This window comes from Schistocerca piceifrons, chromosome X (genome assembly GCF_021461385.2).
Source record: "Schistocerca piceifrons isolate TAMUIC-IGC-003096 chromosome X, iqSchPice1.1, whole genome shotgun sequence".
Lineage (NCBI taxonomy): Eukaryota > Metazoa > Arthropoda > Insecta > Orthoptera > Acrididae > Schistocerca > Schistocerca piceifrons.
This window is the reverse complement of record NC_060149.1, coordinates 317,796,827-317,941,005: the sequence shown is the minus strand read 5'-3', so window position 1 is coordinate 317,941,005 and position 144,179 is coordinate 317,796,827. Positions and strand designations below refer to the sequence as shown.

General features: G+C 39.2%; 1 protein-coding gene across 1 annotated transcript; it reads left to right on the top strand.

Annotated features, from left to right (window-relative positions):
• Positions 1–30,886: 30,886 nt before the first annotated feature.
• Positions 30,887–134,357, top strand: LOC124721731 (probable methylthioribulose-1-phosphate dehydratase). The gene is made up of 7 exons (XM_047246830.1): positions 30,887–31,014; positions 31,699–31,776; positions 84,069–84,163; positions 92,186–92,346; positions 92,419–92,525; positions 111,918–112,120; positions 133,216–134,357. The coding sequence occupies exons 1-7, from the start codon at positions 30,943–30,945 to the stop codon at positions 133,355–133,357; spliced, it is 858 nt and encodes a 285-aa protein (XP_047102786.1). The 5' UTR covers positions 30,887–30,942; the 3' UTR covers positions 133,358–134,357.
• The last annotated feature ends 9,822 nt before the right edge of the window (positions 134,358–144,179 follow it).

Genomic DNA, 144,179 nt, shown 5'->3' with positions numbered 1-144,179 from the left:
AATTAAAGAAATCTTTGAGGAAAAGAGAACGATTTGCATGAATATCAAGAGCTCAGATGAAAATCCAGTAATAAGCAAAGGAGGGAAAGCAGAAAGGTGGAAGGAGAATATAGAGGGGTCTATACAAGGGCGATGTTCTTGAGCACAATATTATAGAAATGGAAGAGAATGCAGATGAAGATGAAATAGGAGATATGATACTGCGTGAAGAGTTTGACAGAGCACTGAAAGACCTGAGTCGAAACAAGGCCCCAGGAGTAGACAACATCCCATTAGAACTAATGACAGCCTTGGGAGAGCCAGGCCTAACGAAACTCTACTATCTAGTGAGCAAGATGTATGAGACAGGCGAAATACCCTCAGACTTCAAGAAGAATATAATTATTCCAATCCCAAAGAAAGCAGGTGTTGACAGATGTGAAAATTATCGAACTATAAGTTTAATAAGCCACGGCTGCAAAATACTAATACGAATTCTTTACAGACGAATGGAAAAACTGGTAGAAGCCCTCACGGAAGATCAGTTTGGATTTCGTAGAAATGTTGGAACACGTGAGGCAATACTGACCCTACGACTTACCTCAGAAAATAGATTAACGAAAGGCAAACCTACGTTTCTAACATTTGTAGACTTAGAGAAAGCTTTTGACAATGTTGACTGGAATACTCTTTCAAATTCTGAAGGTGGCAGGGGTAAAATACAGGGAGCGAAAGGCTATTTACAATTTGTACAGAAAGCAGATGGCAGTTATAAGAGTCGAGGGGTATGAAAGAGAAGCAGTGGTTAGGAAGGCAGTGAGACAAGGTTGTAGCCTATCCCTGATGTTTTTAAATCTGTATATTGAGCAAGCAGTAAAGGAAACAAAAGAAAAATTCGGAGTAGGAATTAAAATCCATGGAGAAGAAACAAAAACTTTGAGGTTCGCCGATGACGTAATTCTGTCAGAGACAGCAAAGGACCTGGAAGAGCAGCTGCACGGAATGGACAGCGTCTTGAAAGGAGGATATATGATGAACATCAACAAAAGCAAAACGAGGATAATGGAATGCAGTCGAATTAAATCGGGTGATGCTGCGTTAATTGGATTAGGAAATGAGAGGCTTAAAGTAGTAAATGAGTCTTGCTATTTGAGGAGCAAAATAACTGATGATGGTGGAAGTAGAGAGGATATAAAATGTAGACTAGCAATGGCAAGGAAAGCGTTTCTGAAAAAGAGAAATTTGTTAACACCGAGTACAGATTTAAGTGTCAGGAAGTCGTTTCTGAAAGTATTTGTATGAAGTGTAGCCATGTATGGAAGTGGAACAAGGACGATTAATAATTTGGAGAAGAAGAAAATATAAGGTTTCGAAATGTGGTGCTACAGAATAATGCTGAAGATTAGATGGGTAGATCACATAACTAATGAGGAGGTACTGAATAGAATTGGCGAGAAGAGAAATTTGTAGCACAACTTGACTAGGAGCGGCGATCGGTTGGTATGGCATATTATGAGGCATCAAGGGCTCACCAGTTTAGTATTGGAGGGCAGCGTGGAAGGTAAAAATCATAGAGGGACACCAATAGATTAATGCAATAAACAGTTTCAGAAGGATGTAGGTTGCAGTAGGTACTGGGAGATGAAGAAGCTTGCACAGGATAGAGTAGCATGGGGAGCTGCATCAAACCAGTCTCTGGACTGAAGACCACCACAACAACAACAAAGCACACATTTACTTTAAGATATGATAATTGGCTTACTGTAGTCAATATGTATAAGCCAGCAGCACAATTTACTTTCTACCAACCTGCCATCATAATCTACTTTCATTGTGATGATTATGAATAGAGATCATATAGTCCAAGAGCAGATGCATAATCTAAATCTACATCTACAAATTATTCTGTAATTTACATTTAAATGTTACGCAGAACTTGCATAGAACCAGTTTCAGACTATTTCTCAATGGTTCCCCTCTCAGACAGTGTGTTGGAAAAACAAACACGTAACTTTTCTGTGCAAGCCTCAGTTTGTCTTATTTTATCATACTGGTCGTTTCTCCATATCTAAGCGGGAGTCAATAGAATATTTTTCCATTTGAAGGAAAACGTTGATGTGTGAAGTTTCGTGAAACGATCTCGCCACTGTCTTGACGATTACCAACCCAGCTCTCTAAGCATATCTGTGAAACTCTCTCCCCTATTAGGCAATGATAGAAAGCGGACTGTTCTTCTTTGAACTTTTTCAGTCTCCTCCGCCAATCCTCCCTTGTTAGGATGTCTTACTATGCAGCAGTACTCCAGAAGAGGACGGACAAGCCTAGTGTAGCCGGTCTGTTTAATAGATTTATTGTTGTAAATGTTCCGCCAATAAAATGCAATCTTTAGTTCACCTTTTCCACCACATTTTTTTGAGACTGCTACTCTAAGTTGCTTCTGCTTGATATTCTAAGGTATTTGGTTGAATCGACAAAGTTTAGATTTGTATGACTTACCATGTAACGAAAAGTTAGAGGAATTTTTTTAGTATTCATATGGAGGACCTCACACTTTTTATTTTCGAGGTTCAAATGTCACTTTTCGCATCATGCAGATAACTTGTGTAAATAATTTTATGAATTTACATAATAGCGAGTTGATAAAAATAGGTTTGTTGTATGGAGCCATATTGAAAGTGTGGAATTCTTCAAAGCTGGCCATGAAGAAGTTAACAGTAAAGAGCCGATGACTCTATCATCCATCGTGTATGGTGTACAAGAAGTCCTCGTGGCTGGGACAGAAGTTAACAGCTAGTGGAAGTAAAAGATTCATTTTATGAGGCATCTTGGTTCCTCTAATTATTAGATCAGTGTGTGGAGGCTACTTACAAGCGTGATGGCAACAGTCATGGCCTGGAACAGACTACATTATGAAGGATGATGATGGGGCAGAACATGTGTTGGAGAGCTGGAGGGTAAAGTTACATTGATTGTGGCTGTGGTGGGGCCATGCTGACTCATAGAGGTTGTTATAAACTATATTTAATTTACTGGACGTTCATTGATTGGAGATACGACGCGAGTGTATGGTCATCTCTGTATAAATTTGAGATAATTCAGTCTTTGCTGTTGGTGGGTTCAAATGTGGCTAAGCGTTAGCTGTCAGCCATCAAGTAGAAACAGCAAGCTGCATATACTGGAAACAGTGTCAATAGACTTGCAGTATCTTCAACAAAAATTGATGGTTGAGGGTATATGAGTATGGTACCTGGACGAATTTAAATCACTTTTCTGGTAGACAGAAAGATTCTGTAGAATAATGTGAGATTATATGGCATAAGAAATTTACACATAAATGTTTAGAAAAATAGCTGTGTGTGAACTTACAATCACCTCCATAGTTAGACCATAGCATTAGACTTTCTGAGACTGGCGATTAGTTCTCGTGACGCTTAACACTGTTCAGATCGATGAGATTAACAAACTTTCTCGATATTGATTTCTGTGTAAACTAGGAACCGCTTGAAGCAGCAAAGATTTCCATCCTACAACATTTATTGTGACGAGCTGTTGCAGCGAACTATGTTGCCATCATCAGGTTTATAAAGCATAGATCAATGTAACACACTGGGATAAGATGTAAAAGGGTGCAATGCAGTATTATATAAACATGGACTATACTGTCGCTTATAGCACACCTCCTGCAGTACATTTCGCTGAATATCGATCAAATGCACATTATATGGTATCATATCATAGAAAGATATTTCATGACCATGAGAACAATAGTATATTAGCAAATCGAGCGTAAAATAACTATTACATAAAATAATGTACGTATCATACTGATTATATAAGCTCATGTTCGTACATTAGCAGAACGAAGACAGATTCTCAAATAAATGTACGAACATGAGCTTGCATAATCAGTATGATATGTACATTGTTTTATGTAATAGTTATTTTATGCTTGATGTGGTGATATACTGTTGTTCTCACGTCCATGAAATACCTATTATGTGATACCATATAATATGCACAAGATCGAGATTCAGTTAAATGTACAACAGAAAATGTTATATTCCATGGTACAGTCCATGTTTATATAATACTGTATTACACCCCTTTAAATCTGCTCCCAATTTGCTACGTTGATCTATGTTTTACAGACCTGATCATGGCAACATAGTCAGCTGATACATGTCATCACAATAAATGTTGTATGATAGAGATCTTGGCTGTTTGATGCTGTATTTCTTTTTATGCATTAGTCTAGATTGTCCCCTAACTTGATAACGTCAAGGATACCTGTGTAAACGGTTGAAATAGCGGAATTGTGGTTGCATAAGGTACAGGTTCCTGATGCCAAACTGACCTGAATTTGAAGAGTAGATAATTTCCATTTTCTTCTAGTACGCCCACCGGATGAGAAATCCACGGTAAGTGTTACGCTGGTTGTAATCTCGGAATTTACTTGATTAAGGTGCAAAGTTAGCCGCTTTCTTCACATTTTCTCAACGAAGTTTCGAAATTACTATCTGACTTATCATTTTTACCAGGGATCTCTTCTACCGTAAATCTTTCCAAGACATAGTGAGTCATTATCTAGTATCCTGCATAGGACACTCCAGCACATCAAACATCCAGCACAATTTCAAAAAGAGATTAGAAGTTCATGCGACATGTAAGATAAATTGTCACATTGGTACCAAATTTCGTCTGAATTCCGCCCAACGCCTTCGCAGACGTGTCAAACGATGGGAAGATCCTCACACCGCCCCTTATCCACATTCTACCCATTCTTTGGACTTTTCTGAGACGGAGGTCATAACTGCAATGCCCAACTTTGAAATCACATGGTTTTCTTCTGGGTGTCCCGAGGAAAACACGTAAGACACACCACCGCTTAAAATCGACACGGAACGGTCTCTGGGGGTGACATAAAGCTCGTCAGTGCAACCACACCTTTCCCCGGTGGTTGATTCTCACACATTTCGCCGTCGAAATCTACAGTTCGCAGTGCGGTGAGCAGCAGGATGGCGTTCTTGACAATCTTTGACACTGCTGACACGCACACTCATTTCAACCCCTCTCTAAGGACATTGTAGGGCTCCATTCCCATTGAATGTAATAGCTTCACTTTGAAGTGCAGCTCGACCGCAGTTTTTCCTCTGGTGTACAAGATAGGACCACTATTGACAATTCAAAGTCATTCGACAATATTCGAAAGTGAACCAAAGCAGCAAAAGGTGCTTATGGATTTTCACCTCTCCTATTTTGCGCCCTCCTGTGGCGTCATCACCAGGGGATGCGACATTCACACATGCGTGAATAAAATGGCAACTTTTCCATCTAAGACCACATAGTTTGGCAACACATTTGGTGGCACTCATCCACCTTTATTGAGAATTTTTAAAATGTACAGGTACCTCTACTGAGACAATATGTGAGGCAATCTCAGGTGCCTGCTAGCAGGCATTTTGGATCAGGGGGGTGTCAAGGAGCTGCCTCCCGGAAGGTGGCTAAGACTACTTCACTTGTTGTCTCAGTACAGGCACATTTTTAAAATTCTCGTAAAGATGGGAGGATGCCATCGAGGATGTTGCCAAACTGTGGGATCATAGATCAACCCTCTGCCATTTTAATCATGCATGTGTTAATGTCACACCCTCTTTCGATCACGCCACAGTAGGGCGTGAAACAGGAGGGCTGAAAATGCACAAGCACCCTTTGCTGCTTTAGATAACGTTCAAATTTCGTCGAATGGTTTGAACATTACCTAGTGGTTCCAACCTGTACACAAGAACTAAAATTGCGGTCACTCTGTAGCCTGAAGAGGTGTGATCACGTTCAGTGTGGATGCAGCCCCACAATGTCCTTAGAGAAGGGTTGAAACGTCTGGGGGTGTCAGTAGTGTCATAGGTCGTCAAGGAAGTCGTCATGCTGCTCATCGCACTGTGAACCGTCATTATCGATCGTGAAATGAATGGGAATGTCTGAAACCTTTTCGTTGGCCACTCTTTAGAAAATCGCATAATTTCAACACTAAGTGTTGCGGTTCTGATATCTGTCACAGGAGTTCAAAATGCTTCAAATGGCTCTGAGCACTATGGGACTCAACATCTGTGTTCATCAGTCCCCTAGAACTTAAAACTACTTAAACCTAACTAACCTAAGGACATGACACACATCCATGCCCGAGGCAGGATCCGAACCTGCGACCGTAACAGTCGCGCGGTTCCGGACTGAGCGCCCAGAACCGCTAGACCACCGCGGCTCGCAAGTCACAGGAGTCAAAGGAAGGGGGTGGACTGTGGATAATGTGACGCCTTTCCCATCGTATAACTCGTCCACGGTGGCATTGTCCCGAATTTTGGTAAAATTTGGTGTGACAGTATTACCCGACCTTGCACGGCTCAAGAATTTCTGAGCACGCCTTTCCCTCACATGTGTAGACACCTTCCTGTTTGGAGTGCCCTAAGGAGCTGGTCGTAGGTTGTGTTCCAAAAATCAACAGCATAGAGACAGAATTGATGACACTTTCTGCAGGACCTGACCATCATTTTGCAGGACAATCCTCAAGCACGTACAGCGCAGGCTGTTAGTGATCTGTTTGACTGATGGGACTGCTAAGTGCTATACCACCTACTGCACTCCCCTCGCTTAAGCACTCTTGAGTTCAACTCGATTTCTAAACTGAAGGAAACACTTCACGGCATTCGCTTCAGAACTGCTACAAATTTGTCGGGCAATAGACCACACTGCACGAACTGTCAACACAACTGGCACTGCTAAGAGTATCCTACAACTTCTACATCGCTGGCAACGGGTTATACACAATGCTGGTGACTACTTTGAAGCTTAGTAAAACTTTGAAACATGTATGTATTTTGTATGAGCGGTAAATAAATAGTTGCCACTATTATAGTTCCAACTTTCATATAAGGGCTCTCAATGTATTCATTCATAGAACTTATTTTCGGGTTATGTAGAACTTTGTAAAACATTGCCCCTGAAACATACTATTAGGATACTGTAGATTTTGGGAGCTGTCAAACCCACCATCGAGGCATCCTGTGGGGCATTGCGAAGCGACACCCTGTGGCCAGCGACAACGACCATGTGGTAACCTGAAGGAGAACGCCAGAGGGGTCTTGACCCAGATATATACTGAATGGAGGGCCAGTGGCCTCGCCATTGATGTCACATGCCTTCCTTCACAGCCTGGCGGAGTACCAGGCGTCGAGTAAATGACAGTCAACAGCAACCACCTACTGAGCGGTTGTGAGTGGGCCCACCGGACTGGGGGCTCATCCCTGATGTCGTGACACGCCTTTGAAGGACATGCAGACGAGCTGGCGCCACAACAAGGCCCAGAGAGATTCCCAAGGTGGACACACCCCATATACACACAGCATGCAGAGCCAGGTGGCCACGATCTGGACAACTTGTTCCTGGAGCCATGTACCATGATGCAGACGAGCACTGGCAATGGTGGAGACATCATGAGTTACCCCCTAGCATGTGGGAGAGAGGAAATCCTCACTAGGAGACATGTTGTATGTAAAATGCAGCACCATCTCACCATCTATTCCGAGAGGAGACTGCACTCTTTCAGCTACTGGGTCAACAGATGAGACAGGGGCTGAGACATCAGTACCTGAGTTGGAGATGTTGGGCGCCATGCAACACACCTGTGTCTCATTCCCTCTCACTGGATGTCCTGTCAGCCATGCCCAACACCATGCCAGGCTGCCACTCGCTGCCAGGTCGAGAAGATGCCAACAGCACAACAGCCCCACTGATGCTACCATGGACCAGATGGGAACCAGAGCCACTTGCTGCTGCTTCTACATCAAGCGCTGAGTGAAGGTCGACCTTCCTGCACCTTGATGCTTCAGTCAGTCCAGGGACCATGTGTGTTAGTGCCATATTCTATCTGTGTGTCATTGTAAATGTAACATGTCTCCCCAGGAACCCATCTGGAGGGAGCAATAGGATGTTTCATGTTTCAGACATTCATGTAATCCAGTATGAACTAATTGAAAGATAATCTAGTGCAAACAATTTGGCAAGCAATAGTTAAATAGTTTATGGAAAGTGATTTTCAAAGGTCTAGTAGGTAGAAGAAACACTATTACCTTGCCCCATGAAGTAAGCACAACAGCAGACTAATGTTACTTATTTGTTTAGATTTTGCGAGTGAGTTTCTTATGTTATAATTATTGTCCATTTGCATATATAGGATGAGTGAACCTATGTGCATGTCTGAGCAAGGGTAAATCACTGAGGAAGAGAATTGTGCAAAATCCACGGAATTGTGTTATGATTACGGACATTAGTAGTCTTTGACAGCACGAATTGCATGTGTGAGTAAAAAATCATACTGCAAAGCAGCTTAGTAGTTGTCTATCTAGAGGCTGGGGTGTAGCAACGACACTTGGGTCCACAAGAATCATACTAGACAGTATGACTTGCAGGCACACAGCTCTGTGTAATTTTGTGACCCCTAAGGTAAATGAAGTCAAGTTCGGATATTTTTGTGTATTGGCTTGGTGGGCAAAGTCATCCTCAACACGCATGTCATCTTTGTGAGATCTCAATACTGTCTGATGATTCCTCGGTTCTATATCACTTTATGACATTTTGAAGTTAGACATTCCACATTTGGAAATCAACCTTGGTGTGGGGCAGTAAGAGAGGATCAGTCACTCTCTCACTATTTTCCAGATTGAAGGGTACAATTTAATGTTGATTTTTCACCCAAGACGTGGTGTTTGTGAGATGACAGGAAGTTATCAGCATGAGTAGACGTTGATGGAAGCATGTACATTGTTAATGCATGAGGGGTCCTAATGGTGGCTATCCTTCAAATAGTATTTTTCAGGAGTTGAGAACAAACAGGCAGTTTTCTCATTTTTCAATAAATCTTGCAGTGAACGTTTGGGGCTTGAAAGGCACGTGCAGCTATTAGAGAAAGGAGCACCTCGAAGCTCTTACTGGGGGCAGAATACTGGGCATGCGTTCGGTCGATGAGGCGGAAAAACGGCCCACCTGGACCTACCTGATAGGCGCCTCTTGCCACAGCAGAGGTCAGGGGTGCAAGAGAAATGTAGGTCACCCAGCCAACGCGTTTGTGCATGGGGATGGTGGTCATAAAAATTCACCACTTACAATTTTTACTGTGGACTGGACACTATCGATGGAGTCATTAGATGGTGTCGTCCCTCGTTTTGGGAAGCTTCAGGCCTTCAAAACAATTTTAGAAGTTTCAATTTTAGAAGAAATGCAATATTTAGGTGGCTCTGAATTGATCTATGTTGGGACACAAACGCACTTCTCTTGGTTTAACCGGGGCCTCTGATCAGACAAGCAGTAACAGTCAAGCTATCCAGATTACGATCTCCATGATAAATGTGTTGTTCACTTTATAACTTTATAGAAGCTCATAACACGATGCCTAAAGTGGCTGTGGGAAAAAGACTAGTCGGGAGCACATCATCTCCTCCTTTGTGCATGGGAATTTGTGAGTCAGGGATTGGCCAATTCTCCTGAAAAGAGAAAAATATTGTTAACTTTGGTTAGGATTGGCTGATGAGTAGAGCAGACGAGTTAATTGGCATGAAACCCTTGTGGGTGAGACTGGGGCAATGCTTTTGTGGAGATTACCATGGTTTGATGGAAGATGATGTGAGGAGGTAGCTGGTCTTCCGATTCAGACTAGTGTCTGGAAAGCGGCTTCTGATTCATACTTTGATTTGGATAGTATACTGGTCTTGACTTTTGTTATGACTGGTGTGCACTTTCTCTGATTGTGACTTCGCACTGGCACTGGTATTTACTGACGAGACTGTGGTGAGATCCTAGCTGTACCAACAGTTGAGACTGTCATCTCGGACAACTTGCTGCACAGAAGGCAGTCTTATTCATGAGAGGTCTGGCACTTTGACATTTGATCTCCTTGTATGCACAGCTTTATAGTGAGTGAAATTGGCGAACGGGAGTGTCACACATTGGAATCTACCAAGATTTCAGGGCTCTGTTGGAGAGTAATCCTGATCCGTCTAACAGGTCACTAACTGCAAAGCTGCATATTTTGTAGCCCCGATAGGGAATTACAGGCTCCACACATCACTGTTCTGCAGACGCTTGAACCACGGCCGTCACCTGAGACAGCGCCGCACATCGAGAAAAGGGATATTGTATTGCTGTTTCAGGTAGTTAGGGCAAACAAGATCACAATCTCACCAATTGTTTTCAACTGTACCAGCATAGTACAACTTCTGTGTCCATCAAGTTCTACTCATTGTTAGATAGTTTCAGATTGCATTATCCATATTTTGAGCTGGAGTAAATAGTTTAATCAGACAAACCAGTCTTTGCCAAACAGTCGCCACACACGGTTGTTAACAGTTCCTTCCATATTTGTGCTTTTATCAGATCATGTTTAATTTTCTTTTCATCATGCTTAACATATATTTCTGTCCAATTTTTTAATCAATAAACTTGCGCCATTACTTTTACAAAGGATCGATCCATATTGATATATTACTCACCCATCAACAATTGACAAAAATAATAAGGCCACCATTTCATTAATACTATTTCAGCATTAAAGTACATTTAGATTCTGAGAACTGGGATGACCACTAATGCAGCCTACCACCAAAAAACACAGATACAAGGAAAAATCAATTTAGCAGATGCATGGAGCAGGTAGTGAAGTGGGAAGTTTACTAATTAAAGTAATTGCTGTCAGGGCAGTAACTCAGTCACTTGTCGCCTTCCAAAACATACCGCAAGTCCAGCGTAGTCTTGCAATACCAACACAGTAGAATGTTTGACTCTGTTGAAGGAAATACAACCGCATCTCTACTTGCACCACCATATCACAATCATAGTGAAGACCTTGAAGGTGTTTTCTAAGCTTTGGAAACAGATGAAAATCGCATGGGACCAATTTGGGATTGTACTGCGGATGATCAATGACAGTGAACACTAGGTGCCGATTGCTGCAGATGTCGCAGCAATTGGGTGCGGTCTGTCATTATCATATTGAAGGAGAGTGTGCTCCAAATGTTGATGAACTCTTCGAATTCCAAACTCGGTTACAGCACACTGTTTCTCAAGCACCGACATCTTTATGTTACATACCATAATGTTACACACTACTGTTTGGAGCCCTTTAACGGTAGAGTGATACAAGTATGTAGTCATAAGGAATGAAGATATATAATGTTACTAATTTTTGTTTTATTTAAAAAGCCTTGAATTGTGTGCCTTTGTGGGGATTTATGCAGCCCTGACTTAATTTTTATGTATGAAACTGCATAACTGCATAAACTGCACAGGTTTAGGAGCTGTTAGGAGAAGAGGATATTTGGTAAATGGACTGGGCTGCTCGTTGCCCCAACTCCTATACCATCAAGCACATGTGGGGTACATTGAAATGTATTGCAGCATGTCCACATGTAGCAACGGCTATCCAGCAGATGTTAACCACCTTGATGGAGGAAAGGAACTCCCTACCACAGAAACTGCTTACTATCCTTGTGGCCAGCATAGGTGGACGTTGCAGAGCCTGCATTGTCATATGTGGGACCACCATTTGTAATGCCCAAAAGACCGTGATCAAGCGCAGGTACTTGGGTGTAATGATTGTCTTTGAATAACGGCGTCATTTCTCTTCATTTCATTGCATATTTCTTTCAATTACGTTCTGCACTATCCTGTACTTTACTGTACTGTAGCAGTTCTTTTATATATGGTCCAAGTTTCTTCAAGTTATGTTACTTGGCAGTAACACATTATGTGAATGTTAATTTCGTCCTTGAGTTTCGCACACTGTTGTATATACCTGATGTGACATGTCTTGGCAGGGGCACATGTCATGTGAATTCTTTATTGTAGTGAGCACTACATGTTAAATGTGTATTTGAGCCACAGCATGAGTTTTTAAATATAATATGTGGACTGGAAATGGATTTGTATTCGTTTTTAGTTTGATGCACAATAACAGCCACTTTGAGCTATATGTGGAACTTGTGGCGATGATTATGGTGGAGGAGTTGAATAGCTGCCCTTTTTGCAAACCAAAATACGTTTTTAGAATTTCTCGATTTTTATTGTTCTGATACATTGCACATCACTATATTACTGTAAACCAACCACGTCTTGTAACTATAGGAACCAGGTTTCAAGCACCCACAGTCAAATAGTAACTTCAACTAAGAAATTAGAGTATCTAAACCACAACTGTTGAAGTGAGGTACTATCGATGGAAGAGGATAAAATAATCAATGGTTACTACTTGACAGTATCAAGCAACATTTAGCTGGAAAATAAAGAATGAAAAGCAGTCACACTCGATTTACTCTAGACAACGCTGTGTACATCACTAGCAGACATAGGATTGGAATACATAATCCATATGACATTGATTAAACGTAATTTTACTTCCTGTGAATGCATGTAGCAGAGTAATAAAATCTTCTGCTGGCTTGATAAGACCACTCTTGAGTTATATATCTAATTAGTCAAGATCTGAAGGCATACATCATGACAAAATAAAATTTATATTTTTAACATAAATGTATGAAAAAGAAGATAAAATAATCATATCTAATTACAGACTAATGCACTTCTCATATTCTTCCTAAAGCTTCTCAAGAAACTGGACTTCAATTCAGTTTTCACCTATTTTTCTGACAAGAACTTAACTGCCCCCATTTGGCTCCTATACAGGGACCTCTGAACAGAAACCCATTTACATGATGTGCTGATGGAACTAAACGACAAAAAATGTATTTTCAGTATATTCTATGGCTTGTGCAATATCTTTGATGGTGTAGATCTCAAGTCCTATATTTCAACTACGTTAGTAATACATAAGTACCAGTCTTCTTCTATGATGGAGGCTTAATTTCATAGCAGAAAGCTGATGTTGAAAGTGAAGCACTGCACCACAGGAGTAGAATTGCTAGTCTGGCAGAGATCCCACTCCTGTTCTTCATGTACACAAATAACCATGAAAAGACTTTCAAGCACTGTTCAGAAATTATAGTGTTTGTTTTTTATGCAAGAAGAGTGACCAAGTACACAAATTTATCTATTACAAGCACTGTTCAAATGAAAGCTGAACAAGCCTTCATAATTTTACTCTATGGTTTACTGGTACATAACAATTGTATAGAGAAACATTACTGAAAGAACTCATATAATATTAACAAAATAATCATTAAAATAACTTCATTTTTGGCTGCAAGTTTTGTGACCATGGTTCCACCATGAGGACTTGTATGAAGATAAATAGGATATATAATATCAAATTAAGCAGTCTTCATAGTTCTGAAGAGAGCTTAAATACTTTAACACAGCAGTATATCTGTCACCATTCATATGCCATCTTTCTTTTCCTTTTTCCCATAGCACGCTATCATAAACTCAATGGTGCATTAATCTGGAAGAATTCAACAGTGGTTTGTTACAAGAGGATGTCTTAAAATCCATAGCTATTGTTTAATTTGCAGTTATGCACTCTTTTTAGCTTTTTAGCTCTACATGTATTTGATTTATTGATCGATAAAACCCTTACATTATCAAAACAATACTTTTATAAATGCTATTTTGTTTCTGAGAGTGTCAGTATTTTATGAACTGTAGATTTTATTTTTGAGAAATGTTAGCAATATTGTTTACATCATGATGCAGCTTCACACTCAATATAATTATAGACACAAGGGCTTTAGCTATAAAAAACCTTTACTCCTATGTGCTCATAATTAAGAATGATTATCATTTAATATGTCACCCTTTAAAGTTGAATTTTTTGTGAGAATTAAAATGCTGATTAATTAGTGTCCATTCCAGATAGACCATAGTCTGTTTTATCAAGTAGTGGTTTTTGTGACTTTTTGTGTCGTGTATTTATAGATCATTCTCAATACTGGACACTGAGGGTCTGAGTGTTATATGTCTGAAATTTTATTTTTGTAGTTGTTCCGTAATATTATTATTCAACCATTCTACAAGCACTCATACCCACTGTTCTTAGCTGTGTTTCCTGTTGTCTCGATCTCTTCCTCTTGCTCTGAGCATCTTGTTCTCTTCTGAATGTTCACTGAAGGAAATACTTATATCTGGACCAAAATTCAATCTTATTTCTCTTCATATTTTGTAAAGTTTATGTTTAGAAGTACTGAATTTATCTTTACACTTATTTTGTATCTATTTAACATTAGTGAACACAGCAATACTTCACAATTGCTCAATATATATAGGAATTGCGTATACATATTAAAATTCTTCCCTCCTGTCTCTTCCCATCTCCTCCTCCTCCCCCTTTCCTTTGTCCATCTCCTCTTCCTCACCCTGTGCCTCAACTTCTTTCCCCTCTTTTAGTTCATTTTCTTCTCTCCTCTTGTCAATATCCATTTCCTCGCCACCTCTCTGTCCTCTTAGCCATTTCTCTCAATTTCAGCCACATTTATAATTATTGCAAATGAAACTTCATTGGGAACTGAAGTAGCTTAAACTGAATGGGTAAATTGGTTGGAATCATTGGCAATAGGACATCAGTGAGACCTCTCCAGGTGCTGTATCTGTGAGAAGCTTCAATGACAGTATTTTCCATAGTTTTAACCTGCGATTGGATAGTTTCAGATGATTCAGATTCTTTAATAGTATTTTAATTGTAAACCAAGAAATACACCTTTCCTGTTTTCTGTGAAACTGCCAGTAAGGAAGAAAACAAAACAGCAAATAATCAAGTATACAATTTTTGTTTGAAATTAAATATAAGGAGAAGGATTAACTATATGATAAATTATTTGTGCAATGGTTTACATGCTTCACTATTGTGCTATTGATAAATCCTATGACTGTCCAAATGTTCATTAGAATATCGCATATAAATCTGAAGTAATTTTGTCAAGTACTTTCTGATATTTTTGTAATTAGATTTCCCATTTATATTTTATACATATATTTATATATTATATGTATTAAAAATATGTACCTACAGCCATCCAAATTTTCATTAGAGTATTGTGTGAAAATTTGATGTAAATCGTTCAAGAACTTTTCAGATTTTTGGTAAGAACCTTTCCTGTTCATACATTATGTATGCATTTATATATTATGTATGTTCACTAGACTTTCATGTAAAAATCTTAAGTGACTGAAGAACTTTCTGAGATATTTGATAACAATGTTTCCCATTTGTACAGAGTGTTGGGGTATATGTGCAGATATTTCTTGTGATTACTGGCAATAGTGTATTGAAGAGTAGTGCATCACTATTTGCTTCATCGTCAGCCTAATACCTGCAGCTATTACGAGTAGTATGGTTTTAGGTTTGTTAATATCTCCAAGTTTGTGTGACACAAGAAAACCATTAAAGTTTAGTTTCCACTTGACAGCAAGGCAGGTATTGAAATCTGGATGCATGGATGCAAAAGGATACTCTATACTGACAGCTGTCCACTTCAAGGTATGGTTACGACTGTGCAGAAAACATCAGACAGTAAATTAGATGGTGTGTTGGTGGGAAGACTGTTAGACAACTTACACACTGAAAGATATCAATGATCACCATGCGCAAACAAAGTTGATGCTTGGTGTGGTGGCTGATTGGAGCGACCATAAAGGCATTCCCCATTTACAGTTGCTCCCATCAACCACTGCACCAAGTGTCAACATTGTTTGCACAAACAATACCTATAACCCTAACACCCTATACATTCAAGATATATTTGTATATTGTATATTAAAAATATTTGTCCTATGTCTGTCCAGATGATGATTAGAGAATCACATAAGTTTTAAATAAATTGGTCAATAGCTTTTTGAGACTTTTGGTAACCACGATTCTCTCTTATATACTCCATTATATTTATATATTATACATATTAAAAATATTTGCTATGTCTGTCCAAATGTTTATCAGAGTATCTTACAAATGTCTGAACCAAATTAGCCAAGAACTTCTTGGTAATTTTGGTAACAACGATTTCCATTTAGTATATTACATATATACTTATATATTACATATGCTAAAAAATATAGAGCATATGTTTGCCAAATGTTCATTAGAGTTTCATGAAAAATCTGAAGTAAACTGGCCAAGTACTTCTGAAGAGTTTTGGTAAAAATGTTAAACAGTTCTCTTTAAAAAGTAGTAATGACATAAACTATCTTGAGAACAATGCAAAATCAGTATGTGCTGTGTGTCTTATTTGGTAACAAACATATACCTCTCGTTCTTGGTGCCTGTTGTTGACAATAGTAACGTCCACTTTGTTTTTTGCCTGCAATCATTCAGTTCTGCCTGTTTCTGTCTTGAGTTTGTTTTCCAACAGTGTTAGTCATACACTGGCAGTGATGCACAGTAGTGTGTAAAGTTGACCAAAATGCACTCCGCATATAGGTTCACAGAATACAACATACACACACACACACACACACACACACACACACACACACAATGCCACTATGCTGAACTGCTTCCTCAGTGATGGCAACCACATCACAGTATTATTGCCTCTGTACTCTTTAGTGATTGCATATTGCATATCATTTCACTGTTGTAAAGGCACTTTCACAGAAACATAGGTAAATAGGGTAACACACTGAATAAATCACAGATACATTATTACTCTGTAATGAGTGACTGGATACCATGAGAACCTTAAATTTAAGTACATAGAAAAAATCTCTGAACAACAGCCTCCATTTTGTTAGTGGAGGACAGGTTCACTCAGCATGAAGCGTGAATTACAGCTGGAAGCTATCTGGGGCACCACAATATAGAAAACATTCTATAAAAAAAACTAATTTATCTCAATTATAATTTTGTGATCCATCATCAATACATTTTGTCAGACATATTAAAATGCTGATACAGTTTGTTCTGTTTTTCCTTAGTTTGGTGTGTGGTATGGATCATAGTAATGAGTGCTTTTGCAGTATTTTTCATCTTTATAGATGGTTATTTTTATTTACCTGTTTATGCATTAATTTTACCCCACAATATAAGGGCCTTAAACCCTCTTTCATGTTTAACCATCCACAGTGCTTGATTTGTGAAAAGAGATCCCAGTACAGTGACCTTCCAGTGGCTGGAGGAGGGGGATTTAAAATGTAGACTTCTTGAAATTTTATTTTAACACTTTTCTGTGCATTTTAAAAATGCAAATACAACATTTGTACTGGTAAAAAAACAAGGTTCTATTGTACATCTCAATCTGCATTTCTCTTTTTTATGTCAGAGGTACCATTACAGGGTATTGGTGCATACCATCACAAATCAAGCACTGAAAATGTATCTGTAACATTCTATTTATAGCTGACATTCCTATACACAGAAAATGTGTTGCAGTTAATAATTATAACAATAGTTATAACAATCAACAACTTATGATACTAACCTACTTTTATCATCTAGTGTCAAATCATTTATGAATCAACTGTTATGAACTGAATTATGTATTATTAATTCAAACAAAAGTGTTATATGGCACATCAAAAGACTGCTTGTATTCTTAAAGACACATAATTAATGAACACTTTACTTAAAACAATAAGTGTTTTAAATTCTTTTGTATTTTATGTGCCAGAAGTTTCTAAATACACATTAAGATAAGTAATAATATGAGACTCAATTATTTACTGATAAAATTAACATGTCATCCATCAGTTATTATAAATAATTGAGCAAAACGTCAAAGACTTTCTCATATGAATTAAGCTTTGATAAAGATCACACAGAATAATTGTTTGTTTAGAATTGTTAATTAGTTAGTAACACATTCCACAGATCACTTGAACAATTCTTTTATCGAAGTGATGTGGTACCAGTCAGTTTACAGGAACTAATTAGTGTTAACATTAATCAACATGTAACTTCTTAGTCATACTCATGCAGCTACACTTATTACCTAGGCTTTCTCCAGCTATCAATTTTTAAACAAAAATTCGTCCATGAAGTAGGAGTTCTCTAGGAGGAATGATTTTAGGTTAGATTTAACACTTGCTTTGCTATCTGTCAGAATTTTTATGGCTTTGGGAAGATTGTTTAAAATTTTTGTTGCTGCATATTGAACTCATTTCTGAGCCACTGACCTCTTTATTTGTTGGTAATAAAGGTCATTTTTCCCTCTAGTGTTATAGGTATGGACATCACTATTCTGCTCAAATTGTGATGAATTTTTTTATGACGAATTTGCTTAGCAAATATAAGTATTGTGATTCAGTTAAAACGTCGAACCCCTTGAAGAGGTGCCTTCATGATGACCATGGGTGAACACGTCATTATTTATACCACTTCCTTTTGTGCACCAAACGAGGTGGTGCAGTGGTAAGCACACTGTACTCATATTATAGAGGGCCATGGTGCAGACCCACATCTGGCCATCCTGATTTAAGTTTTCTGTGATTTCCCAGAATCACTTCAGGTAAATACCAGGCCGATTCCTTTGAAAGGGCATGACCGACTTCCTTCCCAATCCTTCCCAATACTTCGCTAATTCGATGGGACTAATGGCCTCACAGTTTGGTCCCCTCCCCCAAATCAACCAATCAACCAGTTTTTGTGCAATTAATACATTCTCTGTAAGTGATGGGTTAACCCAGAAAATTATTCCATCCTAAATATTGAGTGGGAAGGTGCAAAATATCTCAGGAGACTGATTTTTCATTTCCAAGACTAGCAATTGTGCAAAGGGGAATAGTAACTGAACTTAATTGTGTAATCAACTCAGTAATACGTTTTTCCTGTTCTAGTTTTCATCAACAGGCACACTTACAATTTGAAGCATTCTGTCATATTTACTGACTCCTGCGAATGTGCTACATCAGTCGTTTGTATGCCACTATCTGTTGTAGAGAACTGAAAATTGTGCGCTTTTTTCAAAATTTTGGGAAGTTCATTTAAAGAGAAGCACTTAAAACTTCTTTGAAAAACGTCATTAGTAATCCCTTCTTCTGCTTTCTCTCTAATGGTATTTATTATAACACCTGTATTGTCTGCAAAAGTACTAGTTCTGCTTGATGAGCCTTAAGAGGAATGTCATTCACAAATACAAATGATAACAGTGAAAACAAAATAGAACCATGTGGGACTCCATTTGTGATTTATCCGATAACCACAATTTCCTCTCCTTTCAACATTGTTGGAATTCTCCAGCAAAAAGTATTGGGCTCTATCTAAGTATGATTCAAACCAATTATTTGTAAAGCCATCAGTTCCATAAAACTTTGATTTTTCTACACTAATAACAAGGTCTAAACAATTAAACACCTTGGAAAAACCACAGAAATACCAACTGGCAATACTTCATTATGTAATGCTTGTAATATTTGGTGAGTGACTGCATAAATAGCGTTCTCAGTCGAGCAGATCTTCTGGAGCCCAAACTGTGATGTACTAGGTAATCGTTTCTACTTAAATATGAGAGACTACTCTTGAATAGATTACTTTTTCGCACATTTTGGAGAAAGACAGCAGCAAGGAAAGTAGACAACAATTGTTTAAGTGTGTCTTGTCCCCTTTCTTATAAAAAGTGGAACAATTGTTTATTTTAATCTGTTTGGAAAAATACCCTGTACCAATGATGCATTACATATATCACGAAGGACATTATTTATTAAGTGAGAAAAACTTTTCGGAATTCTGTCTGAAATTCCATCATCATATTGCCCAAATAGTTTTTATCTTATTATTTGCATTATTAATTTCTGTCAGGGCATGCATATTTCTGGACACATTAATAACTTTCCTTAATATTTACCATACTTTTTTCTGAATGCATTTAACATTGGATCTTGACTTATTCTGGTGTCTATATCAATTTCCTTTTTCCTCTTACATTAAATTTTAATCCATGTAATTATCTTCAGCTTACATGTTTTCTTAATAGACTTTCTCGATAATTTCTTAGGAGTGATACTTTCAAATATTTGCACAGTTTTACTGTGGAATATATTTCATTTCACATTAACATATCTTTTCTTATGTACCTCATCCCATACTACCTCTTTTAACATATTCTTAAAGCTTTTTATCCTGTCTTCATTCATAAGCATCACTGCTCTTAGAGTTATAAAGTGCAGTTTATTTCCATTAATTGTGGATCGCAATCAGATAGACAACATTTGGGTACAAGTTAATTGTTTCAGCCTGAGCACTATCTATAAAACTGTTAGCAATCAGTGTCCTGCTTTGTTGCTGCACACAAGTTGGGAAATATTCCACTGAAACTAGATGGATGCAACCAATTAAGTTCGGCTTTCCTGTCAGAATCTTTTAATAAATTTGCTATATAATCTCCATGAACTACCAACTGTTCATTTTTCATAAATAGCTGAAAATTTCCTAGGGAATGGCGAAGGGGAGGGGGAACCTGTAGATTGTTACAGTTACAAGTAACAGTTCCCAAGCACATACTTCTAGGTTCAGATTTGAAGAAAATTGCTTCTATCAATATTTTTTGGCTTTCTGTCCAAATTTTGCATATGCTGTAATTTCTCCTGTTTCCAGCTTCACCCTGCATGAAAACGATACTAGTCTATAATTCCTTGTATTTAACTTGTCTAACACTGTAGTTACATTGTCATCAGAGAGACCCACAACATCGATCTCTCCAGAATTTTCCAAATCCTCTAGGTATACAAGAGGCTCATCTCTCTTGTCTTTAGCCCCCTGATGTTCTTATGAAACAGTGTTTAGTACTGTAACTTAGAGGTTTCTTATTTCCTTTGAATAGGTCATCTGCAGCCTATTTCCTAAGGAATAACGTAAACGTAAGTGATCTGCTCTTCAAAGAAGACTCTGAAAATACTTATGGGTTGAAATTGCTTGGTGGTTTTTCTACACTTTTTTTTACACTGAATCCTTATTTTATTACCCTAAAATTCACCACTGGAAGTCACAACCTTTACGGAAGACATACTCTTTATATTTTTGTCCAAATATGTTATGAGCACAAACGATTTATTGTTTGAAAAAGATCTGCAGTTAGAACTGTACATATCTCTCCTTCATGTGGTAGCTTTCATCCTAAGTTCACTGTCTTAGCAGTTCAAGAGAATTTAACTAGAATATACAAGCTACTGGTAACAAAACAATTTCCAGTTGAGGTGCCACATCACATTATAATCTACAAATTGTAGCGCTGTCATTCAAAAATTGAATTATCAGATTAGCATGAATCAGGAATACCTGCTTGGGGAATTAACTGACTTCATACAGAATGGTGCAGTTCAAAAGCACACTACCAATTTCAATTTAATGAGCCCTTGTTCTGAAATTTCATTTGGTGCTCAACTCCTCTAATGGACTTCACTGCCGTAACTTCAGCCATAATCTTCAGTTAATTCCTACATGAATTTCTCTATATATAAATCAGACCATGTTATTTGGCACCTTGTTTGTTTTAATTGTAGTAAAACAGTATTGTCAAGATAATATTCTACATCCCTAATGTATTTCCAGGGCGACAGCAGGTATTATTTGTAAGATATGCAGTATTTTAAATGAACTGCAGGTGCATTCTATGTGTGAACAATGCTAAAATCTAAAATCTACGTCTACGTGTACTTATATACACTGCAGGCCTGGTTCCTGGTGGAGGATACCTTGTACCACTACTACTCATTTCCTTCCTATTCTGTTTGCAAATAGAGGAAAGGAAAAACAACTGTCATATACGTCAGTATGAGCCCTAATTTCTCTTATCTTCATGCTTACGCAAAATATACATTGGTGGCAGTAGTGACATTTTGCAGTGAACTTCAAATGCTTGTTCTCTAAATTTTCTCAATAGTGTTACCTAAAAGGACGTCATCCTCCTCCCAGGGATTCCCATTTGTGTTCCCGAAGCATCTTCTTGATACTTGTATATTGTTCAAATATACCAGCAACAAATCTAGAACCCACTTGTGAATTGATCCGATGTCTTCTTTCAATCCAACCTGGTGAGGATCCCAAACACTTTGCACTAGTATCCTATACGTGGTCTCCTTTATGGATTAACCACACTTTCCTAGAAAACTGATGGTGTCCATTCGCCTTCATTACTATAGTGCTTCATTACTATAGTGCTTGTTTTATTTCATACCGTTTTGCAATGATATGACTAGAACATTAATAATTAATTAATCTTGTCTAGTAACATAGTGCCAATGCTTTATTCGAACATTATGGATCTGTTTCTCCTACTCATTTACATTGATTTACATTTTTCTGCTTTTAAAGTATACTGCCATTCATCACACGAACTGTCATCTTGCATCCTCCCCCAGTCACTCAACGACACCTTCCCATACACTGCAGCATTGTCAGAAAACAGCCACAGATTACTGCATACTCTGTCTGTCAAATCATTTATGCATATAAAGAATAATAGCGGTCCTATCACACTTTCCTGTGGTACACCTGACGATATCACTGTCTCTAGTGAACACTAACCGTCGAGGACAACATACTGGGTCCTATTACTTAAGAAGTCTTCAGCCACTCATATATCAGAGAACCTATTTCGTATGCTCATACCTTCTTTAACAGTCTGCAGTGGGGCACCATGTCAAACGCTTTTTCGAAATCCAGGAATAAGGGCTCTACCTGTAGCCCTTCATTTATTGTTCATAGGATATCACGTGAGAAAAGGGCAAGCTGATTTTCGCACAAGCCGTGCTTTCTAAACGTGTGTTGATTTATGGACATAAGCTTTTCCGTCTGAAGGAAATTAATTGCATTCAAACTGAGAAAATGTTCAAGAATTCTGGAGCAAACGATGTTAACGATATTTGTCTGTAATTTGGGGGTTCGTTCTTTTACTTTTCTTACGTACAGGAGTCACCTGCGCTTTTTTCCAGTCGCTTGGGACCTTCGCTAGGCGAGAGATTGGCGGTAAATGCAGTAAAGGGCCAGTGTCATAGAGTACACTTTGTAAAACCGAACTGAGATTCCATTCGGACCTGATGACTTATTTCGCTTGAATTATTTCAGGTGTCTCTCTAAACCAGGGATGCCTGTTACTATGTCCTCCACACGGAAATCAGTGCAACAGTCAAACGGTGGTATGTCTGTGCGATTCTCCTGCGTGAACGATTTCTTAATTGCAACATTTAAAATTTCGGGTTTTCCTTTTGCTGTCTTCTATTGCCACACAAGACTTGCCAACGAGTGACAGACTAGAAGCCTTCGTCCGAGTTAGCGATTATACATTGGACAAGGCTTTTTCTCGGGTTCATGTTAAAATCTTTTCCTAAGTTGTGGCGTTCTTTTTACAAAAGCACAACTCCTTACTAACTTCTGCCCAGCGCTATTTGTGCGTTCTCCTTTGAACCGAGAGTCCAATAAGATCTCTTTCTTCAGCAATTTCCGAATGTTGTGAAACCACAGTGCTTATTTCCATCCTTAATACACTTACTCGTCACGTACTTCTCCAGAGAAAGCTTTACAACCTGTTTGAACTTTGCACATAATTCTTCTATGTCCATCATACTGGAAATAAATAATGTCAGTTCATTATCTAAGTGGGATGCTAGTAACTACTTATCTGCTCTTTCCACCAAAACACTCTCGTAGACATCTTGACTGATTTATTAACTTTGGTAAGAATCGTCACTGTGATGATATCATGATCACAAATCCCTCTCTCTGCACTGACACGGTCGATAAGATCAGGCCTGACTGTAGCTACAAGGTCTAAGCATTTCCAATCCATGTGGGCTGTCGAAAAAGCTAGGCAGAACAATTTTTTGAGGAGTATTTCACCTAGACCTGTTATATTTGTCGACAAACTTCAATGTCAGACCCAAATTCGACTTCCAAAGCGAAAATGTTTTTGTCAGTTGCAATAGACACTCCCATTCCTTTGGCATCCAAATTTTATTTCCGACACAAGTTCAATGAGTCGCTAAATGTCTCATGGCTTCATAATGCGCCTAACATTCTACAGGACAGATGGTCAAGGCCAGTCGACTACCCTCCAAGTTGGCCCTCTGCCTCGATCGACACAAACGTGTTACCACCTGCTACTCATCCTGCAGTACAGATGGATCCACTGCATCAGATGCACTGGATGGTGCCTTGGCAACAGAGCCTGTGAACGAAAGAACCAACACCCTAGAGATCCCATACAATGCACCAGATTTGCTGACAATGCTACACTTTATATGTCAGCCTGAAGATGGCTGACCATAGCCAAAAGTGCCTTCAGCTGTTCACGAATTGCGACCAGCTGCTCCCGTGTGTGTGCAGCATGCTCACATCATATCCATCGAGCAGAGCTAACTTAAGAAGTAAAACATGAATCACACACATATTCCAAATTATGATAGGTGATATCTTGCTGATGTGCCACCAATGGAGTCTTTGTGAACTGTGTAGCTGTCTGTTCAGACAAAACGACACCTGTGCTACAGGCTGCCCTGTTCTATTCTTTGCTGTTACAAAAACGTGAGAGTACACCTCTTAAATAGAAAAAAAAGTATGGAATTTAAGAAATATACTGCTAAGAAAACACAGAAAAAGCTAAATATATAACTTGCTGCTCTGTATGTGTGTAACAGGCGACAGTTGGAATGTAATTGACTAGGCTCTCTCTAGAAAACAAAGAAATGAATAACTACTGTCCTACAGACTGTCTGACTTTACTCTTACATTCACAAACGAGAGATTACACTTCGTAAACAGAAAAACATGCACAGAAGTTAAGAAATTTATTACTAACAAAACATGGAAAATCGTAATACATAACTTGCTACTCTGTAGTTGTGTAACAGACATTAGTTGGAACCTGACTGGCCAACTCACTTGGCTGAAATGAATGGCTGCTCATTCTTCAAAACAAACAAATGAATGACAACTGAGCTATCGTCTGCCTGATTATGAACATGCTGAAAAGGTTATAAGCCTCATAATATCTCATTTAAGGAAGTGTTGAAACATACAATGCACTTGAATACAACTTTCTGTTCGTATGTAATACCAGCAGACCTTACATGCAAATGACACATGACAGCAGTGTGTGCTTCCTTATCTTGAGGTATTTACTTCTTCTTCAATGCATCTTCAACTGAGAAGTTAGTGGGCATTACACACCATTTCAGTATGTTCATATTATAGTATGATGGAAGCGACAGTGAGAAATGTAACAAAATCATAGACTTTTGTTCAAGGTAATGCAACTTGGCTTCCTCATATGTATCTTGTCTAATCTCTGAACTAAGAGATTTTAGAAAGGAAACTAATATAAACTTTTGTAAGAAACACAAAATTGCTAGTTCAGTTCAACATACAGTTGCAAATTGTGAGTTGTGATTTATTAGTCCCATAACATAAATAACCCATCAAAACTGTGGTAAACATTAAACATAAATGTAGAGTAACTGGTGTCAATAACAGAATCTTGCTAAAACTATTATTTTATCATCTATGAATTCTTCTACCAAATAGTACCATTTACCCTGTAAAATTTGCTGTCATATTATTTGTAGAATTTATAACTTCATATTATACATTTTTATCCATTTATATATTACATATTATCATCCCCATATACTGTAAAGTCTGTGTATAATATCAGTTGGTGTGGGTATTATAAAATAATTTTTCCTCCTTGGATTGTCTGAGTGGATAAAATGATTCTCTACAATTAATTTTTTGTATACATTAGGAAGACTGTAATGTTTCAGCGTATATTGTGAAAACCTTTAGAATTTGTGGTCTCTGAAACATTGGGGTGACAAGCTACTTTTGGCCATGTAATGTGTATGCATCTGACAGTTTTCTTCTACAGTTTCAGTATTCGAGATATTTCATTCAAACTTCTCCAGAAGACTGCACCATACCTAATAAAAAATTCAAATTAACCATGATAGTCTATTCGTTTGTGCACTCGTGTCAGTAGAATTTGCTAGTATTGGCATTGAAAATGTAAAACTGGTTAATTTATTTGATAGGCAGGCATCATCTTATGAAAATTTAATTCAAGGAATTTGATCATCTCACCTTATTCCATAAGTTGGTTATTATGTCGAATTTTAACTTTTACACATTCTCTATATTTGGTTTTGAAATGTACCATATGGGCTTTTGCCATGTTCAGTTTCAACCCATGTAACTCCTACCAGTTTCCTAGTGTACTGAGTGTCCTCGTGATAGAGTATGAAATTTTTTCTGCACCATCATCTTCAATTAAAACAGTTGCATCACCTACAAGTGGAACTGATGAGGAATTTATACTTATAGGTTGGCCATTTACATAGAATACGCACGAAAGTAGGCACAAAACGAAACCTTGGGGCACATCTTGTATTTATATACTCCATTTAGAATAATAATTCGCTACTTTTGAAGTTACCCTTTGTTTTTTTCTGCAAATATGATGTAAGCCATTTCAGAACACTGCATTTAATCCCACAATTATCTGATCTGTAGACAAGTAGGCATGGTTTACAGAATATAGAGTCAAAGGCTTCTGTAAAGCCACAGAAGATACCTGACCTTTACTCCTCTGATCTAGTACTTTGCTTATCTTTACAGTGAAGTCATTCACTGCATCCAGAGTTTCTACCTTGCTGGAATTCATATTGGTTACTTACAATAATATTTCTTACAGTAAAATTTTGAATATGAATCTCAATTTCAACAACTTTCCCTAACACTATTGACAGGTGGAAGAATAGAAATAGGATGACAGTTTAGCATATCTTCCCCCAGTCCTTTCTTGGGTAGAAGTCTGAATCTGGTATACACCAACAAATATTTAGTAAATTACAAGTATTTAAATCATTAAACGATCAAAAATTAACAGATATGTTTCATATGACGAAAGATATAAGAAAATTAAATGTAATGAAAAATAGCAACTGTATTTATGAAAAATAGCAACTGTATTTTGTAATAAGTTTACGGTGGTTAAATGGCCTTTTGACAGCTGTATACATAAATTTTAAGTGGCGTTCTTGAAATATTTGATGAAGCTTTTCCAATTAGAACCACATGTAATGAAATAGCTAGTAAACTAAGATGGACCACTCAAAATATAAAAATTACTAGTGGCTGAATATCATTGAATAACAACTTCCATAATTACAATCGAGCTCCTACAGATAATATATAATGGAAGTGTGCCAGACTGTAATAACTCTCATGTAAAACAGTAGAGAGTGAGGAATTTGCTAATACTAGTCTTAAACCTAAGCATATGATTCCACATACTCATTGCAGTGGTGGATTAAACTTAAAATTTGTCCTATGTACTGTGCTAATCATTTACGTACCTAACTTCTGTTGGTTCAGGAATGATTATTGTTGGAGATATTAAATATGCTTGTGTTGCAACGTTCATAACTACTGTGAATATGTGATGTGTTCATAGAATAAATTCCATTAATTTAGTTGATAATATAGCATAGATATCATAATGATCCAAACCATTCAAATTTTCCATTTCCTTTCCAAACAATATGCAAAATAACACAAAATCCTGGAAAAATTGAAGTAGAAACATCTGGGTGATCAAAGATCAGAATAAATGTTGATACAAAATATGATCACCACCTCCTAATGGGACAAACAAGGATGTTTCTAAATTCCATTCAGCTAATGTTACAGTAATAGCACCTGATAATATAGGTAAAGAAAGAAGGGATGTAAATCTGCTGTCTAAATAAATAGCGGAATCTGATGTAGAGTTTTGTTTTCTGATAATACATTAATTATGTTTGCAATAAAATTAATTGCTTCCAAAGTAAGTGAAACTGGTCTCTCGTTGGGAGAAGTGTGTTCGTCTGCAGGGTGGCTATGTTGAGAAATAAATATATAAACATGAGGAATAAAGATGTAGAATGTTAATAAAGTTAGAGTTACTTAAAAAGTTTTAAGAGTTTTCACGTAGAAAATTCAGAGGCCTTATTTTTCAGTATGGCCTCAATAGACTCACTAGTATAGAAAAATATTTAACCTACATTGTCATTTAATATTAACATCAATATTTAATAACTCAAAATCTAACCACACTATTCTGACCTCAGATCATGTAACATCGAGATAGCAATCTGCTTTGTCGATATGAACTCTTGAAAGCAGTCATGTTGTTATTCCTAAGGTGATTTAATCCTATGACCTTAAATTATAGATCAATGCAAAACATAAATTAATGATTTAATAGTGAAGAGTTAAGTATTTTTCATGTCATGTCAATAAAATACTATCATTAAATATAGAAAGACCAAAAAAATATGTAATATAAAAGTTCGAAACTGAATGGGATATTTGCATCCTGAATAAAACGCTAGACATAAAGGATGCTAAACAAGTCTTGGATCAGAAATGCAGCTTGGTGAAACAATTAGTCAGATTGGACAGTATAAAATAGATGAAGATTGAATAATACTCTAGACAAGTATTTGAAGTAAAAAATATCTTTCAGACTCATGGCGCCAGACCATGAAACGAATTGATTGACCAATTATGATATGAACACTATGTAATACACATACATGATATACTGAGGAGATGCAGTTCACTGAGAAAGGAACTGACCCTACCCTAAGAAATGGCAGTGGAAAAAATAAGCTGCATTATGTTTATAAAATGATTGTCAGCATTCTCATTTTGGTTAATTAGTAAGATGTAGTGCCTACCTGAGCTTTTTGCTTCCTGTTAGTAAAAAAAGGAGTAATTTATTGCACCTACATATATTCAGCCACACTTCCCTACAAATACTAATTTGTCACAAAACTTCCAGTCGAGGCAAAAATGCCTTAATGCAATATATACAGAGTTGTAATGTTATGAATTTAGGGGACAAATCTAGCATTTGCACGTTATATATGCTGCCAGAAACACTTTAATGATGTTGGTGTTTTAATGTATGTTTCATATATATATATAATATTCAACCAGGCACACTTTCAGTGATGTCTGAGTCTTAATATATGTTTCACATGTATGAGGGGATATATTTATATTTTTGACATTTGAGCCCTACTTGACCATACAATGTACATAGGAATTTTTTTGAGGTTTGTTTTCACTTTCTTTAATGCACCTATTTATTTTATATTTGGAACGAGCTGTTCTTCCCTTGTCACATAAAGTTTTTCCAGTCTTCTTGGTGTTTTTATGCGAGGCCAGCTGCCCAGTTGTGAATTTTCTGCCTAAATGTTTTCCTTTCTGGTATATAAAGCTGTGTTATCCCTGTTTCCTTTGGGTCTTCTTTTACAGCACCAACCCATTCTTTCGTTTCTGTTTTTGCTTTACTGTGATTTTCATGGAATTCCACAATCTGTCTAGTTAATCTGATTGCTTAAATTCTTTCAATATAATCATAGAATTTCTATCGGGGTTTTCCCATATCTGAATAAATGTTGATACACTTTTCAATTCATTTAATTCCCCTTAGTATGTATGTTCCTCCTGTAGTGTAACCTGGAAATAAAATTTTCACAATTTTTTGTCATACTCTCATATGGATTTTGTCGATATCTTTCTGTTTAACATAACTGTCTCAGCGCCAAAAAGACACTGTGATTTGATGGCTCTGTCGTAATGTCTCAGTTTGGTGAATTCTGAGATGCATTTTTTTAATTGTCTGTGTCTCTTGTAAACCTGAAAGTAGTTCTTATTTTATGACAACGAATTTTATAATCAGTCATTTCCAGGCCACTTTCCTGAATGGTTTTGCTTACTATTTGAAATGAGAAACTATCACGATATTCTCATGCTTAGTTTTTAGAATTTTGGGTGTCAATCTGTTGCTGGACAAGTGTTTTGCTTTTTTAAACGATATTGGGACATTACTTCCCTACTGCTTTTTAAGAATTTTATGTTCTGTTTGAATGTTGGGATATAGAATCATCAGGTCATCTGCAAAAAGTAAGCAGTCTATCTCAATGTAGTTATTTCTAGTTTGGTTAGTTCATCAATTTTAAGTATTTATTTTAGTTTCCAGCACTATTGAATTACTTTTTCTAATACACAGTCGAATGGTAATGGAGGGAATCCATCATCTTCCCTCACTCTTACTTTAATTTCAAAATGATTTGAAATTTCTAATCTGAATTCTACCTTGGATTTTGTATCATTTAGTTTTTCACTAATGATTGTGGTGGTTTTGAGATACAGACCATATTCTTGCAGAATTGAGAAAAGAGGTTTATGGTCCTTGGAGTTACAATATTTTTTGAAATCTTTGTGGGTGCAGATTACTTTCTTATTGTAAATTTTTTGATGCCTCAGAATTAGTTTCATAAGTAAAATTTGATCTGGGAAACACCTGTTTGGTCTGAAATCTGCTTTACACTCACCAATTTTGCATTCAATTTGTGTTCGATCTAGGAGACAATGAGGGCTCTCTATAATTATTATCATCAGTGCTGTCTTCCTTTTTGTGTAGCGGATGTATCAGTGTAATTTCCCGCCAATGTTTTGTATGTTCAATGTAATTTAATTTCAAGTTTTATGGCCAGTTGATTTCAGTATGTCTGCAACAATTTCGTCTTCCCCGTATGATTTCTTAATTTTTAACATTTTAATTTATTTAGCAATTCCTCTTCGTCTGATGTGTCTGAACATGGATTGGTTTGTGGGGGAATTTCTGGTGGAAATATTTCCATGGATAATTTAAATCTTTTTTATAGTGCTTGCAATGTTCTGTGCAGTTTACGTCTGCGCTCTTTCTTGAAAAGCATACCAATAATACTGTATCGGTATCCAGAACCACAATCAAAATCAATATTCTGCTCATTAAAGCATTATTATGTAGTGCCATCTGTTGGATTCCTACAGGTGTGTATATTAAAACACAAGTGTTATGAGAAAACGGTTTATTTCATGAAAATCGTTACGTACGTGCACACCCTCTCAGAGATATTCATGTGCTGAAACTATAATAACTTTGCGCTGCAGATCAGCGTCACTCAGTCAGTGTTCGTTGTGGGGGAAGGTTATATTTACGTGGTTTAGGTAAAAAAATGACGTCCATAATTAGGAAAGCACCCGAATCTCAAAAAAGTGTCCAAGATCTTGTGCAGTCGCCGTTTGATGTAAGTTTTTAGTATAACCCCGTTTGTAATACTACATGTTTCCACATTTAAACCAAATAATAAAAAAGTAAATTATTATTGTGCGATATATTCTGTTGGCGAAAGCATGAGTAGCGGACGTTAAGTATCCGTGATCGATGTAATTTCATTTCACGTTGTTTTTTTTTTTTTTCCAACTGATTTCTGTAGTTCTGTAACAATTTCGTCGTCACCAAATGCTTTGCTAATTTTTAACCTTTTAATTTGTCTAACAATTCCCTCTTCATTTGGTGCGCCTGATTATGGACTGGTGTGTAGGAGAATTTCTGGTGGAAATCTTTCCGTGGACAGCTTAAAAGTTTTTCCTTTAAATATTTGCAATGTTTTCTGCAGTTTTCATCATTTTTCTTTCGTGAAACGGTAAATCAATAATACAGTATTTAGAAACACAATGAAAATAAATATTCTGCTCATTGAGGCGCTTTAGTGTCGGCGAAGCTGTTTACTTTTGAACTATTTGATCCCTATACGTGTGCACATTAAAACACAAGGGTCATGGCAAAACGCCTTTTGTTTCCTGAAAATGGTTTAGTACGTGTACATACTCTCAGAGATATTACTGTACGCTAACTATAATAACTTTGCGCTGCAGACGAACTACATTCAGTGTTGGTTACTTAGAAAGACAATATTTCTGTGTTTTAGGTAAAAATGACGTCCACAATTACGAAACCACCTGAAGCTCAAAAGAGTGCCCAAGATCTTCACCAGCCGCCGTTTGATGTAAGTTTTTAGTTTGCCGCCGTGTATAACAATACTTGTTTTCATATTTAATTCAAATTGTAAGACGTAGCATAAATTATTCCCGTGCATCATATACTGCAGGCGAAATCACGTACAGCAAGTCTTAAGTATCCGTGTTTCTTTTCTAATAAAGTTACCATTTAATATCCAGTAATAACAGGAGTAAACCCCACCACAGAAACAGGGAGATGATTCCTCGGCAAATGGTTTACGAGCCGCTTGAAACAACTGACATTATCGTGTCAGAAGCAATGAAAATGAATAAGGGATGGTGAAGGTATGAAGTTGTTGCTACAGTTGCGGCTATGCGTTCTTGTCGTTCGTCGCCAACAGACAGCCAGCCAAGCAACACATTATGCGTGTTACACGGTCTGAATCCCAGTTATTAACACCAGCTCACCGCCTAAAATATTTAGACGTGTTTGATACTTTGTTTGTGAAGTACAAAAACACGCATGCATCATCAAAGCCTACTCTTCTGTTAAGCGAAGTGAACAATACTCTAGCTGTCATTATGGTGTACTGCATTTTAACTAAAATGATTGTTTATTGCTACCTGTTAATTTGTTGGAGTGATAAGTAGTTCACAGTGTGTGCTGTAGTACTCATAATTCACAAGTCAGAGAAAGGATTACAAGACATTCTAGGGAAACTAAATGGTGCATAAGCAGTTATTTTGAAATAAAGTAGCCCACCACCCCACTGTTTCTATTTATGAGGGACATAACGGAGTACGTAAGTGGATTAAGGAAATATTATTGTAGACAAATTAATTTTTACTAGAGGGTAAGAACAGTGAAACTTTTTTTGTGGCGTAATTTCCATAGGTAGCCTTCGTATTGCCCAATATCAGGAATGATGTGAGGTGTAACTTTGGAAAATTTACAGTATTTGATTGTAGTTATGTGAGGAAGCACAACTGAAAATAAATAAATTATATTACAGTCAAGTGTACTTTGATTAATTTTTAACACATTAATGATGTTACTGGTTACTTAAATTTAGCACTTTGAAATGCAATAAAGCGAACTCCCCATACTTACTTAACCCACTTGGAGAAAATATGCTACTGTGTAGCTCATCAAACAAATCAGATGGGGATGTAGTTGACAAAGGATAAGTCATATGTAGAGAGTTCAGGTACATTTTCTTATCACTTCAGAAATCATGCTTTGGCATTTACTCATGTAAAACTTGGTACCAGTTAACAAAGCATGGCTGTACTCTGTGTTGGCTGTTTTGAAACCTCTAGTGAAAGAAAGAAGTGTTTAGTTTGGCAGGCAAGCAGAAGACAAGTTGTACTACATTACTTATGTTTTAGATTTGTGTTTAAATGAGGTGCAAGCAGATATGCATTGTGCCAGTGTGTTATATAAGTCCCCCGTATTTTGAAGCTGGATATGAATAATGGTATATCAATCACATTCAAACATAACACACAGTATTTCCTACAATGTTATTCAAAAGTAGTAGGACATGTGCTTGTTCTGGGGCCCTCTTCTTCCTTTCACGGAAATACGGAAGCGTCCGATCCCACCCATCTGCTTTGACCCATGACGTCACAAATATGGCGGAAACAGAAACAAACACACACACTTTCCACAAGAAGCCTAATGACACTAACGGGACAAGTGCGGGAAATGGGGTGTTTTGGGTGGGGGCAAACTAAATATAAACAAATTTAGACGCCTTGCGTAGCTACAACGTGTAAGTGAAGGCAGCCACGCATGAATATCCACCCACCTCCCCAGGGGTCGTAACCCCTGCAACCCATAGAAGATAAAGATGCTTCAGTAGCTGATTTGTGTTTTTTGTCTTTTTAAAAAAAAATCTCACGGGATAGAACGAACAGATCAGAAAGTTAAATATAATAAACTAAAACAGAAATTCGAGGAAACAGATAATTAAAATAAGTAATAAGTGTTTTTGAATTTAAAAAAAAATCTCACGAGATAGAACGAACAGATCAGAAAAGTAAATAAAATAAGATAAAACAGAACTGGAGACAGCCACACTCAAACCAAACTCCACGCCGTCATGGCGTCACACACGACAACACCCTTACGTCACGGGTCAAAGCCGACACGTGGGATCGGACGCTTCTGTCGACCCCCTTTCACCAACAACCAAAATGTAATATGCACGAGTTGAACCAAATATTTACTATGAAGTCACAATACTTGCTAAAGGAAACAAATAATGGAAATTTGCAAATTAGTTGCCTGTACCATCTCATCGGGTTCTCTGTCAACATTTGATTTTATTTTTAACTGTCACTTCCAGAACATCTCACAACCATTGCCTGGTTCCGAGTGAATGGAGTACTATTAAACCAGCATTAACTGTTTTCCGTTAAAATTCTAACATTTCTGTAGCTTCAATATATCTCCATAGCCAAACATAAAATTTCTGAAGATATGTTTCCTTTATAGTTCCTGATTCTGTAGTAATATTTTGTGCAGAGGAAGCTCAGTTTTATAAGAAAACTCTGACAAAAGCATATTGTCCATATTAATAAACAGATGTTTATGTGGAGTGACACTGTAAGATAATTAAGACACACATTTCTTGATATACATTTCAGTGTCAGTGATTTAAATATTAAAATTTATCTCTCTGTAGGTATTGTATATCCGAGGTCATTTCAGATATAATTAGTTATAGTGGGTGTTTACATGTTCAATCAGTCGTATTGCGACTTCTCCCTGTGATGTTAAATGAGTCAGTTTTACAATTATAACCCATTTTCTTGATGAAAATTATAACAATGTACTGACCAGCTACATGATTTCCTTACAAACATACCATGATTTATATTTAACTACGTCCAATCCCTCTCTTAAAGAATCATATCCTACCTAACCGCAATTTACTGAGTCTGCCACAGTAGTTTGAAGGGAAGGAAAACGTAAGATTAGGGTTTAACTTCCATGACTACAATGTCATTAGAACCCAAGTAGATGTTCTGGTTGAGGAAAGAAGAATAAGGAAATCTGCTGTTTGCTTCTCAAAGAGACTGTCCCAGCATTTGCTTTAGTGAGTTGGAGAAGTGTAGATTACAATGGCCAGGCAGGTATTTGAACCGCCATCAGGATAAAGGGAAATATTTAATAAGAGCCATCATATTGACCAGTGATGTAGGAAACATGCGAAAATTGCTGTAAACAACATGGCAACTATTAATGTGATATCAGTGGCAGTTTTTCTTAAAATGGTCTAAACTACAGATCAGCCTGTAACTACAACAGTATTTTCTTTGTTTCACATTCTTTGGGTTCGCCAACTCGCAAGCAAACTGTCACCTTCGAACCTAACCTAGACCCTGGGCTAAGCTACAGATCAATCTGTCATCACAGTCAGGTTTTTTGCTTTCACATTCATTGGCTTCACCGACTAACTATAAAACCCTGGATATATGCACGAAAAGGTGATGTCACAGTAGCCATTATCATTAAGTCAATGGGCAAAGCTGACAATTCGTATTGAATGCTCCTTATGACCCACCAACATACCAAATGGGAATTCAATATCTTACCACTGTGCCACCTCACATGGCCCCTTACACTGTGGAGAAAGTGTTGTACGAAATCTGTATAGGCAGTTAGTATTATATTCGCTTACTTAAATTTTTGTGTGCAGTGTGTGTAAGAGACAGACAGAGGCAGAGTTACATAACATTTCTTATGATGTGAGAAAAGTTGTTACACACCAATCTCAAATACTCTATTTAAAGAGCCATTATTAATCTGGTTTGTGGGTTGAACTATGTCATTCACAATTTTCACATTGAAAGCTGTAATTTACATTACACTACCTAAGCTGATGTAAAACGATTTGGATATCCCGTACAAAAGGTGCAGTTTGTGTGTTAATGAAGGGCTGAGAAAACTATCACAAAATAGCTTGCTTTGTTATACATTTAGTAATGATGCTCTTTGTATCTTTGTAGTATAACATTATAAAGGCATTGAGACTGTGTTAGAATTGATACTGAGGAATGTCCTTTAAAATTGGGTAGGTGAAATGGTCCATCTAGTCTACTAGCAAGACTATTTGCTAGTGTAGGATCTGTCTATATAGACAGAACAACAAGAGAAATAACTGTGCAGTCCAGCCTCACTATATTATCTGTAATGATTGGAATGGGCATAATGTTGTTTTCAGTGTCTGAAGATCACTGTGGGAGGAAATTAAACTATTTTAAGTTATTATAATCATTCAACAGTCAATTCATTCTTTGTTGATAACAGAAGATTTTTACCTTCTGCAAGGGTGAAATCTCTCCTCTCCTTTCTGGAGTTACGTATCTAGGATTGGGTTTAAACATACATGTAATCATTGTAAAATTGCTACTTCATGTTCAAAAATTCACCTATTGTGTAGGAGGAGCTGTGTCATTCAGAAATTTTTAATCTGTTTTTAGATGCTGGTTGGCTATCTGCCAGACTTTTAATGCTCTTTGGCAACTGATCGGATTTTTGTGACAGCATAATTCACCCCTTTCTATGCCAAAGTCAGATTTAACCTGTAATAGTGAAGAGCATCCTTTCTTCTAGTGTTGCAGCAATGCATTTTGCTATTATTTTTGAATTGGGATGGGTTATTAATAACAAATTTTGTAAGTGGTAGATGTATTGTGATGGTACTGTGAATATCCCGAGTTCATTAAATAAATATCTGCAAGGTGATCTAGGGTGGGCTCCCACTATTATTCTGATTACATGCTTTTGCACAATGAATACTTTTTAAGTGTTCGTATTGCTTTGCCCAACACTTCTAGTTAGTCAGTATCAACAGAATATTGTTTTAGTGACTGAGAGTTATAGCCTTTTACCAATCAGCTCACTGTTTTTAGGTAAAACCACAGACTGTATATGTGTCCCAATGGCATTTGTTGGACTTGTTGGTGGTTTAGTGTGTGTTTAATATAGAGTGGTTCTTGACCTTATTGCCTGAGTTCTCAAAAATTAAAAAAAAAATGTTTATTAGAGTATCAGAGAGATGGAATGGGTGATGAGGTAAGGCATTATTTTGGAGAGAAGGATAGCTCAATTTGGTCTAGAATGGGGCAGTAAATCAGTGTAAATGACTCAAGGTAATAACAAAATCCTAATTCTAGATATTCTAGATGAGTATAAATTTTGCTCCTCCATATTGTAAATTCAGTTTTTGTTACTGTATGTAACTAAAGTACTGTGAGAGATAGTACAGTGTTCTGTACCACCTCACTTGGATTTTTTTTCATATAGTAAGGGACATCTATGCCAAACAGATATCTGAAAACTATGAATAACTTAAATCGTAAACAAATTATGTACCCAATTGTATTGCAACTAGATTTGCAGCTATGTTCTATTTAATGTGCAGTAGATATTCACACATGACCTCCAACATTAGTTCATTCATAAAACTTCACTGCTCTTCCTATATAAGATTTCCTATGCTGAGTTACTGTACATAGAACACAAAATTATAGACCAATATCTGTAACACTGGTCTTGGGTAGGATCTTTGAGTATTTTCCTTGAGGGAGGAAACTGCTTGAAAGCTGCTCTGAAAACAAAGAGCTTCACTGCAGATTTAAACATGGCGAAAGCCTTATAGACAAACAGAACTGCATAAGTCAAAATTAGAATAAGAAGAGACATCTATTAAGCATTCAGTGAATTCAAAATTCTTTCTATTGATGTGACAAAACCTCTTAACAAGTTCTGGTGTCTTTATGATCCTAAATTATTTGTCCAAAACTTTTTCACTGAGGAAGATTGTACTGTTTTCACATCATTGCATGAACATCAAATGAAGCATTGCCAGTGATTGGAAAAAGTGCAGGTTGCTCCTATTTTCAGGAATGGTCATTGAATAGGTGCAATACACCAGTAGTGTCAGTTTGTGGTAGAATTTTTTTAAATTGTATTATGCTCACATATTGTGAGAATACTGGAGACTGAAAATCTCTTGGATGAATGATATGAAATCCAGCTCACTCTGTTCTTCCAGGAGAGACATAAGAAGGATACCAGTGCCATTTTGATGCCATGTTCCTTGACTTTCAGAAGACATTTGTTACACCTTTGTTCTGTTACCTAGTGGACAAAATGATAGTGTATGGAAATAAGACCAACATTTAGATTGGATTGAAGGGTTTGTAGCAAACAGAACACAGCATGTCGTTCTTAATGGAGATGAATATTCAGATGTAAAAGTTACTTCAGGTGTATGTGAAGAGCATGTTATAGGACCTAATGGGTAACATTGGAACTTTTATGAAGCTTTTCAAAGATGATGTGGTTGTATAAAAAGAAGCCTCAGTTCTACAAAATTGGAACAAAATTTTGGAAGACCTGCAGAGGATGGACCTAGGTGCAGGGATTGGCAGTTGTCCCTCTGCATAAACAAATGTAACATACTGCATGTAACATTCATAAAATTTCTGGGAGTATGCATACAGAGTGATGTAAAGTGGAATGAGCACTTAAAACAAATCACAGGTGAGGCAGATGCCAGACTAAGATTCATTGGAAGAATCCTTGGGAACTGAAGTCTGCCCATGAAAGAGGTAACTTAAAAAACCCATGTTTGACCAATACTTGAATATTGCTTGTTAGTCTGGGATCCATACCCATATAGGATTGATAGACGAAAAAGATATGCTCTGAAGAAGAGCAGCACATTTTGTTATAGGTTCATTTGGTAAGTGTGAAAGTGTCACAGATATGCTCATTCATTTCCAGTGCAGATGCTACAAGAGGCTTTGTGCATCGAGGTGTGGTTTTCTGTTAAGATTCTGAGAGCACACATTACTAAAAGAATTGACAAAATATTGCTTCTTCCTATGCATATTGTGAAAATGCCTTGAAGGTGAAATTTGTGAGATTTAAGCTAACGATGACACTAGTCTACAATTATTTTCCCGTGGACCATTCATGACTGAAACAGGAAAGGGGGAAGTGATAGTGGTACACAAAGTATGCTCTGCCAAACACCATAAGGTGGCTTGCTGAGCGTATGTTTAGTACATTGTCTCGGACAGCAAACTGCAAAGGTAACATCAGGAGTACCCCCAGGGAAATGTGGTAGGACCTCTCCTGTTCTCCATGCAAATAAATGCTGTGTCGGGTAGAGTGAGCAGTAATCTGATACTGTTTACTGTTAATGCTTCTGTGTTTTAGAAAGTGGCATTATATGACTGCAGAGGAGTTGAGGATGACTTACAGAATTGCTAGTTCATGTGCTGAATACAGTTTACTTAGGATGTGGATGAATGTAAGTTATGAGGATGGATAGAAGAAACATTCCTGTAATGTTGAAACACAAATGCTTGTTTCTCATTCAAATCAATTTAATATATACAGCAAACCAACATTATATTGAACGAGATTGTAACATCAGTTGTAGCGAACATGATTGGCAAACTGCGGCTTTATGGGAAACTTCTGAGAAGTTCTTGGGTGCATCATCATATCTGCCCATAAAGGAGGTAACTTGCAAAATGCTAGAGTTTTATGGAAATTCTTCATGATGATAGATGGGAATCCTGAGAGAGGAGAAGATGACAATCTTTTTGTGAAGCACTGTTGAGGGAGTTGTAGAGAACCAGCATGTTAAACAGACTGTAGAATGATTAGATTATCTGATCTGCAACATGCATCTTGTGTAAGGAGCAGAAGGAAAAAATAGGGAAGATTAAGGTGCCTACAGAGGCATGCAGGCAACCATTTTTCCCTTTCTACATTTGTCAGTGGAACAATAGTGTGGAATAATTATGTGGTACAAAGTAACTTTTGCCATGCATTTTTAAATAAATTTATTTTAAATCTCTCTTTCATCTCCTTGTGTAAATTACACGGTATTAATCCCGCATAGCAAAGCATGGTAAAGTGATTGCTTCCAAGACACTGAAGTGCGCTGAGCCCACATCAAATCCGCCTTGTGGATTAATGACAGAGGCCTCTGTGCCAGCCAGAATTTACTTCGTTCTCAGGTGGCCTTCCATATCCACTTAGGTAAATACTGGGCTAGTTCATATGTCTGGCCTCGGTTACATCATATGTAAACACTTTGAATGGGGGGGGGGGGGGGGGGGGAGATGAGACATCACATTTGACCATGCCATTACAATAGATGCAGACAGAAGAGATACAGAGATTCTTCTCCCTGAGGGGGGAGGGGGCAGTTGGGATAGCCTTTGGGAGTCGTTACATCATCATAGTAATAGCCTATGTATGGGCATGGTTGCTTCGCTGTTAGACTGGAGATGCACCATGTCAGTCCTTACCCAGTGCTGGCTGGATAAAAGGTGCTGGAAAGGAAGGGAGGAATCCCAGAAAAAATTGCTGTTTAGAGTTCATTTTTCCTTTGTAAATGTAACATCAAACTAGGCCTCGTTCTACGATCATGTATAGAACTGTTTGTGACATTCTTACTAATGTTTTTCCTGATGTGAGCAACAGACTGGTAGATGAACTCATTTAGCTCAGTAAGGATACCCAATTATTCTTTCTAAGCATTTCGTGACACTGCACCTGTCTACTGCTTTTAAGTATTATTCTTATGGCCCTTTTCTGCACCTTGAAATTTGCTTCTTTGGTTAGTACATCTCATAACCGAAAAAGAATCCCATACTACTTTCTACCACTTTTGAAATTTTTAACCTCTTTGAAATACCCCTATATGTTATGATAAGTTAGCAATGTGTGAAGTGGTTTGGGTTATGAGAAGTGGTGGTACTTCATGCTCATTTGTTGTTTTTGTTTTTATTTATTTATTGTTCCGCGGGACCACATTAAGGAGAAGTCTCCATGGTCATGGAACAAGTCAATACATGAAATTATAACACGATTGTAGAAACAGATAAAATGAAATATAAGAAACATATTCAGGCGACAAGTCGTTAGTTTAAATAAAGAAAATCAAGAATGTAACACTGGAGTTTGCTTAATTTTTTTAGCACTTCCAGGAGCTCCTCGACAGACTAGGAGGAGTGAGCCATGAGGAAACTCTTCAGTTTAGACTTAAAAGTGTTTGGGCTACTGCTAAGATTTTTGAGTTCTTGTGGTAGCTTATTGAAAATGGCTGCAGCAGAATACTGCACTCCTTTCTGCACAAGAGTCAAGGAAGTGCATTCCACATGGAGATTTGATTTCTGCCTAGTATTAACTGAGTGAAAGCTGCTAACTCTTGGGAATAAGCTAATATTGCTAACAACAAACGACATTAAAGAAAATATATACTGTGAGGGCAATGTCAAAATCCCCCAGACGATTGAATAGGGGTCGACAAGAGGTTCTCGAACTTACACCACACATAGCTCGAACAGCCCATTTTTGAGCCAAAAATACCCTTTTTGAATCAGAAGAATTACCCCCAAAAAATAATACCATATGACATAAGCGTATGAAAATATGCGAAGTAGACTGCTTTTCCTGTTGAAATGTCACTTATTTCAGATACTGTTCTAATGGTAAATAAAGCGGCATTTAGTTTCTGAACAAGATCCTGAGCATGGGCTTTCCACAACAGCTTACTATCTATCCGAACACCTAGGAACTTGAACTGTTCTGTCTCGCTTATAATATGCCCATTCTGTCTGATTAAAGTATCAGTTCTTGTTGAATTGTGAGTTAGAAACTGTAAAAACTGAGTCTTACTGTGATTTAGCATCAAATTATTTTCCACAAGCCACGAACTTATTTCATGAACTACATTATTTGATAATGTTTCAATATTACACACAAGATCCTTCACTACGAAGCTGGTGTCATTCGCGAACAGAAATATTTTTGAATCACCTGTAATACTAGAAGGCATATCATTTATATAAATAAGAAACAGCAGTGGCCCCAGCACCAACCCTTGGGGAACGCCCCATTTAACAGTGCCCCATTGGGACTGAACATTACTACCACTCTCAATATTGCGGAGAATTACCTTCTGCTTTCTGTTCCTTAAAGTAAGAGGCGAACCAATTGTAAGCTACTCCCCTTACTCACAATGGTCCGACTTCTGCAGTAATATTTTGTGGTCAACACAGTCAAAAGCCTTCGTTAAATCAAAGAAAACACCTAAGGTTCGCAACCTTTTATTGAATCCTTCCAAAACCTCACAGAGAAGAGAGACTACAGCATTTTCAGTTGTTAAGCCATTTCTAAAACCAAACTGTGCATTTGACAGCAAATTATGTGAATTTAAATGCTCCAGTAACCTTGTATATACAACCCTCTCGATAGCTTTAGCAAACACCGATGGCCTAGAGATAGGTCTATAATTGTCAACATTATCCCTGTCTCCCTTTTTATAAAGTGACTTCACTACCGAGTACTTTAATCGGTCAGGAAACCGACCACTCCTAAAGGAAAAGTTACAGATATGGCTAAGTACTGGGCTAACATACATGGAACAATACTTTAGTATTCTGCTAGATATCCCGTCATATCCATGAGAGTTCTTGGTCTTTAGTGATTTAATTATTAACTCAATCTCCCTCTTGTCAGTATTATGGAGGAGCATTTCAGGTAACAGTCTCGGAACACTTTTTTCTAAGAGCGCTATATGATTCCCTGTTGGGACTAGGTTTCTATTTAGTTCACCTGCTATATTCAGAAAGTGATTATTAAATACTGTACATATATGTGACTTATCAGTAAAACGGACATTCCCACTACGCACTGATTCTATATCCTTGACCTGTCTCTGCAGACCAGCCACTTCCTTTATGACTGACCGTATAGTTTTAATTTTATCCTGAGACTTAGCTATTCTATCTGCATACCACATACTTTTTGAATTCCTAATAACTTTTTTAAGCACCTTACAATACTGTTTGTAATGGGCTGCTGCATTTAGGTTGTGACTGTTTCTAACGTTTTGATATAATTGCCACTTTGTTCTACAAGATATTCTTATCCCTTTAGTCAGCCACCCAAGCTGCCTGTTTGTGCTAGTGCCCTGTTTTGAACGTTCTAACGGAAAGCAACTTTCAAAGAGCACGAGAAAAGTCTTGAGGAAAGCATTATATTTATCGTCTACTGTATCAGCACTATAAACATCTAGCCACTCTTGTTCCTTGATAAGGTTTACAAAAGTCTCTACAGCAACTGGATCAGCTTTCCTAAAAAGTTGGTAACTATATATAACATGTGTTGCAGCACAAAAATCTTTTAGACTTAAAATTTGTGCATCATGATCTGAAAGGCCATTCACCTTTTTGCTAACAGAATGCCCTTCTAGTAATGAGGAATGAACAAAAATATTGTCTACGGTTGTTCTACTGTTCCCTTGCACTCTCGTTGGAAAGAATACGGTTTGCATACGATTATATGAATTAAGGTGGTCTACCAGCATCCTTTTCCTTGCACAATCACTTATACAATTAATATTGAAGTCACCACATATAACTAACTTTTTGTATTTCCTATAAAGTGAACGAAGAACCTCCTCTAGCTTTAGCAAAAATGTTGTGAAATCGGAGTCTGGGGATCTATAAATAACAACAGTAAGAAGTTTAGCCCCACTAAATTTAACCACACCTGCACAACATTCAAACACCTTTTCAGTGCAGTAATTTGAAACATCAATTGACTCAAATGGGATACCGTTTTTCACATACATGGCTACTCCCCCACACCGCAAAGAGCTCCTAGAAAAGCTGCCAGCCAGCCTGTATCCTGGTAAAGGAAGCCTCTGAATTATCTCCTTATTTAAGAAGTGTTCAGATATACCAATAATTTCAGAGTCAACATCTATAAGCAGTTCACTAACTTTATCTCGAATACCTTGTATATTTTGATGAAATATACTAATTCCCTCATTAATCGGATACCTAAGCTTTGTTGAAAGTGGTTTCTTTGTTAGAGAGACTTCCCTTAAGCAGGAATACCTATCAGCTGATTTCAATCTAAAAAAGGTACAGCTCTAACACCCACAACTACCGGAATTTTCCCATGAGTGATCCCACCACCCCACCTATGCTGTCGCCTACAAGCTTTGCCAACCTCCCCTTTCCATACCTGTTGTAACTGTTGTTTTTCTGCAGGCAGCTCTTGAACATTAAAATATTTCCTGATTATTGAATTTCAAGTGTAAAAATTTATTTATAAAATAATTGTGTATCTGATTTTGCAAGCTTTTTAATATTTAAGTTTTCTGTGGTTTTGAGCATAGTCACCTGATCTTCTACCCTCTTCCCAATTTCACCTGGCAAAATCCCCCACACAGATTTTAGTGTTGCTATACTGTCTTGTTGAACTGTCTCTTATTGAATAATACTTTCCTATAGCTAAGTTTTTCAATATTCTATAAATGGAGAATTATATGCACATTATCATTTCAAAATCATAATTTCAAAGCCCTATGACAGTTACCTTTACCTGCTCTCCATGAAATTGGGCAGCTGCAGCTTCAGAATGTTTTTCAACACTACACTTCTCCTTCACAAACTCATTTTATATTTGACTCTTGGGTCAGCAAATCTATGTACATTTCTTTTTCCCACATTCTTTCAATAAGCTATATATATTGACATTAATTAATTAAAACTCTCTGCACCAGTGCTTGAAAATAAATGCAAACAATGTTGGCAGCTTGAAGAGATTTTATTCTTGAACTCGCAATGTTGTAGTTAGATTTTTAAACACTAGGATTGATGTGTTAGCAGTTACACTTAGATTTTGCAGTGTCATACTCAGTGTTTCCATGAGGTGGTATACCAGAAACTGTTGGGGACTGTGGTATTCTCGTGATTTGTTGGGTGTTTCTGTTACTGTGATGTGATGATCATTGCTGTAGCTACTGGTGGCTTTTAGGCTTTTGGTAGTGATTGAGACTATGCAAGATAATTGCTTCGCTGTGTAAGACTGCACTCCACAAGCCACTTTCCAATATGTGGTAGAGGGTGCCTCATGTATCATTATTATTTGCCTCCAATTCTTTCTCAGTTTACGAATTGTGCACAGGAAGTAAGACATTAAGTAAGCTTCTGTATGAACTTGAGATTATTTGCAAGATGTATGCTGTAGGAAGTGGGGTGTTGCTTGAATTGTCCTGGAAGGCGTACTTTATGTGATATGCAATGTCTCTCTTATGGTATCTGCCACTGGAGTTCAATGAACATACCTGTGATCATCTCACTAAACAAAACCCATTTCCAAAGAGTGGTGGAGTGCTTCACTGAAATCAGTGTTGCATCATCCAGGCCCCAGCTTCAATATTGCAGCTGAATACCTGTGTAGAAAGTTCTGTGGGATTTGTTTTGAAAAAAAAATGATGCTCACAACTGCCACTTTTGTCCATCTGCAGTACATTTGAATTTTCTGGTGTTAATCACAAACATGTTATTGTGACATGCTACAAAACCTTTGAGGCAATGTGAAGGAAATCATCTTGGGTGTCTTAACTGAATATGATGTGCAGCACATCCAGACATAAATAGTACATGAGTTGTATGCCACTTCTAACCTTAAAATAATGCATGTTAATAGTTGCCATAGTGCCACTTCCACCATCTTCGCTGCTAAGGGCATAGAGCAGGTAGGTGGTGTACTGTGTTAGATCCTGCTACTGTCTCATCATTCATTTCTCGTGGTTGCACGTTTGAGAATTAATGTATATTGGGTTAATGAAGAAAGTGTTCCATATTTTGAGAAGTGGTAGTCTCGACCAAAACAAGAAAAGAAAATAAACATGATCTCTAACATGCATACCTTAAGAGCTGTGAAGACTTGTCCATCTTCCCTTTTGTGTAACATATTTCTTATATAACAAGCACATTGCTATTATAAACAATCTACAGAAGGCAGTAAACAAATGAAGACACATTCTTCTGTTACTGTGACACAACAGAACTTCTAATGTAATCTCCTCCTTATTACATACGAGCTGCACATGTGAGCTATTGCTAAAGGGGATGCTCCATATGTTGTCCATTCATAGTATGGCATGCTTTTGTCAGTACCTTAGGGAATTACACACTCTGAAAAACTCCATGTTGGTCATAGATATTTTTCAGCATACATGGCATGGGCTTGAGAGTTGCTTCCATTTCCCAGACTGTAATAAGTGTGGCTGCAATGTTCCGTGTGGAGTAATAGCTATCCATTATGATGAGTGCATGGAAAAAACTGCAATGTAAAAGCACTTCACAGACTTACCAAAACACAAACTGGTCCCATTATAATTTATGTATCAACTGCACTTATCCAAAACAGTGAACATGGTTTACAGTAACAACTCTAATAGATGTTTACTGCATCTACATCTACGTGATTACTCTGCTATTCACAATAAAGTGCCTGGCAGAGGGTTCAATGAACCACCTTCAAGCTGTCTCTGTACCGTTCCCCTCTCAAACGGCACGCGGGAAAAACAAGCTCTTAAATTTTTCTGTATGAGCCCTGATTTCTCATATTTTATTGTGATGATCATTTCTACCTATGTAGGTGGGTGCCAACAGAATTTTTTCGCAGTCTGAGGAGAAAACTGGTGATTGAAATTTCATGAGAAGATTCCACCGCAACGAAAAACGCCTTCATTTTAATGATTGTCACTCCAATTCACGTATCATGTCTGTGACACTATCTGCCCTATTTCGCTATAATACAAAACGAGCTGCCCTTCTTTGTACTTTTTCGATGGCATCCATCAGTCCCACCAGATGCAGATCCCACACCGCAGAGCAATACTCCAGAATAGGGCAGACAACCGTGGTGTAAGCAGTCTCTTTAGTAAACCTGTTGCGCCTTCTAAGTGTTCTGCCAATGAATCGCAATCTTTGGTTTGCTCTACCCACAATATTAAACGCTAAGAAGTGAGATTTGCAGAACTGATGGTTTTTCTAGTAATTTTTGCCATTTGTGAGGTACTACTGTGACATATAGCACAGCACATTAGTTTGTATGAGAGACCACTGACACAGAAAATAAGTATATATGACACTAAGTGGACATTTTGAATTTTCTGCATAGTTAACACTGCATTAGATACAGACGGACACAGATCTTGCGCCAGAGTTAGCAAAATATTGTAATATGTTCAGGATGTAGCTGCGGAATTCGTTTTAGTTAAAATGGAAAAACAACTGCTCCAAATGCAGAACAACATTTTGTATCGAAACAGATAATTCATAGATATGCATCTTCATATTTTCGTGGCGCAAATACCGTTCCATAAAATTTTGGACGTGCAGCCGCACTAATTCAGCCCCTCCTCCAATATTTAGGCTGATACGTCTATGCAGTATCTATGTACAATAACAGTGGAGAGTGTTCTCATTTGTTTACTGCATCCTGTAGGTCATTTGCCGTAGCAAAGAGCTTGCAGTAGAAGAGATCACAGTAGTGAAGATGAAAAGTGTCATAGCTCTTAAGGTCTACACTTTAGGGCCCATTTTAGCGAGCATTTTTGTCTTGTTTTGGTCCATACTACATCTCTAAAAATTTGGAATACTTTAACACCCTGTATTTCATGTTTGAAAGGAATCTTATCATCAGATTAGCTGATAGACAAGTCACAATTGTGTATGGCTACCACTGATAGCATAATTAATAAATTATCACCTAGCACCACAAACTTTCATAGATAAATAAACCAGAAAAAATACACTATGCGCAATTACTTTTTACAATTATTTTCACATTTGAAGAGTGCACAGGGACCGATATGTCTTCCGCTGTGGAAGTGAGCTTGTGTGTCTCCTCTGTGCAGTGTTGCATAACAAACCTTACAACTGTTGCCTTACAGTGTTATCAAACGCCAGGAAGCTCTTTGTTTGCATTACTTGTTGTAGAGGTGTTTTCCACCATTCATATTATGGGCCTTCTGGAAATGATTGTGAAGTGGTATTTCATATCCATGCCCCATAAGAACTATAGTACACATCTTAGAGAAGCTCTACAGTATTTGTGGAGCTAAATTTGCCCAGGTAGCAGAACTAGAGGAGCTACTAGGCATATTTGACTTTTTTATTTTATTATTATTATTTTTTTTTTTTTTACTCTTCCTAATTAAATATGAAGATTAGTTGATGTGTTGATTTTTTTTTTTCTTTTTTTAACCAGTTGGCAGTATCTCGGGTGGTATAACAGCCTATGCTATAGCTGTTCATAGTATAACATTTGCACTAAAGTTTACTGTACAGCATCCTGACTTGTTTCGAGAGGCATGAAATTAGTCAGTCAGTTAGTTACATATTCCATAGATCATTTGAATGAGTCTTTTATTGAAATGATGTGGAACAAGTCCGTTTACAGGATACATATATATGATTAGTATTAACATTAATAAACACATCATTTTATTCGTACTCATGCAACTACACTTCAAAACTAGGTGTTTTTCCTACTTAAGTCATTGTGTTTTACTGCAGTTTCAAGATTGTTTCAAGTGTATGAACTCCTGTATTTGTTCAGTTCTTTTTGCTAGCTGTATATTAGAATTCACTCAGTTTGCAATTATGCAAATGCAAATTGAGATGAAAAGTGATCAGAAAAGTTAGTTTTAGAGTTCTTAGGTGCCCTTGAAACTACCTGGAAGATATACCCTACAGAGATGATATCCATTTCCCAACTCCAGTTTCTCAGGTGTGGTGCACTAGCACTCATCATTTCTTCTTGTCTTCCTACATTTTTTTAGTCCATCACATTTCCACAGTTCCAGTTTTTGTTCATCTTATATTTCATTGTATGTAGTCACCATTTACGTGGCCTACACCATGGTCTTCCTTCCTGTTTTTCTTTGTCAAAGTAGGTTCCTGTTCTCGCCCCCATCCCCTTTTCCATTATTTATCATCATCATCATCATCATTGAGTGACCATATCCCTGCAGTCTCCATAACACCAGTAATGGACATTTTGATGCCAGCTTCATTGCTAATTTCATTTCTGATCTTGTCTTGTTCACTCTTCTGATTAAAGGTTCTGATGGATTTCATTCATGTAGCTTTCATTTCTTCTGTTTGCTTTATGTAGGAGGGTATAGGTCTCCAGTCCATTGTTCATAATTGATACAAAGCAAGTATGGAGCAGGATTAATTTAGCATTGATAAGTGTTTTGTAATATCCCATAATAGGTCTTTCACTTCGGAAAGGCCTTTTCTGTTCTGTTGTACATTTCCTTTTCTTTTGTATTTTGCTTGAACAGGATACTTTCCAAGTACAGTGGTGTGCAACATTTAAGGATGAAAACAACTTTCGCATAATGTGCCACTACCAAGTAACATAGATTGTTGAAACATGGACCATATATAGAAAGAACTGCTACAATGTAGTACTTAAGATAACTGGAAGAATTACTAAATGTGAGAAACAGAAATAACACTTTTTCTCAAAGCAATAGCTACCCAGAAGCTACCATGATTTATGATGGCCCCCTGGATATTCCAGAAGGTTCCTAATAGTATGTGTGATCACCACAGAAGGCACTGCAACATGCTCACATGATGGCTGCAAGGTTGGTAAGGAGTTCTTATGGTATAGCATCCCATTTCTCTACTGGTGTGGTTGACAACAGCTGCATGGTTGTTTGTGGATGTGGACATGTGTTTTCCCAATACACCACACACATGGTTAATGGGATTTAAGGTGGGTGGTGGGTGAAGAGGCAGGCCAGTCCATTCACTGTATATCCTTTCATTCAAAGAGCTCCTCCACCTGTGATGTCCCGTGCAGTCCTGTTCTGTCATCCAGGAAAGTGGTCAGGGCTAAATGTAGTCCTGAACAGACGCACATGGAGAAAGAGTACGTGTCACAATAACATTGACTAATGAGTTTACTGTGTTCAAAGATTTGGAGGTCAGTACATCCATTCAACATTATGCATCTCTATGGTTAAAATGATAATGTCAGACAGTGTTCCTGGGTGCACTACATTTCCCCACCTCTTGCGATATGAGGGTATGCCCAGAATCGCTACAAGAACAGCATGTGACCCCATTCCTTGTTGGTGCAGTCCCCATACTCTTGGTGTCATCACAAATGGTGCAGCTGATGATGTGTGGGTGCCAGTGGAACACTACATACTGGTTGTTAGACAAATGGGCCACTTCCATGCAGCTGTCATGCCACTGTGGAATGTAAGATTGTGTGCCTTGAAGTTCTGTTAAATGTGGTTCCAGTTGCACCTATTGTTAGATGTGGGCCCTTTCTTGCCTGTTGGATAATATGGCGCTCATTTGCTGCTGTAGTTTACTTTTTGTCCACCTCCTCCTCTTCAAGGAATGCTCCCCATGCACATGAAACAGTGCTGTAAGCAGTACCAAACTCTTGGGCTACATCATCATACTTAGTCCTTGTTCCAATTTTCCGATGGTTCTTTACCATGTTAAGTCATCGAAATGTTGCCTCTGGACTATGTTGTAATAAAGATCACCACCACAGTGCACTGTAACTGCTTACTAATTAACAAACACCCTGTCTTTTCCCGTTCATCCAACTGCTTCATTTCGTGGGGCCAGCCCCATTTGGTGCTATAGCCTTGGTGACCTCAGACCATGTGACATCCAATTTTCTGTACATGACTGGAAGACTTCTGGCAACATGCTCCCAGACTTCCATTCATTTCCACTGAAAATTAATATGTTAGTTTCATTTGTCAGTTCACCCTTAAGTTTTTCAGGGCAGAGTATTTGAAGCTGAGAACAAAGTCCAGTATAGTTCAATCTAAAATAATATTTCGACTTTATGTTCCTTGTTGTCTGAAATTTCCACTGTCTTCATTTTGCGTATAGGTAGCTGGACCACTCTGAACTGGTTATTCCAAGTATTCAGTTTTTCTTGCTCTTACACTTGTGATTCTAAACTATCAGAACATGATTAACATAAATATTAGTGGTGATAAACATTCTTGATGAACTCTTGTGTGTTTAAACAACTCAGATCCTCCATATGCTCTCAAACCTATAACACATATAACATTTTCATCTTGTTAATCAGAAAGCTTTACACATTTATATCTTTAAGGCATTTCCAAATTTTCTGTCTTATGATACATCCATATGCCTTTTCTCTCTGGAAATACTTTGGTAATATACTTTTCCAGTTCTCAGTGCTTCTCCAGTATAGTTCTTGTCTGAAAAAAAATCTGTGGTCTGTGTTTATTTTTTGGATTCTTCTTTCTTGTAACCCTAGAGTTGTTTGACCATCATCCTAAACCTCCCTTGTATCAATTTTTTCAACTACCTTAAGGTATGTGACAACATTGATACTCATCATTTTCCACATTTCATTCAGTTTCCTTTCTTTGTCAATCATCAGGAATTTGCTTCTCATCCCAGAGGACTGGGAAAAAAGAAAAGAAAAAAAAGTTCTGTACAGCCAACGCAAATCTTTTGTCCCAGCTGCCTTTATCATATCAGTACGGAGTTCGCCAAAATGTGGTGTCATTTTCCATTTTTTCATGTTCCTCAGTTTTGCCCTTACTGTCATGTTAGAGGTTGTGTTCATTATTTACATGTGGTTTGTCTGTCTCTTCACCATTGGTGTTTGGATTCTGGATGTCAATACTACTGTCAGTGTCTTCATTTAACAGTGTGCTAAAACTTTTCATTATTTTTCCTCTGATTCCTTCTCCTATCCTCACAAAATTTCAATTATCTGTTTCTGTTGCTAGTATATTTTTATTTTATCTTCACTGCTTTGTATAATAACCTCTTAGTTTCCTGGCAGTCTGTTGTTAGTCTGAACTACTTACTGACAAGAGTGACTCTCTGTTTAAGAATGAACATGCTTTTGTAGATAATTAGCCAATTTTTGTGAATAAATAAAAAAAAAGTAGTGCTATTTGATCAAGTAATGCTTATCATGCCCATAATATTCCGCATGCCACAGAACCAGTGAATGCCTTGGAGCTGAACCAAGGTGACTGGGTGTAAGGTCAGTGAATTTAGAATTTCTGGTGAATTTTCCAACATTGTCACTACTATATTACTGAAAGACTGCAAACTTCAGTGAACAGTCCCACTCATTACACCTCCAATTAAACATGGCAGTAATCACCTGAATCACGAAGCTGCACTAAACACTATAAGAAGAATGGACATTAGGACAAAATACTTCTCAACAACTAGTGTCTGGAGTAGGCACACAGAAAAGTTGGAACTGACTTCCATTTCCCTAGCATCATACCAGAATCTACTAACTCTGTAAAAACATTTCCAATAATTAAAGTAGTCTGCCTCACTACATTTAGATCCTTCCAGCTGAAAGACTCAAGCTAAGCACCATATAAAGTGCTAGTTATTTGGAACCCTCACCATGATGTGTGACTTTCAAACTACATGAGGTAGATAAAGCTCACAGGCATACAAATCCAGTACGCCAAGTTCTACTTCATCTTAATGTGTCAGTGGCTCAGGAAGACAGAAGAATTGGAGCGATGGATGTCCAATGTATTGGATTCAGGAAATAATGGATATCTTGTATTAATACAACTTTATTAATTATGTGAGGCTCATCTGATGAGTTGTGGCTCATCGGAAAACTGAGGTGGTCTGTTTGGCTAATTGCAATTTGAAACTTCCAGGCTGTGAGGACGGGGCACGAGTCGTGCTTGGGTAGCTCAGTTGGTAGAGCATTTGTCCGCGAAAGGTAAAGGTCCCAAGTTAGTCTCGGTCCGGCACACAGTTTTAATCTGCCAGGAAGTTTCGTATCAGCGCACACTCTACTGCAGAGTGAAAATCTCATTCTGGTAATTGCAACTTGCCTGTTTGGTATAATTAACAGCTTCCCTTTGTGACTGAGCTGTGTTTCCAGAACTCAGCTGTAGCTCTCCTACTGCTCTTTCCTGTCTGATTAAGCAGTGAAGTGATGTTAAACATTTTACTCCAGAAGGTATTCAAATAGCTGCAAGTTCATGCCCTGCAATGAGTGAAGAAACTGCTGACTTGCAAATGCACTTCATGGAACATTCAAAATGTCTCGGAACAATTTTAAACAAAATGCTAAAACAGAAGAGAGCTGTTACAGTGGTTCAAATAAGAGCAGTCCTGCGTACTGAACTTGGTATGTCGTTAAAAGGAAAATAAAAATTTTAAGAATTAAAAACATGAAATGCAGGGTTGGGCAAAAAAGTGTGAAGGCACAGGCAAGAAAATATGTTGAAAAGGGTGGTGATCCATTGCAAGCAGAAAATAATCCACCTCTGCTGCAGGTATCATGTAAGAAATTATGCAGTGAATGATTTTGACTTTTTCATTAATTTGTACAAATGATATGAACATAACTGTATAAATTGTGGCTTTTTAAGAGGGGGCTGTGTAGGTGGTATTGATGAGGCAAGAGTACTGTCTGCAAATGAGGTTCTCAGTCAGGTGAAGACAGGTTTGATGCTGAAAGTGACCCCTCAGGGAAGCAGCAAAAGTGATAAAAAGAGAAAGTTCGATGAGTAAGAGGCTGAAGAGGCCTGACTCTGACAGATATACAAATACTGTGATGAAATACGAAGATTGATCATGCTCAGCTGAAAGTTGTTGCAGTGCAAGAGAACAACAAAAAACTGCAGTTACAGGTCAGGAAAGGAAAAATCTGGCATGGAAGGAAAAAGACTGGCAGACTGAAGTCGAACACATATATGCCTCTGTAATTGTTTGCACTGTCATGTTTTTGTTACAATAAAATAAGAATACATAGCAACAAATTATATTTCCCAAGGACAAATATACATGCTGACTTTCTGATGTTGGCCTCTGGAGGCCAAGTGGTGCCAACTGTTGTGGAGGTCACCTGTTTGTGACTGTTTATGGGCATGAAGATGTAATTATATTGTTTGTTTATATTAATAGTTCAAACATTTGACATATTTGGAGGTAATATACATTTTTCAACTCAGAAAAGAAAATAGATTTATGTAACACAATATAACCATATCACAAGAAGTTCTGAAAGTCAAAATTTATATTTCAATTAACAGAAAGTGAATTAGAAATCATACACAGATTATTGCAATATGTAAACAGTGAGCATGCTCAGTTCAGACTGTCTTGAATCATTCTTGCAATTCCGTCCCTTCTTTGCTGGCCCCTGTCTGATGTGATGTGCATCCTGCAAGTGATCTGCTGCAGCTGCTTTATTTCCCTTTTTGCATTTATCTGCTACTGGAATTTTGAAAAATTCATACTTAGAGTAGCCTTACTTTGCAGAACCATAAACAATAAAATAAATGAAGGCTCTCTCTCTGCTACAAATTGTATTGTTGGATGAAGACTTGGAAAATACTGTTTCATCTGTCTGAAACTAGGTTGAAACATAGTGTGTTCCTTTATTGTGCATTTATTGTAAACTATTTATTCTGCAGTCCTAAGATTCTGGTAAGGAGTCATCAGCCATTATGGAATTCCATGGCCCACATCTCTGTGAAGGAGAGCATTTGCACTGTTGCCAGTCTTAACTCTGCACATATTTGAATTTTTCCATGTCCTTACATCTTGTAAGATCTAGATCAGTTTACAGTAACTTCAGTGAACTATTTTACTAAATTGCTAATAGCAAGAACATTAATGTTACAAACTCATTTTCTGGTGATGATCTGTATTGAATTCATTGTCATATGCATGTAGGTCTTCAAATAATGCATGTGTCTGACTGCCCCAATATCATTCGGAATGTATTTTATTCTTGCTATTTTCTCTTGACTGTTTTAAAAGCAATTGTAGTCAAAGGGTCAGTTTTTCTATCAGTCTGCCATGATGCACATCTCATCACTCTCTTGTACTGAGCCACCGTCTGCGGTATCTTAAGAATTTACAAGCCACATCTCACTGTTGAGAGTTGCCATTTGGTTTTATTAATACTAAGCAAAAGTCGCATCTCAACCGGTGGAAAGGGAAGTAGTCCCAATGGCTACACAGTGTATGCTGTGCACATTACCTGACCATTGAAGTAGCCTATTCCATAGACCAGTGCTGATATTTGAAAGACAGAAGTTGATCACACAAAAACATACAGTTCCAGAATTGGTCTAAGTTAGAATTAGAAGTTGTCACAGAATCTAATGTGATGCAGTGTTTGCATCTTATCTACAAACATAAATGAGTAAAGGAAAATACCATAAAATGCTATTTTATGAAGATATCCAAGGATTTTTCTTTGGAGAGGGGCAGCTATAACTGCAGCTGCACCAGTGAAATGGAGGCTGTGCAACAATATACTTACATGTAACCAGATTGACATTTTCGGAGTCGAGAGATGGGACCTGCTGTCACAATGATTTATATTAGTCTGTTGCACTGCTTCAGACATACAGTGAAACTGACCCTCCTAGGACATTTTTAATGAAATGTGCCAGTGGGATGCATTCCTGATGTTTGAAGGTGGTGATGTCCCCTATTGTGAAAGGGGGGGGGGGGAGATCGTACATCACACATTATACAGGATGTATCATAATTAATGGTGTAAATGCATACAGTTGAAAGTACACAATACTAGAAGCAAAAAAGTCTCAATAAACATGGAGTCAAAAATGTATACCTTAAGAGAGATGAGCAATTTTTCATCTTTGATGCTGTGAAACAAATCTCTTCTACTGCAAGTTCTTTGCTTTCCATATTTTGGGAACTGGTAGTATGGACCAAAACAAGAAAAAGAAGGTCCAGTAAACATGTGCTCTAAAATGCATTCCTTAAGAGCTATGAACACTTGTTCATCTTCGCTACTTTGAAATACAACTCTTCTAATGATAAAGTTCTTGTAGCTTTTAAGGTATGCGTTTTAGAGCACATGTTTGCCGGACATTTTTTCTTATTTTAGTCCACACTACCACTTTCCAAAATATGGACAGTAAAGAACTTGCAGTAGAAGAGGTTTCACAGTATCGAAGATAGAAAAATTGCTCGTAGCTCTTAATGTATGCGTTTACAACTCTATGTTTACTGAGACTTTTTTGCTTCTAGTATCGTGTACTTTCAACTGTATGCATTTATGCCATTAATTATAATACACCCTGTATAATGTTGCACTACACTGACCAGATGTATAGGAAAAAGCCTGAACAGTTGTTAGCTGCCACGTACACAGGAGTTAGGAATAATGACGCATTCTTGTTACTAACAGTGTGGGATCGAGTTCTTGACTACACCATTAATAAACTGATCCAAATGGAATGACTATAAAAAAAGCTTTATTACACAGACATAATGTAATATCCATTGAGGATAGTAGTTGGGGGAGGAGGGAGACATCTGATATTATTTTGGACTATAATATGCTAGGAAAGTGTCAAGGTCAGTTTCATGGATAGTGATTGCAACAAACAATAACCATGAACAGTTTACAGCTGTAATATCAAAACAACATGGAGTATTTAGTGCACCGAGAAAATGTCAAGGTGCACATGTGATGATCTGTCAGTCGTTTTGAGTCAATAGCGACAATAGAGATTGTTTTTTGGGTAGGTCTCTAATATGGTAGGTTATGATTTTGATCAGAATCGTGGAGTCCTACTCTGTGTTCTTTATTTGTGAAGATTTTTGCAGTCTTCTGCTCATACTCTAGACATCCTAATTTAAGTTTCGTGATTCCTGTAAATTATTTTAGGCAGATGTGATGTAGTTAAATACACAAGGACTTGGCTGATTCCTTCCACCATTTCATAAATTTGTTGTAAGTAATGAGAACATAATCTATTTGCTCAGTGCTGCACCTCTTGTAGCTTGGTGTTGATCCAATCAATATAGGTACTTTTACTTAAACCACAGATCATTTGGAACACCGCAAAACAGTTTTAGATTTTCAAGAATATGAAATGACTGTACCATCATGTATGCTTTTCATTGTGTTTCTTTGTTTTTTAACGTGATCTTTGTAACAACATTTGTGGAAATTAAAATGAACAGTTCTAGACATAAAGAAATTTCCATGTGACACTAATGAGAGGCTAGTAAACGGGTGTGAGGAGAGTATGAACACTTTTTTTCCGTATTATTGGAGCTCACAAAAGTTGCAATGACTTTCTGAAATATTGGTTTGTTGGTTTGAACTTCAAGAGAGTTTAAAAAGCCTCATAGACATAGAATTAACTGAATTTCAGTAAAGTTGTATGATAGACTTGGGGGGTGTTTCCAAAAACTGTGTTCAGCAGCTAGATCAACAACCTGCACTCAGTGGAAGTACATTGGACCTTGTAGCTACAAACAGGCCTGACCTTATCAATAGTGTCAGTATAGAGACCGGGATTTGTGATTATGGATGGTGCTAGCCATCAGTTTAGGTCCCATGAGACTGTCTCTGCAGTGCCATCTACTTCCTGTAACGGTTGATGACAAATGTCTATTTGAAGAAAGCTGCAGCAGAATTGCATTGAATGTATGTTGAAGCTTTTGGCAAATGTGCTCTTGGGAAAACACAGTGTTTTGAATAGTTCAAAAAATTCAAGAGTGGTGATTTTGACGTGAGAAATGTTGAACACGAGAAACCGCTGAAAAAGTTCAGAGACAATGGAATTGCAGGCCTTATTGGATAAGATGATCCTCAAACTCAGCAGGAACTCGTGGAACAATGTGATGCAGGAAGCCATTCTTCTTTGGTTGAAAGCTATGGGAAATGTATAGAAAGTTGGAAAATGGGTTCCGAATGAACTGAATGAAAGACAGCAAGGAAATCAAAAGACCACTTGTGAAATGCTGCTCGCCAGGTACAAAAGGAAGTCATTTCTCCATTGATCAGATAGTGACAGGTGATAAAAAATGGATATATTTTGAGAATCCTAATCATGGCTGAATCAAAGCAAACCACTGACATCCACTGAAAGACCAAATTGCTTTGGAAAGAAGACAATGCTCTGTGTTCGGTGGGATCAGAAGCATGTTATCTATTATGAGCTGCTAAAACCTGGTGAAACTGTTAACACTTATTGCTGCCAACAGCAAATTATCAATTTAAATCGAGCATTATGTGAAAAACAACCAGCACATAGAAAGGGCAACACAAAGTAATATTGCTCCATGACAGTGCCCCATCGCACACAACAAAATGGGTCAGGGAAACGATTGAAGCTTTCAGTTGGGGAATACTAGGGTGTGCGGCTTTTTCTCCAGACTTGGCTCCGTCTGATTATTATCTGTTTGCATCACTGGGACAAGCTGAACAACGCTTCAGTTCATATGAAAATGTACGAAAATGGCTTGCTGGCTGGTTCGCTTCAAAAAAAGAACTGTATTTTTTGTGTGGCATTCGTAGCCTGACGGAGAGGTGGGAGAAATGTATAAATTGCAATGGAGATTAGCTATCAGTTTTAAACAACAGATGTGTAATTATTGCAGCCAAATTCCAGTTTCGTACTTCTACACCTGGTAGTGACAATGACTGCTAAAGTTAATGAATCCATTAAAAAGGCTAGGCAGCATTTATACTGGAAAGAGCAGACAGGCAGTTGTTAACATCTTATTTATACAATGAATGGACACCGTTTAGTTCGAATATGATGGACGTAGGGGAATTAGGGGCAGAGTTGAAACTGATTGTATATCACACTATGGAGAAGTGTATGCCAAGTAAGCGTATTAAGGATGGAAAAGACCCACTGTGGTTTAATAACAAATTTGGAAAATGCTTTGGCATAGACATTTTTGCATTCTCAGATCAGAAAATGCTGTGAAAATGTTGTCAGGCAAAATTTAGTAGAAATTTATATGTCAATAAAAAGGTCAATGCTCAAAACATACAACTACTTTTACATTCATACTTTAATGAAAGATCTCGCCAATAGCCCAAGAAAATTGTGGTCCTATATAAAATCACTAAGCCGGTTGAAGGCTTCTATCCAGTCTCTTGTCAACCAGTCTGGTGAGGCAATAAAAGACAGGAAAAGGAAAGTTGATGCTTTAAATTTCATGTTTAAGAAATCTTTCAAGCAGGAGGATTATACAGAAGTACTGTTGTTTTGTCTATCATTTGACCATCACACAGACTGCTGTATGGGGGTCATGGTAATAGACATCCTTGGCATTGAGAAGCAACTGAAAGAGTTGAAAAGAAATAAGTCACTAGGTCTAGGTTTTCCAAACACTACAGTATATCATTGACCTTCTACTTACCTTTCATTTATTCCTAGTCTCTCACCCAGTGCAAACTCCAAAACACCTAGAAAAAAGCGCATGTGGCATCTGTGTATAAGAAGGGTAAAAAGAATGGCTCTACAAAATTATGGGCACACTTCCGTAACACCAGTTTTGCTGCAGTATTCTTGAACGTATTCTTTGTTCAAATATAATAAATTTCCTTGACACAGAGACTCCTCTCCACAAATTAGCACAAATTTAGAAAGCATCGCTCATGTGAAATTCGGCTTCCCTTTTTCTCACATATCATCTCACAAACCATGGATGAAGGCCAAGAGGCAGATTCCATCTACATCTAGAAGCATTCGACGTGGTGCCCCACTGCAGACTGTTAACAGAATTCCAAGCTTATAAAATAAGTTCACAGAGATGAGAGTGGCTAAAAGACTTGTTAAGTAATAGAACCCAGTACATTGTCCTAGATGGTGAGTGTTCATTGGAGTTAAAGATATTGTCAGGAGTGCCCTAGTCGAGTGGGACAGTCTGCTCTTGTTATCTATGTACATAAACAATGTGAGAGATAGGGTGAGCAGCAACATGTGACTAAAATGTTGTCGTTGAGTGACTGTAGAGGGATGCACGATTGCTTATGACTGGTTTTGGTGTAATGGGTAGCAGCTTGCTCTAAATGTAGAAAAATGTGAATTAATGCAAATGAGTAGGAAAAACAATTCTGTAATGTTTAAATATAGTATTAGTGGCCTGCTGCTTGACTCAGTCACTTCGATGAAATTTCTAGGCATAGTGTCGCAAGGCAATATGAAATGAAATGAGCATGTAAGGACAGTAGTAGGAAGGTTGAATGGTTGATTCCAGTTTACTGGGAGAATCTGAGGAAAGTGTAGGTCATGTACAAAGGAGGCTTTGTATAGAACACAAATGGAATGCATTCTTGGGTACTGTTCAGGTGTTTGGGATCCCCACCAGTTCAGATTAAAGGAACATGAAGCAATTCAAAGATGTACTGCTAGATTTGTTACCTGTAGGTTTGATAAACACCCAGGTAATATGAATATGTTTCTTTTACTCAAATGGGAATCCTTGAAGGGAAGATAATGTTCTTTTTACAAAACAGTATTGGAAAACTTTTAGAGAATCAGTACTTATAGCTGACAGCAGGACAATTCTACTGCCTCTAACTCCATTTTGCGTAAGGATGGCAAAGCCAATATAAGTGAAATTAGTGCTTGTTCAGAGATGTGTAGACAGTCGTATTTTTGTTGCTGTAATTGCAAGTCGAACAGGAAAGGAAATCACTAGTAGTGGCAAAGGTACCCTACACCATGAACCATATGGTGGCTTACAGAGTATGTATGTTGATGTAGATTTAGATAATTTTGAAAAATTGTCCAATGCGCTGAAATTGAGGTGACAGTTAAGTCATTTTTGGTGTCAGTAGACCAAGGAAAATGCACACAACCATTGTTTTTGTTTCAAACAACAGTGGCATACAGACTCATTTATGGAATTCTTCATGGCTGTTGCAGGACATATTAGAATGAATGTTACGGCCTGTGACTGTATGATCGATAATAATTCATGGTTGATGATGAAAGGGCTTAGTAAAAGTCCATGGCCAGTTCTTATGTTCCTTGGCTGCATTAGAGTAGTATTAGAGTTCTAAGTATGATAATGTTCCAAAGTTCAGTTCATTCATGGTTTATCTTGAAAATAACCGCTACAGGAGATAAAGTCGTGCAATAATTTAATAAATCTTTTAACAGAACACTGCAGTTCACAAAATCTATTAAAACCACACCACCACCCTTGTTTATGTTTATGAATGTTTGAAGAAATTTTATGTCCTTAGACCTGACATACAAAAATTTTTAAACACTTTGAGAACCAACCAAAGTGCACTGGTCTTACCTCATTGTCTGTAACCGACAGGCTGACCTAGCCTATTATATGGCCACAACCCTTAGATAGCCTTAAATTCTCCCTGTGGGTCCAGGGGTTAGAATAGGCCCGAGGTATTCGTGCCTGTCGTACACGGTGACTAAAAGGAGTTTCACATGTTTTGGCCTTTATGTGATGGTCCCCTGTAGGATTGGCCCTCCAGTCTTCTAAATTTTCCTGAAGAGCGAGCCAATTGGGGAAGGGCACCGTACAAGGTGCATCGTGTCCGTCGTGCATTGAGATCTATAGCCCACTTTCGTGTCGTCGCATTGCAGTCCTGCCCATTCTCCATCTCTTGGGCGAGGACACCTTCCTGGGTGCGTTTTCCACCATGCGCTATGCAATATCAATTTCTGTGTCGACGATGACCATGGACTTCTTTGCACCTGATATCCAGCATGGTAGCCAGTCTGTTGTGGTGAGGCCGCCATGTACCCTGTTGGTTGTAGCCCCCTGACCACACAGGGATCGCTCTGCTGATGCCCGCGCTGTTGACTCCCCACGTATACCAAGGGGTAGATGCCCATCCCCCTGGGGCATCGGGACTCCCGGCAATGGCCATCCTGCCAGGTGGCCTTTGCTGCGGCTGGGTGATGCCCGTGGGGAGGCCCCTGGTCGGAGTGGGTGGCATCAGGGCAGACGGCACGTGATGAAGCGTAGTCCATCATCTCTTGCTGTTGGTGAAACACCAGCAGTCTCTAAGTGATCATGAGGTCAATTCAACACACAAAAGTACGACCCCAAATTGTTCCCCTCCCTGGCCACACTGCACCACCTACTTCGGGAGCAACATCCCCCAACCATTGGGGACGTCTGTCCCGACTTCTAAGCCGGAGAAGTATGTCTTCTTCAGCTTCTCTTGCTGGGAATGGGTCCCTTGGGTCACTCCTTTCCCAGGTTTCTTCTAGTGGGAAAGATGACACCCGCCAGTGGCTGAAGAGCCCAAAAGCAGCTGGTTGTAGGGCTTCACGCTCATCCTCAGTCTCTGAGACTGAACCAGTGAAGTCCTCCCAGCCCAGGAAACCCAAGGAGCAGTGAGAGAAATCAAAAAAGAAAACCCCTAAGACTAAGGAAATAGTGGTGGCACCCACACCACAGCTACCTACAAGCTCTGTGGCTGAGGATGGGTTGGAGATTTTGGTGTCTGCTGAGGACCTAGATCTCGCCAGACCCTCAGACACAATGGATATAGACTTCTCAGGTAATAAATCGGTGGCAGCAGGTGACTGTGAGGCGTAAACTGCCTCATTGAATGTTCCATGCCTTCCCAGTCTCATGATGTCATCCTCCAGTGGAAATGCGGTGTTTCTTTTCCATCGCCTGGCTGAGCTACAGCAACTGTTAAGCTTTACACCTGCTATCTGCATTACCCTCCAGGAAACCTGGTTCCCAGCAATGTGGACCCCTGCCCTCCACGGCTATAAGGAATATTACAGAGAACCGTAGTGACTGTAATACAGTGTCAGGTGGAGTTCGCGTTTATGTCCTAAACTCGGTCTGTAGTGAACATGTGCCCCTTCAAACCCCTCTTGAAGCTGTAGCTGTCAGAATAAGGATGACACAGGAAATAACTATCTGCAATGTATATCTTCCTTCAGATTGTGCAGTACCCCTGACTATTAGCTGCACTGATTGATCAACTCCCTAAACCTTTCCTACTTCTGGGAGATTTTAATGCCCATAACCCTTTGTGGGGTGGTACCATGATTACTGACCGAGGGAGAGGTCTCGAAACTTCACTGTCACAATTCGACCTCTGCCTCTTACATACTGGGGCCGCCACACATTTCAGTGTGGCTCATGGTAGTTACTCGGCCATTGATTTATCAATTTGCAGCCCAGGACTTCTCCCATCTATCCACTGGAGAGCACATTACGACCTGTGTGGTACTGACCACTTCACCATCTTCCTGTCACTGCCCCAGCGTCAGGCACGTGGACGCCTGCCCAGATGGGCTATGGGCAAGACAGACTGGGGAACTTTCACCTCTGTTGTCACCTTTGAATCTCCCCCACATGGTAACGTCGATGTGATGGTAGAACAGGTGACTAACACAACTGTTTCTGCAGCAGAAAACATGATCCCTCACTCTTTAGGGTGCCCGAGGCGTAAGGCAGTCCCTTGGTGGTCGCCCCCTGCGGGTCCGGGGGTTAGAATAGGCCCGAGGTATTCCTGCCTGTCGTAAGAGGCGACTAAAAGGAGTCCCTCCCCCTCAAGGGGGTAGTTAGCGCCTGCATCCGGAGACGGATGGTTCCACGACCTATATTTGCGGTCATTTTGGTTTTTCCTTTCTTCTGGTTTCTTCCTTCCTTTGGTTGGTTCCTTTCTTTGTTCTTCTCCATCTCACTGTCTTACTTACTCTTTCCCTTGCCTTCTTCTCCTTGCCTTCTCTGGTCTCCGCCTCGGCGTTTGAAACAGTCTGTCCTTTCTCTCCCTCGCCCTTCTTTTTCCTCTTCTTCCTTCCTCGCTGTGCGTGCCTGAAGGCTGACCCACACGTTCGCACGCGTAGCCGGTGATGGGGTAACGCGTAATTCCCCGCCCTGGGTAGACAAGTAAGGCACGCACGTACCCCCTGGTAAAGGCCAGGCCCAGGGAGGGGTGATTGCCTGAGCTGACACCTTCCGACCATGCCGATTGGTCCCTCCGTCCGTTTCTCTGGAGGTGTGACCTGAGGTGTAAACATTCACCTAAGGCGAGAGTGCCCTCTGAGAGGGTCCCCACAAGAAAGTAGCGCGCCATCGGAGACGCTGGCAATCATGGGGGATTCCTCCCCAATGGATTTCTCTCCTTCTCTCTTGACTTCTGCCCAAAAACGGAAACTTTACCAGCCACCAGTGACAAAAGTACTACTGCCTGCCCCACAGTTCCTCGTAGTTTCTCGATCTGAGGATGGAAAGGATTTTTCCTCTGTCAACCCTTTCGTTATCTAGAAGGGCGTAGATGCCATAGCCTGATCTGTCAAGTCTTGTACCAGGTTGCGTAACGGTACCTTGTTACGTGGACGCCTGCCCAGATGGGCTATGGGCAAGGCAGACTGGGGAACTTTCACCTCTGTTGTCACCTTTGAATCTCCCCCACATGGCAACGTCGATGTGATGGTAGAACAGGTGACTAACACAACTGTTTCTGCGGCAGAAAAACTGCTTCAGGCCACACTCCTGTACACGTTCCCTGTCCGGGTGGAGGCTCACCGCACTTTGAATTCGTCTCGCAGTGTGGTATATACTAGATCACTCGACGGGTTGACTGACGAGGAGAGTCAGTCTTTCCTCGCTGAGCAGGGCGTGACGGCTGTCCACAGGGTCATGAAAAAGGTCAACAATGACCTTGTACCGACCCGGACACTTTTCTTGACCTTTGATAGTGTTCAGCTGCCATTGCTCATCAAAGCAGACTATGAGGTTATTTCTGTTCACCCCTATGTCCCGACACCTACGCGCTGCTACCAGTGTCAGCGTTTTAATCACACTCGCCAGTCTTGTTCCAATGCGGCTAAATGTGTCGCTTGTGGCAGGGATGCCCATGAGGGTGACTGTCGAGCTCCATCTCCTCGTTGTGTGAACTGTCAGGGTGACCATGCAGCGTCCTCCCGCGACTGTCCCATGTACAAGGAAGAACACTGTATACAGGAAATTCGGGTCAAAGAGAAAGTGACCACCTTGGCTGCTCGCAAGCTATTTGCTAGTCGGAAGCCCACGCTGCTCCCAGCGGGGAAATACAGTACTGTCCTCGCCTCTCCTCGGACTACCAGGGAGGTGGCGACGCAGACATGTGATCTGACCTTCAGCACTACGGTCGTCCGTTCGGCCAGTGCTAAGATCGCCCGGTCGACGTCTCCTCTTCCTCCCGTCACCCCTCAGACATAAGCACCTTCATCAGCTTCTGCCAAGATGAAGACCCAGAAGTCAGATGCACGGGCCTTCAAGAAGGAACCGTCCCGTGCAGACTTCCTACGTACCTCGAACTCCCAGCCATCGACCAGTACTTCCACTAAACGACCTTCCAAGAAGGCTCATAGGAAGCACAGTTCTCCTTCTCCGCCATGGCGCATTTCTTCTCCTGCGCCATCCAGCGGTTGCCGCCCCAGGCCGTCATCCGTTTTGCCTGGCCACACCGCCGGTAGTCGAACATCTGGCCGTTCACTGGCGGAGGAAGCTCCCCCTCCTGGCCATCTTAACAAGATGGCCGATGAACCTATAGAACCATTGGACGATGACTGTCCGCCTACTGATAGCGGCGGCAGTACTCGCTCAAAGCCAGGCCCTCAGCGGCCTTCGAGGTGACCCCTTCTTGCATCTTCTTTTTCTTCTCACGATGGCACTTATTCGCTGGAATATTCGCAGCATTCGCTCCAACCGAGAGGACTTGAAGTTGCTGCTCCGCTTGCACCGTCTGCTCATCGTAGCCCTCCAGGAAACGAAACTACGCCCATGCGATCAAATTGCCTTGGCACACTACACTTCTGTGCGTTTTGACCTACCCCCTGTGGCAGGTATTCCGGCTAATGGAGGGGTTATGTTGCTGGTCCGGGATGATATTTACTATGATCCCATCACATTGCACACCGGCCTGCAGGCAGTTGCCGTTCGAATTACTCTCCCCAGTTTTACATTTTCCATTTGTACCGTTTACACTCCATCGTCGTCTGCCGTTACCAGGGCAGACATGATGCAAATTATTGCTCAGCTCCCTGCACTATTTTTGTTAACTGGAGACTTCAATGCCCACCATCCTCTTTGGGGCTCTCCAGCATCCTGCCCGAGGGGCTCCCTGTTAGCAGACCTTTTCCACCAGCTCAATCTTGTCTGCCTCAACACGGGCACCCCTACTTTTCTTTCGGACACATCTCTCACCTATTCCCATGTAGACCTCTCTATATGTACTACCCAACTTGCACGCCGGTATGAGTGGTATGCACTTTCTGATACATATTCGAGCGACCACTTCCCGTGTGTTATCCATCTCCTGCATCATACCCCCTCTCCGTGCTCAACTAGTTGGAACATCTCCAAAGCAGACTAGGGGCTCTTCTCTTCCAGGGCGACCTTTCAGGATCAAACCTTCACAAGCTGCGATAGTCAGGTCGCACACCTCACGAAAGTCATTCTCACTGCTGCTGAATATTCCATCCCTCACACTACTTCTTCTCCACGTTGCGTACCGGTCCCCTGGTGGACCGCAGCATGTAGAGACGCTTTACGTGCTCGTCGATGTGCTTTACGCACCTTTAAATGCCACCCTACAGTGGCGAATTGTATCAATTATAAACGATTACGTGCGCAGTGTCGTCGTATTATTAAAGAAAGCAAGAAAGCCAGCTGGGCTGCTTTCACAAGCACCTTCAACAGTTTTACTCCTTCTTCTGTTGTCTGGGGTAGCCTGTGCCGGCTATCTGGCAGTAAGGTCCACTCACCAGTTTCTGGCTTGACGGTCGCGAATGACATCCTTGTGGCCCCTGAGGATGTCTCCAATGCCTTCGGCCGCTTTTTCGCAGAGGTTTCGAGCTCCGCTCATTACCACCCCGCCTTCCTCCCTCGAAAACAGGCAGAGGAGGCTAGGCTACCTAACTTCCGCTCCTCGAATCGTGAAAGTTATAATGCCCCATTCACCATGCGGGAACTCGATAATGCACTTGCCCGGTCACGGTCCTCCGCTCCAGGGCCTGATTCTATTCATATTCAGATGCTGAAGAACCTTTCTCCTGCGGGTAAAGGTTTCCTTCTTCGTACTTATAATCGCATCTGGATTGAGGGACATGTTCCCGCATGCTGGCGCGAGTCTATTGTTGTACCGATTCCTAAGCCGGGGAAGGACAAGCACTTGCTTTCCAGTTATCGACCCATCTCGCTTACCAGCTGTGTCTGTAAGGTGATGGAGCGAATGGTTAACTCTCGTTTGGTTTGGCTGCTCGAATCTCGACACCTACTTACCAACGTACAATGTGGATTTCGTAGGCGCCGCTCTGCTGTTGACCATCTGGTTACCTTGTCGACCTTCATTATGAATAACTTCTTGCGGAAGTGCCCAACCGCGGCTGTGTTCTTTGATTTGGAGAAGGCTTACGACACCTGTTGGAGGGCGGGCATTCTCCGCACCATGCATACATGGGGCCTTCGCGGTCGCCTCCCTCTTTTTATTCGTTCCTTTTTAATTGATCGACAGTTCAGGATACGTGTGGGTTCTGTTCTGTCAGACACCTTTCGCCAGGAGAATGGGGTGCCACAGGGCTCAGTTTTGAGCGTCGCTCTCTTCGCCATAGCGATCAATCCAATAATGGATTGCCTCACAGCTGATGTATCAGGCTCCCTTTTCGTGGACGATTTTACCATCTATTGCAGCGTGCAGCGTACATGTTTCCTGGAGCGCTGTCTTCAGCATTCTCTTGACCATCTTTACTCCTGAAGTGTCGCCAATGGCATCCGTTTTTCTGCCGAGAAGACGGTCTGTATTAACTTCTGGCGCTACAAAGAGTTTCTCCCACCGTCCTTACGACTCGGTCCCGTTGCTCTCCCATTCATGGAGACAACAAAATTTTTAGGTCTTACATTTGACAGGAAACTTAGCTGGTCTCCACATGTGTCATATTTGGTTGCCCGTTGTACCCGTTCTCTAAATGTCCTCTGTGTTCTCAGTGATATGTCGTGGGAAGCGGATCGAACCGTCCTACTTCGCCTATATCGGTCGATCGTCCGCTCAAAGCTGGATTATGGGAGCTTCGTATACTCCTCTGCACGGCCGTCCATCTTACGCTGCCTCAACTCCATACGACATTGTGGTTTACACCTTGTGATTGGAGCGTTTTATGCTAGTCCCGTCGAGAGTCTTCATGCTGAAGCCGCTGAATTGCCACTCACCTACCGGCGCGATGTACAGCTTTGTCGGTATGCCTGTCGGCTACTGTCAGTGCCTGACCACCCTTCTTATTGTTCCTTTTTTGACGACTCTCTCGACCGTCAATACGGGTTGTATGTCTCTGCCCTGCTACCCCCTGGAGTTTGCTTTCGTCGCCTCCTTCAACACCTTGATTTTTCACTCCCTGCAACCTTTAGAGTGGGCGAGAGCCACACGCCACCTTGGCTTCAGGCTCAGGTTCGCGTTCGCCTTGACCTCAGCTCGCTCTCAAAGGAGGTTACCCCCGGTTCGGTATACCACTCCTGTTTTGTCGAACTTCGTTCAAAGTTCATTAATATGACCTTCATTTATACAGATGGCTCCAAGACCAATGACGGGGTCGGGTGTTCTTTTATTGTCGGGGCACAAAGTTTCAAATACCGGCTCCATAGCCATTGTTCGGTCTTCACAGCTGAGCTCTTTGCCCTCTACCAGGCTGTTCTTTACATCTGCTGCCACCGACATTCTGCTTATGTCATCTGCTCAGATTCCCTGAGCGCCATCCAGAGCCTCAGTGATCCGTATCCGGTTCACCCTTTCGTGCACCGGATCCAACGCTCTCTTCAGCAGCTAGTGGACGATGGTTCTCCGGTTAGCTTTATGTGGGTTCCTGGCCATGTCGGTATCCCTGGGAACGAAGCTGCAGATGCTGCGGCCAAGGCTGCGGTCCTCCAGCCTCGGACAGCTTTTTGTTGTGTCCCTTCATCAGATTGTAGCAGGGTCATTTGTTGGCGCATTTTATCGCTGTGGCATGCCGATTCGGCTGCACTTACGGACAACAAGCTTCGGACCTTGAAACCTCTTCCCGCGGCTTGGACGGCCTCCTCACGCCCTTCTCGGTGGGAGGAGGTCGTTTTGGCCCGGTTATGAATTGGACACTGCCGGTTCAGCCATCGCCATCTGCTGACGGCTGCACCAGCGCCGTTCTGCCCATGTGGGCAATTGCTGACGGTCCGCCACATTTTAACGTTCTGTCCGGATTTTAATACACTGCATCTTGTTCTTGGCCTGCCATGTACTCTAGATGCCATTTTAGCGGATGACCCAGGAGCAGCTGCTCGCGTTCTTCGTTTTATCAACTTGACAAACCTGTCTAAGAACATTTGATTATGCTGTTTTTTTTAATCCTATGCCTGTCAATCTGTCTTTTATCGTGTTTTCCCTTTTAGTTGCTGTTTTAAATTTGTGCCTTGTGGTGCATTCCTAATGTAGTCTGGGCGCTAATGACCATTGAAGTTGTGCACCCTAAAACCACAAAAAAATCCCCTTGGTGGTTGCCGGAAGTCAGTGAAGCAATTAAGGAGTGTCGGCGAGCTGTACAGCAGCATAAGCAGCACCCTTCCCTGGAGCACCTCATAGCCTTTAAACGGCTCCGTGCCCGTATTCGCTACCTTATCAAACAACAGGAGGAGGAGTGTTGGGAGAGATACCTCTCCACCATTGGGTGCCACACGTCACCTTTCCAAGTCTGGGCAAAGATCAAATTTCTGTTCAGGTACCAAGCCCTAACAGCTGTCCCCGGTGTTATCATAAATGGCGAGTTATGTACCGATGCAAACGCAATTGCCGAGCACTTCGCTTGAGCCTCTGCGTCGGAGGAGAGCCCTCGACAATAGTAGGTGGCCTCATGGTAGGCACCATGCAAGTGAAAAGAATGAAACTTACACCAGTTAATGCCCATGTTAGATGGTCTGTGACAGTAATTGGAAGAAGAAGGAAATTTAATGCAGGAAACTATACCCTGTCAGACATCCCTTCCGTGGCCATGTATTGGACAAAGAGACAGTCTAAGAAACAAGAAATCAATCAGTTTACCCAGTATTTAATTCTCAATAGTGCAGATGATGATTCCACAATAACAATGAAACCTCTGTGTGTGTGTGTGTGTGTGTGTGTGTGTGTGTGTGTGTGTGTGTGTGTGTGTGTGTGTGTGTGTGTGTAGAATATCAAAGGTAAGTGTGATGAAGTAGCTGCCATGGGAAAGAAATTCAGGATGGAGTCTTATTAATTAAAGCACCATCACAAGTACTTAATCACATACCAAGTGTGGAAATGTCTGTGTCACTCTTACTCCTACACTAAGCCTTAATATGACCCAGGACTGTACTTTTCATTGAAGTCTAATGCTCCAATCTGCTGAGGAACTCATTTTGTACTATGTGTACAGGAAAAGCAAAGGAAAACGGAGTTGACCCAGTTGCCTTCATATTGGTATTTGGAGGACACAATGTTAATCCATTTGTCCCACCACTCACCAGGTGCATCTGATGTTTCCATTTTTGCCACTGTACTTAAGAACCTGTCTGTGGAAACTGTGGTAGAGCTCATGATGATTGCCCTAGTGAACAATCTTAGCCGTGCACAAACTGCATGGACAATCATCCTCCCCTGTTTCAAGTTTTCCTTAAAAAATAGCTATCATGTCATCTGTTCAAAGTTGTGAAACACTTCCTAAATCAATAAATCGTTAACTCCCTTGAAAACATCTCAGACCATGTCACGAGATAAACCTCTGGTGATGCAGCCAGAGGCCCTCCAACCTTTTCTGGCATCGTCCCTAGGAAATCTTCTTCACACACACACACACACACACACACACACACACACACACACACACACTCTGTGTGTTGCACTGCAGGCATTCCATTTAATGGAAGATCACCTACTTACAATCAGAAACTACCATGTTTTTATTATTAATCAGACTAACATGATTAGGGCTTTGAAAAGTGTTCACACATTGGTACAGTCAACCACTTTTACTGAGCAGGTACTACTGAACAGTGCACTTGATGCTGCAGTCATTAGAATCCACCTGCCTACCTTCGTAAGTACTTGCAATTTATACCCCCCATCAGGTAGGTATATATCCTTTCATGAGCTGGAAGAACTATCACATCAGTTACCTCTTCCATTTATCCTGGTGGGTGATTCCAATACCCACAGTTCTCTGTGATGCAGTGAGAACACAAGCACTATAAGTCAATTAGAAGAGTGGCTCCTTCTGGATTATAAGCTCTGACTAATAAATACAGGATCCACACACATGTTAGCATCACCCAGGCATGTTTTATGCAGTAGACTTCTTGCTCTACACTCTTAATCTGGTATTTATGATAAGACAGCATGTCCACAGCGATTTGTGCAACAGCAAACATTACTCTGTCATTTTATCTGTACCACATTGAGACCCATTGGTGCTCTACCAAGGTTGTTCATACAAAAAGCCTGTTGGGAAGCTTATTTTTCTGGAGCCTATATCACAATTTCCCAAGAAAAATACATTGGCAAGATAATGCAAGAAGCAACAACTGTGATTATTTATGCAGCGCATAATATATCAATACCATATTGATCCAGGTCTGTACCTTGGTGGTCTCAAAACAAAGCAGAGACCATCAGATGCAGACGGAGAACATTACACTGATAAAGGAGACTCCCTTCACTAATAATGGCATTGTATATAAATAATTGCGTAAAATAGCATGTTATTTAATCAAACAACAAAATCAGTATTGTTGAGAACAATACAGTGGTTCAGTGAATGCATGCACAACAGATGACCATATGTGGGGAAATTTGCGACTCGTCAGTGAGCGTTACTTCCCAGCTGGAAGACCTTTAGATTTAGACCTAGGTGTGCTTCATAACAATCCTTTCAATGCAGATGAATTTCTTGTGATGTATTCTGCTGAAATGTCAGCTTCAAAACATTTTCAGATTTTCCCAACATTGAATTTAACAAAACATAGCATTTCATATTTCACCACCTGACAGGTGAGATACCTATAACACCTGTTTCACAGTCTGGGAATTCAACAACACGTTAGTACAATGCAAAAATGCCTCTCCAGGCCCAGATATATACACAGGCAAATGATCAGTGACTAAGCAAAGTATCCTGATGATGATTGACATCATTTGGCAAAAGGGTGTTTACCCACCCAAGTGTCAGAAAGTATCATTGTGCCAATATATTGAAACCAGGTAAAAACAACCACTATACAGGCAATTACAGAATGACTATGCAAGCTCTTGGAATGTATGGTCAGTCACGAACATTTGCTGTCGTGATTTCAGTGCAGATTTCGAAGGTCCAGATACATAACCAACCTCCTTTTATCATTAGTCTGCTGTCAGAGAAGCCTTCGCACTTCGACAACACCTGGTAGCAGTTTTCCTTGACTTACCAAAGACTTATTACACCATGTGGTGACACATGATCTTAGCCACAGAAAGCTTCTAACGCAACCTACCAATCTTTACTAAAATTTCTTTCCCCTTTGCAATTTCTGGGGTATTGTGGGTACAGACCTTAACAGCCAACATGTACAGGGAAATGATAAATGGCCTAATAACCATTCAGTTGAGTCCCTAAGAAAAAACTCCTCCTCCTCCTCCTCAAGACTTCCAAACACTTCGCTTTATATTCAATTTATTTTCGATATTCAGGTTTCTTGTATTCATAAAAATTTTTCTTGCTGTTGCCAGCAGCATTTTATATCCTCTCTACTTCGGCCATCATCTGTCACTTTGATGTGCAAATATCAATACTGATTGATTATTATTGATCTCATTTACAAATATAAATATCTGAGCCTCACCTGATCTGATTTGGTGACATTACATCACCCTTATTTTACTTTTGTTTCCAAACTTTAAAGTTTTTATGTATTTTCCCTGAACTTCAATTCAGTTTCCAAATTTCTCTTCAGTTTCTTTTACTGCTTGCTCAGTGTACTGACTGAATAACATAGGGATAAGACACAATCTGGTTCCCACTGATTATAGCCATTGGCCTCCCTTTCATGTATACACAACTTGGTACTCCCCATGTTTCATACCTGTTGCCTTCAAAGAGTGTATTACAGTCCACATTATTGAAAGATTTCTTTAAACCTACAAATGCTGGAAATACTAAGTTACCTTTATCTAGTTTATCTTCGAAAATGAGTTGTAGGGTTACTGTTGCTACATGTTCCTGTATTTCCCCGTAAGAAAGTTTTCACAGTTTTTCCATTCTTCTATAAATTATTTGTTAGTGTTTTATAACTGTGGTTTATTAAACTAACAGTTTGGCAATGTTAACACCTGTCAGGAAGTGTATTTTCTGATATTGGGCTTATTACGTTCTTCTTGGAATCTGAGGATGCTTCACCTTCCCTGCAAACTAGCTTGAACAGTTTTACAATGTTTGGCATTCCCAGTGCTCTTGAGAGCTCTGAGTGAATATTGTCACCCAGAGGTGCCTTGCTTTGACATCGGTCTTTCAGTGATCTTTTAGATTCTTTTCGTAATGTCACATCTCCCATCTAATTTTCATCCACTCCAAGTTTCTTTCCTTTTATAACCCTGATATATATTTCTTACAACATTTGGTATTTCCATTTTGTTTTGTACTGGCTTTCCATTTGAGTTCTTGATGTTCGTACAGCTGCTTCTCTGTTCTCCAGTATTGTATATGCGGTAGCAGTATTTCCTGTAGGCTCTTGTGGCTTTGCAGCTCTCCTTTGGCCATTCCTGCTTTACCATTTTACACTTTACATCAGTCTGTATTCCCATTTTATGCACTTTTCTATTTTATTCTTCACTCAAATTTTATATCCCCACCTTACAGTGGCAGAAGTGTCATCCTGCTGGGTACCAGGAAAATAGAAACCTATCTGGGGAATACTCGTACAAAATGCTAGTAATCACTCTGTGATTCCAACATATTGTCTCCACTGTCTCTTATCAACTTGTTAGCTTAAAGACTGTAATACAAATCCTGACACTTGTAACAAAAAATTCTCCCTATATTTCATTTACTTTCTAAAGAATGCTGTCGCCTCACCTAATTAAAAATATTGTTGATTAAATGAGAAAAAGAAGACTCATTAAAATTTTTAAGAGAAATAGACATTGAAATGATTTATTCACTTTGCAAGACGTAAGTTGCAGAACAGCAGCACCTAAATTGTTTGTCGATGAAATCAATAGTCAGTCATATTCATCTTAATTATTTGCAAATAAATGAGGTATTATCTCACTCCAAGAGACTATTTTTATCATGTTTAGGAAACACATTTGTATCTATTTCTAGCATCAGTGTTCTGCTACAATCCTTTCATCAGACAACTAGGTCAATAATGAAGTGCTGTTTAGTTTCCAGAATAATGTAAATGGGTAAACTTGAAATAATTTTCAATAAAACACTTTTTTAAAGCACGGATATTATGATTTTGGACGTGTGATAAAAGATATCTTGATTGGCCTTATGTTTCATAGATCGATGATACCATTTACATGAATTTCACATGTTTGCAATGGAGACAAATTACAGTCTTGCTCCCCACACCTGTGCACCATCAATACTCTAAACCAACTTCTTTTCAACACCACTGTGGCATAATGACTCTTATCTCTATGTACAAACTTCAGGGAGCGAAGACAGAGATGTTACAATTCAACAGATCACGGACTTTCATTAATATCAGTATTGTTCAAATGAAATGACATTTATGTAGAAATTATTTGAATCATGAGATAGTTTGTAAAATATAATATGTTAAGTAATTTTTGAATATAGTTTCTTATAACAGAGTGTACAAAACAGTTTGCCTGAGACAATTAAAGCTTTCATATAACAGTTGAAAATGTACATGAAGAGATTTCCAAACATAAAGGAAATAATAAATGAAATATCCAATATAGACCTCCAAACATCAAAATAAATACATAAACTCACAAAGAGATTTTTTTTTTTCAACAGGCAAGAAATATCATAAGAACAACAAGTGTATTGAGGTGTGCATTAGACATAACCGTATCACTATCTACTGTAGCACAGGAATTACACAGGTGTAGTCTCATTTCAAGTTGCATATTGTGATGAATGTTTTGTAAATACTATTTAAAAGCTTTTTAATTCATATACACAAAGTCTGAAACCCGTATCATATGGTCTTTGGGTTAAATATTATTTCCTACAAAACAGGCACCAAAACTAAACTTTCTGTCTTGCCTAGAAAAACTGCTGCATATGCAAGAATCTCCCCCCCCCCCCCCCCCCCCCCCCCTTGTTTCCAGATTTGTGACTTGTAATTATTTTTGTATTTTGTGTGTTTTGAACTCTGTGTTGTTTGGAATAATTTTCTTTAATCATTTCACATGGATTTTTGTTTTGATTTTGTATTGCTAGCTGTTTGACTGCTCATATTGTCTATTTATAGAAGATTTCATTTGCATGTTAAGTATGATCTTGTCCATATGTGTGTTTCTTGTTTTATTCACTTTGCTCTCGGGTTCCTCTTTCAGTTAAAAGTGAGACTTTGTTGGTTACTTGCAACACCTGGAAAGCCAATAGGATAAAAGTTTTGTGACATTTGCTAAGAATATGTTGGTGTGTGCTGAAATACTAGTAAGGAAGGGAATAGAGAGCTTTAAAAATTGGTATTGTTGTGTAACAGAGAAAACAATGGTCCACATTGATTAAAAGAAAGCCTGTAAAGAATGTTAAAGAAGAGTGTAACAAGATGGACCTATGCTGAACTTTGATGGACTTGTTAGAGAGATTTGGGAAAGCTTTGTAGGGCAAAAGAGAAGGGAACTGCAGAGGCCACTTCCAACTGATGTGCATCAGACAGCTTAAAAAAGTGCAGGAAGTGATGGAAACTGTATACTGAAGATCAAACAGTAGCATCAAAAGAAAGAAAAGTGAAATAAAAGATAAAACTGATGCTTTTGTTTCCACACTTCAGTGAGAAACTGGTAAGACAATATTCAGTTTTGGTAGGAATTTCAATTTAATTCATAATTTTAATTTTCTGGAGCTTCTATAAATTACTTCAAATTAGTAATGTAGATGTGCTGCAAAAACACCCGGCATGATTATATGCCGGTTGTTTGCAATATACGCATAAATACTATGCAAGGGCTCAGAAATTTCACTTAAAAACTCTTAGATGTGTAGAAAGCATTGAGTAGGTAGTGATTTAATAAAGCACACATCTCAAGATAACTGTTTCTGTGGTATAAGAACAAACCCATTAAACAATGTGTTCCACTCTCCCGCTTATGCCCAGTGGAAGACTGATAGTAATGTATGGTGATGCCACTAATTATTGTATATATAATTAAATAATTGGTGTGACAATGATGTTCAATGGTAACACTGTTGTATTAGTGCAAAAGGATGTAAATGAACAATGTAAGAAATTAAAGTTGAACTAAATAAGCCCTTGGTCACAATTTTTAGTCTTTTTGACCAGGTTTCAACACTTCTATGATTGCCTTCACCAGAAATTAATTGTTTAAAGTGGCCTATAACATAAGTGCAAATTTATGTGAAAAATTTTTTATATAAAAGTGTAAGTACTGACTAACAGTACAAGAAAGAGACAGTAATTACATGTCACACATAAAATAAATACTAAGTGAAAAAGCTTTAGTCACAATTTTAAAGTAGAAGGAGTGGAAAGTAGCCACTATGGGCTGCCCGCATATGTTGAGCTACAGGTAGCATCAGGGGTGTATTTAGTTCAACTTTAATTTATAAATGGTCACTGAACCAAGCAGCCATGTTTAAAACTTTGAGAATGTAAGACATAATATAAAGTTAGTAATGATCACAATAACAGTGTATGTTTAGATTGTCCTCTGACATTTGATGTTCTTATAGCGTCAGTTTCGTAAAAGTGTAATAATGACAAGTATCAGTATATTGCTATCACTTTTTTGTCCAGAAAATGTGGGTGAAAGAGGAAAAAAACAATTGTACTGCATGGTTTGTTCCTGTAGCACAAAAATGGTACTTTTAGTGACATGATTTGTATTCAAACCATTATCTACACCATACTATCTACATGTCATAGGAAATTGCCCATAAAAGACTCAGGGTACCTCCTATTTCTTAATATATGTATAATATTTTTGGTAAATAATGTCTTAGTTTACAAATTTACATCTTAATAGCTTTGCAAGTAGAATGTACAGCTTTAGCTTTCATAATATTTTCCTGTTGCATGTAGTTAGCATAAAAATTGCTGTGCATTTCTAAAAATGTCTGTAGAAATCACAATAAAAGGCATAATTGCATGCTGAATAGTTTGTCTTTTATAGCACCATTAACAATGTGTCCAAAACGTGAACATAACCATTCAAATATATCATCATTTTTTAGCTTTTTATTTCTGACAAAGTAACATTACTTTGAAGATGTTCTACAAGAGTACTATTTCAAAATACTATAATGATTGCAATGTGTCAGGATCTACTGAGAACAAGATAAGTTGCTACAAGCAGAGATGACTGTAAAGACATTTGAGAAAAAAAGTAACTTTTTATACAAATTGCTACAGAGAATTATTAAGTCAAATCAAATACCTCATTAGAGCATACCGAGATTACTAGGAAAGGTTCACGATGTGAAATTCTATTATGTTTTCACAAAACTAGGTGGTTCAAGGTCAACTTCCCTATGTATAGCATTTCCAATTATTGACAGTTTCAAATGTTAGTAAAAGTTCCGAAAAAATGTTATACACTCTGTTTACAGTCAGAATATGATTGAGCACTTTCTAAAAGTAAATTACTGTAGTTGCTAAAACTAATCTGACAAGATATTTTCAAGTAAAATGTTTTTATGTCAACCCATGGAAAAATTCAGAAGCACTAATATATTTGGATTGGAAAAGAAATTACATCTTTTATCATATTCTTCTTCTTCTTCTTCTTCTTCTTCTTCTTCTTCTTCTTCTTCTTCTTCTTCTTCATATCCTTCCAGCCAACCAGGTAGGGTGTTTATGAAAAATTTGACTCCACTTTGCTCTATCTTGATATACTTCTCGTCTTGATACTGTTTCCCAGTTTTCTCCACTAGTTTTCAGTTCTTCCTTAATCTGATCCAGCCATCTTGGGTTGTCCTATTGGTCTTTTCCCCTGCACATTTCTATCCAAGTATTGTTTTGGCAGGCAGTTATCCTTCGTCCTCTCCACATGTCCAAACCACTTGAGCCGTGCAGTACTCAGACTGTTATGGACAGATCCACTTGCATCTCTCCTCTGATGTCCTCGCTTTTAATTTTCTCTCTTCAAGTCTCCTGCAAGGCTGATTGCAGGAACTTCATTTTGCATGCTCGCTACTTGCTCAGATCTTCCTTGTGAATTACACAGCACTCTAAGCTGTATGTCATAATTGGTAGGATATAATTTCTAAAAATGGTCTGTTTGGCTCTCACGGTAACTTCCTTATCCCACACAAGGTTCCATATTTGATGAAAAAAATTTAGATCCCTTTCATACTGTGTTCTGCATGTCTAGTTGGCAGTCCCATTTCTTGATACTGTACTTCACCACATCCAATTTTCTCTCCTCCTAGCATCAGGTTGTCCTGGACCCAGGTCCTGCTTATAATCATTGCTGCAGTTTTGCTCTTGCATACTGTCAGCTGGTACTCCTTTAAACTTGGAGTTCCATTCATCTGACCTTCCTTCTGTATCTCCCCAAATAGCTAAATCATCAGCAAAGACTAATACACTGAGATCACCATTTCCTATCTTCTTGATTTCCCTTATAATCATGTCCATAAGTGTAATAAAAAGTAGTGGGGAAAGTTCACTACACTCTTGCACTCCCCTCGCTATGTTGAACCAATAGAGTCTACCATTGTGCACATTTTCACAACCGTTGCAGCCTTCATATAGCATTTTCATCTTCCTTGTTAGTGAGTTTGGAACCATTAGTTTTTTTTTTAAACAGTCCCAGGTCCTGCACGTCAGTGCACTGTTTCAAATGCTTTCTCCACATCCAGGAACACAATTATGAGATCTTTACTCATTTCCCAACACTTTTCTATTAACTGACGTAGCACAAATATGAGGTCCATTGTTTCTATGCTGCTTCTGTATACATGTTGGTCTGCTTCAAACTGGTTTTCTGACAGTGATCATAATCTTTCCTCAATAATGTTTTCTAATATCCTAAGACAGGGTGATTCCTCAATAATTAGAACATGTCCTCATATTTCCTTTCTTGAACAGTGATATTATAATCCCCTTCTTCCAGTGCTTTATTTTTCGTTTCAGATTTATTTATTTAATAGTATGGCTAGGGCCCCCCGTCGGGCAGACCGTTCGTTGAGTGCCGGTCTTTCAATTTGACGCCACTTCGGCGACCTGCAGTTGGTGATGATGATAGGAGGATGATGATGATGATGATGATGATGATGATGGGGATGATGATGATGATAATGATGATGACAGCACAACACCCAGTCCCTGGGTGGAAAAAATTCCTCGACCCTGTTGGGAATTGAACCCGGGCCCATAGGATTGACAATCCGTGACGCTGACCATTCAGCTACCGGGGGCAGGCTCCTTTCAGACGACTCCCAGTTTGATGTAGCGATTGTATTACTTGGATACCTGCTGCCCTGATCATATCTACTGTCAATTCATATGGCCTGGCTGACTGGCCTCCTCTCATATGCTTAAAGGCATTCTGTCTCTGCACAGACAGTAAGTAGTTTTGCCACTTCAGGTTCTGGTAAAAAAACACACACACACACACACACACACACACACACTCACTCTCTCTCTCTCTCTCTCTCTCTCTCTCTCTCTCTCTCTCTCTCTCTCTCTCTCTCTCTCTCTCTCTCTCTCCATGTCTTCTGTGACCATTATGCATCCTGGAATAGACCCCCATTTTCTCTTTCTATTGCTTTCATGCCTTCAATGTCTGATCTTTTGCTTTTTACCAATCTGTAGACTATTTTATTATTTCCAGTGCTATCTAGTTTTTGGGTGAATATTTTCCAACATCTCTCCTTTTCTTCCTTTACAACATATTTAACCCAAAGTTTCTCGTGTGTATATGCCTGTTCCAGTGTGGAACAATATTGAGCATCTACTGGTTTAATCCCATGGGTTTGCTTTTGTTTGTCCTATCTTTGACTTTCTTAGCTATTTTGTATTCTTCAATAGCTTCCTTCAAAGTGTCATTCCACTAGTTGGTTTCCTTTACCACTTGTTTCATCAGATTTGTACAGTGAAGTTTACTAATGCTATCTTACATGTTACCCACTCTTCATTTGCACTACCTGTTTCATTTGATGGTAACTTTGCAGTCATCTGACTTGGACAGATGTTTTTGTTCTGCTTTCTTTGGTCTCGATTCTTTGATCTTAGGCATCTTTCTTGGGTAGATTGTGATAATCATTTTCTCCTTCACATGAGCTATAAGGCATCTGTGATCACTTTCAAATGGTTCTGTCGGTATGACTTTTACCTCTCTTACTCTTCCTCCACTCTGTTGGTCAGTTATTATAAAATTGATAACTGAATTGCTTCTTCCATCCCAGCCATATCTGGTGATTTTATGGCTGTCTGTTTTTCCTGAAGAAAGTGTTGTTTATGGAGATGTTATTTCTTACACACAAGTCTAATTGGTGGTGTTCTCCAGTATTTCTTCCTCCATACCAATAAGCATCCAGCACCTTTTCATATCTGCCCCAATCTGGGCATCAAATCACCTATTACCATGATTTTGTTTTTCTGGATTTGATCTTTCAGTTCCTGGAGGAAGATTTCTTTGTCCTCATTGCTGCACACTTGTTGTAGAGTAGACACTTGTAAAATTGTGAGATTAGTTCAAATGGTTCAAATGGCTCTGAGCACTATGGGACTTAACATCTTAGGTCATCAGTCCCCTAGAACTACCTAAACCTAAGTAACCTAAGGACATCACACACATCCATGCTCGAGGCAGGATTCGAACCTGTGACCGTAGCGGTTGCGCGGTTCCAGACTGAAGCGCCTAGAACCGCTCGGCCACACTGGCCGGCTGTGAGATTAGTCTTCCCAGTATTTATTGTGACTTTAATGATTCTCTCATTGATGTATGTGACATCTGCAATACCATCAATGTCTCTATGAAGCACCAGGGCCACTCCATTTGTTTGCCTTGTTTTGGTATACATACCAGTAAAATTTATAGCCTCCCGTCAGTTTTTTTTAATTGGCACATATTGTGTCTCTTAAACCAAGTACATATATTTTCCTTTCTCCATCATATTGACTATGTATTCACTCTTTCCAGGTAGTGTTTGATGTGTTCAGGTCCATTAATTGTGTGGTTGTCACATTTAGGATTCCTTCCTGTGATCTTAGCATGTCAAACTCCAGCTGATTGGCATTCATTCCAGTGGCATAAGAAGATGAGGCTACATTTGGTTTATTCAGTTTGAGGGTTGTTCTAGTGTTGAAAGAAATTATACATGCATTTTATAATAAAAATATAGAAGTATTCAGAGAGGAAAAAAAAATACTTTAAGAGGAATTAAATGTTTACCTGTGTAATGAAAAATGTCATTGCATTTTGTTTGACCTTGAAGAAACTTGCAGTTAGAAAGCTATAAAATTAATTTTGGTAACCTCTGAGATTTATTACATAATGATACCTATAAACATAGTTTATCTCTGAGAGATTCCATGCAAGGCATCGCACGAGAACTTGCATGCCACCACCAGGACTTGGTTCCAAAGCTAACCTTAATAGAACCTAGAATATTCTGTCTCTCGAAGATATTATATTTGCACCTTTTACAGACTCATCATCACTTCATTAATCACTCGAAACACCAATATACACTATACAAGAGTTAACAAGAAACTGCAGTATTGTAGAAGCAGAGAAGGATAAGCATGAAGACCAAATGCAATTCCACAAGTGGTGTATGAAGTAAGACTTTAAAAAACAATTCAGTGACTATTTCTCATAAATATATCGATAGTGGTCTAGTGGGTAGAGCACTAGACTCAGGTTCTGGGTTCAGTTGCGGGTAGGGGCAAGAATTTTACTCATTGCAGTCCTTCCAGGACAGCCCCAGGACTACTCAGCCTGCTACCAAATGAGTGTTGGGTTTCTCTACCAGGGTTAAAATGTGGCCGGCGCAATGGGCTCGCCACTCTCCCCACCCTAGTGTTGTGGCAAAGTCTGCACTGCCTTGCTGTCAGGCCAGTAGCCTGTCATGGGCTTGTGCCATAGACTTACGCTTAATAATCAAAAATACTGTTGAATTCTGGAGTTCCAGCATCCTTAACAAACTGCATTAATACTCTTTCTCACACACCTCTTCTCCGTACTTTACCACATGTAGCCCAATCTTCTTTTGTAACATGATCCAGAGTGTCATGTATATCGCATTCAACACCAGGAACCCAAAAATTCAGATTCCTTTTTGATGTATCCTGTTTAGGTTGAACCCATGTAGGATAATTGTGGCTGTGGTAGGACTGAAGTTAACAACTTCATGCCCCATTCTCTTTGCAATGTGATCCAATTCATAGATCTTCTTCGCACATCTTGTATCTTGTGTGGATAAAAGCAGGGAAAACTGAACATCCTTCTTCTGAAGCCAATCCATGATGTCTTTGTTCCAGTGTGAAGATGGTGCTTTTTCGGTTTGTATGGAATGATAGCTTGCATTATGATTAAAATAATGCAGCCTTCTTCCAACAAGTTCAACTGATTAATGAACTAATTTTTGAAAACTGCACCATTTCTGAATGGTAATCATGTTCAACAGTACTCTCACAGCCATAAAATACAAGTTTTTCTCCTGATATAAATTCAGTATTTGCAGAGCCAGCATGAACCCCAAGGAGCTGACCTGCTCTCTCTGTGGGTTCTGTCAGGCCACTATTTCCTTTCTCCATCATATTGACTATCTCTTCATCCTTTCCAGGTAGTGTTATGATGTTCAGAGTTCCCACTCATAATCCCATTCTGGTGTTCAGGTCCATTACTTGTTGTCTTTTTTATTTGTTGTCTGTTTTATTTGTAGGCATCATTTTTCTGGAGTTGCAGTTACATTAAGTAGTACAGGTTATATACCGTCTTTTGTGGCTGTAAGAAAAGTCTTTTAGACCATACATATTTTGCTTAAATTAATGCATCTTCAGTGGCCCAGTAACAATGCAGTTTCCCATACAAATCTGTTAGTCCAGATTGTAACTAGTTTTCAGGTTTTAAATTACTGCTATTAAACAGTGTTAAACTAGGATTATTACTCATGCAAAATTGAACACCTAGGTGGCGAATATTGGGAATGAAATTGGTGGTGGTGGTGGTGGTGGTGGTGGTGGTGGTGGTGGTGGTGGTGGGGGGGGGGGGGGGGGTGAAGGGGAATTCGATACCAGGGGGGAAGCAAGATGAGACATAAAGGGCTGACACGTGCGACCTTGAAGCATGTGGTTTTGTGATGGGCACAATGGATACATAAAGTTTGCAATTCGGTCCCTGGAAACTTCTACTCATTTGTACTATAACTAAAGTATCAGTTTTTCATATCAATTTTATCCTAGTTCTTCAGTTATTTAATGCAAAGAGAAGTCATGTGGAAAGAAAGAAGAGAGGTGAGAAGTTTAATGACAATGTTTTTTTCCCTGATCTTATTTTGATGGCTCTATTGCCAATACTTCATTGCACTAACCTATTAAACAGTAAGTAGCATTGTAACCATGAACTGGCATATCCTCATCTTTCTTAAGAATGCACTAAGAAAAGTTAATTGTGAACTCTAGGTGAGTAACATGCTAGTAGCATTTGATTCAAGTGGAGATGAGAATGGCTTAGAGGTAGACAGGAAAGTCGCAGAACCAGAGTGTACAAACGTCGGCCAGACAGTTTCCTCATCACTTAAGATACATATTGCTGCTATGGAAGGTGCACCTTCAGAAATGAGATAATCTCCAACAGTTTTGGAGTACCATCAGGTCAGGAGTATTTTGCCAGGACAACAAATCCTTCTGCACTGTAGTCATGGACTATAGAAAGAATCTGCTAATCTTACACCATAAAGAGGGGGGGGGGGGGGGGGAGACTCTGCACGTCTCCAACCACTGACAATGTGTTCAATCTCCCTGTTTGTGGCCAATACAAATGTAGCCTGACCAGATTCTTCATGCAGATAATCCTGGAATGGCTGCAGTAAAGGCAGCCCTAAATTTTAGCACATAGATCCTGGGGCATGACCACATGAGTCTCCTCTTGTTCTGTGTTCGGCATGATGGTGCAGTCTCCCAGGAAGTGAACTGTCGTGGCATAAAGAATATAAGTAGGTGTCTTGCAGTGTTCTGTGGTGTCCTTGTGAGCCATCAATATTGGAAGCACTCAAAGACCTTTGGGGAGTGGGGTGCTCCTTAGTCCCCTGCACTACCTGTGCCACCGTGACTTATCTCATATTTCTAACCATCATAGCACATGGTTCCATATGAACTTAAAAAAAAAAAAAAAACCCTATAAAATGTGACTGGAATATTTTAACAGATGTAACCTAATCTAAGGGACAGGCATGAATTGGAACACTATTTATAAGGTCTTGCTAGTCCATTTGAATTATTATATGTTTACTCATTCATTGTACACTGCATCATAATCACTTTTTTTTTCAAACCTTTCCAGGAACATCCAAGAAAACTGATCCCAGCACTGTGTCGCCAGTTCTACAATATGGGTTGGGTTTCCGGAACTGGAGGAGGAATGAGCATCAAATACGGGTATGAATATAGTTACTCAGTTTTTCCCCTTGTGCTGCTTGATTTTGTTGCTAAAGTTTGTTATTAGCCATTGTTATTTAATAATCCGTGTGGGAAACAGATTCTGTTTGTTCTGTACTACACCGTGTACTCAAGGCAAGCTCTTATGTAGATGATATCTTATCTATGTGTCATGCACAATACTGAAATAATAGATGTAAGAATACAGATTACTACCACCAAATGGAGGGGGGCACATGGCAGTCCACTGCTTACTGCCTCTTCTATTTGGTAAGTAATGAATTATTCTTCTTATATATTATTATCTAATGTGGATGATGTAGAATATAATAATGCAGTAATTATATTACACACATCAAAAAAAGTTTTGTGTCACCTCGGTTCCGAGATTTACGGACCCTGTACAGAAAATTGGAATAGAGACCAACATAAACATCATTTCAGCCCTTCTTACTGCTCATGAAAACCTCACATTGCATGTTGTACCACCACACAGCGAGACCTTCAGAGCTGGTGGTCCAGATTGATGTATACAGTAACCTCTAATACCCAGTAGCACGGCCTCTTCCATTGATCCATGCCGGTATTCATTGTGGCACATTGTACACAAGTTCATCAAGGCACTGTTGGTCCAGATTGTCCCACTGTTCAATATCTTTTTTTCTGTGAAAGTTGTTCTATCCACATGAAGACATTTATATTCCTACATTCTTTTATTAAGAGCTTCATTATCCCTGTCAGGAGACAAATATATGGAATCAGATGAGCTGGTGTGAGTCTTGGTGCTGAGTAGTGTGAAAAGCTATCATGGACAGCACATGTTTAGCTTCGTACAGGCAGAACTGCTGGCCCAGATGTTTATTTACTGGCAGCAATAGGCCAGACCCGTCAGCTCTTATGCTGATACTGCTTAAAACTGCTCTTGGTTCCACGAGCTAGCCTAGTTGTTATGGTCATTCAAGCTGGTCACATTTTGTGCTTTTCTCTGTGCCAGTCTCTGTACAATGTTTGGACTTCCTGCTCCCCAGTCAACTGACTCACACAGAATTATTCCTCTTCTGGGGTCCAGTGCCTCAGCCCCGTAGTCAAGCATCCACTGTTCTGTAGAATAATGACTTTTGTACTGATGGGACAGCTCCGTGGCTTTGTCGTACCTGTGCAGATACAGACTGAACCACACTGGATGTTTGTATCTAAAAGGAAATAATCAACCAATCAAATGCGTGCATTTGTACATGCATGTCATACAAGAGTAAGATTCAGAATTGCACAGACTTTCTCAATCGTAAGTCCAGAGTTCACAGGAACCTAAAGTTCAGTATAAATGACAAACCACAACTGACATCCTGTGTAGATCCCTCAGAGTGGTTGGTCGGTCACTTCGTCCATAAACGGCCCTTTTCAATCTATCCCAGGCATGTTCGATAGGGTTCATGTCTGGAGAACATGCTGGTGACTCTAGTCGAGTGATGTCGTTATCCTGAAGGAAGTCATTCACAAGATGTGCACGATGGGGGCATGAACTGTCGACCATGAAGACAAATGCCTTGCCAATATGGTTGCTCTATCAGTCAGAGGGTGGCATTCACATATCATACAGCCGTTATGGCACCTTCCACGGCCACCAGCGGCATACGTCAACAATGTGTCTAATACATTCAGCCTGACTGGGTTGCCTCCAAACACGTCTCAAACAATTGTCTGGTTGAAGGCATTTGTGCCACTCATCAGTGAAGAGAACGTGATGCCAATCCTGAGCAGTCCATTCAGCATGTTGGTGGGTTCATCTGTACCACGCTGCATGGTGTTATGGTTGCAAAGATGGACCTCACCATGGATGTTGGAAGTGAGGTTGCACATCTTGCAGCACACAGTTTGAGCCGTAACATGACGTCCTGTGGCTGCACGAAAAGCATTATTCAGCATGGTGGCATCTCTGTCAGGGTTCCTCAGAGCCGTAATCCGTAGGTAGTGGGCATCCACTGCAGTAGTTAACCCTTGGGCAGCCTGAGCGAGGCATTTCATCGACAGTTCCTGTTTCTCTGTATCTCCTCCATGTCCGAACAACATTACTTTGGTTCACTCAGAGATTCCTGGACACTTCCCTTGCTGAGAGCCCTTCTGGCACTAAGTAACACTCCAACCACGGTATTAACCGTCTAGGCATGGTTGAACTACAGACAACACGAGCCGTGTACCTCTAGTCAACGTGTATCTTTAGGAGTTTTGGGAACCAAGATGATGCAAAATCGATGTGTGTCTATGAGGACTGTCCAGAAAAAAACCTATATTTTGCTATAAAAAATAATCATGGAGTCAATACAGACCTACATATTTGCTTTACTTTTCTACATGATCAGTATTCATACTTAAGCATTTTATCATCTCTTGAGTAAATGGTAAATTCCTTCTGCACTGTAGATTCCATCCTGCCTATGGCAGTATGTTGAAGTTTTTAGTTGGAGTCAAATGGAGCCAAAGCATTTGGAGACAAGCCAGTTTTTCATGTTCATAATGAGGTGGAAATGACTTGAAGTGAAGACTGGGCTGTGGTGTGGATGTTCAAAAATGTTCTATTTGGACTGATGTTATGATTCTTGTGTTTTTTGGGCAGCTTAGCACAACAGTGTTGTGCAAAAACATATCAGTGTTGGTCAAGAGACTGGCTGGAGAGGTCATCTGTTTTCTTAACATCTCACTCGAGGCTTCAGAATGTGTCATTGCATATTCCATAAAATCAATAAAAATAGTTCCTTTAGCATCCCAAGAAACATAACCATCACCTTTATGACTGAGAATGTTTGGTGTGCTATTTTTGATTTCTTTTCCAATGCTTACTGACCATGGTCACTGGTTTAACCCCATATCAACAGAGGAAATCAGTGTCTCAGCATCAGCCAAAATTTTGTTTGCATACTGTCTTCTTCTCTATTGTAACAAGAAAAAAAGAGGTTTCTCAGAAAAGAGCTTCATGACCTAACTATGGGTGTATACAATACAAAGCCTGCATCACACCTTTATTTTTCCTGTACTTAGCATCTAGGACAACTTCATCCAACAAATAGAAGTTTCTGCATCAAGAACTTCATTGAGCTCAAGCACTTCCAGCTATTTAATACTTCCTAATGACTCTGACAGAAGTGTTTTATTCTGTGTGAGTCAGTCGACTGGGGAGCAGGAAGTCCAAACAATGTACAGAGACTGGCACAGACAAAAGCACAAAATGTGACCAGCTTGAATGACCGTAACAACTGGGCTAGCTCATGGAACCAAGAGCAGTTTTAGGCAGTATCAGCATAAGAGCTGACGGGTTTGGCCTATTGCTGCCAGTAAGTAAACACCTGGGCCAGCAGTTCTGCCTGTATGATGATAAACGTGTGCTGTCCATGATAGCTTTTCATGCTACTCGGCACCAAGACTCACACCAGATGATCTGATTCCATATGACTGTCCCCTGACTGGGATAATGAAGCTCTTAATAAAAGAATGTAAGAATATAAATGTCTTCATGCAGCTAGCCCATTTTTTACTGAAAAAGATATTGAAGAATGTACAAGGATGTACAAAAAGACTATACTGAGCTGAGCTTCTAGATAATCCCCTTCTTCATTATTTCATTCTTTATAGAAAAGTTCTCTCTCTCTCTCTCTCTCTCTCTCTCTCTTTGTGTGTGTGTGTGTGTGTGTGTGTGTGTGTGTGTGTGTGTGTGTGTGTGTGTGTGTGTGTGTGTGTGAGAGAGAGAGAGAGAGGGGGGGGGGGATTTTCCCTCTAATAAAATACTGCTTTATAAAATGGTAGTTCAATATTTACTTTAAAGTTGCTGCTCTAGCTCATATGGCCAAATTGTGTTTTTACAAGCTGAAGGTAGTGTAAATAAACTGAAACAAGTTAAAAAGTATTGAAGAATTTTAATTTTATTATAAGCAGTCTCTGTTGATCTAAAATGTTTACTGCTTAGTTGATAAAAATCGTTGTTTGTGGATTGTAAAATGCATGGTGTGGCTATTTTGTTGTAAGGCAGCAATACATACGCCATGCATACACTGGTACAGGGAAGTCACCAGGGAAAAGCTAAAAATACAACTTGAATTGTTAAAACTACATACTCTATAATAGACAATTAATGAAGAAGTGTGGAGAAGTCTTAAGTTATAGTTTCACAATACAGTCAACTGGCCAGTGCCAACGGAAAAAACAGTGCTACAGAGTTTATTTTTATGATCTACATCTACATTCATACTCCGCAAACCCCTGTAAAGTGCATGGCAGAGGATACTTTCAATAGAACTACATATTAGGGTGTCTTCTCATTCCATTCTCATATGAGGTGCTTAAATACCTGTGTGTGTGTGTGTGTGTGTGTGTGTGTGTGTGTGTGTGTGTGTGTGTGTGTGGGCATGCGCGCGCTGTAACTAGTCTGATCTTTTCTCCTGATCCCACTGGGAGCAATACATACTGGACTGAAGTACACGACTTAATACTGGTTCTTGAACCTTCATAAGTAGGCTTTCACGGGATTATTAATATCTGACATGAAGTTTCTATCAGGTGAGGTTTCTCAGCGTTTCACTCACTCACTCACACACACACACACACACACACACACACACACACATACACACTCCCATGTGTCAAAAAAAAAAAAAACTGTAGCTATGTGTGCTGCTTTCATTTGTATATAATAAAAATCCCCAATTAGTCCTATTTGATGCAGCGTCCCATGTGAGCAGTAAGTGTTCGGAAAGCATTCTACTTTCTAGACAGCCTACATTTTCCCAGTGTTCTACCAGTGAAAGAAAGTCAGCCACCAGCTTTTTCCTGTGGTTGATTGTATGTGAGCATTCCATTTAAATCTGTTCATGTTGTTATACCAATTTGTTTGTATGAGGTGACTCATTTCAATTGTGACTATTATTTATTTATTTGTAATGTACTATTTTACATTCATACTCTGCAAACCCCTGTAAAGTGAATGGCAGAGGATACTTTCAATTGAACCACATATTAGGGTAACATGGACTGTGGGAAAACCGGAACAGAAGAGAATCGAAGCATTTGAGATGTGGTGCTATAGACGAATGTTGAAAATTAGGTGGACTGATAAGGTAAGGAATGAGGAAGTTCTACGCAGAATCGGAGAGGAAAGTGTTGTGGATTGGCAAGAGAGCCAACCCACTATGAGAGGAAGCCAAAAGGCACGCGTTTTAGCTCACGCAGGCTGGCGTGAGGTCTGGAACAGGTCAAGGAAATGAGACTAGCAAAAAAGGACGTAGCTGTGGAATACTTAACTTTAAACCATAAATGGTGAACATCGCTCTTGACGGTACATGTTTTACATCATCAATAGTAACTGGTAATGGCGCCTTGCTAGGTTGTAGCAAATGACGTAGCTGAAGGCTATGCTAACTATCGTCTTGGCAAATGAGAGCGTATTTTGTCAATGAACCATCGCTAGCAAAGTCGGCTGTACAACTGGGGCGAGTGCTAGGAAGTCTCTCTAGACCTGCCGTGTGGTGGCACTCGGTCTGCAATCACTGATAGTGGCGACACGCGGGTCCGACATATACTAACGGACCGCGGCCAATTTAAAGGCTACCACCTAGCAAGTGTGGTGTCTGGTGGTGACACCACAAAAGGAATATGTGGAAAACACTGATAAGAAGGGACAGGATGATAGGACATCTGCTAAGACATAAGGGAATGACTTCCATGGTACTAGAGGGAGCTGTAGAGGGCAAAAACTGTAGAGGAAGACAGAGATTGGAATACGTCAAGCAAATAATTGAGGACGTAGGTTGAGAGTACTACTATGAGATGAAGAGGATGGCATAGGAAAGGAATTCGTAGCGGGCCGCATCAAACCAGTCAGTAGACTGATGACCAAAAAAAAAAAAAAAATTTACATTTCTAAACATTTAGAGCAAGCTGACAATCTTTACACCTCTTTGAAATCTTATCACGGTGTGATCAGATATTTGGGCACCTTTTTCATATAGTACTTACTACTTCATTATACAGTGAAACCCAGCTTTTACACTTTTCAAGGGACTTAAAAAAATGGTGTTAAATACGGGAAAATGTAAAATGGAAATAACGTTTTAAGCTGTAAAAGCTATGTATAGGATACCCCTTTGCGTTTTCGCACTTCTTGTGATATATGTACATAACAGGCATCAAAAGATTTGTCAGGCACTTGTTTATTATGTGATAAAGGTTTTTTATCCAGTAAAAATAGCATATGTAACTGTAACTGATAACTGACTGGGAAATAGTAATGTTTGACTCAATTTCGTATGTCATAATCAATGTTTTTGAAAGCCTGCAGCTTGACAAAGCTGACACGATAATCACAAAAATCACAAAAATGTGTTTGCACAGCAGACAGTTTCAAAGCAGTTGTTGTGATTTGTCATAATATATTTATTTGAACGAACCTAGTTACTTCCCTCAGCCATGATGCCAAGTAGAGTTTGGCAGCAGCTGGAGATACGACACAAATTGTTGCAACTGTCACATGTTCACTGGTTCAAATCCGCTGACTATAGTGCTCTGATGTAAAGAAACTTAACCACGCACTATTTATAAACACTACTGGATGGCCATCATCATGCCAGCATCATTTTTTCTCCACGAACGTTTTTCATAATGAATATGTTGACACAAAATTGGGTGCAAATTAACATTGTGAACATGGGAAATTTGATGGGAACAATAAAAAATATTGTAAACTGCAGGAAAATGTGAATTCCGGGAACGTAAAATCAAGGTTATACTGCGTCAGCTGCAAAAAGTCTGATGTTACTATTAATATTGTCCTGCAGGCCATTAACAACACCGTGATCCATAAGGATCCCATCGTGCATCCCTGAAACATGCCTAAAGTTACTGATGCAGTTGCCATGGCACTCTATCCAGGATAACACTTTACATCCTTTCTTCCCAGAAATCCTCAATCCAGTCACAAATTTGGTTTGATATGCAATTAGCTAAAATGGTTTAAAACACTAAGTGTTATGTTGCTGCTAATTTCTGATAGAAATGTCTTACAGTGCAATGTTGTCATTTAGAGGCACCTGCCATTTTGACATCATACATTGTTGTAAGATTAGCTGTTGCGAGGGAACTATTTTCTTCCAGTTCACCCATTTTAAAAATTGTCTAGCCATCCAAAGTTTTATATTCAGTGGTTTGATTTCAGGAAGGATCTGAACGCACCCACAGATTTTATTTGTGTTCTTAAGTGTGATATGATGATATTACAGATACCAAAGAAAATTATAGTTTAAGAGTAAGACATAGCTAGAACTTTCACACCATAGAGTGAGCTACTTTTGGCAAAAATATGACATTCAGTGTAAAATACAGTAATTGAGAAAGAAAAGATATCAGTTCAAACGTAGTAAAATGTTAATAGCTTGTATGTTTTTATTAAAAATGCCAATGCAGTCTCTGCCTTAGTTAGTTCTGAAGTTTATGTGTAAAGTGGTGAATAGTTTTGCATGCCTACTTCTAAAAAATGAATGTGTTAAAGCTATGATAGTTCCACCATCCCAGCCTAAATTCTGTCCTCGCGCGTGTGTGTGTGTGTGTGTGTGTGTGTGTGTGTGTGTGTGTGTGTGTGTGTGTGTGTATCTACAAATGGTTTCATTTAGTAGTATGTACAGATTCTTATACCTTTGAAAGGCAACCACTCATCTATAGCGGACTGATGCGCAGCACGTAGAAACACTCAACAGAATACAGTATTTATACTAGCTTTTGAGCTCCTGCACTTTCTCTAGCAAATGTGCACACATTCCCATTTATACACACAACTGTACAGTTGTGTGTATGAATGGAGACGTTTGCACTTTTGCGAGAGAAAGAACATAGTTTGAAAGCTAGTGTAATCACTGCATTCCATAGAGTGTTAAATGTGCCACACAATGGTCAGCTATAGGTAAGTCATTGCTTTTCCTTTATTTTATGTATTATTCAATTCAGGAATTTCCATTGTTATACATGTGTTTAGTCATTCCACAGCGGCAAGATTTACATTGCACCCTCTGGTGTTCAGAAGGAACTCATTCAGCCAGATGATCTTTTTGTTATTGATATGGAGGGCCAAGATCTTGAGCTGCCTCGTCCTGAAAAGAAACTGAAAAGAAGCCAGTGCACACCTCTCTTCATGTGTGCATATACAGGTACAGCTGCTGTTAATGTGCTGTGGCAATAAATGTTAAATGCATCATCTTACAAGTTTTTGCATATTACAGCTCGTAATGCTGGGGCAGTCATACATACTCATTCAAAAGCTGCTGTGATGGCTACATTTTTGTATCCAGAATATGAATTCCGCTGCACCCATCTTGAAATGATCAAGGTATAGTTGTTCTTGAAGTAGTAGTTAGGTTAATTAATTTAAGCACAATTTCACTTACAGTCACTGTATTGTATGTCCCAGTTTGAAAATTAAATGAATAGACTCAATGTTTAGAGTTGCTGAAATGACAGCCACCTAACCCTCTCTTCCCCATCAACTCTTAATTTTATATGCAGTGAAAATTGTTGTTTCCAGCAAAACTAGTTGAGGATTGGTCCTTTTTTAAAATGTGTGTGTGTGTGTGTGTGTGTGTGTGTGTGTGTGTGTGTGTGTGTGTGTGTGTTTTTGGGGGGGGGGGGGGGAGAGAGAGAGAGAGAGAGAGAGAGAGAGAGAGAGAGAGAGAGAGAGAGAGAGAGAGAGAGAGAGAGAGGTGTTACAATAAACTGCAAAAGTAATCATTAACAAAGAAATGTTAGCACTTTCACACACAAATATAAAATGTCGAGGAGAAACAAAGTATACCTTGAGAACAGTATTGTCATTCTACATACACTGCTGGATAAAACTACCTCAAGACCTCATTCTTGATTATAGTCCTACCCACATTCCCTTAGGTCATCTTCTTGGTCTTTGTATCTTTTGGGATCCAGAAAAAAAAAACTTTCTTAGTCCTCCTAGTATTTGCCAAATTCATCTGATGTGGGGGTGGGGAGGAGGGGGGAGGAGGAGATGGGGATGAGGGGGGGGGGGGCAGGAAGAAGCAGACTCTCAATAGAGAATGTAGCAGTGTAGTAGAAAAACTGTGCCTATATTGTAGAGTTCTACCTGTGTGATACATTTTGCTAAAGTACCAAAGCGACATTTTAATTTCCAGTAATGCTGTACATTGCTACAACTTCATATCAGTTCTGCGAAACAGCTTTTGATGACATAGTTAGTTATATTCCTCACATCATTCCATAGTCTAACAAACTTTCTTTGAGCAGTTGTCTGCAGTTGAGACAGAGGCCTGTTTAGTTAACTGAGCACATATTGTGAAACAAATAAGCCAAGTAGCATTGTGTGTGCTGTGATAGACAGTATTCTTATTGTTAGGTCTGTAATGTTGGCAGGTACTTCACATAAAACTCTAGCACCTGGAAGTCTTCAAAGTTCTGCTGATTCATAAATTGGGATCAGGAAAAGTTAGACAAGTAGTACTGTCAATTCATCTAGCTAAATGACCAGTCCATGTACATTGCATTTACTTGACAATCATACACATATGAAAAACAGTTTTGCCTTATCCCAGTTCTCAGAACTTCTGAAGATGGATGTTGACTGTGGAAAAATATATCACGGACAAAGTCCCTTTGACTGTTCAGAGACGTCACTAAACCAGTCCAGAGATGTAAACAACCATGCATGAGCAGCGCCTATAAGACGGAGGGGGTCCAACAGCCTATCAGTTCCAGTCATTCCACCAGGAAGGAGATACACGGCTCATGTTGTCTGTAGTTCAACCATGCCTCGACTCCCCCCACAGGGGTTCACAACTCTTTTGTGGATACGTGCGTGGCGAGCACGGGACCCTGAGCTAATGCCACTCCCTTTCCTTTCCTGGCTGCATACCTTCCTTTTCCACATCCTTCCCTATCCCCTATCCCCCCCACCCACCTCTGCCTCTTCCCTTCCCCTACTCCCCCTCTGGGAGTATGTTTCGTGCCTACATCTGGAGATGGACACTTGTAACTGTAAGACAGTCTCTCTTCTTCGCTTTCTGTGCTGGAAAGTCTCTGTCCTTCCTTTATCCTTCTCTTTTCCTTGCCTCTTCTCTTTACCCTCTTCTCCGCTGCGATGTTTGAGACCTCTCTTCTTTCCTTTCCTTATCTTTGTTCCTCCCTTTCTCCTTTTTTTTTTTTTTTTTTTTTTTTTTTTTTTTTTTTTTTTTTTTTTTTCCCCTCCCTGTGCATGTCTGAAGGCCAACCTATGCATTCCCACACGTAGCCGGTGACGGGGTAACGCGTAATTCCTTGCCCCGGGTAGACAGGTAGGACACGTACGTACCCACTGGTAACGGCCAGGCCCAGGGAGGGGTGATTACCCAAGCTGGTACCTTCCAAACGTGCCAATTGGTCCCTCCGTCCGTTTCTCAGGTGGTGTGACCTGAGGTGTGAACAATCATCTAAGGCAGGAGTGCCCTCAGAGAGGTCCCCCACAAGCAAGGGGCGCGCCATCGGAGATGCCAGTAATCATGGGGGATACTTTCGCAATGTTTTCCTCTACATCTACAATGTCTGATCACAAGTGAAAGTTAAATGAGTCTCAGCCATGGACAATTCTTCCATCAGTGCCACAGTTCCTTGTTTCTCGGTCAGACAAAGGTCAAGACTTCCCCACAGTCAACCCTTTCATTATTCAGAAGGGTGTCGATGCAGTTGCAGGTCCTGTAAAGTCTTGTTCCCGATTACGAAATGGCACCTTGTTGTTAGAAACAGTCAGTGCCATCCAGGCACAACAATTGCTGCGAACTTCACTGCTACACACCTTCCCTGTCCCGGTGGAAGTGCACCACACTTTAAATTCATCACACGGGATGGTTTACACATGCTCCCTCGACGGATTGCCCGATGAGGAAATTCAAAACTACCTGTCTGACCAGGGCATAACGGCTGATAGTCACGAAAAGGGTTGACAAGAACTTGGTTCCAACCCGTACTATCTTCTTGACATTTGACAGAGTTCAACTTCCATCGAACATTAAAGCGGGCTATGAGATAATTTCAGTTTGCCCTTACATCCCCAACCCTACGCGTTGCTATCGGTGTCAGCGGTTCAATCATTCCAGGCAGTCATGTTCCAATCTGGCCAATTGCGTTACGTGTGGCAAGGATGCCCATGAGGGTGCTTGTCCACCTCCATCCCCTCTTTGCATCAACTGTAAGGGTGACCACACTGCTTCCTCTAGAGACTGCCCCATTTTCAAAGATGAACGGCTTATTCAGAAAAATCAGAGTGAAGGAAAAGGTGTCTACATTTGCTGCTCGTAAGTTATTCGCCAGTTGGAAGCCCACTGTGCCTCCGGCAGGTAAATATAGCACTGTCCTTGCATCTCCTTGGCCTACTAAGGAGCAGCCATGCAGACTTTTAATCTCACCTTTAGTGCCACGGTTGTCAGATCGGCCAGCACAAAGATTGCTGTTCAACCTCCCCGCTATCATCTGCTCACTCTACAACTCGCCCTTCATCGGCTTCTGCTAAACCACGAGCCCCAGAATCAGACACCCGGACTTCCAAAAAAGAGCCTACTCGCGAAGATTTTTTGCGTACCCCGACAACACAGCCATCAATTCCTCCCTCATCTCAACGTCCTGTTTCCAAGAAGGCTCCTAAGAAACCAAGTTCCTCTCCTTCTCCGCCACGGCATGTCTCAACTATAGTGCCACCTGCCGGTAACCGCCCTCAGCTGTCTTCTGTGTTGCCAAGGCGCACTGCTGGCAGCCGATCAACCGGCCGATCGCTGGTGGCAGGAGCTGCCCCCAAACAACCTATGGATCAGGATCTTCTGTCTTTGGCTGAATACCGTTCCACTCTGTCGGCCACCGGCTCTCGGCAGTTGTTGAGTTGAGAGAAACCGTGGTGAGATTCTTCCCTTTGCTGTCCATCCTATGTCAATTATCCATTGGAATATCCACGGCATTAGAGCCAATCGGGATGAATTGTCTATCCTCTTAAGATCCTACTCACTGGTTATCTTCTGTCTTCAGGAAACAAAGCTGCATCCCCACGATCGCTGTGTTTTGTTTGATCTCCTTCATCTCCTTGGTCAGCTCCCGCCTCCCTTTTAGCTGGTTGCGGACTTCAATACCCACCACCCACTTTGGGGATCTCCGGGTCCTTATCTGCGAGAGGCTCCCTATTGATTGACGTCTTCCACCAAGTGGATCTTGTTTGCCTCAACTCTGGGGAACCTACATTTTTGTCTGCCTCCACAATGAATTTCTCTCATTTGGACCTTTCGGTCGGTACTGTTCAGCTAGCTTGGGGCTTGGAATGGTTCGCTCTTCCTGATACACGCTCGAGTAACCATTTTCCATGTGTCCTTTGATTGCAGCCACAACTGCCATCTATGCGCCCGAAACGCTGGAAGTTGGCCCAAGCCGATTGGACACTTTTTTCGTCTCTAGCAACATTCGATGACCATCACTTTCCTAGCGTCGACGAACAGGTCACTCATGTTACAGAAGTTATTCTTACAGACGCAGAACGTTCAATACCTCGCACCTCCGATTTGCCGTAGCGCACCCCAGTTCCTTGGTGGACTGAGGCGTGCCGTGACACAATATGTGAGTGGCGACATGCTCTTCGCATTTTCCGCCACCATCCTACTTTGGCCAACTGTATCTGCTATAAGCAGTTACGTGCGCGATACCATCGTGTCATCTGTGATAGCAAGAAGGCTAGCCAGGACTTCTTTACTAGCTCTTTTAACACCTTCACTTCCTCCTCAGGAGTTTGGAGTCGCATTTGATGGTTATCTGGTGCGCCTAGTTTCTCCCTGGTCTCTGGGCTCACTGTCGCGCATGATACCTTAGTGGAACACGTCGCAATTTCTAACTCATTGGGTCAACACTTTGCTGAGATTTCAAGCTCTTCAAATTACCCACCAGCCTTTCTCCCGAAGAAACGTGCAGCGGAAGTGTGACCTCTTGCTTTCTCCTCTCACAATAGCGAAAGCTGTAATACTGTTTTCTCCATACGGGAGCTCCAACATGCACTCTCTTCTTCTTGCTCTTCCGCCCCAGGACTGAATGGTGTCCACATCCAAATGTTGCTGCATTTATCATACCATAGTCTGCGTTACCTCCTTTGCCTTTATAATCAAATTTGGATCGACAGTACTTTTCCCAGAAGATGGCGGGAAGCTATCGTCGTTCCTGTTCTGAAACCTGGAAAGGACAAACATCTCCCCTCTAGCTATCTCCCCATTTCTCTCCTGAGTAGTGTATCTAAGGTTTTGGAGCATATGGTGAACTGCCGTGTAGCCCGGTGGCTGGAATCCCAAAGCCTTTTAACACCTGCCCAATGCGGTTTCTGAAAGCACCATTCTGCAGTTGACCATCTTGCTGCTCTCTCCATTTATATAATAAACAATTTTCTCAGGAAATGCCAAATGGTAGCAATATTTTTTGATCTGGAGAGAGCATACGATATCTGTTGGAGGACAGGCATCCTCCGCACACTGTTCTCTTGGGGCTTTCGAGGTTGGCTGCCCCTCTTTATTCATGAATTTATGGCAGAGCGCACATTTAAAGTGCGAGTGAACACTACTCGCTCCCATATATTCTACCAAGAAAACGGGATACCCCCAGAGGTCCGTGCCAGATGTTGTACTGTTTGCCATTTCCGTAAATCCAATTATGGATTGTCTCCTTCCCGATGTCTTGGGCTCCCTTTTTGTGGACGATTTTGTGATGTACTACAGCTCTCAACAGACCGGCCTTCTTGAATGACGTCTTCAAGGATGTCTCTATCACCTCCACTCTTGGAGCATCGAAACTGGCTTCCGCTTTTCTCCCAGTAAGACTGTTTGTGTCAGTTTTTGGTGTCGTAATGAGTTTCTTCCACCTTCCCTACATCTAGGCCCTGTTGACCTTCCGTTCATGACGTCGCTAAATTCTTGGGACTTATGTTTGACAGAAAACTGTGCTGGTCCTCCCACATTTCCTATCTTTTGGCTCGCTGTGTGCGATCTGTCAACACCCTCCGTGTGCTGAATGGTACCTCCTGGGGAGCGGACCAAGTGGTCCTTCTCCACCTATATCGCGCCTCAGTTCACTTGAAATTAGACTATGGAAGCATAGTTTACTCCTCTTCTCGGCCATCTATTCTTCGGCGTCTTGACTCTGTCCACCACCGTGGATCGCATTTAGCATCTAGAGCTTTTTACGCCAGTCCTGTGGACAGCCTTTATACCGATACTGCTGACCCTCTGCTGTCCAATCGGTGAGCTATCCTTCTGAGTCTTTATGCTAGCCATCTGTCTTCCATACCTGCTAATCTGGCCCATGACCTTTTTTTCGACGCCTCCTTGAATTTAGGGTATGCAGGCCACCTTTCCTCTCTACTACCACTGGGAGTCTGCTTCCGTCAACTGCTTCCGCTTTTGTAAAACTTTCTTGACAGCTGGGGGTACAGCACGTCCTTGGCTCTGCCCCCGGACCTGCCTGCTCCGTGACGTTTGCCAGCTTCCCGAGGATGGTACCCCTTCTCTTGCTTATCATCGGGCACTTGCTGCTCTATGCGCACAAATGAAGCATGCCACATTTATTTACACTGATGGCTCAAAAACATCATTTGGTGTTGGGAGTGCCTATATTGTCGGCGACACCCCTAATCGATTTCGGCTTCCCGACCAGTATTCGGTTTTTACTGCGGAGCTTTACGCTGATCTCCAAGCTGTCCTATACGTCCGTCGCCATCAGCAGATACAGTATATTATATGCTCAGATTCACTCAGCTCTCTCCTCAGTCTCGAAGCTCTCTACCCTGTCCACCCTCTGGTCCACCGGATTTGGGACTGCCTCCACTTGCTCTAGTTTGGGGGCATCTCTGTGGCATTCCTCTTGATCCCAGGACACGTTGGTATCCGTGGAAATGAGGCGGCCGGTATAGCGGCCAAGGCTGCAGTCTCCCTTCTTCAGCCTGCTGTTCGTATGGTTCCCTTTGCTGATCTGCAGAGTGTTTTATGTTGTCACATTGCTCTTTTATGGCACGCACATTGGTCTACACTTAACAATAATAAATTGCTGTGCTTGGACCTCTTCCTGCCAAACTCATCGTCGGGAGGAGGTAATTTTAACTAGACTCCGGATAGGGCACTGTCTTTTTAGCCATCAACATCTTTTAAGTGCCGATCCTCACCCACTTTGTCCCCATTGCTCTCAACTGTGGATGGTGAGACACCTTTTATTTGAGTGCCCCTACTTTACTCCGCTACGCGCCCGTCTACAGCTGTCGCCTGATATATCTTTCATTTTAGCAGATGCCACGCTCTCAGCTGATCGCGTCCTTGAGTTTATTAGTGTCAGTGAGATGACGTTGGTCATTTGAAGCTCTTTTTGGGGAAAACAACCCCCCCCCCCCCCTTCTATAGTGGTTTTCTAAGCTTTCCTTCTGTTTTTTAGTTTTCACACTTTTGGAGTTTCACTCCCATTGCTGCCGATTTCCTTTATTTTACCTAAGCCACAGACTGGGCGCTAATGACCTTAGCAGTTTTGTGCCCTAAAACCATAAAAAAAAAAGCCTAGGCTGTCAATACCACAGTTCAGTTGCATCCGCATTGTTACTTTGTGCCAGGAAGGGCTCTCAACAAGGGAATCATGGAGTGAACCAAAGTGAGGTTGTTCAGACATGGAGGAGATACAGAGAGACAGGAACTGTCAATGACATGTCTCACTCGGGCCGCCTGAGGGCTACTACTGACGTGGATGACCGCTACCTATGGATTATGGCTCTGAGGAACCCTGACAGAGATGCCACCATGTTGAATAATGCTTTTCGTGCAGCCACAGGACATCGTGTTATGACTCAAACTGTGTGCAAAAGGCTGCGCGATTCGCAACTTCACTCCTGACGTCGATGGCGAAGTCCATCTTTGCAACCACGATACTGTGCAGTGCGGTACAGATGGGTCCAACAACATGCTGAATGGACCGCTCAGGATTGGCATCGCGTTCTCTTCACCGATGAGTGTCGCACATGGCTTCAACCAGACAATTGTTGGAGACATGTTTCGAGGCAACGCGGTCAGGCTGAACGCATTAGACACAATATCCAATGAGTGCATCAAGTTGGAGGTTCCCTGATGTTTTGGGGTGGTATTATGCGGGGCCGATGTATGTCGCTGATGGTCGTGGAAGGCGCCGTAACGGCTGTATGATACGTGAATGCCATCCTCTGACAGATAGTGCAACCATATTGGCAGCATATAGACGAGGCATTTGTCTTCATGGATGACAATTCACGCCCCCATGGTCTACACCTTGTGAATGACTTCATTCAGGATAATGACATTGCTTGACCAGAGTGACCAGCATGTTCTCCAGACATGGACCCTATTGAACATGCCTGGGATAGATTGAAAAGGGCTGTTTATGGACGACGTGACACACCAACCACTGTGAGGAATATACGCTGAATCGCTGTTGAGGAGTGGGACAATCTGGACCAACAGTGCCTTGATGAACTTCTGGGTAGTATGCCACGACAAATACAGGCATGCATCAATGCGAGAGGGCATGCTACTGGGTATTAAAGGTACTGGTGTGTACAGCAATCTGGATAACCACCTCTGAAAGTCTCGCTGTATGGTGGTACAACATGCAATGTGTGGTTTTTATGAGCAATAAAATGGTGGAAATGATGTTTATGTTGATCTCTATTCCAATTTTCTCTACAGGTTCCGGAACTCTTGGAACTGAGGTGATGAAAAACTTTTTTTATGTACAGTTGCATCCTTAAGTCTGTTCTGTTTTTTAATCCAGTCCACAGCTCATGGTCTATGTATTAATATTACTGCCCTTAGTTTCTTGGATCCTGTGTTCGATTCCCGGCTGGGCAGGAAATTCCCTCGTCCTTTCAGAACTGGATGTTTGTATTGTCCTAATTATTTCATCTCATCTTCACTGATGCACTAATCACCAAAAGAAGGAAGACTTGCACAAGGCAGCTAAATGAGCCCACATAGGTTCTCCCAGTCAGTAATACCTTATGATCCTTTCATTCCTGCAAACCATTAGTTTGTTTTTCTTGTCTCTGTTTCTCCGATGCTCACAAAATATCCCTCACTTCTTGAATGATTTTTGCATTTAAAAGTCCTTGACACTAACACAAGCAATAGTTTGTAATACACAGTGATTGTAAACATCCATTCTCATACACGTGGAAAGTTAAGTTTTTAAAAATGTATTTAGTTCGCTAAGAGCACTCTACTCTTTTTACTCCTTTGTATCTTTTTTTTTGCAGTCCATCCACTCATTGTCTTCAGCTTTTTTGTATATTGATTATACATTAAATGTAATATGATTGTTCAGGTATACTCTCAAATGTGCTATGTTAAGACGTTCTCTTGCTTGAAGTGTATCTGTATCAGGCATAAACAAGATGTTGTCATCAGCAAAACAAAAGGGTTTCAGCTGGGTTCCATCAACACTCATTACTGGTAACAAATCTAGCAGCCTGCGTCTAATTTGCTTCGATGTTGTCCTTTAATCTGACCTGATGGGCATAGCAAACACTCGAATGGTACTCAAGAATAGGTCACACTAGTATTCTGTATGTGATATCCTTTACATATGAAACACAGTTTCCTAAAATACACCCAATAAAGCAAAGCTGACCATTCACCTGACTTACTGCTGTCTTTATGTGCTCATTCCACTTCATATCGCTTCGCAATGTTACGCCTAGATATTTAATTGACCTGACAGTGTCAAGCAGTACACTGCTAATGCTCATCATCAATGGCTAACCTGTCCAGGCACTAGTTGACTCAGGGGCTTCCTTTTTTTTTAATGTCAAATCCTTATTGTAGACAGTGGTGTCTGATTATGCTAAAAGTCACAAATAGGAAACATTTCCAGTGGACAGGAACATGCAATGCAAGAATAACACTCAGTGACAGAACACAACCTTTTGAATTTGTCATTTTAACAGAATTTAGTCCTAACATTACTCTCAGATGCGATTTTTTGTTGACATCTCAAGCAGTCATATATTGTAGAAAATCAGAGCTCCATATTGACAGATCTTATCCTATTAGTAGACGTAAAATTCATCAGGGTGGTTGTTAACCATTGAAGATGATGAATCCTCTCATCATCAATGAGACAATTTGTAATCGTCACTCCAGATGCTTTTGTCGATTGCAAAACGCTACTCAGGCTTACAAGTGAATTCTGCAGGCCAGCAACTATCATACCATTGTACGTGGTTAAGGAGAACTTCGTCATGGGCAGCCCCAACTCATCCCTAAAGGTAGGTTTGTAGCAACAGCTGAACCAGGTCATGTAGGACAGATTAGTGCCATTGACGAAGAATCATGCTCCCATACCACTACAGACAACGCAGTTGAGGAAGCCACTATGAAACAGCCAATAGCATATAGCTCGACCAAGGAACAGCATAAACATGTTTTAACAGTTCTGCAGCAGTTTTCAGATGCTTTAAAATCTGGTGTGGAGAAAAGTCAGACCAAATGGCCCATGGTAAAACACCATATCAACATATATCATCATTGTCCCATTAAGCCAGCATTCGTAAAAGGTGTCGCCAGCTGAATGAAGGATAATCGGTGAGGAAATGGAGAAGATCCTGCATGATGACATCACTGAACTTTGAGTCCTTGGTCACCTTTGTTCGTCCTTGCGAGAAAGGGTGACAAAGCATGGTGTTTCTGCATCAATTACTAGCAATTGAACAGGATCATGAAAAAATATCTCTCTCCATTGCCACGCATTGATGATAGTCTAGACTGCTTGAAAGGAACAAAGTATTTCTTAACTATGGACAAGTAGACAAACTACTGACAAATTGAGGTTGATGAGGCTGACCAGGAAAAACTGTGCTTAGAATCCCTGATAGCTTCTGAGTTCAAAGTTGCACTGTTTTGACTACTTAACACTCCAGCCACCTTTGAACATATGATGTAAATCTTGTCACTGCAAAATGAGGAAACAAATATGTACCTATACATACTGCTCACTAAAACCAGTTGTATATGGGATAGAGAAAGGAGAAGGGCAGGGTGCTTGTGAGAAAAACGTAAAAACAAATACATGCTCATATGCTTGTCATTTGCATCTCGATGGCATTACTGTTTTTTTTCCTCAAACATGTCTGAAGAACATCTAAGCTACCTAACAACTTGTATTGAAGTGTACAGAAATTTCATTCCCCTGCCCGAATCCAAGAAGTGCCCCTTAGTCTTCCAAAGAAATAAGAATCTTTGAGCATTTAGTGAATGGCATCTGAGTCCACCCTGATCCAGAGAAAATAGAGCAGTCGCAGATTCTCGACTCCTCAGTGCATTCATAAAGTGAGAAGTTTTCCCAGAGTGTGGTTGTACTTCTGGCGATTCAGACAGGACTTTTGTAGCAAGCCACATCAATTACAGGAACTATTGCAGGGAGATGCTACATTTGCCTGAAACAAGGTGCAAGAAAGGGGTTTCCTTTTCTTTAAGGATGCACTAACATCATCTCCATTCCTAACATTGTATCACAAGAAGGTAAAGGTAGAACTTCAGACCAACACTAAAATGTTATTGATTAGGTTCAATTCTCATACAAACTCAGAAATATGCTGAAAAGATTATAGCTTATGCTTCCAGAGAATTCTTGAAGTCCAAGACGAAGTGCTCTGCAACCGATAAATGCTTTGGAGTTATTTAGTCCATCAACAAGTTCCAGCAGTACTTATGTGGCAAACTTTTCACCATTGTGATGGACCACCATTCTCTACACAGACTGAGTAGACTGAAGGATCCATCAGGTCGACCTGTGAGGTGGACGTGGGCTTCAGAAGTACACCATGACAGTGGTATACAAAAACTGACACAAACACAAGGTTACCAGCTGCCTTTCAAGGAATCCTTTGGCAGAACACAATGGCATGGGCAAAAATCTGTCATAGCTACATTAAATGAGATTGGTGTTTAACACAATGAAGATGCAGCATTGCTGGAAACCATAGAAGCCTTGAAGGAGGAGGATCTGGCCAAAGGACAATTTTAATTAATAAACAGATCATTGTATAAGAGGAAGTATGATCCAATGGGGGCAGAAATGGTTGCTCATCATCCCAGCTCATCTGTAGCCAACTATCTGGAAGTATTTCCACAACACTCCTACATCTGATCATCTGGAATTCAGGAAGACTCTAGGCAGAATCACACACACATCACTGGCCGGGTCTCCATTGACCCGTTAGACGTTACGTGAGCCACTATAAGGAAAGCTAACAGTGAGAGCCTGTGCTGGAGTTACCTCCAGGATATCTGGTACAAATTCTGTCCATAGCAGTGCCATTCCAATGAACAGGGATGGGCCTCTTTTGGACATTCCTGAGCTCAGGAACCATGAATCGATGGATAATAGTCAGCACTGACTGTGTCACCTGATACGCTGTTGCTAAAGCTGTGCTAACTGCTGAAGCAGAAATTGCCTGGCTGCTTATGGAAGACTACATTCTGAAGCACAGAGCACACTATGTGATGATCTGTGATTGTGGAAAAGTTTTCCAAACAAGACTAGTATTGGAAGTAATTTCGTGTTACGACACCATCCATATGATGACAAATGTCTTAACACCCACAGACAAATGGCCTCACAGAACTCTTTAATAAGACAGCAGATATTCCCTTAATGTATGTTGATGTTGAACAGTGATATTGGGATAAAATACCATATGTCATGCCATTTGCATACAACATAGCAATGAAAGACACTACTGGCCTTACACCACCCTTTCTGCTCCATAGTCATGAAGCCAAACAACAATGAATATACTGTTCCCATTTCAACTAGACAAAATGGAATACTACATGAAACACTTAATCACCATGACCAAAGAAGCAAGGGAGGTATTTGCCAGGACCAAAGAAGCAAGACACCTGGCTTGCACATGGATCCTGGACACCCAGGAGAAGGACCGAGAGTGCTGTAACACCAGTCACCAGCCAGTGAGATACAACCTAGAACGTTACATATGGAGTCAAGGATTATGACTCATCAAGGAGACAAAAGTGTAGAGTCTTCATCCATGTGCGCTGAATGAAGCCTTGTCACAGTCCTGAGGCACAGATTGACAGTGAGGGCTTCTTATTCAAGGGAACTGAAGACCTGAAGAGTCACAAGTTTTTGATGGGAGGGGCTACCATTGATGATGAGGAGGCTGTGATAATGTGACCAGTATGGGGAATCCACAAGTGCTGCTGTACAGACGACCATTGATATAGTCTATATCCAGGGTACCATCGTAAGCTCCAATGACAAATTTCTGAAATGGCAGATCATTGTTTTTCCAGGGAAAGGAGCAATAAATACTACAAGCTGTTCTACATGCAGCTGGCTGGTGCGTTGCAGGTCACCAATCCAAAGTTGACCACCAGCAATTATTTGCTATTCATTACTTATCATTTCTGGAAGGTTCATGAAATTTCATATGTTTTAATGATTACAGGTTCGGGAATATTTGATATTTGTATAAATAGCAGTACTGTCTGTATGTTGGTGTTGGTAAAAAGTGTGATTTCAGTGCTGTGTGTTACACTTCAATGACAGCCCTGCTTATGGATTTGGACTTGATTGTGGTTACGACATGACAGTATCTTGTGAATTACAGGGAGGGGGCAAGTACGTGTATTGTTTCTCTCTCTATCTCTCTCCTTTGCTGTGAAGCAGAATTATTAGAGCAGTTTTTGAAGTACTAAGAATTGTCTTCCTTGCAAGTATCCAGTAAACAATTTTGCATGCTTCTTTTGTATTGTTTTCCCTTAGACTTAAACCATTCCTGTTGAAACTCCACCCCCAGAGGCTTTCCTTCCCTCATACTTTGATGCGGTTTATACACCTCATATGGAGTTATTTTTAGACTGTTACTATTATCATTATCAATTATATGCATTTCTGATTTGTCTCTTGAATTAGTCAAACATTTAAAGTAATCTTCAAGTGTCTTTGTGGAGTTACTAGTGTTGATAGGCACTGTGACCCATCTGTCATCTTAACTTTCAGATTGTGATGTATAACAACATAAGTCCAACAACAGTAAGAGTATGAGAAAGACAAGTCATTTTTGTCAAAAACTTTGTATTATATTTTCTCTCACTCAAATACATTTCTAAGTTGTTTTAATTAACTCAGTGTAACTTCGCTGTTATTTTCTATCATTTAAAGGTTTCTATAAATTATCGCTGTAGTATTACACCACTTTTAGCCATCTGTTAGCTTGTTCTTGCATGGACTTTTTACTTGGCATATAAAGACTTTCAATTCTGTATAAGTTTACTTTAATATCTCTAATATTAATTTTACTTTTCCTGAGTACCTCGGTTCCCTTCCTGGTCTGTTCCTCTGTAATAAAACAAATAGCCAGTTTTAATTTTATATGGTCTTAATTTTTTGCTCCACTTCTAATAAACCTATCTTCTACTACTGTATCTTGTTTGTTGTTATATGAATCCTGTTTCAACCCTGCTAAACTATCAGCTGGAGTAACTGGACAAAAGTAATCACATGTAGTACTAATTTTAGTAATATGTATTAGAGGGTGAAATCTGAGAGTGATTAGATGGGGACTTGATCAGAAAGTTTTCATTTCGTATAAATGTGTGCTGACAAGGACAATATTTCATATTGAAATTGGTTGCGAATCATAACCACACATTTTTCATTAATCTAACAATTGGCTGATTTGCAGACCTATGTTTACTGGAACATTCATTAATGACTGATTATACGAAGGGTACTGAAATGTTAGAAATCTTGAAGAAAAGTATATCTGGTAAACTATATTTATTAATTGAAAAAAATGGCAATGACATAATTGGAAAGAGATAGTAATTATGATGCAGTTTACCTCACGTAGTTTCCTTCTAGTTTCCTTCATTCTCTCTTCAACATAAATCTCAAAATATGCAAATAATAATGTTCTGTTTGTGGAAATATGGTTTTCTGGAAGTAAGTGCTTTATTTGTAATTAAAAAAAAAAGTATGCACAGAAACCACATTCACCTGTACATGACTAAGCTGCTTTTGTAGACAACAGGGCCAATAAAAATACAATACAATATGAGAACTAGTGAATGAAATAAACTGTCTATGTAATTTAGAGTTTAGAGCTAAGCGAAAGGAAGTCTTAAGACAATGAGAGACAACAAAAATAAAATGAAGCTGTGCTGCACATCAAATTGGGGGTAGATACAGTAGAGGCGGTGAATGAATTTTTTTTGTTCAGGAGGCAGAATTGTACACGACACTTACAATGAAAGAGCAATGAAAGCAAGACTAATGCAGATGAAAATCTTTTCTCCATGCAGTCTCAGAATAATTCTGAGGTTATTAAAGGTTTGAAAATTGCATATTTGCAACTCTATTTTCAGCTCTGTATGGAAGCCAAAACATTTGTGACAGGAAAGCAAAGGGAAAAGGGAGGTGAGATGGAAATAATAATAATAATAATAATAATAATATAATAATAATAATAATAATAATAATAATACCCGTGGAGGCCTGGGAAAAGAATAGGCCTCCGGTATGTTGTGCCAGTCGTAAAAGGCGACGAAAAGAACAAACCACTAATAGGGCTGACCCCCCTTTTAGTGTGATTAGTTGGTTCAGGACAAAACTAATGAAGCCTCGGACAAGTGCGATCATGGTCGGGGACGACGCTTGAACCCTATGCCCGTCTACAATGGTAATGACACTGCTAGCGACACGGAAAATGATTTAAATCCAAATAGAGATGTTTTGCAGGATATGCTTCCTGCAACTACCCTAGAAGGAAAACAAAGACAGAGGATGAGATGGTCAGATGATGTTAACCGACACCTTATGTTCTGTTATTACGAAGCAACAAACTTAGGAACCAACACAACTGGATACAGATCACAAGTATACACAACATTTATTACCAGATACCCAGAATTAAAATTTTTAACAGAACAACAACTAGCTGCTCAGATCCGTGTAATAATCAAAAATAACAGGATACCTCAGTCAGAATTAGAAAACATCAAACAACAAGTACAACAAATACTGGAACAAAATAATGTGCAATCAGAAGAAGAAGAAAATACAGTAATGGACTCAAACATCCCAGAGCAAACAAACAAAGAACAACACGCATCAATTAAACAATCAGAGGAAAACAAAATCTTAAGACAGCCACCAGAACAAGCACAAATAGAACGGGAAATAACCCACAAGTCGAAACAACAATAACAACTATCAACACAATCATACACAACAAAATAAATGAAAATACAACTATGGAAGAGTTACAACTACTGGTTTATATAGGAGCACTCACTACACTAAATATACACACTAGGCAGAGATCAGAACCAACCAACACACAGAAGAAACCCACAAAACCAGCATGGCAACACAGGCTACAGATCAGAATAGAAAAACTGAGAAAAGACATCAGACAGCTAACACAATTTATAAGAAATGAAATGTCAGAAAAAAAAAAAAATGAAAAAGGTTAGGTAAAATCTCACAACAAGAAGCGATAGAGCAATTAGATGAAAGGAAGCAGAAATTACAAGCATTGGCCAAACGACTTAGAAGATACAAAAAAAGTAAAAATAGAAGGAAACAAAACCCAACATTCAACACAAACCAAAAGAAATTTTACCAGACAATAGATAACACACACATTAAAGTAGACAATCCACCAAACATAACAGACATGGAACACTTCTGGAGCAACATATGGTCAAACCCGGTACAACACAACAGGCATGCACGGTGGATACAAGCAGAAACAAATACGTACAAGATGATACCACAAATGCCTGAAGTGATAATTTTGCAACATGAAGTCACCCAAGCAATTAATTCTACTCACAATTGGAAAGCCCCTGGAGAAGATAAAATAGCAAATTTCTGGCTAAAGAAATTCACCTCAACACATTCACATCTGACTAAATTATTTAACAGTTACATTGCAGACCCATACACATTCCCTGATACACTTACACATGGAATAACTTATCTGAAACCTAAAGATCAAGCAGACACAGCAAACCCAGCTAAATATCGCCCCATAACGTGCCTACCAACAATATACAAAATATTAACTTCAGTCATTACACAGAAATTAATGACACATACAACACAGAACAAAATTATAAATGAAGAACAAAGAGACTGTTGCAAAGGAGCACGAGGATGTAAAGAGCAACTGATAACAGATGCAGAGGTGACATATCAAGCTAAAACTAAACAAAGGTCGCTACACTATGCATACATTGATTACCAAAAAGCTTTTGATAGTGTACCCCACTCATGGTTACTACAAATATTGGAAATATACAAAGTAGATCCTAAATTGATACAGTTCCTAAACATAGTAATGAAAAATTGGAAAACCACACTTGATATCCAAACAAATTCAAATAATATCACATCACAGCCAATACAGATTAAGCGTGGAATATATCAAGGAGACTCATTAAGTCCTTTCTGGTTCTGCCTTGCTCTGAACCCACTATCCAACATGCTAAATAATACAAATTATGGATACAATATTACTGGAACATACCCACACAAAATCACACATCTACTATACATGGATGATCTAAAACTACTGGCAGCAACAATTCAACAACTCAACCAATTATTAAAGATAACAGAAGTATTCAGCAATGATATAAATATGGCTTTTGGAACAGACAAATGTAAGAAAAATAGCATTGTCAAGGGAAAACACACTAAACAAGAAGATTACATATTGGATAACCACAGCGACTGCATAGAAGCGATGGAAAAAACAGATGCCTATAAATATCTAGGATACAGACAAAAAATAGGAATAGATAATACAAATATTAAAGAAGAACTAAAAGAAAAATATAGAGAAAGACTAACAAAAATACTGAAAACAGAATTGACAGCAAGAAACAAGACAAAAGCTATAAATACTTATGCTATACCAATATTGACCTACTCATTTGGAGTAGTGAAGTGGAGTAACACAGACCTAGAAGCACTCAATAGACTTACACGATCACAATGCCACAAATATAGAATACACCACATACATTCAGCAACTGAAAGATTCACATTAAGCAGAAAGGAAGGAGGAAGGGGATTTATCGACATAAAAAACCTACATTATGAACAGGTAGACAATTTAAGAAAGTTCTTTATAGAATGAGCAGAAACTAGCAAAATACACAAAGCAATCACTCATATAAATACATCAGCTACACCACTGCAATTTCATAACCACTTTTACAACGCTTTGGATCACATAACATCAACAGATACGAAGAAAGTAAATTGGAAAAAGAAAACACTACATGGCAAGCACCCGTATCATCTAACACAGCCACACATCGATCAAGACACATCCAACACATGGCTGAGAAAAGGCAATATATACAGTGAGACAGAAGGATTCATGACTGCAATACAGGATCAAACAATAAACACCAGATATTACAGCAAGCATATTATTAAAGATCCCAATACCACAACAGATAAATGCAGACTTTGCAAACAACAAATAGAAACAGTAGATCACATCACAAGTGGATGTACAATACTGGCAAATACAGAATACCCCAGAAGACATGACAATGTAGCAAAAATAATACATCAACAGCTTGCCTTACAACATAAACTTATAAAACAACTTGTTCCCACATACAAGTATGCACCACAAAATGTACTGGAGAATGATGAATACAAATTATACTGGAACAGAACCATTATAACAGATAAAACAACACCACGTAACAAACCTGACATCATACTCACCAATAAAAAGAAGAAATTAACACAACTAATCGAAATATCCATACCCAATACAAGAAATATACAAAAGAAAACAGGAGAAAAAATTGAAAAATACATCCAACTGGCTGAGGAAGTCAAAGACATGTGGCATCAGGATAAAGTTGACATCATACCAATTATACTATCAACTTCAGGAGTCATACCACACAATATCCACCAGTACATCAATGCAATACAGCTACATCCAAACTTATATATACAACTACAGAAATCTGTAATTATTGATACATGTTCAATTACCTGAAAGTTCCTAAATGCAATATAACACATACCATACAGTTAAAAGGAAGTGACGCTTGATCAAGGTCCGCGTCACTTTCCATTTTTAACCAGACTTAACGTCTGAGAAAGTAAAGAAATAATAATATTCTTCTACTACTACTACTACTACTACTACTACTACTACCACAACAACTACCACCACCACTGTGCCACCACCACCACCACCACCAGGAAAATTAGTATGGGGGAGGAAATATATTTGTGGACGATAGATATCTCAGAAATATGTCAGTGGGTCATATCCAAAGGTATATACTATTAATTTAGGTGTATGAATCAAGGGCACAGAAGAGAGAGGATTTTGAGGGGGACAACAAAGCCTCATGTTATATATAGTGTGAAACATGGTTGAAGATAGGAAGAAAATAAAAATTTCTCCACACCATTAAGTATGCTAAGGGCAAAAAGTAGTCTGTAACACAAACAAGACAATAAATTTATTTTTATGTTAGTATATGTTAAGTGTTCTTTGGTTGTTATTTCATCTCATTTTTGCTGTACCTATTGCCTGTTTCCACTAGTTGTTCCAGCATATTTGATTCTTGCATTTTTTCTTTCTTTTGTGTATATGTGTGAAATAATAAATATACTTTTCCTGTAGGGTATTTTTAATCAGAAACTGAGACGATACTACCACTATGATGAGGAATTGGTGGTTCCTATAATTGAGAACACTCCTCGAGAAGAAGACTTACAGTTCCGTCTGAAACAAGTACTAGAAGAGTATCCAGAAACATCAGCTGTTCTAGTACGGCGTCATGGTGTATACGTGTGGGGAAATACATGGCAAGAAACCAAAGCAATGTAAGTCACATACAAAATTTATTTCCATTAATCTTGGCCTATTTACTTAAACCAGTTAAATAATAAGGTGTTGAGTATAGTGATTGACTTCAAATCCTCATCTAACCATTCAGATATAGATTTTCTGTGGTTTCTCTAAATAGATTAGGATGATAGTTGAGATGGTGTCTTCTCAAAGAGGACATTTCCAATTTCCTTCTTCATTATTCTCCAGTCCGCACTAATTAGTATGTCATCAGTAAGGTGTTAAACCCCAATCTTTGCTTTAAATAATTACGTCGCTTCATTGAAAATCTCCAGAGAGCAACTTGAAACAAGACAATACATTATCTTCACAGTGGTTAAAAGACTAAAAATCAGAACTTCTCCATGTCAAAATCTGTCAAAAAGTATGGTTTCTGGAATATGTTTCGTTTGACCTTTACATCCGGAAGAGTATATTTTCTGTATATTGGCTAAGGTTTGAAATAATGATTATTCTTTATGAATTTCCTTACATTCCACATATTGATATAATGAAACCGTGATGTTTTCTCCAATCTGTTTATGACTGTACTAGTGTAATGTTGTTGTTGTCCGAAGACCTATTCATCTCTGAATAAATACTGGAACCCCACATGTATTTAAACCTGCTTGCTGTACTCTTCTCTTGGTCTCCCTCTGCAATTGACGATTTCTTGATGTCTCTGAATTTTTCCCGTCAACAGGTCACCTCCTTTGGTCAAATTGTGACACAAATTTCTTTTCTCTCCAATTCTATTAAGTACTTCCTCATTATTCATGTGATCTACCCATCTAATCTTCAGCATTCTTCTGTAGCACCACATTTCAGAAGCTCTAGTCTGTTCTTGTCTGAGTTGCTTGTTGTCAGTGTTTCATTCCATTCAAGGCTACACTCCAGACAAATGCCTTCATAATAGACTTCCTAACATTTAAATCTGTGTTCGATATTAACAAATTTCTCTTCTTCAGAATTGCTGTCCTTGCATTTGCCATTCTACATTTCATATCCTCTCTGTTTCAGCTGTTATTAGTTACTTCACCAACCAAGTAGCAAAACTCATCTACTACTTTTAGTGTCTCATTTCCAAATGTCATTCCATCATCATCATCTGATGTAATTCAACTCCATTCTGTTCAACTGCTCTTTCAATACCTTTGCTGTGACTGACAGAATTACAATGTCATTGATGAACATGAAAGTTTTTATTTCTTACCTCTGAACTTAAATTTCTTCTCCAAATTTTTCTTTGGGTATTTTTACTGCATGTTCAGTGTACAGATTCAATAACATTGGGGAGAGGCCACAACCCTGTCTCACTCCCTTCTCAACCACTGCTTCTATTTCGTGCCTTTCAACCCTTATAACTGCCATATGTTTTCTGTACAAGTTGTAAATAGCCTTTTTTTCACTGTCATTTTAGTCTTGTTTATCTTCAGAAATTTAAAGAGTGTATTCCAGTCAACATTGTCAGAAGCTTTCTCGAAATCTGCAAATGCTGCAGTTTGAGGTTCGCCTTTCTTTAATGTATTTAAGATGTGTGACGATACAACTGCTTTAATCCATAATGAGATCAAAGGGTTGTGATGTTAAAGACACACTGTTCGGCAAATGCCCTGCTCTGTCTGAACTAGTAGCTCAATATTGTCTTAGCAGTGAGCTATGTTCCATCTGCTTTACATCCTAGCAGCTAAACATGCTGCAAATTTGTAAAACTCATGATCCTGCAGTCTAAATTGCCCAAGTTTTGGCAAGCTTTGTCAAGTTTTCCAAAATTAAATAAAGTAAAAGTTGAATAATTAAAATATTAATAGAAGTGTTAAAAAGATGTATCCTTTTGGATAATTTATTTTATGACTAATGATTTATTCATCTATAAATATTATTGCTTGTACACAATGGGATGACTTTTATGATGTGGTGAATGGTTTTTCCATCTATAAAGATTTTATTGTAAATTTTCTAAGCAGTCTGGCATCCCTGAATGTGGAAAATAAATAAATAAATAAACAAATAAACAAATCTTAACCCACATACAGGAGAGTGCTCTCTTTGTACAGCACCTAGCACTTTTTTGAACTTCTGTGATTTCATGCAAGTCACAATTACATTTTTAATTTCTGAGTCATCTCATCAACTCTTTTTTGAACAGTGTGACTAAATTTCCTGGGTGGTTCTCACATACAAAAAAGGGTAAGGCAATATCTTTCTGATGCAGTTATTGTATAGTGTGCTATGAAGGAACGACCAATCTTGTTCAGATCGATTTTCAGTCCTTTTTCCACTAGGGGTCTATTGTACATAGATTGGTACTGGCAGCTGGTTTGATTTGTATAATTTATGTGATGGAGGTCAAAATAGAGGATGAGTACTTTTGTCTTTATATGAAATCCTTCTGCAAGAGCACAGGGGCAGTATTGGAGCCCATGTCAACAGCATAGTAATCGTAAACCTTTGTCGCTGCACTGCACTTGTTCAGTCAAAAACTGATTAACATAATAGGTATAGGAGGTACACATAAAACTTCAGCATCAATTTTCTCTTAAACTAGGGGCCATTGCATGAAAATTTGCTAGCCAGGTACTCAGGATAGCTCCCACTACAACATACCCAAGACTCATCAAAAGCTGTGATTAATGAGTCTGATGGTCCTCTTGTAAGCATTGTGCACAAGTTGTCCACTGTTCCCAATCTGCGCCAACAGTGTGTCGGTTCACTTGCAGTGTTGTACACATGTAATCTGTTCTCAGGTGCTACATTTAGTCTGTTTGACTAATGTTTTTGACAGCAATGGCCAACAGCCTGCTCCTTTTTGACTGAGCCTTAACTGAAAACCAACTGACAACCACACATTGTGGCACATGACAAACTATCAAGTTGTTTTGGTTAAACTATATTCTGTCATTCAGCACTAATAATATAATCATAAAAACAATTCAATAGCCAGTGTAGACCAACCACATCAACATGAACAGGATCAGTGACACAACAATCGTATAATATGAAATGGCACAAAGCTTCACAGAGCTCCTAATGAAGGCGAGATTAGACTTCCACTGCCACTCCTCTGTATTAGAACAAAACAGTTTGTCAGAAATTTTTTATCATACTTCCAGTGCAATAAATTGCAATAACACTGTAAATACATATATTTACATTAATTTTGCATGCTAAGGTTAAGTAAGGCCTTCAGGCACACTCTTACATCTAACCAGAGGTTCTTAGTGAACTAACATAACATATGCGTAGTAGATGTAGATCGTGGTGGTGGTGATGGAAAAATTGTGTAAAGCAGTTTTCTCATTACATTCTTGTTGAATATGGGATAAGATATCAATTATAAATGTATGACAACACCACCGAAGAAACTGAACATCAAAGAAAATTCGACTGGTCAGAAGAAGAGAGAAATAATAGGGTAAGGTTGTCAGATGAGGTGGAAGGAAATAAAACGGTTACAGATGGGATGAGGAAAGCACAGATAGTGTTGAAAATATAGCAGAAATGCTAATATGGTGTTGGACTGAAGGAAGGCAGCTGAGATATGCTGAGAGAGAGAGAGAGAGAGAGAGAGAGAGAGAGAGAGAGAGAGAGAGAGAGAGAGAGAGAGAGAGAGAGAGATGGCAACAATGATGATAGTAATGGCAAATGTTTTTAGTTGTACGTATGGTCATGCCATATGCCATCATTACCTAATGCCTCAGAAGAGATTCTTGTGAGTGTTTTCTGTACTGTGTATGTGTAGAGATGTATTTTAACAGGAACACATGTCTTTTGAAGATGCTCTTTCTGTGGCTGACAGTTTATCACCACTCGAGCACTGACTGGTGTAAAGAAAAATTCTACTATTTAATCAGCTAAAGCTTGTAAAAACTGCGTCCAGTCTTACCTTTCCTTTGCCAAAACTGCGACGTTTCGACTTGCTGCACACAACAGAATAAGTGTGCCTGATTTTGGCATTGCAAACATGTTGTACAAAAAGCACATAAATTTTTGTTAGTTCTTAAAGTACACAGTACATACAGTGACCTCACTACCTGTTGGCAGACAACTGTTGTGGCAGTATTTAGAGGAAGTGACAAATTTGGAGTGGCTTGAGGTACTCTAGATCCAGTTTCCTTTTCACACTAGCCGTAGGAGCCTTGTGGTTCAGAAAGCTAACTGATGATAGTGTAATGTAATATTTACCATTCTGCCACCTGTATGGTGAGGTATTGAAGATCCAGTCTGCCTTTCAGCCTCTGCTTCAGATCTGAAGACCACTCGGCTTTGGAAATGAAATTAAGCTAATGGTCTCCTAAACCTTTATACCTTTCAGTCCTTTTCTGTTATCAAGCCATTCCCTGCCTCCACAGCCTGTCACATGCTTATGGCAGTCTTTGGTGTATGTGTTTTGTTTTGGCTGTTTGTGAGCAGACTAAAAGTATTTAATTTGAGAAACAAAATTGCTGCTCATTACCCACTATGTCATAGGTAGGAGTTCCCTGAAGCTGCTGTCTCCCTTCTTCCATCTAGGACTCAGGAACTCAGGCTGGGACAACAATGATCATGCCCCCTCACATTCAATGGAAGGCACAGGTAATGTAGGCTACTCACCAGACAGCGGTGACCGCGGCCGCCTGGTCAGTGGAGTATGATGATGATTGCTGTGGCCCAGTCTCTCCTGAAATTTGGAAAGAAGAAATATGTCCAGCTTCAACTGGCAGGAAAGCCCCCTCTCTCTTGTCAGTTTCATTATATACTTTCTAATGAAGATGCAAGTATATTTACAATAAATTTTGACAACGTAGTCCACGGAGAGCAGCAACCTGATTCTATGTTTAAAAATGAACAGTCGAGATCTTAATAATATTCCTTTATTAACCAGTTTCGGCTTATCCACAAGCCATCTTCATAATTTTTTGGCCCTCTATGGCTGGTGCTGGTGGCTCCTCGGATTTTTGGTCATATCATGATCGAAATTGTGGAGATAAGCCAAAACCAGTTAATAAAGAAATATTATTGCAATCTCAACTGTTCATTTTTAAATATCTTTACAAGTCCCAGATATTACATTTACTTTTAGTGACATAATTTTCTTGATCCAGTAAATGGCAACTGTTTATCTGCATTGCAGATTAGGAGAGAAGACCTCAAGTACTGCTTGCAAGGCATCAGCTGTTGTACCAAAAGCACCCAAGCAGCACAGTTGAAGTGCATGCTGCACTAATACCATAGGCAGTTTCTGTGTCACCAACCCCAGTTTGTGTGCCCGTGTGCTCGCACAGTAGCCCATTATGGAGATTGTAGGGAGCAAACTCTGCCCACTGACTGCCAGTGCACAGACTGCTGGGGGGGGGGGGGGGGGGGGGGGGAGGGAATGTGGGGGAATAAGCCTCACTGACATCATGCAACACACTTGATTTCACATACAGTTTGTGCTCAAATTGGCATTGACAGTGCCCTCTATTAGCCACCACTATAACAGCTATCTTCTGCTGTGTATTGTATGTCTGGGAAAGTAAAACTAAGACAGCGGCATAATGAAAGCTTACAGGATTTGTGAAATTGAAATTGATAATGTCATGTTGAATGATGATGCTTGTTGCTGCTAATTCAGTATCTGTTCTCATAGAAAATTAAAAATTAAAAAGAACCAGTAGTAAGACTTACTTTGTGGCAATAAAAAGGGAATGAGTAAAATTTTGACCATTTATTTACAAATGTAATGCTGAATTGTAGGTACACAAAAATTGCTCAGAATTGGACTCATAATCAGTCAGACTCAGTCTCATTATGTTCCTCATCTGTGCATGATTCATTATTATCTGTACTGGTCAGTATTAATGATTTCATCTATTGCAAGTTTCACGACACCGTTGTACCTCTAGTAATGTTCTTCCAGTTGGACTTTCCTACAGTACACTCCCCAGCCCTTGGCAGTTACTAACACAAGGGACTCACTTGCAGTCTTAAACTGACTGTCTTGGGAAATTTCCTCAAAAATGTAGGCAGCTGTACCAGCTGCAATGGGTGGCCAGCACCAAGGTCACCCTTGAAAATCTCAAGCAGAAGAGGGGCATGGCACAGTGCTTCCGCGCCCACATGTGGCGAGTTACCGCAGCTGCAAAGTCATTAAAGCCACAGTTGCTCGCCTACACAGGCACCATACGCAGAAGACTGCCGACAGTCTCCTCCACCATTTGCACCCAGGTGCACTGGCAGCGAGGCGGCTGGCAAACACGAGGTCAACGCTGGCAGCTGATGCTGCCACCTCCACGCCCACAGACGGAGCCAACAGAAGAGGTCTGATTCGGAAAACATGCTCATGAGGGCACACCTGAAGATTTGCGCAAAGAAAAATGTGCAAAGCAGCAGCCACATCGTCAGGAGGTGGCAAGAGTGGCAACACACCAGCCTCCATTCGCAACCCAGCTGTTCACAGCCATGGCTCAGCACCCGCTGTGCAAGAAGGAGAGCTGTCTGCAATCATCTCTGCACTCTCGGCAGTAATCAAAAAGGTGTCACACCCGGCTGAAACACTGCAGAGAGCTGCAGAGGCAGTACAAACTGCCATGCTGGCGGCCCCCAAGGTCACCTGATGTACCACCACCTGACTTTTTCCTCTGGGGTGGTGTAAAAGGAAAGGTCTACTGGAACAAACCAACTTGTGTCAACTGTCTTCAGCATACCAGTCAAGTACATAAACCCGGTATACTTTGACTGCCATCGTTACTTTGACCACTCACACATCAAAAGTTTTTGGCTCTCTGCTTGCTCTCAGTTGAATGATTTGTATATACTGTTTAGGGGTCAAGTTCCATCGATACACACCATATGGTGCCTTGTAGTGACACTTTTCTTGCGTAACAGTTTGCGATTCTGAGTGTTAAAATTTGGTTGTGCAGAATCCTCCAATATCATTTAACTGTGGAGTCTTTGGTGTTTCCAACTATATCGTGTATCTTTTTTGGTTAATTCTCAAAACAGACCACTGATTAATTTTTTGCTCTGCTCACATGTATATATCTGCCAGTATAGAGGATTTCTGAGGTCATGCGCATGATATCTCTGTTTCGGGGTTACTTTGACCATTGGTCATTGTTACCCCAGGTGGACAGATACATAATTTATTAAACAGTATTGATACCAGTGACAGTGTGGAACCGAGGAATACAAACATTACCCACCAGTATACAGACAGACTCATTTGTAATTGTTAATGTGCCTGCAACTCGGGAAAAAAAGTCATATTTTGCCCAAATTGTAAGCTATTGTGCTTCAGGCTGTGATTCAGGTATAACATATAATGTTAAATATCTCCCGAAACAAGGAATGAAGTTTGTTTGGTCCCGAGTCCTAGATATTGACTTGATAAATGAAGAACAGATAACATTAGTTCTAACTGCACCAGATGTTGTGAAATGAGGATTTAGGATTAAGATGAATGAAATGGAAGGTGGTATGCTCAACTAAATTTGGAACTATGTGTGTGATACTCCGTCCAAGTTCCTTTCATTCTATTTAAAATTCTGATGATTGATAACACTGATTTATGTAAAGTACTAGGTTTATTCTTTCATGAGGCTTAATAAAGCATTTTTTTAACAACTGACCATAAATGGTTTGGTAGTTGACAACTGTGGTGGAAGTATGGCCAGTCAGTGTATCCCCATATCCATGCCAACTTTGACCATTACTTGCTCTGCATTTTAGAAAATGCATTTTACTAATTAGTATATAATCCTTTCATAAAAGCCACTATGTTTACTACCATAAAAAGCACAGACGTTAAAAAAAGTCATATCATCACATTTTAATCTTAAAATTGGTCAAAGTATACTCTGTATATGGTATCTTAATTGTTCGCTACGTGGGGTTTCCTAAAAAAATCAGCTTCAGCCACTTACTGGATGGCAAGAAATTCTTTTACATACACAAATAAAGGACCCTTATAAAGTAACTGAGACAAAGGGGAAGGCAGCATTAAAGCACTGTTGAACTGACAAATTTGAACTGAAATTTATCTCTTCTTTTGCCAAAAGTTTTTGGTGATTTTCCTGCATTGTTTTCACAAAATCTTTGAATTATTCTCACAGAATTGAAGCTTACTCATGTGTTATCACTGTTCGCCTTGTCAGCTGAGAGACGAGTTGGAGCAACTCTTAGTTTTGCTCTCCTGCATGCAGAATTCAATGACATTATCAATTATTTTTCTTGCTCTACTCTGTAATGTACTGCCTCTTGCCCTTCTCCAAGGAGTGGGAGGACTATCTGGCATTGTCTGTGACTGGCCAGGAACTGCTTCATCACTCGAGACATATTACTTTACTACGCAGCACGACAGTCACTTCACAGTGGCTACATATGCAAGGTTCTGTATTTAGATCACTGAGGTTGGCAGTAGCTGGATGCAAAACAGTGAATGGACAGAAGTCAACTGATTTCTGCCAATTCAGAACTAGGGAACCATCATTCTCCTCATTGTGAACAAATTTAAGTATCTTTGATTTATAAATAGAGCAAACATATGCACACACATAGCCCACACAAAGAATACTCATTATATTCCAAAATACTTCGATCATTAATAAAGAATTGTTGGCCTAAATTCAGTCTATACCAAGTAGATCACCTGCAGATTTATTTGCCAAAACCAACCATTTAAAAGTCCTAAATGGCTGACAAAAATGATGCCACTGAATGAATGTTTCAGTTCATGTTTGACAGAAATAGACTTGCAATTATAACAGTTTTCCTCACTGTCATTTGAATACTCCACTTGTGCCACTGTAATGTACACAAACAGCATATGGAGAAGAGGTCAAATGCTATTACGATTCTGGGAGATTAGTCATATGAATATAAAAATCACTCTATAGTAATGTGAAACTCTAACAGTCCTGGGTGTAATACAAATAAAGGAAGGAGTAAAGAAAATGACTCATGTATAACTGGGGCAGTGAGCACTCAACACATACAGTTGCAATTGAAATTGTTGCTGAGCTGCAGGCAGTGTCCCTCTTCTTTACACACACACACACACACACACACACACACACACACACACACACACACACGCACGCACGCGGGAGGGCAGGAGGGGGGGGGGGAGAGGGGGGGGGGGGAGAGAGAGAGAGAGAGAGAGAGAGAGAGAGAGAGAGAGAGAGAGAGTGACTGACTGACTGACTGATTATGTCATCCTGACCTACTACCTGAAAGTATGGAAAACGTGGTGGTGAAAGTAAATGTGGAAACAAATCCAATTAACGTGATCTTGTGCATTATTTAAATTCCATATTCACTAAAACATAAAAAGGGAACTGTAGTGGCTGATGCAGATACGAGCAAATGTGTAATTGTGCAATTTTAACATATTTGACCTTTTGATATATTGCTCAAAAGTCTGTTTTCGTCAATAATTTTACCTGTATTGATTGGTTCAAAACAGGTAAACACAGTGTAGCTAATGATCCCTTCAACATTTTTGATGTATGGGATGTTCATTGACGGAAGTATCTGAGAGATGTGGAATCAGGATTAAGGTATCAATTAGTGAACAGGTGGAAGTTGCTTTACCTTGTAATCAAACAAGTTTTAAAGGTGTTTTACCTGATAATGTATGCAGTAGTAATTTAATTAGGGATTTTGAATACTGTAGATTTGTCTGAAGGAGTGATCAGCAAGCTTTATGATGTGCAAATTTTATTGGAAGTATGAAACAGTCAGTAAAGGTAATATATCCAAATGAACATTCAATTAAAACTGAAAATATTAGTCTCCTCAATAAACTTACAGGCTACAACTGGCTACCAGCTTTTGCAGAGATAATGCGTATGGAGGCTCTTGTATACAAGTTCATTCACTAGTAGACTATTAAATTAGACAATTTTAGCCATCTAAAGGGAAAAACTTACATTTGATAATTGTTGTATAAAACTTAAAGTATAACCTATTACTCTTCATTGTACATGACATCCTGTTTACTATGTAAGTTCTGAATTGTTAGATCAATTTAAAATATTGCTACGAAATTAAAAACTAAAAAATTGCGTATGAAAATAGTTGCATGTGCTGACTTCAACAAAGGTGTAAGAACCTATGACAAATTTGCTTCATATTTAACGCCACGAGTGGGTTAAAACTAAATTTGCATACCAATTTTGTGCTAAAATTTTCCATTTGTGGAAAATTTTAATCCAAGAGAGACTTCTATCGTAGGCAAAATGGTATCGTGCGTGGCCAGCTTCATACCTATATTTTGCGGAGCTAACTTAATAATCACAAATAAGAGACTCCATTTTCATATTATCTTATTACAGATGTCATTTCATTTGTTTTAAGGTATGTGTTAATGGGATAATGTGTATACAAAATTTTCACGTATAACAACTGTGACCACTGTCTGTTGTATAAGTTGACTTTTCTAAATGAATTCACATGTCCAAACGAAAAATATATTTGCTACTGTTGCCTTGAGTTGTGATTAACCTACTGCTACTACAGCCTAACATGCTTACATAAAGTACGAAGTCTGACCAAAAACACTATGCTCTAACATACAAATTTCACATTTATTTACTTCTTTGTGTTTTATATTCATATTTCTCATTAAACTTCCCTTCAACAACAGGTAAATGTAAACAGTATTGTCAAAAGCTAGAAATTTCAAGCAGTTGATGACAGTCAGATATTGTCATTATATTTCATACATCTTTTATTTTGTGTTTGTATTTGATCATTATGATTAACTTTTGTGAGCAACAGGGTTGTGTAAATACTACTGCCATAAATCATAAATGATAGTTTTATGATGCCAGGGAAAAGATCATTAGAAGCTATCAGTGAGAATTGTCATTCCAAAATGGTAGCTGCAGGTTAAATGCCTGCTCAGAGAGAAAGGCAACATTTCTATAGCTACCCTTATCCCAACGACTACACACTTTCCAAATACTGTCATTATTTAAAACTATAAAAGTGAGAAAGTTTTGCACAGGTCCTCTGATCCCCAGTATTAAGCAGACACTTGGAGAAGGAGAGACATGGATCAAAAATAATAATTTGAAATCAAACTTTGCAAAAACAGTGATAGTTCATTTCACCACAATACTAACAGCACAATGTATAAGTGAAATAAGCTACATGGATAAATAACTGGGTGCTGAAAAAAATGCTTTGGTGTGTTAGAAAATAAAAATATGCTGTGGAGTTACCACGTGGACAGCATATAGAGTTCACTGAGCAGTCTCACATGTCATGAACATGTTATATAGTATTAATGATTTAGTTGTAAAAAAACTATTTTATGCATATTTTGTTTCAGTAGTTTGGTATAGTATTATTTTATACAAAAGGAGACTGTTTGAGCTGTGGTGGGAGCTAAAAAGAAACAGCACTGCAAACCTGGAGCTAGGTGCAATGTCCATTCCTTCAAGAGATTTTCATTTTTACAAAGATAAAGCCACAACTTTTGGAGGGCAACAGTTTCTTTCAGCAGTATGAGACTGGAGCCCCGAAAAAATATCTGAAAAGTAAATGCTGTGATAGTGTAGAAGATCCCTTGAATGATAACCATGTAAAGTAGTTCTTGTCAAAAGAAGTAACACCACACGTGTAACAGTAATAGATTTTTTTTTTTAAAATGAGAACCATGTAAAATAATACCGGTCTGAAAAAGCAACAACATACATAATATAACTTTAGATTAAGTGTATCATAAAGAACAGTCAAATGAAAACCAATACCGACCACATCTGGAACATATAATGGTTACATTCCAAAGTAATCACAACACACATAAAGATATTTGTCCCACTGGGAGATGAGACAATCAATTCCTGTTTCGTAGTATACAGAACATAGTCAGCCACTGATGGATCTACAACCACGCCCAATCTTTCACTTCCTTGTCCAATCAACACTGATATCTATGCATATCTTTCTTCAGTTCACCAAAGATGTGAAAATCATTTGGTGAAAGATCCTGGCTGTATGGAAGATGTTGCAGTGTTTCCCAACCAGATCACTTAATCGTGGCCTTCGCCCAATTAGCAGTGTGGAGGTGGGTGCTATCATGCAACTGGATGATTCTGACTGGCAACATTCATGGGCGTTTTGATTTTGTGGACCATTGCAGTTCCTGCAAAGTGTCTCCACAGTACTGCACAATGTGTTTGGTCTCTCACTCAAGGAACTCGACAAGCACCGGGCCCCTTGCAGTTGAACGATGAGGTCATCATGACCTTACGTGATGCCACCATTTCGAGCCCGAGGGCAACAAGCAAAGCCAACAGTGGAAGCATATCATATCTCCCCCACCAAAGAGATCCAAAGCTGTTCACACAGGTTCTGTTAAGTTGAATGGTAACCCCCGCCTATTAGGCTACAAAGACAACTGATGCAACATTATCTATGTAGTTATACTGCATTAACTATATGTATAACACCAACACATTCTATCTACAGAAAAGTTTGTCTACTTTCTTTAATTGTTGTAGAATAGTAACAGGACCAATTCTGGAATATTTTTTCTGTTCGGAGAGTTACCAGTGGAAAAGGAAAACCGACACACATTTCATTTGTGTTGGTGCTGTACGTGACTTTATCTGTGACTATGATTACAATGGCTAATTTTTGCACTGTTCAGTGTATCCGGTTTGGGAAAGTAGGAATCTTACAGTATCTTGAGAAAATAATGTAGATTACTTGGTAAATTCTGCCAGTAAAGCAGACATAGAAAACCTGGTGTGCTTACAGTCTTGTCACCGCCAATTTTCAACAAATACAACAACAACAACAACAACAACAGCAGCAGCAGCAGCAGCAGCAGCTGCTGCTGCTGCTGCTGCTGCTAGCCTTGTAATGAATTTATTTATTTATTTATTTATTTTTTTCCCAGACCAAAATCTACCTGATCATATGATATCACATCAAATTGGAAAGTCATATAAATGGTCTTCCTGACCATGATGAACAAAAGCCTGTCTTTAACATCTTCAGCATCCCTCAGAACGGAAGCTCTCCATGCTTCTCTATCTTGTGCAAGCCTGTTTGTCTCAAAATAGCTACTACAACCTACATACTTCTGAATCTACTTACTGTATTCGTCTCTTGGCTTCGCTCTATGATTTTTACCCCCAACACTTCCTTCCATTACTAAACTGATGATTGTTTAGGGCCTCAGTATGTGATCTATTAACCAATCCCATCTTTCAGTCACGTTATGCCACAAATTACTTTTTTCGCCAGTTAGATTCAGGCCTCTTCAGTATTCTTCTGTAGCACCACATTTCAGAAGCTCCTATTCGCTTCTTTTCTGTACTGTTCATTGTTTATGTTTTACCCCAGAACAAGGCTACACTCCAAACTAATACCATTAGAAAAATCCTCCTAACAGTTAAATTTATGTCCGACGTTACCAAATTTTTCTTTTACAGAAGCTCTTTTCTTGCTATTCCCTGTCTGCATTTTATTATGAGCAGTTAGAATAAAGCAGGAATCTATTTAAACCTTCAAATCACTCCTTCAAGAAACTTACTAGAGACTCTTTTATCTTGCAGATTATATTAATTTCAAAGTACAATTTATTTTCTAATGAATTACCAGTTTTTCTTTAAAGTATTTTCCAGGTCAAGTGATACCTCACTTAGGACATAAGGATACTGTGAGGAAAAAAGAATATATGTACACTACTGGCCATTAAAATTGCTACACCACAAAGATGACGTGCTACAGACGCGAAATTTAACCAACAGGAAGAAGATGCTGTGATATGCAAAAGATAGCTTTTCAGAGCATTCACACAAGGTTAGCACCGGTGGTGACACCTACAATGTTCTGACATGAGGAAAGTTTCCAACCGATTTCTCATACACAAACAGCAGTTGACCGCCGTTGCCTGGTGAAACGTTGTTGTGATGCCTCGTGTGAGGAGGAGAAATGCCTACCATCACGTTTCCGGCTTTGATAAAGGTCGGATTGTAGCCTATCGCGATTGCGGTTTATCGTATTGCGACATTGCTGCTCGCGTTGGTCGAGATCCAATGACTGTTAGCAGAATATGGAATCGGTGGGTTCAGAGGGTAATACGGAACACCGTGCTGGATCCCAACGGCCTTGTATCACTAGCAGTCGAGATGACAGGCATCTTATCCGCATGGCTGTAACGGATCGTGCAGCCACGTCTCGATCCCTGAGTCAACAGATTGGGACTTTGGCAAGACAATAACCATCTGCACAAACAGTTCAATGACGTTTGCAGCAGCATGGACTATCAGCTCGGAGACCATGGCTGCAGTTACACTTGACGCTGCATCACGGACAGGAGTGCCTGCGATGGTGTACTCAACAATGAACCTGGGTGTACGAATGGCAAAATGTCATTTTTTCGGATGAAACCAGATTCTGTTTACAGCATCATGATAGTCGCATCCGTGTTTGGCGACATCATGGTGAACGCACATTGGAAGCGTGTATTCGTCATCGCCATACTGGTGTATCAAGCGGCGTAATGGTATGGGTTGCCATTGGTTACACGTCTCGGTCAACTCTTGTTCGCATTTACGGCACTTTGAACGGTGGACGTTACATTTCAGGTGTTTTACGACCCGTGGCTCTACCGTTCATTCGATCCCTGCGAAACCCTACATTTCAGCAGGTAATGCGCGACCGCATGTTGCAGGTCCTGTACGAGCCTTTCTGGATACAGAAAATGTTGGACTGCTGCCCTGGCCAGCACATTTTCCAGATCTTTTACCAATTGAAAACATCTCGTCAATGGTGGCCAAGCAACTGGCTCGTCACAATATACCAGTCACTACTCTTGATGAACTGTGGTATTGTGTTGAAGCTACATGGGCAGCTGTACCTGTACACACCATCCAAGCTCTGTTTGGCTCAATGCCCAGGCGTATCAAGGCCGTTACTACGGCCAGAGGTCGTTGTTCTGGGTACTGATTTCTCAGGATCTATGCACCCAAATTGCATGAAAATGTAATCACATGTCAGTTCTAGTATAATATATTTGTCCAGTGAATACCCGTTTATCATCTGCGTTTCTTAGTGTAGAAATTTTAATGGCCAGTAGTGTAGTATCCAAAGTTATAAAATCTTGCCGAGCTACATTATTGTAAGATCAATTGTAAAATTTTAGCAGAAGCAGCTGAGAAATTAGAAAGAACTTGCACAGAATCTGAAAGTAATAAAATCAAAACAGTTCACCCAGCTACACTGCTCTTTAACTGGTTTTTGCTGTAGAAAACACTCATTGTGAGCCCATTTTGGCATGTTGCCATCGTCAGGTGCTCTGTAAACACATAAGTAAGTGGTGGTCTTATTACAGTGGTCTGTAACTATGATCAGAAAAGTTATAATACATTCGTTTGGTGTTTTTTTACCTTACATGTAATATTGTTGCTGCCATGCCCTGTCTTTTTTTAATAATTAATAGTTTCTCCTTGGGTGTACATTGGAGATACACATCTGCCTTTAGTCGGTTTTTATATACGCTGTTTTTCTGTTGACAGTTTGGATGAGAGTGGATCAGCGATATTACATGTTTACATAATTACCATTATAATTTGGATGTGTGGAATTCTGGTTGTTATATTATCTCCATAGGTTTGGTTCTAATTATGTTTTTGGCTGAAATTTGTTTTAGGTTTAGAATTTTATGTTACATTTTTATTTATTTTTTAATAATTTTGTTATTGTCTATGATTTTTGATGTTTTCTTGGTGTTTTTGTTGTGTACTCTTCATGTTGTTATTACTGTTACTGTGGATATGTATTATTTAGTGTCTGTGATATGTTACCTTCTGCACTTTCTTGCTTTATAATGTGAATAAAGATTTCTGTGTGCTTTTTGTGCTTTAGGTTGGTTCATTCATTCAGTAAATTTGTGGGGTTGCTGTATGCATCTGCATATGTCTATTTCTTCAAGGATGTTCATGATTGCTCCCTTTTGTGTAATATGGAGCATTTCTAGTGTTTCATTTATGGGTTTATGTCATGTTTAGATGTTGAAAAAATGTGGATAGGTTGTTTTCACTTCTTCTGGTATGCTCTTTATACCTAATGTTGAAGTTTCTACTGGTTTGCCCTATGTAACATTTGTGGCATTGTTACATGAAATTTTGTGATTCATAAAATAACAACCATTTGAAAAGCAGTGTAGTGGGCTGATATTGATGATAACCATGTCATTAGAGGACATATTTTGCACTTCAGGCCCCAAAGAACAAAAAAATCAAAATGGTTTGGAATATGAAAAAAGGAAAAAAAGGAACTTGGCTTTAACCCTAGAATGGACAGGCAAAAGAAAACACAAATGGGTGGGCTGGGTGTGACATTCCCAACATTTCCTTTGCGTTCCAGGATAAGTAAGACATAAATTTTCAACAGCAGTGCTAAAAAGATGTCTTATTGTTTATCAATATCTAAATTTACCATATATTTCTTTAAAAATAAGATAGTATTCCTCTTAAAATGAATTATTCAGTATTTAAAAACATTCTTGAACATTTAAAAGCTCTTTGTTCATTCCTTAAAAGCTATGAATTTAAGAATGTCACACACAGTATTACACATTTTAGTGTATAATACAATCTGATTAAAAAAAAAAAAAAATTATGGTTTCGCTTTGTGATAGTGTGTACTTGCTACAAAATCTTCGTGTAACATTACAGCAGACACAGCTGCTTCCAAAATTTTTACAAAAATATTTTGTTTTATTGTCTTTGCATTTGGACAAGGACTTAATTTGCCTTCTGGAACAACTTCCTTCTCAGTGGTTATCTCAGATAGCTATGCTGCCAGCTGGTGAATGTTCATCAGGATAGTCTTCTGATTAGCTCTCTGTGCCATGTGAGATTTTATCAGTTCCAAACCCAATTGCTTGAAAAAAATAGCCTTCTTGAAATATCCAGTTCTATGTTTGCTTTGTATACTACCAATGCATTTATACCAGCAATGCTCAAAACGGCATAAAACATTCACAATGGCCAGCATCTTGTTTACCTTACGACATTATACAGGGTGTTACAAAAAGGTACAGCCAAACTTTCAGGAAACTTTCCTCACACACAAATAAAGAAAAGATGTTATGTGGACATGTGTCTGGAAACGCTTAATTTCCAGGTTAGAGCTCATTTTAGTTTCGTCAGTACGTACTGTACTTCCTCGATTCACCGCCAGTTGGCCCAATTGAAGGAAGGTAATGTTGACTTCGGTGCTTGTGTTGACATGTGACTCATTGCCCTACAGTACTAGCATCAAGCACATCAGTACGTAGCATCAACAGGTTAGTGTTCATCACGAATGTGGTTTTGCAGTCGGTGCAATGTTTACAAATGCGGAGTTGGCAGATGCCCATTTGATGTATGGATTAGCACGGGGCAATAGCCGCGGCGCGGTACGTTTGTATCGAGACAGATTTACAGAACGAAGGTGTCCTGACAGGAAGGCGTTCGAAGCAATTGATCGGCGTCTTAGGGAGCACGGAACATTCCAGCCTATGACTCGCGACTGGGGAAGACCTAGAACGACGAGGACACCTGCAATGGACGAGGCAATTCTTCGTGCAGTTGACGATAAGCCTAATGTCAGCGTCAGAGAAGTTGCTGCTGTACAAGGTAACGTTGACCACGTCACTGCATGGAGAGTGCTATGGGAGAACCAGTTGTTTCCGTACCATATACAGCATGTGCAGGCACTTATGTTCTCTTTACGGATGAGGCTTCATTCCAACATGATCAAATTGTAAATTTTCACAATCAACATGTGTGGTATGACGAGAATCTGCACACAATTGTGCAATCACGTCATCACCACAGATATTTTCTGTGAACGCTTGGGCAGGCATTGTTGGTGATGTCTTGATTGGGCCCCATGTTCTTCCACCTACGCTCAATGGAGCACGTTATCATGATTTCATACGGGATACTCTACCTGTGCTGCTAGAACATGTGCCTTTACAAGTACGACACAACATGTGGTTCATGCACGATGGAGCTCCTGCACATGTCAGTCGAAGTGTTCATACACTTCTCAGCAACAGATTTGGTGACCGATGGATTGGTAGAGGCAGACCAATTCCATGGCCTCCACGCTCTCCTGACCTCAACCCTTGAAAACTCTTGTCTACGCAACCCCGGTACCAAATGTAGAGACTCTTCGTGCTCGTATTGTGGACGGCTGTGATACAATACGCCATTCTCCAGGGCTGCATCAGCGCATCGGGGATTCCATGCGACGGGGGTGGATGCATGTATCCTCGCTAATGGAGGACATTTTGAACATTTCCTGTAACAAAGTGTTTGAAGTCACGCTGGTGCGTTCTGTTGCTGTGTGTTTCCATTCCATGATTAATGTGATTTGAAGAGAAGTAATAAAATGAGCTCTAACATGGAAAGTAAGCGTTTCCAGACACATGTCCACATAACGTATTTTCTTTCTTTGTGTGTGAGGAATGTTTCCTGAAAGTTTGGCCATACCTTTTTGTAACACCCTGTATTTTGAACACATCACATTATGTGAGTATTATCTAATCAAACACATCTCAAAAGAAGATGAAATCTTCACAGTGACATGCTTGGAGGGGAAGATTTCTGTTTCTGTGCCACAAGTGTCTCAAAATTCTTTCATATTCATTTTGCCTCCATAAAGAATGCCAGAAATGTACAAAAGACTTAAAAATGCACTTAACACCTCTTTTTCCAAGTACCTTGCAGTATTTGGGTTACTTTTGCAAAGAGGTTTTACATGATCTGTTATCAAATCAAGCAAATTGTCAGTGAACAGTTTCCAGGTCACTTTCAGTAACAAAATTAGGATCTCAATCCAAATCACCACCACCACCACCACCACCACCACCACTACTTTCTGACAAGTGTTTAAATTCTTTCATCAATTAGTGGATGCTGACAAGCCATTTTTGAGCAGTTTTATTGTTCAGTCACTATAACAAGAGACAAGCAGAAAAAGCTAATGTAAACAGACGAACTGTCAGTCTTTATGACCCAGAACATGTTTCCCATAACAGAAATCAACTGGCAAACAAAGAGGAATGATGAAACAAGTAGTGGTCTCCAGAAATGTTAAGTGAAAAGCTACAGTGAATGGCTTACTTATAAGTAGTGTACTCTTGCAGATGAAAATCTGCCTTGGTCTAGGAGACCCAGCCTGTCCGTTGTTAAAAAAGCCTCTCGTTAAAATCAAGAGTTCAGTAATGGTTGATAAACACACAGCTAATATTTTCAACAACCATTTCTCAACTGCCATGTGAATCGCTCGCAACTTTTAATTAAATAAAAAATATAGAAAATCATTTGCTCAATAACATGGTGTTTGGGAATAGACAGTATTTCCAGTTATAAATTGAAATGTGCCTAATATTGCTTATATCTGAAACATCTCTCTTTGTCAAAGAGTAATTCTACATAGAATGAAAATGCTAGTTTTTACAAATGTTGTGAATTGTTGCCCTGTCTCTTGTTTAACTACGTCAATTAAAGTCAATGTAAAAGCATTGTGCAGCAGGATGCAGGCACATCTTAAAAACCTGAACCAAAATGACAACAATAAATTTGGTTTCAAAATGGTATTTTTGGAGATGAAGCCATTGTCTCATTGAAGAATGTACTTTTATTATATAAACAGTAAGAACTAATCAGTTGATGTCCCCCATGATATCTCTGATACTTGTATAGGTAACCAGATACGTTTAGAGAAGGCCTAACAAACCACAGTACCACAAGTTGACATGGGAGTATAGATCAGGATAAAAAGTGTATAGTTATGGAACTACATGGCTAACAGGCATCTGTTTAAAATTGTGCGCTGATTGCTGGCAGAAAGCCACAGTCAGTTTCAGATGTCCCGAACACTGTATCCGAAACACTTGAGTTTAAAAACATGTGTCTGTTTGCAACATTTTTTTGCAGCTTGTTCCACAACATGTTTGCAGTGTTGTTCATTGTTCATGTCCCCACCTACAATAGCAACAAACATTTCTACATATGTATTTGCATCGTCTGCTACGCTAACTAGCATCAAGCATTTCACATTGTGTATTCATATCAAAGACTATCCTATGACAAGTGAAGAGGAAGAATTAATGACACATGGTGCTGCATTAATAATATTTGACAAATTAAGCAGATGAATAAAATGATGTAGTCATCACTGGCAGACAAAAACATACTGTAGAAGATGTGGCAGAAATAATATGCTGTATGAGCTGCATTTGGAAGATGGTTCTAGTTTCCATAACAGTATTAGGATGTCACTGTTTGAATTTGTAATTGTAGTGAATATTATAGTGCCAGTTCTTTCAAAGAAAGATACAAAATTTCATAAAAGCAATACCTGTGAAGTAAAGACATGCTGTTACTTTTCGTTTTTTGGCAACAGGAGATCATATCAAAACCTTGCATATTTGTTCCACATTTCAGTCAGCCATATAAACATTCCGGAGGCACTCGTGTGCCTCATACAGACAGTAAAAGCAAACGCTCGTGCTGTGTAGCAGCATTTAGTAATAGCAGGCCAGGAAGAACGTTCCTTTGATCTGTACCAACACAGCTGCAAACACTGGTTTTGTGTTGCCAATTCAGTGTACACACACACACACCTTGAGTGGGGTATAATACACCATGGAGTCCCCTAAGGTGCTGTAGCCCTCTGATTTAAATGTTAATTGTTTGCCTTTGTTAAACAACAACAAAAAATCTAAATTTACATCATCTGCTGGTGACACAAGTGTTGTCATGAATAGTGTCAAATTCTAACTTAGTCAGATGTCAGTGGTGTACTGGAATAAGTTATACTTTAGTTCACTGTTAACTCCTCCTTGATAAATTTGAACTTCCTTTCATGCATGCTTTGTGTGAAAGATGTTTTCAAAATTCAATTTTCTCCTCCCATTCTTGATTGTATAGACCAACATCTCCCTATATTAAAAAACAATTTTTCCCCTTCTTTCCATTGTTTATAATGATGTATGAGAATTTAAAAAATTATGTATCTGAAATACTTTGAGATATGTTTGTTATGTAATTGTATTTATTTAACAGTTGGGCAGATTCAAAATTTTACCTACTCTGTTTCACCCACTTAGGTGTGAGTGCTACGATTATCTCTTTGATTTGGCAGTTCAGATGAAACTACATGGTTTGAATCCTCAGCACACTCCAGTGGACTACGAACTAAGGATTCAGAAAGAGAAACAAGAGGAGCGACTGAACATAAAGCCAACTTAAGCTTTGGATTGAGAAAGTGTTTTTGATACTTTAATCTTTTTTATTGGGGACATGCCAAAGATTTTTAGTTACAACCTTTTAATTGTGTATATAATGATAAAAGCAGTCTTGGTCTATGAATTCCTGTACCAATATAATTTATGTATGGTCTCAATTATTGTGATATGTTATCTCAGCCAAAACATCATAATTACCACATTATTCTTCCTGCAAGAAAGAAACCCCAGAGAATGTGGAGTCTATTGGCTTTCAATTAACATCTGAATACTCTGTTTTTACTTTTAACACTTGAATATTGTTTATAATCCAACGGACTTTCAGTTTACTCCGAACTGAAAGGAATTTTTTTAAGTAGCTTTCTTGGTACTTTAATGAATGTCTTAAATATTATTTTGAAGTAATTTTCTGCTTTACATCCTTTTATTCTGTTCACTTCAAAGGAGGTTTTTTTTTTTATACATAACTTTGATTTCATGCAGTAACAGTATTGTTTTGAATGTTAAGTGTTTTAATGTACGTACTAGATATTCTTTTAAAAATTAGTAACTTGTGTAGTAATAATATACATAAACATATTTTCTCAATGTACTGAAATGTGCCAAAAACATATTTGATACAAAAAATAAATTTTGGGGGGCATAAAAAATAAGTGGTATCTGAAGCTAGTTTTAATTTTTAAGAGTAGACGTTTCTGGGTTATAATGAATGTTATCATTGTAGGAAATTGTGTTTCTAGTGATGGTGCATGCAAACTGTATGTTCATTACTTTGATGATATTGATGTGCCATATATATTATTAAGGCAGCTTATGTTGAAACATTGTGAAGTATTGCATTTACTTAGCGAGAGATCTGTGTATGTGTTCACATGTAAATCATAATGTTTTGTCTCCTAAATATATTTTGATGTCAACATATTTCATGTTTGTGTCACTGCTATTGCAAAATGGATGTATACTGTCATCTTTGTCGTTGGTGCATTATAACGAAATGAAACGGTTACTATGTGTAAAATATTTGAGTTTTCTATTGAAAATTACCTATCCTCCTCCTCCTCCTCCTCCTCCTCCTCCTCCTCCTCCTCCCCCCCCCCCTTCCTTCCTCCAATATTAATTTTCCAAAGTGTTTCAGAATTGAATTAGCATACAATGTTTAATATTTACTGTTTACTACATTTAAGCTGTTTCAACTTGTAAATCAGGTAGAAAAAGATGATGTGACTTGCAGAGAAGCAAGTTTCACTATAACAGTTAACTTCTTCTTCTTACTGAAGTGGACTGGGGTGGAAAGTCACTTCTGTGCAGGATTGGACTGTGGCAGTTGGTGATGGTTAGAGTGCATACCTTTGGTAGCTTAAATATTTTATTGAGAGTCATGCTACTACATTGTTAGTGCTGTGATGTAGTGGTTCCGCCCCCTGTAGTGCATGGCATGGTAGACTTGTGCACTGCAATGGCCAGCTGTCGACCAACAAGCTGGCCATGATGTCCAAGCTGACACCCGGAAGCCTGCTCAGTAGTGCTTACTCCAGTTAGGCATGGCATAACTGCTTACAGAAGGCACCAGCGGTGTGGAAGCCTGTTAGTACTCTAGTAGGGGATGACAGCCTCTGGGAGTGGAACTCACCCCTACAAGCAAAGGAACAAGGTCACCACCTCCAGCACAAGATGGCAGTGGCTGTACTGCCCCGGGCCAGCCACGGTGGCCGAGCGGTTCTAGGTGCTTCAGTCTGGAACCGCACGACCACTATGGTCGCAGGTTCGAATCCTGCCTCGGGCATGGATGTGTGTGATGTCCTTAGGTTTAAGTAGTTCTAAGTCTAGGGGACTGATGACCACAGATGTTAAGTCCCATAGTGCTCAGAGCCATTTGAACCATTTTGTACTGCCCCAGCCATGATTCACTGGCCCCATTGCCCTCCCCCCCCCCCTTTTTGCCCCCTCCCCTGGGCAGGGGTCTGGCTGCTGCAGAACTGAGCGTGGGGGCTCTGGTATCAAGTCCAGGAAGTAGGGATCAGAAAATTTTTTAAAAATATTGATATATATTGTACTGATATTTATTAAAGTTATCACAATATTATTGAGACAAAAATATCGATATTTCGATATATCAGTCGATTTTTCTTAATATTTGCAGGAATTTTTTAAAAAAAATTATCAAAGCCATAGAAATGATTAACAAAGATTTTAAAACTGACAAATACTAACGAATAACACACACGATCTACTATAAAATTACTTATTTGCAAAACAACTTATTAATGAAATCAATTGGCAGTAGACATTAATAGACCTCTTTGTTTAATATGTTCCCTGTTAGCCTGCTTGTGTTATCTGGCACAACCAAGTTTATTAAGAAAAACACTCTTGCCAATGAAACAGAATATTAGGTATTATTGAATAATTTCCGAAAAAACAGGTGTGAAATGTTAACTACCAATACAGAACTATACAGTATCACAGTTCCATTCTAAATGTGGTTGATGGAGATATTGATTTAACTCATTGGGCACAGATCAGAACTCGAAATTTGTTTGGTGACTGAGCTTTGGTACAACAGTTTTCCCTGTGATGACCAAACTGAAGGCTTGCTAGTCTCTTCTTGTGTTACATCTGAAACTTTATGTTCAAGGGATAGGTGACCCATCCACGTATGCTTCGATCATACTTCCTCGGTTATTTTCACTATTGCAGCTGATGCTGCAGGAGGAAAATCAAAGTGAATGCACTTGAACCAGGGATCCAAAATTGTAGCTATGACAAGGAAAGTATTTCTTTTGAAAGGAAGTAGTCTGTCTTAAGGGCAGGTGGAACGGCCTATCCTGACAATGTTAAATTTAGTTACTTGGCTTCCCTGTATTTCAGGAACCACTGTAGTTAATGACATGAAACTTTTACAGGATGTTAAGCTGTATGTTCTGAGTCTACTGAACTACAATAATTGCATTTCAGCCGCTGCTTTCGGAAATGCAATTGTTTAATTGCACGGTTAAAATTTTGTGTACTTTTTGTATTTTTTATATATTTTTTATATATATCTTTCTTATATATCTTAATATGTACTTTTTATATATCTTGAATAATTTTAATTGTACGTAACATTATGTTCTTCTTTTAGTTCAGTAGAGTCAGGACATATATGCTATTACTCCCTGAAAATTTGAATACTCTACTTGAAGTGGTTTCTGAGATTTAAGGAAAAATATAAATTTTCAGAAATGGCTTCTAAAGTTTCAAAAGACTGTAACTCACTTGATATATGCTCAGTTTTTTTTTTTTTTTTAAAAAAATCACTCAGAAGCACCCTGCACCATATTGAATATCATTCTCTTTATCTTTTTCCAAGTTTTTTTCCTTCTTTCTGGACTCCTTGGTGCCCAACTGTGCTGCATACTATCATTGCAAACCTTGTCCATCTGTTCAAGTTCCCTGATGCAGTTTGCTCCAGGATTAATTCCCATATGCTGTAGCACTTTAACCCTGGTGTACTGGTTTTTCATCAGTAGACAGTCTGTGGAAGATGGTGGCCCTTACTGCTTGCGTCATTTTCAACAAATCCTCAGTATTATTTGCAATGGTCATCCCATAATACTGTTGTAGTTCATCAATCATTTTCTCTGTCAGCCTGCCTCTTATGGTTTTACCATCACAGTTTCTTGTTTCTCAAACTTTGTTTCAACTTCCTCGACCTAGTGCCCAGCCTCTTCTGGACATGACCAACACTGTTAACCTTTATAACACAGCAATCCACAGCCTTCTATATAAAAAATTACCGATTTTATTTGATCTTGAAGTAACACACACAACATTTTTAACGTTTTCAACTGGTGTAGATTGTATTTAAAAAACATTATTATTTTATTTTTTCAACATTTTTTTATATTAATGTGATACCCTGAATGATAAATGAAAGAAAAAGCTGTTTTGGAAAAAACATCTGTTTATTAGCACAAAAACTATAGACCATTCCATTTTTGGGACATTGGCAAAATTAGCAGTATTAATGCAATATGGAAAACTATGATAAACATTGTGAACAAAATAAAACCACTGTTTTTAATATTATTGAGCATCTATTCAGTGCAAAATAGAACAAAACGCTTGTGATGTACACCAACATTGCACCTACCACATATTTCTGTCACTATTTTTTAATTTGTCATGTACATCTCTTTATTATTTTAATTGATATATTAAAGTGGTTTGCTCACCTGTCCTTCCATTAGTTTGTTTCCTTGTGGCCCTCTGCATTTTGGTGTTGGTCTTCTTTTCTTTGAAAAGTGCATCACTGTTCTTCAGACGTCCAAAAGTGAGATCTTCTCATCTGAGTCAGCAATTTGGTATGAGTCGTGTTTACCATGCAGATATCAATCATCCATGTGAATAATGGCCACCATCACATTTTTAATCTTTTCATCCTACTCATCAGCATTGTCTTCACTCACTTCATAGCTCTCCAATTCTGCTAGAACTTCTACAGCTGTAAGTCCACATGGCATGTTTTTATCCAATTAGAAAGTGCAAAACGAAATATTTCATTCTATCACCTAACCTTCAAAAAACACTCATAAAACGCAAAGAAAGCAGATCTATCTCAACAATGTAAAGACTAATTTTTTTTATATAAGATTTGTACAGATAGGCACATCAAAAGGAGTGATACTACAACATTCCATTGCCCTATTATTGGGATGCATAAAATAAATTGATATTTGGACTTACTCCAGGAAATCTCAAATATGCTGAATGCTACATGGACATCCATATGGTCATAAACACATTCAAACAACTAATTACAATTAATTGTTGTGCAGAAACTGCTATTAGGTGTACAGTGGAGCCAAGTGTGAAGATGGAGAACAGGCAAATTAATTCTTTTCCTAAAAGAAACTAATTGCCCAAAAATTATCTCTTTTCAATTTGCAGGCTTCACTGTAGCATCAATAGATGGCATGCAATATGCTACACTGAGTTGCATCGTTCTTGGGAATATTGTATGTTTTCAACATAGGACAAGCTGGAAGAAGTGAAATGTCTTAGCACAAAAGAACTCTCGGGAGTCAGACACTCCTGATGTGTGTGTGAGCATGAAACATTCTGCTTACCGTAAACATGTCAGATGAGAGAGTCCATTTTCCATTAAATACCAGTGCAGTAATGTCTGTGATTTTTGTAATAAGTCTACGTTAGTTATACTGTGTACCCATCCAGGCACTCGGGCCAAGAGGAGCACACATTCTGCCTTATAGTTGCGAGCAGAAAGTGGTAATTTCCACCATTCTCATACAGTACTGTAACCAAATTTGTGCATTTTGCATGTTGTAATTATCATTTGCAATGATAGGAATGATACATGTTAGTAACAAGCATTCATGAATGAGCAGTAGAGATACACTCGTATTCAAATCTGGTGCTCTTTTGTAGTACTGAATGTGAAATTGAGCCCATTTTAAGGCATTTACTGTCAAACTGTAAAAATTGGTAGTAGCTGGAATGGGCTAGAAATATGCCAATGAGAACTATAGTGGCTGGGAGTCAAGGTGGCGGTGAGGGGGGGGGGGGGGGGGGAGAACCCACCTTTTGATATTTAATATCAGTGTATCGATAATTTGAACACTGACAATATATACGACATTTCTATGAAAAATATTGATATTTTGAGATATCGATATTTGTTGCCCATCCTTTCCAGGAAGGACAACTTCCTGCTTGAAGATGGTCTGGCAGTGGCGGAGGCCCAAACTCATGGTGGCTGATTGCTGACCTAAATCACTTTGGTGTCCAGCATAGCCCTCTTGTTCTAGTAGGTGCTGCCAGATAGCCAATACCTCTGCTAGAATTGATGGTTATTTATACTGGTTAGAACTTCATTTGTTGTGCGTATTCAACGCTTCCAGAACACAGAAAAACAAATCCATGGCTTGGCGGTTTAGAAAGTGCTTGGCCTGTCCAGCAAGAGCTACATCTTCCTGCTGCATCGACAGGATTGTGGTTCTCAGCCTGGCCCACCTTGCAATATTTGAACAGGCCTGTTGCTGCAACTAGCATGCCGATGCCTTAGTGCCCACCAGCTGCTTATGGCTTCTTCAACTGGTGCAGCTGAGTCACCATTTTCCACAGGAATGCCCCAAAAATAGTGATGGTGCTACATTCTTCTTCTTCTTCTTCTTCTTCTTCTTCTTCTTCTTCTTCTTCTTCGCTTTTTCCTATGTGTCTACAGGGTCACCATTTAATGTGAGTTTTGCCAATGTTGTGACAGATGCAGGCTGGATGCTGCTGCAGACACCACCACATCCCTTGGTACAGAATCTGTGAACCCCATCTGTCCATGTCTAAAGTAAATCACATGTCCAAGTGTAAGCACATTTTTTTAAATGTTTGTGTGTCATGTATGTGAGAAGGATGCGAGTACCAGCTTAGTATTTACCTAGCTGGATGTGGGAAACCACCTCAAAACCGTTTCCAAGCTGGCTGGACCACCAGCCCTCATCGTTAATCTAGGAGGTGGATTTGACTTGAGGATGGCTCACCTCCCTGAATCCCAGAAGTGGTATTAAAGGGCTTACTGAGGTGGGTTACTGTTGCAGTTGCAGTTAACTAGGGACTATAATGTAAGAGAGAGACTAAACTATATTAAACATGGGCATTTGAGGTTCAGTTCCATTTAACAGCAGGGACCATTATAAATCCATTTCAGGCTCATGACTGATTAGAAGCCTACAACATTGGCAGTCTTATTGTCAAGTACGATGCTTCCTTTATTGATTTAAATTAGGTTCTCTGAAAGCTGTTCAGCCTCAAATAATGATAATGCTGTATAGAATGTGATCCTGTGCACCAGTGAAATTCAGTATTAGTAGTACTAAGGTAATTCAGTAGAGATCAAGTTTCTAAGAATGTTAAAAGGGCAGTACTTACATAAACGAGACAGAGTTCAACCTGTACCAAACGAATTACGAGGACAGAAAGATTTCTAGCCACCCACGTTGAATGTTTAACAAAGATGACCAACTGAGAGTCTTACAAACTATTATGCTAGAACTGTTGTGCAAGAAGCACTGGCATCAAGCTCACTGCAGGAAGACTGCATTTATAAGAAAAATTTGAAAAGAAAATTTTAACTAAGTTGATAATGTCCATTTGAGTTTTTTGTATATGGTTTCAGATGACAGCAAACAGAAAATGGAAGCTTGTTGGTCAGTTGTACAGTAGCAGCTTCGTTATGACTTCTTGAGAGTTAATGGATGGGTTCAATGGCTGCCGCTTTTTATTTGACCATTTGACTAGTTTCTTCTACAAGACCTGCATACTTCTGTTTCATAACATTAATAATGCCACATTTATGTGTACAAATGCATTAGTACTGTCCAACTGATGGATGTAAGGAGGGAATGAAACAAGCAAGCTTCAATTTCAAACCTGTACACAATAGTAAAGTACCCAAACAATTCCTAGATGTTGAACTACCATACCAACTACCATACCAGTAAAGTAACTGTATGTATGGAGTTCTGCAGAAATAAGACCACCGATTAATTTTTTCTTTAAATTTTAGTGGTATGCTGCAAGATGATGCTAGCTTACAGATTCTATGGTTTGGCAAGTTACAGTTTGAATGTAAATGTGTGGTGGGTGTTCACTATGTTACATGATTTAAATATTTTCCTGGTGCCAGGTAAAAAAAGTAAATTTGCAAACATGTGGATTGTTTTATAAATAATGTATCTAAAAAAGCATCCAATATCAGCAACAAAAAAGGAATACATTGTGTTGTAATGTTGTATCTAAAGGATAGACATGCTTTTGAATAACATTAACTGTCAAGGAGAAGGTAATGAATTACTCCACAGGATCAAGATTTTCAGCTTCACAGTAGCACATTTTTTTCTCATGTATCAACTGAAGGCTTTCTTGTTTGATCCTGTTTTTTGAAGAAATTTCTCACAGTGATTTATTTTCTCCTAGAACTCAGTAGTATAAAAATAATTTTTCTACAACTTAGCTACACACATATACGTGAGTCTTTCAAGAGATAAGAAAACTAACTGTTCTAAACTATGTTGTACTTTAGCCTCAAATTCTGTACAGCAAGTAATGACAAAAATAAATTTTTCAACTGTTCTACTATAATGGTAGTGTGATCTTCTAATTTAATGTATGAAATAAGTGACAGCAGTGCCATGTTTTGGATCATTTACTTTGATGACCATAAATCTAACAATTCAGTAGTCAACAGTTACTAGGAGTGTAAACAAAGACAAAGTCATATTGATCATACTAGCAGGCTAAAAGAGGAGAGCTAAATCATCCATACAAACAAATTCCATATTCCTAGATTTCCGGAAAGCATTTGACACAGTGCCACACTGCAGATTGTTAAAGATGGTCCAAGCATATGGAATAGGTTCCCAGGTATGAGAGTGGCTCAGAGATGATGATATTCTGTATGGTGAGTGTTCATCAGAGGCAGAGGTATCATCATGAATGCCCCAGGGAAGTGTGATAGGACTGCTCTCATCCTCTATGTTCATAAAAGATCTGACTGAAACAGTGAGCAGCAATCTGGAAATCTTTGCTGTTGATGCTGTAGTGTACGGAAAGTGTCATCATTGTGTAACTGTAGGAGGATACAGGATGATTTAGACAGAATTTTGATTTGGTATGATGAATGGCACTTTTGTCTAAATGTAGAAAAGTGTTACTTAATGCAGATCAGTATGCAAAACAACTCTATAATGTTTGACTGCAGTATTGGTTATTTGCTGTTTGCTATAGTCATGAATATTAAATGTAAAATTGGAAGCAGGGAAGGCAAATGATCAATTTGAGGCCCATCTACAAAGGAGATTGCGTATAGAACACTAGTATGACCCATTCTTGTGTACTGTTTGAGTTCCTCACCTGGTTAGATTAAAGTAAGATGGTAAAGCAATTCAGGGCAGGCTACTAGAGTTGTTACTGGCAGATTCAGTCAACACACAAGCCTTACTTAGATGCTTCATGAACTTAAATGGGAATTCCTAAAGGGAAGACATTCTTTTCATGAAACACTATTGAGAAAATTTAGAGAACTGGCATCTGCAGCTGACTGCAGAACAGTTCTACTGCCAGGACCACGAAGACCAGATGGGAGAAATTAGGGCTTGTACAGAGACATATAGCTAGTTATTTTTCCTGCACTCTGTTAGTAAAATCTCTGACAGCCAACTAGTCTTCCATTGTGTTGTGGGGGCTCTGCTGTGAATGCCTTAGCCATTGTGAGCATTAACTATGGTAGTAACTAGTTACTTGGTTAATTTGTATTCCATTCATTGCGATTATCTTGGGTTATGATGGTGATAAGCAAAAAATTCTGTATAAGCAAGTGAGAGAGATAATTTGCAGGATACAAGCTTTCTTCAAGTCCAAAACCCCTCTATGTGCTGCAGCACTGTACACTCTAAAATATGTGTACCTTCCTGTACAGGATTTTGCTTCAGCACACAAACACACTGACACACACACACCAAACGAACCCCATCACACTTCTGATTACTGTAATGTAAATGTAACTGGAATGCATTTGGTGAAAGCAGCATGCTGCTGAATCACATTGTGCTTATAAAATATTAGTTAAAAGTGACTGGAGTGGTAGAAATTATTTCATAAATTTGCAATAGTCACAGTCTTCAAAACATTCCATTTAACATGGATAAATTTAAGTTTAAGATTTTGTATGCAAAGATTTTTTTTTGAGTGAGGAAGTCAAACGGCGGGGGGGGGGGGGGGGGGGGGGGGTAGCAAGAAGAGGTGGACAATATTTGTGTAGGAGAGAAGAACCCTGCAGGTAATTCATACCGTACCCAAGTCACATAACACATTACAGTTTTTGACAATAACTTCCTTTTTACTTTGTCCTCTGCTGTTCTGCTGTTAAGACTTTCTTTTTGTGGATATTAGGCTAGTTACTTCAAACTATGAATACATTATGTTACAGCTGTTGAGTGCTGTTTAATTCTTAGAGCAATCTGCTCCATTATCAGATGTCATGTTTACATTTTGGAGTCTGAGGCAGATTCAGATCATGTAGTTCTGGCCAACTTTACATAATCACATGGACTTGCTAGTGGATTTAATATGAACGACTTTTCCAACACCCTTTTCCAAATAACAGTCATGTAATGAAACCTTTCTCTCTCCCAATTCTCTCTGAAAATCCTGCACTGTTACATAGCTGCCATTATGTAAATTATGGTACATTAAAACTTCACAAACAGAAGAGACACTGTACAACAGACAGGCAGATATGAAAGAATGATATGCTAAGCTTTTTGAACAATATCTATTTTCAGAGCTTTGAAGAAAAACACCCATCCAGACGTATCAATGTCACCAAATGCTGCAGTGTGTGTATCATTACAACAGCTTAAAAATAATGATATACTATTACAAATACTTTAGTTTGGAATCAAATAAGGTAAGAGTAGAAAGAGAACTTCTGTATATTAATAGGCAGCAGATACATTCAAAACATGACATACAGATTAGCTTTCAGAGCCAGATATTTTTTCATGTGACAAATGAGGGTGAAGTGTTTAAGAAAAACAACACTTACATAGGATCTTAAGTCGAGAGCCACACAAGATGAGTGAAAAAGGGAGAAAGAGCAGGATAAAATAAGACTGAAAGAAAGACAGAGTTGTATAATGTAGTTGGCTTGGAGAGACTGACAGGTAGTTTCAACTGCATAATCTGAAAGGATTTCCTTCATTGGTACACAATGGCTACTTATCTCGTGATGCATCAGAGTTGTAGCTTTTAAGTATGTTTGTCAAATGTAGTGA

What these genes read in the sequence shown, in the direction of transcription:
- LOC124721731 (XM_047246830.1), top strand. Translation starts at nt 30,943, where the DNA reads ATGACGTCCATAATTAGGAAAGCACCCGAATCTCAAAAAAGTGTCCAA. An exon ending in TTCACCAGCCGCCGTTTGAT is followed by an intron (nt 31,777 to 84,068) that starts GTAAGTTTTTAG and finishes AAACCTTTCCAG; the next exon opens with GAACATCCAAGAAAACTGAT. An exon ending in GGAATGAGCATCAAATACGG is followed by an intron (nt 84,164 to 92,185) that starts GTATGAATATAG and finishes GTCATTCCACAG; the next exon opens with CGGCAAGATTTACATTGCAC.